The sequence below is a fragment of the Anthonomus grandis genome, chromosome 4 (assembly GCF_022605725.1).
Source record: "Anthonomus grandis grandis chromosome 4, icAntGran1.3, whole genome shotgun sequence".
Lineage (NCBI taxonomy): Eukaryota > Metazoa > Arthropoda > Insecta > Coleoptera > Curculionidae > Anthonomus > Anthonomus grandis.
In genome coordinates this window covers 29122103-29252943 of record NC_065549.1, presented here as the reverse complement: position 1 = coordinate 29252943, position 130841 = coordinate 29122103, and the positions used below count along the sequence as shown (strand labels likewise).

General features: G+C 31.5%; 3 protein-coding genes across 3 annotated transcripts; 2 read left to right on the top strand and 1 right to left on the bottom strand.

The window, feature by feature from the left end:
* The first annotated feature begins 11104 nt into the window (after window positions 1–11104).
* On the top strand, window positions 11105–116796 carry LOC126735693 (ATP-binding cassette sub-family G member 1-like). Its single transcript, XM_050439756.1, has 9 exons — window positions 11105–11495; window positions 99157–99274; window positions 109947–110136; window positions 112130–112275; window positions 112425–112663; window positions 112744–112994; window positions 113080–113248; window positions 113335–113591; window positions 116091–116796. Exons 1-9 carry the CDS (start codon window positions 11396–11398, stop codon window positions 116496–116498), a joined length of 1878 nt encoding a protein of 625 aa, XP_050295713.1. The 5' UTR covers window positions 11105–11395; the 3' UTR covers window positions 116499–116796.
* LOC126735696 (uncharacterized) lies at window positions 12746–14843 on the top strand. Its single transcript, XM_050439760.1, has one exon. It carries the CDS (start codon window positions 13417–13419, stop codon window positions 14158–14160), a length of 744 nt encoding a protein of 247 aa, XP_050295717.1. The 5' UTR covers window positions 12746–13416; the 3' UTR covers window positions 14161–14843.
* A 1157-nt stretch (window positions 116797–117953) lies between the features above and the next one.
* LOC126735670 (uncharacterized) lies at window positions 117954–119954 on the bottom strand. Its single transcript, XM_050439737.1, has 4 exons — window positions 119808–119954; window positions 119395–119746; window positions 118505–119329; window positions 117954–117982 (listed from the first exon to the last, which is right to left on the bottom strand). The coding sequence occupies exons 1-4, from the start codon at window positions 119952–119954 to the stop codon at window positions 117954–117956; spliced, it is 1353 nt and encodes a 450-aa protein (XP_050295694.1).
* Window positions 119955–130841: the final 10887 nt, after the last annotated feature.

Below are 130841 nucleotides of genomic sequence, written 5' to 3'. Positions count from 1 at the left end.
CAATAAATTATTTTACTGTCTTGAACATAATGGTGCATATTTTCAACATTTTTTGTAGGGAAGTAGTTACTTTTCTGTGTTATCTAAAGTTTATTTATTTTAAACGGAAATAAAAATGCGAAAAATAAGATTTTGAACGGCTGCTATTTTGCTATGGATAAAAATAACGACTTCCTGCCGCCATTTTGAAGTTTTGCAAGATGAGCTAGGGACTAGAACGTAGTACATATTTAGGTTGCTAATGATCTGTGACAAATATCAAAATTTTATACAATTATACAATTTAATACAATACAATACAATCGCTTTATTGTCAAAAAATTATAAATTTTGTAGACAAAGCTAATATAAATAAATAAATAAACACATACAAGTAAACACATGAGTACACAAAAAACAAAAACACAAGACATTTAGATTTTATACAAAATAGGTAACCTATTGTACATGGTCAAATTACTTATACAACTATAAATGTTTATAAAGTCAGAAGTTGATATTAAAAAGAATACAAAACAATACAAAAATGTAAGTTAGGTAAAAGAAGTATACAAAATAAGTTGAAGTTAAATTACGACTATTATCACAATATAGGTATAACTAATTCTAGGGATGGAGACTATAAAGTAAATAGGGCCAGTGTGTGTGTGGTACTTAAAAGGAAAGATTAAAAAAGTCTTCTACTGTGTATAAAGCTTTTTCCAATAGTAAAGCTTTTAAGGCATGGCGAAAACAGGAAAACGTTGTCATAGATTTAATCGTATAAGGAAGATGATTGTGCATTTTTTTTGCTTTATAGAGTATAACAGTTTTTACTAATTCCGACCGTGGGGTTAGCAGATAAATATCATGCTCTGCTTTTCTAAGTGGATAGTTATGAGAAGGCCTCTTTGGAAATTCTGACACATGCTTTCGGATTAGGCAAATAGATTCAAATATAAACAGTGAAGGAAGAGTTAATATTCTATGTTTTTTAAAGTATTCTTGGCAGTGAGCTGTACTGTCAAGTCCCAGTAAATAGCGTATCGCTCTCTTTTGCAACCTGAATATGCGCTCAAATTGAGTGGCACAGCATGAACCCCAGAATGGAATGGCGTAACAAAGAAGTGACTCAAAAAGGGCAAAATAAACTGATTTAGATGTTAAAAAGTTTAATTCTTTGAAAATAGATCTTATGGCAAACTTTGAGCTTAACTTTGTGGATAAGGTATCGATATGAGATTCCCATTTTAGAGAGCTGTCTAAAATTAGTCCCAAGAACTTGACAGATTTAACAATATCCAAACTGGTATTTTCTAGAGTAAAAGGTTGAATGGTACTTTTATATGATACAACCTTGGTTTTAGAGATATTAAGGCATAGAAGATTGGAATCGCACCAGGACTTAATGGTAAGCAAATCGTTAGATATAGTTGCATGCAGAGACGTGATATCTGGAGTGCTCCAAGTAAAGCTGGTATCGTCGGCGAACAGACAAATTTTGCCGCTGATATCCAGATTGGCCATGTCATTAATAAATAGGAGAAACAAAATAGGGCCCAAAACTGAACCTTGCGGCACACCACATTCAATTGGTTGGCATGAAGATATTGGCGTCTTAACCTTCACGAGTTGACTTCTGAAACTAAGATATGACTTAAACCATTTGAGAGAAGATCCTCTAAACCCATAGTGTTGCAGTTTGTTAATTAAAATATTATGATTAACACAATCAAGTGCCTTTGAGAAATCGCAAAAAACTGTAGCTATGGAGTGTTGATTGTTTAGGCTAGAATAAACACTATTTAGGAGCGAAAACATAGCATCACTGGTGCATTTATTTCTCAAAAATCCAAATTGATTCGGTGTTAGAAATCTATATTTAAGCAAAAATGACAAAACCCTTTCTTTAACCAGTCTTTCAACAATCTTAGATAAAGTTGCGAGAAGTGCTATTAGGCGATAATTTGAGGCTTGATCTTTATCCCCTCCTTTATGCAGTGGAATAATAATTGCAGTCTTAAGGCAGCTTGGAAAGATTCTCCTCTAAAATGACATGTTAATTAGGTTCACCAAGAAACTTAAGGTGCAATCAGGCAGGTTTGCAAACATTTTGAGAGTTAGGCCATCTGTACCAGACGATGATTTATTTTTTATTTCGTTAATTGTACTTCGAAGGTCGGTGAATGATACAGGGGTGAAAAAGAAACTGTGCAGATTACCATTAAAAAGATACGAAAGTGGATCGTGAGAAGGTGATATGGTGGTCATTAGGTTCTTAGCCACATTTACAAAGTAATTGTTAAGGTCTTCCGGTGAAGTAGTGATAGTGCTAGGCGAGGAAGATTTATTTCCCAATTCGTTAACAATAGACCATGTTTTTTTAGACACATTACCAGAATCAGTAAGCCTTTTGTTATAATAGGCATCCTTTGCAGCTTTTATTGTCTTGTGATAAACTCTTCTGTATCGCCTGACGTAATTGTGGAAAACGTCGCTGACGGAGAATTTTTTTAGATGCGATAATGAGCGCATGTTTTTTGCTGATATACGTAAGCCACAAGTAGACCCAGGCTTATGATGTTTAATTTTTATAGGCCTCAAAGGAAAACACTTATCTCAAATATTTGATAAAGTCCTTGTAAATCTAGAAAACTCATCATCGATATCATCAGAAAGAAAATCCCAATTGCACTCAAGGCACTGATTCTTGAAATTTAATAAATTCTTGTCACCAAAAACACGGCCTAATGGACGCAAAGTATTTTTGTTTTTAGATTCCAAAGAAAATCTACAAATCACAGCTTCACGATCAGAAAACCCTGCATTTAAGACAGAACAATCAACGAATGATGGAATAAATGATGACACAATATAGTCGATTGTGCTAGAACTATTTTTAGTTATTCTGGTTGGAGAGTTGATGTGCATTTCTAAACCCAATGAATCAAAAATTGACTGCAGAGACTCTTGAGCAGCATACACACTGGTGAAGTCAATACTAAAGTCACCACATAAAATCAATTTACTTTTTATAGGTCGGGATTCCAGCAAGCTCAGTAGTTTTTGGCGGAAAATCAGCTCATTAGCGTCCGGTGATCGATAAATACGAATAATGTAAAGGTCAAGTAAAGCGTTATGAACGATGGAATATTCAAATTATTTTTCAGATAGTAAGATATCGAACTTAGTGACCGCTACAAAGTCGCTGTTGGTAGACATAACTAAGGTGCCGCCATGAGAAAAAATACTTCTATTGAACCTAGCAATTGAAGTATAATTTTGAATACAAATAGGTTCACCTATGTTTAACCAATGTTTGGTAATGGCGATATTTTCAGGAAATTTAAGTTCTTCTAATAGAAGGAATAAATCGTTGGTTTTGCGTCTTAAGGATTGAATATTTAAAAGAAAAACACTGAGCTCGCTATCTTCCGGCTTTACAAAGGGTGCTAGACCCTCTGGTCGCGTCACATTACTTTAAAATTTTTGTTTCTAGATGGAGAGCAACTAGAAAAATAATTTGATTGACTTTCCCTAATTTTTTGAAGCCTTACCAGTTTTTCAGATGAAAAAAAGGACCTAAAGGCTGAAAAGTCATCTTCAACCTCGGCGGCGCCAATGCCGTAGAGGTCATGGAAGCGGATATACAGGATTCGCAATGAACCAAGATCGATGGGCAGTCCTTCGGATGCTAGCATTAGTTTTATACTAGTGGTCGTGTGCCCTTCAAAGCACACATTGGAGGGTTGGTCGTGAAGGTATGACAGGTACAGCCTAAGGGCTCTCAGGATGGAGGGACCTCTTAGTCTCGACAAGAGGTAGCGACCACTTTGAGCATCAGCATCATTTTGGGAAAGCCGCACTATAGGTGGAGTCATCGGGTCCAAATTTGGCAGCGGCACATATTTGTTTTTAACATTATCCACCACTGCAATGCTGAAGTCATCTTGAGTAAGGGACTTGCATACAGCTATGGCTTCCTTATCCGAACCGATCTTTAATAATTTTTCCTGCCTGGAAACATTAGCAGAAGCAGTCTGGGCGGTTGTGGTCAATGTTATTGGCTGCACCAAAGGTAAAGGCTGTAAGGGATTCGCTTTGTCACCATCTATTACGGTGCCTGGAGGCCACATGCGAATCTGCTTTAGTTGTGCAAGGTGATCATTATTTTGCACCCCAATCTTAAAACTCGAGCTAACCCCATTTTTCTGCATGTAAGAGCAACGAATGTATTCAGTAATCCCGAGTCTCTCTTTTATGTAGTAGGCAAGCCATTTCAGAAATGTAGGGAAAAAAGTCCCGCTTTCATCGACATGACTTTTATATGTATTAGCTACATTTGTAGTTTAGTTTTTATCTAGGTTTTGAATTTTTTTGTGCAACTAAAAATAAAAATCATTTAGAAGAGACAATATTTTAGATTTGTTAGTATTAGAGATCGTTTTAATTTTGATCGTTTTTTTCACACATCGCTAAAAAAATGTGTGTACCATCTAACGATTTTTTTTGTACCGGGTGGCCACTTAAGCAGGAAAGCTGCTGTATCTCAGAAACTAATAGCCGTAGAACCTTCAAACAAACAATTTTGTTATAAAAACAGGCAGAAAAAAAGCTGGAAAATATTTGTAAGTTCATTGCTCGGCTGCTAGAGCGCGCTACAGGGAAAATTCAATTTTTTTCCAAAAACCTTACAATAACGGCTTCTTAAAATATGATTTTAATAATCTCGAAACATTTCATTTATAAAAATATTTTCCAGCATTTTTTTTGTCCGCTTTTATAACATTTTTTGTTGGAAGGTTCTAGGATTAGTTTCTGAAAGAGATACAGCCACTTACCTCGCTTAAGTGGCCACCCCGGTACATAACTTTTGGTGTGCCTCTCAACTTAGTGGCAGATTTTTCTTCCGAAATGTATGTAGTTTTTAGGAAAAAAGTTAAAAAAAACTTAATCCCAATATATAGGGTATCTCACAATTTTAATAAAAGGCTCCCCTTTGTGAATTGGCTGAATCCGGCCCAGAAACTTTCTACTTTCTACACTACAAAAAATGTAAACGCCCGGAAGGTGTTTGTATACAAAATTTTATCAAAATCGGCCGTTTAGGAACTGCAGGATAAACAAGTTTTTACGAAAATACGAAAATCACCCTGTATGTTGGTAATAGAGCCGAATTGATTAATTTAAATATCCATTTCGTTATACCCCAGGCGTGTCTTAACGATGTTTACTAGGAACGATGTTATATACAGTCAATGGTAAATTTTCGGGTGTAATTGCACAAGTGCACCAAAATCACCAATAATTTTTTAATAAAATGTTATTTTCATAATTTTAGGAGTTTCTTTTTACATTTTCGTAAAAAATGGAAACAAACGATTGCAATTTCTTAAAAAAAAAGTTGAATGAAAAAAATATCTGGATAACTACAAGGACAATGAACATATCAAAATTTGGAGTTTATTATAATTTAAAAAATTCTTAAACTATTAACTGCTTCAAGTCGAAATCAATAATGTTGACACTTCCGGTATAACCCAAACTGCCAAATATATCGAAATATTTTAGTTGTGTGTACTCCAATGATCTGTGCCATGTCACCAAATTTTCAATATTTTCCTTTTTACAATTTACCTATATTATACTATTATAATATTACCTAATTATAAGATATAGCCATTTTATAACATGAATTTCATTTAAACCTTGGCGAAATATAATTAATATTAAATAAGACAAATGATCTTTACGCTACAGTTCTCGCAATAGCTTTGTTTTTTTTTTACTGTTAGATATTTATTACATAGTAATACCTATATTAAATAGGTTTAACAATAGTAACACTATTACTAAATGCAGTGCACAACGAAAATGCATTTTAGTTGCGACACACCTGTTGCTCAACAATTTTTTTACCTAAAGGTAGCGATGCTGATACCCTGTACTTTCATTATCTGAATTCTGGTACTCTGAACAGTCAAGCGGTAAGAAGTGGCTTCACTGTTATACGATTCCAAAATCTTGTGATACATTCACATAATAAAATATGTAGTATATATGCCTTGTTGCCATACTCTTTTAAACATTAAAAGCGTTTCTGTACGTATTAAACGTTTAAATATATATTTTAATTATTAAATTTTCAGGTTAGAAATTCATGACCATTTTTGGTATTAGAGACAGAAAAACATTAAATTATGTCATTAAATAAAAAACTACTTCATCAAGTCCAGTTAGTATATATACACATCAAAATGGTCTAAGGAACACTTAGAAAAATAGTTTTTTTCGCCTTATAAATTTTGATATATTTATATTTTCATACGGAATAGATACTACCTTTAATATTAAGATACCAACGAAGTAAAAAAAATATTTGGGTACAAAAAATCATGCCAGAACAGCGTGTTTTGCTACTTGCACATTTTGTCGAAATAACGCAGATTATAATTTTTAAATTCTAACGCAATATCGCATTTTCTGTGGTTCCAACCGAACAATTGTGATTTAGTTTTTATTCAATAAAAATGGAAAGGCGACATTTAACTCGAGAGGAAATGCTAAGAGCAGTCGGAATGCTTGAGGCAGGAACAAGTCAAAGAGACGTTGCAAGAGCTTTGGATACATCTCTCAGTGTAATTAACCGTTTGTGGATAAGATATAGAGAGACAAAATGATGTTAGAGAACGGCATCAAGGCCCGTCGCGAGTTACCACACCTGCCCAAGACCGTTTTATAACTTTGCAAGCTCAAAGAAATCCCACGGTAACAGCCTCTGTTTTGGTTCAGCAGCTCTCACGAGTGCATAGCGTCGAGGTTTCAGGTCAAACTATTAGAAACCGTTTGCATGAAAGAGGACTTCATGTCAGAAAACCCCTAAGGGTTCCGATTCGATTCGATTTTCATTTTATCCTGATTCTGGTAGAATTCATGTCTTGAGAGAGGAAGGAAATGAAAGTCGTATGCGTCATGCCCGGGAAGTAGTAAGGCAACGTGGTGGATCACTAATGTTTTGGGGTGGCATTAGACTTGACGGAAAAACGAACCTCATTTTTGTGGAAAATACAATGACTGGAATAAATTATAGGGATAATATACTACTGCCTGTAATTGTTCCATATATACGCGAAATGGGCCCAAATTCGTTGTTGCAACAAGATAATGCCCCACTACATCGAGCAAGGCTTGTACGAATCGCTATTGAGCAAAATCAAATCAATGTTCTACCCTGGCTCTCTAACTCACCGGATCTTTATCTAATCGAGCATGTTTGGGATTGGTTAAAAAGGCAACTTCTTCAACGATTTGACTTTTTTCAAAGCGCTCTGGAGCTTCGTCTTGTTGTGACACATGTTTGGGAGGAGTTGCCCCAAGAATTAATTAATAATTTGATTTTAAGTATGCCTAGGCGATGCCAAAGTGTTATTAATAATAGAGGTGGACCATCTATCATCAAAGCTACTAGTTTAATTTGTATTTGGTAAATTTTTATTTTTATATATTTTTTTAATAAACGGTAATAAATGGGATTTTGTTATTTATTTTTATTTGGGCCCTTAATTATGAGTAAATTATAATCTACAAAAAAAAAGTTAATAATTATATTGTTATTTTATTCGAATAATGTAAAAAAATTGCAATAATTAACTTTTTTCCAATCTTCTCAAAAATATTAACATATTTGTATGTGTTCCCTAGACCATTTTGATGTGTGTATACTACACTCCAGTACTTATTTTCAGATAAGTTTCACAAGCAGGAGGTTGACATTTAAGATTGTGAACTTGTAATGGCTGGGAGTAAAGTTCAAATTCTCACCTTGTATAAAAACAAGCGTTGCGCTCGGATACTGCTTTAGGTCATGTACCTGTTTGAGTTTTTGGTCTGGTCTGATGTTCAATAGCTGACAGTGTGTCCTTTTTTTAAATCGTCGTAGACATTGATCAATGTAAAAGACTTGCCTTAGATCAAAAAGACTACTTTCTTTATACAGTGCGGCTCTTAATTGCTCTCCCTCTTATCTTTTGAATGTGTTTAGTGTTTATATAAAAACTTGAAAATTGGCATACATTATTACCAACTTAAATACTACTTTTTGGTTCCTAGCTCATTTTGCAAAACTTTAAAGTGACGGCGGGACGCCATTTTGAAAAATAAAATAAAATAGAAAGGGGGTTATGCGATACATTATTTGAAACATCCTAATGAATGCTTTATGATCCTAGAATATTAAGTCATTACTTTTACCCATAGCAAAATTGCAGCCTTTCAAAATCTTATTTTTCGCATTTTTATTTATTTTCATTTTCTTTACTACACCTGTTTAGGTGTAATTTGATTGTAGGTCTGTTGTTATTTGTAAAGTTTTTTTGATTTTTTTACATTCACAACAACTGTGCAAACAACAACATACCTACAAATACATTACACCTGAACATAAAAGTAAAGAAAATAAAAATGACCAAAAATGCGAAAAATATGATTTTGAAAGGCTGCCATTTTGCTATGGATAGAAATAATAACTTCATAATTTAGGACCATGAAGCATTATATTTAGAATAATAAAAATTATATACTTAGACAATAAAACATATATCTCATCCATTTATCATTTTTAGATTTATTTTATAAAAATTTTAAATTAAGTAAAAAATTATCGCTGGGGATAAAGATATTGTAAAAATCCAGTATACCAAATCTCTACAAAGTTAATTTCCTTATTAATTAAAATATCTTAGATTTGTTTAAGACAAAAGAATATAATTCGTCTAAGAGAAAGTTTAGTTTTACCTCTAACCAAAACTCTTTATTTTTATAGTTTTTAAGTTTTAAGTTTTAATCTTCTTCCGAAGATGCTAACATCGTTAGCGAAACACGTGTCGAGATTAAAAATAAAGAGTTTTGGTTACTGGTAAAACTGTCTCGTAATTTAATTATTGTCTTTAATTGATTCAAACTAGCTAAATCAATGTCAATTTCGGAAGTAGTTCTATACATGTTAAGAGATTAAAAGTTTATAAACGGGAGAACTTTTATAAAGATTGGTTCATGGATAAGCCAGATAAAATAAAGCGAGTATTCAATCTGTTCAAAACAAAAGGTAACTGACTAAGAATTTTAGAGACCTCTTTTTACTCAGTTTATAAAAAATCCATAACAAATTATCATCTTCAATCATTGCTATCCTGGCACTGTACTGGGAGGGTACCAAATAATAGACCTTTATTCCAAGATTGGCAAAACCAAACTGTCAAAAAGATGAAGGCTAATTTCAACACTTAGCCCCTTGGTAGTTTCTTTAGATAAAATGTGTTCAGAAGGTCGTTCGGCTGGGGTACTCTTTAAAGTTTGTCACCATTTAAGGTGTAATTTTGCCTTGGCAGCCCACTGTTTTGACAATTTCAATTTCAATTTCAAGGTGTAATAAAAAATTAGGGGATTACCATTTTGGGTAAATGACGTAGAAACACACTTACTGATATTTAATGTGAAGCTAATAAGCTATTTAACTCGCACCAGCTCAAAACATCACGAAATTCATCTTGCAACGCCTAACAATTATTCTCTAATTGAATGTGAAGAAAACATTTGAAATCGGCGGCAAATAATAATACCTTTGTATTTTTAATATTGCAAGCCAAACCATATTGATAGCAGCCAAAGACAACAATGGTCTAAAATTAGAGCCATGTGGAATACCAGAGGTAAACCTTTAATTTCTACATACTGGAACCTACAATGGAGATATGACCGAATTAGCCAAGTAATATATGAAGATACATCTGACAAAGATATTATAATTGTACAGTATCTCACTCTATCAAATGCTTTCTCTATAACTGTATAGATAATATCAACCTGGAAGTTGCCATTGATAGCTTCATATCATACTGACAGATTAAGTTAAGATTTTTAAAGTTGATTTTTTTTTGTAGCAAGAACCGTTAATGACATGTTCACTTGACACAGTAATGCGATAAAGATAATTAATTCAAAAAAGAAATTAGAAATAGAGCTTATAGTAGTAATTGGACGATGGTTCTTAATTTCATCTCTAGAGCCAGATTTGTACATAGGAATAAATTTGGTAATTTTTCACCTATCTGGATAAATTGAAGTTCTGAGAATAATATTAAAAATATAATCCTTCAATACATAAGCTAGAATGCCATCTGGACCAATAACCTTGTTCCCTTTAATTTTGTTATTAACCTTTAAAATTTCGTCCTTAGGGATCAGCTGACCACAAAAAAATTTCATGGGTTTAAATCATATACACAGACTTAAAAAAAATCGCGAATTCATCTGCAATTTCTTGGGAGCCTGAATAAATTCTGTTTTCTGAAATCTAATTTCCTCCATAACATCTGTCAAGGATTTCAAAGGACCAACACATGTTGGGTTGTATTAGTAACCCAGGTTCCACGGCCCTTAAGTAGCTGTTGTAGGCAGCCTTGACTATCTGGATATCCAGTAGAAGGGTCTAATTTTTTGTTATTTAAGATAAAGCTTATACTTAAGCTTATAAGCTTATAGATTATAATAAGTTTGATAATCTCACTGGTAAACCACACTAGCTATTTTTCTATTTTCTTTGACGTGACTTAAGTACCGAGTTATCAAAAATTTCATCAGGAGTAGCATTAAAAGCCTCAATGACTATATTAACATCTGTAGATACCTTAAAATGTTCCCAATGCTGGGGCAAAGACATTGGACCAGTAAATAGTTAGCCTTCCTAAAGTTGAATTTTGTGGTTGATTTAATTTTTCAATGTCTATACATCTTATTTCAATGTCAAATGAAACATGGATGGTGAGAATCAACTGGAGCTAAAGAATTCTTGATCCTTAAAATTCTCATAACTAGACATATTACCATGTCTAAAATAAAAGATACACTGAAACACCTTAGCGGCTTAACTTTTTTTTTAATTAAATAAAAGGCACTTAAGCAAAAAATAAAACGAACATAAGAATTATGCGGCCTATTAACTCCAATAAAAATTAATATGGTCAATACGGACTTAAATGGTCTTAAAATCAGAATCAGTTACAGTACGGTCGGTTTCTCGAGAGCTAAAATAAATGATGGCAACAACGCGCAAAGCCTAGAGAAGCGGTAGTGGGAATACCACGCTGCTTTGTGTTTATGTTGACTGTTTAAATGGTCTAGTTTCGAAAAGGCTCATATCAAAAAATACGTTTTTCAGGCAATAACTGAAAAAGTCGTAAACTATTCTCGGGCGCCGTAAAATTTGTGCGGGTTGCATTAATTTAAATCTTTTAATTTTGAAAATTTCTAGGCGTCAAAGATTTAGCATAACGTTGTAAAATGTACGGTGATTTCGAGTGATTTATAAAGCCCTTTTAACGTGATCTGCGAAGGGTTCTTGGAAAACGTATAATCTAAAATGGGTTCAAAAGGCGCTACCTTTTCACAGGTTCCAAAAAGCGCTGGTGTTAATATTGAGTTTCAAGACTTAAGCTATTCAGTGCCCCAAGGAAAGAAAGGTGGGTATAGTTTTACTTAAAATACATTAATTTATCTTTATCCTTGGATCAGGTTGTACCCCAAACTTATTGTAAAATAGCTGAAAAATTATGATTGTATACACGGTATACACACTTAAGTCTTTAAAATTTTAAATGGAAACTACGCAAAAATACCAAAAATTTAAAAAACTAAAACTAAGTTTTAATACGCCTAACATCTAGACTACTTTTAATTATAAAAAACTAAATTAGGTATATAACATTTAAATACAATATAGGTATAGCTATTATGACAAATTTTAGCATCTACTATAGGAATATTTTTTCCCTAATTTCTCTCTAGGTCTGAATATGATACACCCTACAGCTGCAAAAATATACCTTTTATTTGTTCAGACCAAAATGCGTTTTGCGAGTGAAATATTATTTAGCAAATTGTAACACAAATAATTTCTTAAAAATTCGTTAGTGTGTTATGTTTTTGCATTTTTTGTTACACTTCTATTCTACTTCTAAAGCCTTACCATAAGCCAAATCCTTTAGCATAAGCCAAATAAAATATAAGATAAATGCGATGTTTACGGATGAAGTAAATATAGCTGTATAAGCGCTGATGATTCATAAAAAGACTGCTTTATCATGTCAGATGAATCATGGAAAAAGTTTGTTTTTTAAATTACTAATAATAGAAAATTAGTTTTTTCTTTGTGTGTACTTTTATCATAATTTCTTTATAAACATTGCTAGTCTTGTATAAACAAATAAGTATTTTATTGTATTTACAACTTAAAATATATTGAAATAATAAAATTGTATCAGTAACAAATTATTAGATAAAGCTTTCAATTAATGTGTGTGGTGTCCGGATCGGCGTTAACAAGGTGGAATAATAGATTCTTACTAGCAATTAGCTGATGCTCTCAAAAGTTACGCCCCTAGCACAGGAATATAAAACATCCACATGGTATGTTTTTTTTTCAATTGCTAGTCTTATCCAACCCAAAGATAAAAAAGATTAATTTGCAAACAGAATATTCGTCTTATCTGCTCCCCCACCACTCACATTTCTTTTGGTTCAGATTTAATGTAAACCCTTTGTTAAATTTAAAGATCTTATATTGATTGTCTTATGAATTAATTAATCATATCAGTTTTTGAATTAGTTTTAGCAAGGATGATGTGACATTTCGGTTAGACATACTAATTTATTGACAAATAAATGTTTCTTTGTTTATTCACTTTAAGTAGTACGTAGTACGTACTAGTATACAGGGTGTCCGCTAATTAATGGTACATGGAAAAACCACAGACTCCTGATGTAAAAATATTACGATTTAACTATAATTTACCTATATCCAAAAGTTGATATTAACTGAGATACAGGGTGTTAAACTTAAAACTTTTTTTTTGTTTTTCCCCAATAACTTTAACAAAAGTTAACTTTTTTTCACAAAAATTTGTAGTTCGGGGTTTTTTAGGTCGAGAAATTCATTTTTTAACAAATTGAGTGTACAATGTAGGGGGCGCTGTCTGCGACATCTTTTTCTCTTTCATAAGGTCATAACTTTTTTGTGCTTAACTGTATTTGAGTTTTTATTGAAAATAATACTTTTTTCATATTTTTTACGTAAAAAAGGTATACTAAGTTGAAGTCGCTCAGAGTTACCTTTTTGGAGATATTTGTATTTAAATTATTTAGTGCACCATGCACTCGACCCCGGCTGAATAATTAATATAATCGGGAAATAATTCGCTTTTTTAAAGTAAGCTATGAGAAAGCAAATGAATTTAGAGACGCAGTTGTTAGGAAACCGCCATGTTGTTGTTATATGTTGATTAGTTTAAAGTTGTCAGAAAATATTTAATTAGTGTTTTCTGTGATTTTGCATCCAGTTTACTGTTTTGTTGAATTTTTAAATGTTTCGTAAGTTGAGAAACAATGCCGAGGCACAATCTTTTTTCAAATGCCGAAATGAGGGATATGTTGTGTGTATATGCGCAGGCAAATTTTAATGGACGGGAAGCCTATAGACGATATTCAGAACTCTATCCAAATCGAAGACAACCTGATTTCAAAAATCTTTACGATCGATTAGGAGAAACAGGTACATTTCGTCCTAAACGGAATTCCGCAGGGCGCCCGAATGTTATAACTCCAGAACAAGAAGAAGAAATTCTTGTCCGCGTGGCTGAAAATCCGGAAATAAGTGCAAGACATGCTGCTGCGGCAACTGGAGTAGGCAAGTCATCCATTTGTAAAATATTTCACGAAGAGGGTCTTTATCCGTTTCATTTCACTCCTGTGCAAAATTTATTAGAAAATGATTTTGCGCCCAGGATAGAATTTGCCCGTTTTTGCCGTGCCCAAATAAATGCCGACCCCATGTTTCTGAATAAGATACTATTTACGGATGAAGCAACGTTTACACGTAGAGGCATTTTCAATTTTAGAAATAAACACACATGGGCATTACAAAATCCACATTCAGTACACGAACGTCATTTCCAACATGAATTCAAAATTAATGTATGGTGTGGTATAATCGATAATCATTTATTGGGCCCTTTCGAACTACCGCCCAATTTAAACGGGGAACTCTACCTTGAGTTCCTAGAAACACCTTTACCAGATTTTCTCGATGATATTCCGCTGGACATAAGGCAACATATGTATTTCATATAAGACGGAGCGCCAGCACACTTCTCTAGAGCTGTCAGAGAGTACCTGAACAACCGTTTTCCTAATCGCTGGATAGGTCGTGGGAGCCAGAGGCCATGGCCGGCGCGAAGTCCCGATTTTAACCCGCTGGATTTTTGTGTATGGGGCTATATGAAGTCGCTCGTTTACAAAGAAATAGTGAATTCTTAGTGAAGAATTTTATATGCTGCATAAAAGCTACGAAACGAACAATTATTTTTTTAAATTAGGAGATCTTTCAGCAAAAGAGCTGTTAAATGTATTGAAGTGAATGGTAGACATTTTGAACAGTTTTTGTCAAAAGCAGATCTATTTTTTTACTAAATCTCGTCACAGTTTAAAATGGAAAAGTTATCAGTCGCATAGTTAAGTTTGTTTTCGTTAATGTTATTTTCTTTCAATAGATTTTCTAGTGTCGTAGTTATTTTAAATAAAGTTAATTAAATGATAATCCAATTTTTGTCTGCATTTTTCTCAATGACTTATACTAAAACATTATTTATGATGTAAAAAATGATTGGTAAAGAGTAACAAGACATTATTGCTTGCTTGAGCTGCTGTAGTAAATAATTTGAAGGCAGATATCTCGAAAACGGCGACTCTGAGCGACCCGAAAGTAGTATACCTTTTAAGTAAAAAATATGAAAAAAGTATTATTTTCAATAAAAACTTAAAAAAGTTATTGGGGAAAAACAAAAAAAAAGTTTTAAGTTTAACACCCTGTAATCAGTTAATATCAACTTTTGGATATAGGTAAATATAGTTAAATCGTAATATTTTTACATCAGGAGTCTGTGGTTTTTCCATGTACCAATAATTAGCGGACACCCTGTATTTACTACTGAATAAGTTGTGTATTATAAAAATTCTAATAAGATTTTTAGTTTTAGGTATAAATCTAGGTTTGTACACTAATAATAGTAACTACCTTTTTTATACTACAAAATAAATTTTATCACTGCTGTGTTTATAGGAACCGTAACTCAAAACATTTATACATTTCGGCAAATTAACAATAAATGTTACAAAAAAGCTGTAATGAACATGGAATATGTCAAGAAAAAATACATATAAATAACTAAATGCGTAAATAATGTAACACAATGTAAATAATATTTCACTAGTTGATCTATCCGTACAAAAGTAATTAATAGTTTATTAAGTTTGTAACTTAATATTTGCTTAGACAAATTTCTTATATCTAGAAGCATATTTGACTCATCTGAGATAAAATCATATTTATCTATAGCATTATGATCTATAGTTGCCATCAGTTTTTTTTATGTGAGCGGTAAAATTTATTAATATTTACAAATACCATAATATATTTATGTAGCACAAGCCAACGTATATATCTACATAAAACCAGTTTTGAACAATAAACTTTTTTTTTGAAAAGTTTAAATTTAATTCAGGAAATTTAATTAAATCCACTTGTAAAAATGGATTCCATTTAATATTCAGGCATATTGAAACTTTCAGATTGAAGATTTGAATGGAAATTTATCGATCTATTATATGCAAAAATATTTTTTTCCTTTGTATAAAAATGATTATAATAAAATAATTAAATAGAGTAGAATAGAAGTCTTGAAGAATGTTTGTTACTGAATTTTTTTTATTAATTATAATTTGTTACCCATAATGATAACAAATTATAAAAAAACCACTAGTGAAACAAAAACGATTACAATACATATTACGTATGCTATTAATTATCGACAATTACAGCCTGCCAGGTCCCCTTCACCTACCAAAAACTTAATAATTAAGGCTTCAATTAATGATATCATGTAGCAAATATTAATTAGTTAGGTTTCTTTTCTTTATTCTTTTATTTATTGAACATAAAATACAAACTAAAATTGTACCATCATACTAAAAAATAGTCTTTAGAAAAGTCTATATTGATAGACCCACACTGTTATTTCTTAGAAGAGTAGCATGTCTGCTTCTTCAATTTTCACGCTGAAGATTATAATAAAATACTCTGCAAAAAAAAATTATGTTTTTTTACTTAACATTTTATTACTATGATTAAATAGGCAAACTGCTTAGTGATTGAATTTAAGGTAAAATTGGTGGTTGACAAAAATAGAATAAAATAAAAAAGTTTTATATTACGTAAGATATTAATCTTTGTTGCAACCACTCTTAAAAGGCACTCGATAAATTAACATTAAAACTAGTAATTAACCAGTAGAATTAATGAAATAAAATTAAAATAAAAACATGGATTAAAAGAAAAAGTATAAATTTAAATATAAGTTTTTAAGCACGTCAAGTTAGATGCTAAAAATGAGTTAGTCCGTAAGTAAGGCGAAATTAAGAGTGGTAATTCTCAATACATGTATCTGTGTATTACCTTCTTCAGGACAATATAAAATGGATTTAAATCGACAATAAAGACCAAGCTTATACATTTTATTTAAAAACCTTTTTTCTTACCATAGTTAACTTAGCAATCTGTCTGGTGGTTCTTAGGTGATAGCAAAACCCAGTCAATGTAATATAAAACTTCGGTCGTCTACAATGTGGAAGGCAAAAAAAATAAATTAAGACGAAAGACTTGTTTTACCTAATTACATATTCTGTTTATCAAAAAAAGGTATTTTAAGTTCAAGTCATCTGGAAATTCTGCCTCATTTTCTGATCTAATTAATTTCATGATGAATGAGTTTCTTTTGTTTAAAATTATATAGCGTCACATATCCTTCTACATACCTGATGATCTTCTCAGATTTTACTCAGTGATTTTTGCTTATATTATTAACCTTCTTTCTATACATCTCTTTTACGCTGCCATCAAATTTTGAATATTGATATGTTGAGGTTCTTAACCGGCCACCAGAACAAATTATATCTGGCAGCGATTATAATCTTAAAATTATATGGTCATATTCTTTCGGAGTACTGTTTACTGTAATAATAGTACTATTACTATATTTTACTATTAAGAATCTCTTATTAGTCCTTGGTGTATATAAAAAAAAAATTTTTTACATCTTTACTAAGAAACATATGCCACACTGTTTGGTTTTCTGAATTTTCTATTTTATTACTGGAAAATTAATATTGCAAGTCTAAATCCAGCTTCATATAACTTTCGGAGATGCATAAATGATAACTCTTAATTTAATACCTAAGTATATCCTTAATTCACTATTTATGAACTTTAGAATTACTATTTGAATTTTATTTTTTGTATTACCTTTTTGTGTGTATTTTCGATATTTTCCTTGTATTCATCTGGCACATGGAAAAAATCGATAAACTTCATATCTGTTACAACTGCGCGGAGTACTGTGAACTGTAATAGTTTTTGTAAGTTGTAAGTTATGAAGTAAGAGGAATGACTATACATTATGAAAAGTTTTATAAATCTGGCATGACTTAATATCCAAATTACTGTTAAAGTTTTTTTATGTTAACGTTATATTTCCTGCGTTCACATTTTTCTAAATATTTATTTAAAAACTAATAGATTCTACCCCTTTACCTAGTCGCTTCACTAAATTCACCTAATCTCAAATTTTAAATGAAAAGCAGGTAAAATCAAAATTCGAATATCCTTAGTATACTAATTCATTTTTAAAGTCTTCTACTTTTAAAATATTTTATGTTAAATCTTAAACTATTGAGAAAATATTAATTGTCTTGATATGCTTGTTGCAAACATTAATATAAAAAGGGAATAAATTGTGACATCATCTTCATGATTATCTATTTATGTCAATATCATAGATGCAAGACACATGTCATAAAAAGGATACATCATAAACTAAAATATTAAAAACATCCATGATTCAGTAAAATTGAAATATTTGCACTAACATATCAAATTACTAAAAAATGTAATCATAAAAGTAGCATAATTTAGACAATAACAAGATTACAGATAAAAGTTTACATTTACTATATAAAATTTGCAATACCATAGAAAGCATTTTGAATTAAAACTCTTTGTTTTTAGTTTAATTATTTGAAGTGACAAGGATTGAATTTCATTTGGTATTTTGTTAAAAATTTTTTGTGCCACGAATTCTGGGTTCTTTTGTCACTTTCCCAACCTATAGAAAGGCAGAACCGAATCATCCCTATTTGTAGTTATTGTGTAGTGTATAATTAGGCGCCATAGTCTGGACGCATATGGTCTTGTAATTAAATTGAATAAGGAAAAAAATACTTAAAAAATAAAACTTTGTAATAAATTTCAAGAAATATAATATAATCGACGTGTAGAAATAAACACAGCCTCCGAACTAAAATAACAAACAAATTGTGACCTTTGCAACAGCTTTTTTACTAACAGACCGCAATTTGTTTTTGGATCTCTTTAGCGGATTTACAAGTCAAAGATAAAAAAATCGACGTATAAGAATTCCTATCCCCTACCTAAAATTAAGTATATTTCATCTCATTCGCACACACAGAATTTTACATCTTTTTCAGAAATTAGCTTTGTCGCGGCCAAATGGCTCTTGCAAAAAATCTCAGGATCGTAGTGTTACATACTCATAAATTTTTCTGATTTTAGTCTTGCTTGGTTAGATTCAACAAAATTGTTTCTTAGTGGTAGGGAAAATCCGAGAACCGATTTTTTGATGAACCAGGGATGAAAAAGAAAGATGATAACCTAGTGATTCAAACTTCGAATGTCCTTCATCCAATATTGAAAAACGAAATGAAGAAGTAAAAAATGCGAAGATTAATTAGTAAGATTAATAGAGAGATTAATTAGATGGAAAAAAATTTAAAAAATTCTTCACTGCCTATTGGCAGCTTGTTCATTAAGTCCCAGGTAAGTCTCAGATAAGTTTAATTTATTATATAATAATTTAATATAAGTTTTTAAATAAAACTTATATTAATAATTACTACTTATATTAATATTTATATATAAATAAAACTTGTATTTTTAATATTTTTTAGTTGCTTCTTAAATTAGAAATTGCATGAAAAATCTTGAAATCGAAATAGTAATATGCATAAAATTAATCAACATTAATGATTTTTAATCCCATCCTGCATTACTAAACATCTGGCAAATTTATTCGAAACACTTGCATATTGATCTAGTAAGCATTTCAGGAAGCATTTTATGTTATGATATATATTGAATTATTATAAAAAGTCCCATTTTTTGTTAGGAAAGATGTTTTTTGTTTAAAATTATTTCACATAGACTTTGGCTAGTATTTCATTAAAAATATTGGTATCAATATTGGATACTTTAGAACTATTCCGCCTGCAGGTCAAGTGCAAGAAAATATACTCCCTGACATAAGAAGTGTTACCCCTACAAGGAATTATTTCTTATTTTTTTTGGCAATAAAGTAGAATATCAAGAATGAGACGATAACATTTGCAAGAAATTTTATAGACAAGTAATAAGAAAAAATTAATATTGTTTAGCGACCCCGCAGCTGAATACACTTTTGTATAAGTCTGGACAGCGATAAAACGATCGATGTTTGGTTGAGACACCTCATTTCAAGCAGCTCTAACTTCGAGGATTAGCTGCTCCAGTGTCTGTGGTGGGTGGTGCAAAATGTTTAGTTTGCTCCTCATCGTATTTCACATGTTCGATGGGATTTAAATTTGGTGACTGGGGTGACTACGGCGAAACAGTAACGCCTGCATCTTGAAGAATTATTAATATTTTTTAATATCTTATTTTATTAATATTATTAGACTTTAAAGCTTTTGCCTAAGCAAGTATGTTAAATTCCGTTTTCTAACATAAAAAAATGGAATTTTTTAAATAATTAATAATTATAGTTAATTCTGCTATAGATATACCATATTATTCTTAAACTTTTACATAAATAAAAGCTTGTGCAATTTTAATTTTATAATATCGAGGGATTATGTTTCATATCCTTAAGTAAGGATAAGAGAACTTTAAATGTTGAATACTTGTATACACCTCTATGGCTTACAAATAAAACATGTTTTTTTGAAAATGCTAATATAAGGTTATAATAAAGATATGATGGTATTATAAACTAAGTTTAAATTACGTTGAATATAAAATTAAATTAATTTTGTTAGCTGCTATGAGTAGCTTTAATTTTATCATTTTCTTCCTTTATATTCTTCATACGAAAATCTCTAACTGAGGTCAAACTTTAATACTATCTAAGGAAATGAAAAAAAATATCTCGTCGTTATCTGATAAAGAGGATGGAATTGGGTAGTGTGACGATCAATATGGGAATGTGCTCTCTAGATAAGGCAGTAAAGTGATTTATATGACATCATCAACATAATGCTTAGTAGTCATATTACCTCAAACAAAGAGAAGGGGTAATTGGTTACCATAGGAAATAGGCCCTCCAAACCGTTACTCCAACAGTCCTGTGTACATGCCCCTCAACAGCAAATTCAGTGCCCCGCCGTTCGCCACGATGGCGTCTTACCCTTCTATGGCCTTCGTGCATACCTAGACAGAATCCCGATTCCTCGTTGAAGGTTTTATATAGACATTATGCTATTCTGGCTTACAATGTTGCCGTTCTCTGCTCCAGTTCAAATTCCGTTGATGACAGTGGTCCGCAGTCAGAGGAAGTACTAACCGTGGACCGTATGAAAAAAGGACTCGAATGCGACTATGGAGTGTACGCATAGTAACAGGTCTACTTTCTTCTCCAAGGCATTGGTCAGCGATCTGACGCATAGTAGCAAAACGGTCTCATAGAACTAGTTGTCTGAAGCGCCTATCTTGACGCTGTGTGGTACGGCTCGGTGAACCAATTGGCCTTATGTGTTCCTTTACTTTTTTATATATATCCAATACACATGCATCACCATCATTGCAATACAAATAACGCGGCGGCCAATTTCGTGATAGGACAAACCAAGATCTCGATAGGCAATAATTTTACACCTGTTAAAATCGCTAATATGATGATAATTTTGACGTCTTCGAATTCGAGGCATTTAGTTATGCTTAACACTAATAAACGAATAAGCAATAAATAAAAATAACTGTACTAATCAGCTCTCAGAAAATGCTTTCTTCGCGAAAACTACGAGATAAATTTTTTACAATTGTAAACAAAAAAAATATAAAACGTTGTCGTTGTTACCATAGCATGCTTTAAATATAGTCTTTATGTCGCCAAAAAATTAAAACAATCATTCTTTCTGGGTCTAACACTTCTTATATCAGTGATTAGATTATCATTTACGGCAAATATAATATTACTAAGCATCTTTCCATGACCGATCGAATAATTGCAAGCATTATTGATCTTGTTAGATCACCACCAAAGTTGGGCGATTTAGTTTTATCTATGACTTTTGACATATACACATAAGAAGAAATCTAATGGCATCAGATCAGGTAATCGTGCTGGCCATTCTATTATATATAAAACTATTTATATTTAGTCTATTTATCATAAGTAGAAGACACCTATCATAGGCTAACAGCAAAATCCATTGCAAACAGCGTCAGAAATAGTTACGCGATTCATCTCATCCAATATCTTGGATACAAAGACGAAAAAGAAAGTCTATTCACCTACAACTGGTGCTATTAAAAGTAAATGCTAAAAAATCTTTGGCTTTTTTGAACAAGATGAGACTCTTGGTGCAATCACGAGCAATTGTTTTCATCGAATAGAAAAATATATGCTCTTTCATTAAAGGAGACATTCTCTTTATATGTTTTACGCCTACGGATAATTCATTACAGTTAGAAGTCCACTTTCGAAACTCATATACATAGGCCACAAAGATGTAATTTTTTTTACAAAACCTAATTTTTCCTCATTACTAAGGCCTAAATGGGAAATAAGTATTATCTAGAAGCGTATTTCTGTGACCATATATTTTTCGTTTTATTATTACTTTTGCAATAATCAATACAGAAATTAAATAATATTTTCATATTACATTTTATGTAACATATAAAATGCCCTAAGGAATCTGAACATTTAACAATTAGATTTTTTACTAAAGAGTGTCAATAATAAAATAATTATTTAAGTGCCCTTAAATTTGAATGAATTATTGTAGATCATATTTGCAAGATATTTTAATCTAAAATAACAAAGTTAACTTTAACAAAGTTAAAGCTCATTTAGTAGATTAACCATATAAGTGAACTTAAGGTAATTACAAAAGATTTTAAAAATATATCTCAAATAGCAACAAATATTTAGTTTAATTGCTTTAAGTCTACAAACTAACAATGTCTAGATGTGACTGTTATACCGAATTTCAATACGTGTACAATATAATACTTTCATATTGTTTGTATAATAATATAAAACCAGTTAATCTGCAAAAAGCCTGCCTTGGGGAACTCGGCGAACAGAGATTAGTAAATCGTGAATATCATACCTCAACTTAATTTTCTGATGATGATAATCGGGGCGAATTTTTCTAAAGATATTTTTATGGAAGATGACCAGACATTAGAGTTACCTTCTTTCAGTCATATTTAACCACTTCATTGAGTGCATTTCACTACTTGCACCTTAATGAAATTTTCTCATTCGGTTTATAAACGTTACGCAACAAGTTTGAATATACTGAACTTGTGTTGAATCACTTGCTAGGAGGAACCATATGACAATACAATAAGTAAAATAAGGCAACACGAGATTATCACATAAATCTTTCCTTGGATCTTTATTCAGGAGACCGCTGCCTCTAATTATTATAGTCAGATTTATTAATAGTCAGTATTTATGAACATAAAATAGTTTTATGTTAATAAATGCCTTCTTTATACATTGATCAATATGCTTATTAAATATCAAATCTCAAGACAACCATTTTATTTTTTATTAATGGGATTTAATTCTTATAATAATCTTAGTATAATATATGTAATTTTTTTAGTATATGGATTTTAATCTATAGTAATAAAAAAAATTCACCTAGCTTATATTTTATACTTTGGATACATTAAATTCTCGCTGAAAGGTTTGAGAAATTAAAGTTAATAATCGAATCTATTAATTTCCTCCATAAGCAGCTGCTTAAATCCGTAAATGCTTGGTTTGATGCTTATTTTTCGTTAGATATTGCGTTCACAATTTCTGTAAGGAAAGGGAGCAAATCAGATTCGAACTGTGTTTTTTCACAAAGCGCCATTCATGATTCGTAAAGTCAGTCAAACTGCATAATTTATTAATTCAGGTTAAAGGATAGTTTAATTCAGTCTCTGTAGCCTTGCGCCTTCCTGCAAAACAACCACTTCCATATACAGATAAACTCAATACTCGTAGCATCGCGAAGAAAGTGAAGCCAACATAGAAAAATGGGTGTATTAGAGGACTATGTTATAAGAAAAAATAAAACACAGTTTTTTAAAACAATGCGCGCATATGCGACTAATTAACCGCCGAGAGTAAAAAAATGCGGCCAGTTCTATTTTTGAAGCGATGCGATTATCGCAAAGAAAATAAGTCGCATGGAGAGAAATGAACGTTCAACGACTAAGCCACGCCGATTCATTGCATATTATCGTTCTTGGCTGCTGATTATAAAATGTCTGACGACAAATTGTCTGCCAGGAATGATCTTTCAGATAGTGTTTTAAACACAGAAAGAATAATTACCGAGGTGGAAAATACCTATTTTATACAACAAGCAATTGAAAGAGAATAGTAACCGAAATTTAAAAGAAAAATTGTGGAGCGAAGTTTGCATGAATGTAATACGCAATCGGATTAATATATAATTTATAGAATTAAATAAATATATAATATATAGAATTTTTTGCAATAGAGAAAGAAAATAAAGATATTTTGTGCTGTCATCCTCAACTCCTATACCATTCATTTTCTTCGCGAAATTATGCAAAACACAACATGCTTGATAATATGGTCAGCAAATTCGATGGCGTCATCCATAGACCGATGGAAAATTTGCCATTTTTTGGCTAAGAGCCCAAATGTATGTACATTCAACGATCCAACGAACGCGAGTCAATCTGTAATTGTATACTCGTTGTTTCATTGTTAGGTTTCTTCGAAGATAAGTCCGTAAAACATGTACAAGAACGTACGGCATAACTTGTCCAACTTTATCATGAGCTAGTATTTGTGAATTTGGAACATTTAATTGCTTATTATTTAGTCTTTTGCCGAAATTAGAGTCTCTGAATACATAAGAATCACAACCGGCAGCATATGCACCCACATCTATTGCATTGAAACAATAGTTGGTGTCAACTATACCCAGAAGAATTGTCGAGAAATATTTTTTATAGTTATAAAACTCTGTGGCGGTCTTCTTAGGTTTCTTGAATTGTCTGTGCTTTCCGTCCACAGCTCCAATACAATTTGGAAAATCATTTGTGTCATAAAACTTTGTGGCAATATTCGTCTAGTTCTCTTCAAATATGTCTGACAGGCAGTCTGGTTGTAAACATATCGAAAATTGGTCACAGGTGTCCTTAAGAATTTCTCTGATTGTAATAGCTCCCAGTAGGTATTAGAACTGTAAAAAATTGAAACTATTACCAGTGGCAAGATATCTGAAAAAAAATTGTCTACGTAATAATAATTATATTTACTTGCTTATATTTCAAAAAAAGAAATACGGAAAAATAAAAAAATCTGAAAAAAAAAAGATTGCTTTGGAAGGGAACTAGCAACTCAACGAAAAGTGAAGAGTGATGAACCTACAAAAGAAGAAAATACATTTATGTCGATTTGTTATTATTTTTGTTTCTTTTTATGAATAATTGACCCACAAGTAGTAACACTGCACCATAGAAAATACTAATGATAATATTCCAGAAGAATACGATGCACTGGTCACTCAGCATGCTACTTTGCAAGAAAATGAAGATCAAGTGAACACTACAACTTGACGTCATAAAAAAAACAGCAAAAAATATAACGTCGTACGAGAGTTCTCTATTAGGCATCCTTCAACGAAAACAAAACGAAGATATCAACGAAAATAAGCAATTTGCTTTAAAGCCTACCCCTCCCCCCATGCTAAAAAAAGTGAACGAACAAAAACATTACGTTAAAACAGCGATCTTAAATTTAATGAAATATGCCAGGACTTACTATGCTTCGTCAGTTGTTCAATGTCCTGACATAAATCGTAGAGACAGCTACCAACCGCCTTCGCAGGCACTTCCATTTCCACATTTTCAGCCACCAGGGTACCTACACAATATGTCCAGTCACATCCACAGACACACAGACTGCAAAATGTTCTTCGAGGAGTTACTATCGCAATTTTTAAATGGTTTACTACCCCCTACAGCAGGTTCCTACTCGTGTGACTACTCTACGGCGTCATCACCTGCGCTCTCTGATTAGAGCAGTAATTTGTTTGAAATGTAGAGTTGAAATGAAACAAATAACACAAATTTGTTTGAGAATAAAATAATTTAAAAAAAAAACTGTATGTTTACATATCTTAGTGTGACCGATAAGCGCTCTTCAGGTGGTACAGAATTTCTCCACTTACTTATTTTATTATTATTATCTTCGGCTCTATTCTTTGAAGTAATTTATTAAAACTGTTCACATTCATCCTATCCTATTTGAAAAAAAAATTGAGGATAATCTCTTAATCTCCAATAAGAATATCAATTATGCGCATTGTAGACTTTTTAGGTTTTGTATCCCGAAACATTTTTAACATATATCTTTAAAAATACGGTAGGAAAATTAATATAAAAATATACACAATATCAATCATGCATATTGGAGAATTTTCTATTATGAGATAAACTTGGGTCAAATTTACATCTTATTTGATAAAGCTTTCTCTTTTTCTTAGCTTCAACATTTGGTCACACTAGTTATCTGGCATTATCAATATTTTGTATATAGGGTAAAAAATATCCATATTCGGACTTCGCATCCCGAAACATTTTTGATGTATTTCTTTACAAATATCTTAAAAACTTTAATTTAAAAAATAAATAATATATTGATTTTCTCAAAAAGATATTGATTTGACCGTTTCTTTATAATAATTGAACATTGTATTTTCAAATAAGTCAAAAAATACCTATTATTTAAAAATAGAACAGCGTGTATATTTTACATCAATTAATAGCAATTATTTTTTTGAAGCAAAAATGTTTTATGCACTTTTCACCTCAAGGTAAATGACGTGGTTTTGATTTTTTTCTATAGATTAAGTGGATTTAAACAGACATACTTGTACAGTTTATAAAAACACGTTAATTTTCCTATTATATGATAGTTGACAGTATTTAGTAGTTTAAAGATTTTAAAAACTAATCTATAAAGCCCGCTCGTTATACAAAATACTTACAAAAAAAATAAACTGCTTTAAAGCCGGAAATATATTATTAATAATAAAACTAGGATGAGTACAGTCAAAACTATTAAAGTCTAATTAATATTTTTCCAAAGGAACCATGACCCATATACCACAATAGGTGATTAATTGATTGAAGTTTTATTACAGTTGGAATGCTCTACAATTTTTATAGTTTTTTAATATATGTATTTTAGTATTGCAAGGTTAACTTAAGTACAATATATTTTTTCATGTCATGATATGTTTTTAACATAACAATTATAATGCTAGAAAATGGAAATAAACTATTTATGTATTATGTAAGTAAACAAATTACATGTTTAATAATTTATTTACCTCATTGGGATACTCTAATGAGTTATTATTGTAAAACGTGGGCTTCCGTGCCAACTGTACCTAAAAAATGGTGGTAAATTACGGTAGTTTCAAAAAGTCTGTCATTAATATTATTCGCGTAGAAAACAATAACATCCTTAAAGCGTGGACAATTTCCGCTAAAACAAAATACATTAATCATAAAATTGCATCTTACTTGAAGTAATATTAAAAACTTAAAAAGCATTTACTTGACAATAACATAATTAATAATTTATTTTACTAATTACTTTGCTTAGAAATTATTAGTAATAATGATAATTAGAAAAATGATTAAAATGAAATGTATATTTTATTTTAGGCAAAAAATTGAAAACGGATGCACGACATGCACTGTTTAATTTTTATTTAATTTAAGGGCAAAGCTTTTAATTAGGTAACGACCTGATTAAGTTTGAGTGCAAACGTCAAAAATACATTTAGCTTTAATTAAAAACGTAAATAATAATGACCAAAACCTGGATTTTGTTCGGGTCAAAGATGAATATAAATTTTGTATTAAAGACAATGAAATAGAATATATTATCAACCTGGGAAGTACAATAACCAATTTTTAACACTTTGTTTACGACGAAAAATTTCACGAAGCAGGAATTTATTTTCGTCTTATTTTTCAATCAACGCAATTTCATTTGATCTGGGGATATAAGTAATTTTAAACAACAACAATGATCTTCCCTGATGAGAAAAAAAAAACACTTAATAAAGGATACCATAATTTGATTTCAAGGTATTTTACCGAATGTCAGTTCCCGAATGTAAGTAAGGAGGGTCAATAGAAATAGGTGTTTGTCGTTGGATGAAAGTATTATTTACATACCGAATAATCCAACCCAATCATGAATAAATTTTATTACTGGATAAAACACCATACTACTACGCGAGAAAAATAGTTGTTTGAGAAAAAGCCTGCGAGACTTAGGAAAATGGTGCTTCGGGAATCGGCACTTGGGGAAATGGGCGGGAGTGAATAACCTAATAAATATAATAATTCGCTAAAATTTTATCAATTTATACCTACGACAAAAGCAGTAAAGATATTAACGTTTAAGTATTATATTTTTTATTTACAATTACAATTATCAAATTTTTTTAACTATAAAAAAAAAACTATGAAAAAAAAAATAAAAAAATATTTATTTAAATTTGTTTTAATTCTTTTGCTTGTATTTCTAATATTTTCATTTTTAAAAAACACACCAAAAATTGATGAGTGAAAAATACTCAGAATTGATCCTAGTCTTCATCAGCAGTTTCAAAAATGAATTGACTAGTTTACCAGTGGTCAATTAATTTTTTTTAATAACTGCAGATATAGAGACTAAAAGTAGTGAAAAATCTATATCAAAAGATAATAGCACGTATTGATTTTACTTTTTCCGTCTCATAATATACAGGGTGTTTTATAATTAGTCGGACAAACTTGGAGGGGTTGTAGAATGCCTCAAAATAAGCAAGTTTGCTCAATAAACCTCTATCCGAAAATCATTAGATTCTGAGATACAGAGTGATAAAATGTTAAGAAAAAATTGTATTTTTGACGATAAATTTTACATCCCTGTGGATCTTTTTCTAAAAATGAGTAGGTAGTTTCTATGCCTCCTTCTTGGAAAAATTTAATGTTTTATCTCCTAAGCAATATGGATTTAGATCAAAAATATCAACAGAAGACGCGATTCTATATCTTACTAATAAAATTCATTCAGGTTTAGATAAAAACAAAAAAATAATATGCATATTTTTAGACCTAGCGCGTGCCTTTGATACTGTAGACCACAAAATAATGCTGCAGGCATTAGAAGCAAACGGATTTAGAGATAAAGTTCTGGATATTTTTATGTCATACCTTGCAAATAGATGATTTCTTAAGTAGAGAAACCAAGCTTGAATTTGGTCTACCCCAGGGCACAGTTCTTGGACCAACATTATTTTCTATCTATATTAACGGACTATTGCAGGGTAATTACGAAGGTCAAATCTCTTCCTTTGCGGATGATACAGTCGTGTTTTATGAAGGGAATTCCTGGGGTGATGTGAAGGCAAAAGCGGAGCGTGATATGTTCTACATTAAGGATTGGTTTGATGAAATGTATTTAACTATAAATTTTGAAAAAACGAAATATCTGGCATTTAGTTGTTCTAAGAAAAATGGACCCGGATTTTCAAGCTTACATATAAATCAACATCAACTGAATATTGAGGAAGCTCAATCCATTAAATATCTGGGTGTGTATATTGATAATTTATTAAAATGGAATATACATATCGAGAATGTCATAAAAAAACTTAGAGTAATTATATTTAAATTTAAACAAATTAAGCAAATACTAGATACGTTTTAAATAAAGGTAATATATTACTCATTAGTAAATTCTCATATTCAGTATGGAATTTTGGGTTGGGGTGGGGCCTATGATGTACATCTAAAGAAGTTGGAGATATTGCAGAAACTTTTTCTAAAAATAATGTTTGGCAAGGAAAGGCGATATCCAAGCGATTTACTGTACAAAGAAAACCGCTTATTAGATATTCACCAAATCTTTTGTTTTAAGATGCTAACAAGGCAACACAAAAAGAGGACCGAACTACAAAACATTACACACGATCACAATAGTAGACATAAAAATAATAAGATAAATAAAACTGACAGGACATATAAAAGAATTGGGCAAAGATCTCTACAGTTCTTGGGACCACATATATAGATTTATTCCACAGAACTTACGAAATATTTTATATATTCCATCTTTTAAAACAGGCCTAAAAAAATGGTTACTGGAGCAAGGTAGAACAGCTTGCATAAAGTATATAAACTTATATAGATTCTAAACCTAATTAACAAAAATAATCAAGATAATTTTGAAGTTAGATAATAGTGAATATTGGGATCAACGCGTTCCTCTCCAACACTAGTGGACAGTGTCGAATCAAGTTCTAGGGTACTGCAAACCATTTCTTTCCGCCGTTCTATATCCTGGACCACTTCAACAGGTGGTTCTTGACGTTTTGTGTGGCATTTTTTACAATCCTAAAGACAAAAAGATGTCTCAAAAGTTGTAACCACATTTAAAACCGTTTTTGCACAAGGAATCGGTCTATGCTCAAATGTCACTGAAAACAAATCTCTACATTGTACTGCCGAATTGCCTTCATAAATCCATTTAATTAGTTGAACTCTTTCGGAAGGGGTATAAACAGCTATAGTGAAAAAAACACGAAAATAACGCTTAAAAATTATTAATGCAACGTGCAGTAACACAGCAAAGTGAGGTCTGCTGAAAAATTCCGCCGCCTGCAAGCCGCAACCAAGCGGTGTTGCCATTATTTTGGGTAATACGTAGCTCACGATAACACGATCTGTATATTATGCGTGTAAAAGACACAAGTTTTACTTATAAAAAACACACTTTACATCCTGAATATAATATTTATTAATTTGTGTACCTCATATTTAGTTATTGTGCATAATAGGAGAAATTAGATGAAAATTAACAAAAATAAATGCTTATGCAAAAAACTAAAAATCTTTTACAAAATATTACATTTTAAGTATACTGGATACTAAAACTACAGTGAGGATACTAAATACTTTTATAAATTTAACCACTCTTTTGAATCTAGCCCAAAAAGTTGATACAATTTTCTAAACTTTGTTTTTTTTGCCTTTGTTCTTTAGCAGTTTCTTTCATTAAGGAACGAAACAGGTTCTCTGTTGCCGCTATGGATTCCAACTTCATCTCGCACTGAAGCATATGGATACTAAAACAGATTTTAAAAGTGTACACGAGTAGCAGAAATAATTTTTTAATTTAATTAATAATCATAAATTTACAATAATTTTTTTTTAGTAATTACAACTCAGATGTAAAATAGCCTTTTTTCTTCCAGTGAATTATGAAAGAAGTAGTCTTGCCTTTTTAGGACAGGACAAGTGTGGCAGTAACTGTAAAAAAATAATTAAACTGGTTTTATAGTGTCTCTGTAAGACAAATCATGGACAAAAAACTGTAAAAAACAAAATTTTAAACTTGTTTTCTTAATAAAAACAGTGTTTTTCTTACCATAGCAAAAAAGGGATTTTTTTCGAGAAAATGGAGGAAAAAGCAGTCTTTATTGTGTCGCAAGGCCAACAGGGGCAGTAAGCTGTAAAAATTAAAATTTTAAACTTGTTTTAATTAATAAAAACAGTGTTTTTCTTACCATAGCAAAAAAGGGACTTTTTTCCCAGAGAATGGAAATCATACATCAATCATAAATGTATCATACCACGTTTCGGCTAAATAATATATGGATCTTTCTTCCTCCAAAATTTTGAAGTTTTCTCCAAATATTCTATACACCACCTGACAATTTCATTACAGCAGCTCTTTTGTTAACTATCTTAAGCTTAAATCAAAGTTTTATCAGGGATCTCCGTAAGGTTGAGACTGAGAAATCTTTGTCCCTTGCCGATAAGGTGTCCTTAACCATCTGTATGGTCAGAACCTCAATGTTTTTGTATTTAGAATACACACCTTCCCTTAGCCATTTTAGCAATATCTGTGTCAAGTCCCTTTGATTGTCCTGCTTTGCTTGATTGCCTTTCCTTTTTTTCTGTCTTTAATCCTTTTTTTACAAAATATTATACTATAGGGCACCCCTGTTAAAAACGCTGTTTTTTGCAAAGCACCGCAATCATTTGTGAACTGAGGATCATTCCTTAGATTGTTATAGACATTTAGATAAATTTGTTTGGCGTCTGTACTTAAACAATTACGTTTTAAAACTGCTTGATTTTCCCCTGTGGCTTCTACTTTCCTTGCTTTTTTTTACTTCCTCAACACTAGAAAATGAACTATCAGAACTATGTAAGTCAAAATCACTGTCCAGATCACTCTTACTGTTCATCACAAATGTTATTGTGCACCCACGGTTTCCATAAGCCCGCACAAGCACTTTCCTCTTCATTTGCCAAATTTTCCTGCCTATTTTTCCAGGGTCGAATCATTTTAAGATCTTTAGGTATAATACCAAAACAAATCCACAAACACAAAAAAACACACTTCCTTATAGTAAAAACTTTCATAAACGCGTAAAAAGCAAAACCCATCAAATAATAATAACCTCAAATGACTCCTCTCCCAACTATTAAAGGTGGTAGACCCAACCAACAACTATTTTAAAGGCGATAGACTCATCCTTAAAGATGTCTTTAAAAACACGACGAAAATAATAAAAAAATAGCCTAAAAATGTATTTGGGTACGGCCCCGTAATCCTCAAAATCTGTGGGATAGAGAGAGATACACAATCACTTGCACAGCCTAAAGTAGGAATCGCCCGAACACAGGTGTTTTATCTTTGTTTAATAGACTGGCTAAAAAGAGGTGACAAGTCTGTGAATGCTGGAAGTGTTTAAAATATTTTATAAGATGCTTGAATTTTAGTCCGCGGTCAATTTTTTGATATTATTTTCTTTCTGAAAATGGACATTTTCGAAAGAAAAATTAAAAATACTGTAAAACATGAGGTTTTACGTATATTTAAAAAGATTTCATAGATAAACTATAAAAAATTTTGCCATTTAGACATGTGTATCATGCGACAATAAATACGGCATAGGCGCACGGACTAGTTAGTGCGGCATCTGCGACACATCAAAGATTCTAATAGATCTCTGAACTGGACTTTACCAGATACAAATAGGCTAGACACCAATATACCAGTTTTCTCTCTTTGGATTTCGTCCACTGATCGTTATGCTTCGCTCCTTATGCTGTTAAACTGGCCCTTAATCCGCTCTATGCCCCTGCTGTCAAGTCTTAGGCATTCATTTGACCTACTTAATCTCAGTCTGAAATAAATTCCATGGGATTAAACACGAAAATAGGGATATAATCTTAATTTTTTTAGATCATGCTCATATTACCATATTGTTAAAACATTTTGCTTTACTATAGTGCTTTTTCGACTATTTACATTTTTTTTTTTGGTGTAAGATTCTTTATATTATCAAATTTTGATAGTCATTAAAGGAAATTTGTCTTGGATCCTTACTTAAGAATGTATATAATCTGTCACAAGGAAAAATATATAATCATAGAGGCCTTGCGGAGCTATGTTAACTTTCATGAGTTTTGATTTATGAAATAAGAATTAGGACTATAACTTAAGAACATTTGTAAATACCAAGTACGAGTCACCATAATTCTGATTAAGATATCAACAGATCCCTGTTAAATTTTTTATTGTAAATGTTTAGTTCTTTTTTTGCATCCATGACGTCATAAATATTTGTTAAAAAGACATTACATCCTACACCTATATATTTTTTATTTTTAAAGTTAGTTTTACAGATACGTTCGACCACTTTATTTATATAGAATAAAAAATAGAAAATGTGGACATTTAAGTCTGCTTAACAGATTCCATTAAAAGATCATACATGCGTCCGAATTACTGCGGCTTCAGAACACAAAAAATAAATTATCGGTACGTCGAATGTTAATAATAGTTTGCAAGATAATATGAACCAACACGCCCGAGTGATCATCATAAATACGCACACATAAATAGCAGGAAATTGTAGGCTGCTTTTTACATTTTATATATTATATGCTGCGATCATTACGGAAATAACAGTGAGATATTGGCGTTGAAATTTGCATTAGATAAATATTGGAGGTATCTAAAATTCAAGCTTTATGTAACAGTATATTTTGTTTAGGAGAATCCGGGTTTTCTTCATTTGTCTCTATTGTAGTGACTACCCTTCCAAGGCCCAAAATATTGAAACTTAATAAACCCTATGAATAGAAATACTACACGGAACATACACTACAGTTTAAAATGATAACTGTTTAATGACTTTTCGTAATAGCTTATTTCAGAATAGCAAAAATTATTCATTTCAATATTTTTGACGTAAGTTGTGTTGCTAAAGTTTTTTGACCACGTCAGCAAAATTCTCTTCAGAATTTTTTCGCTGCCTTAATCCAAAAATCCTTTCTTTATGCTAATTAGAGCAGAATAATGCTATTTTATGAATAATCTTTTCAAATACCTTGATAGAGAGAAAGCTCAACTTTGCCTTGAGAAATAAAACAAAATCGTATTCACACTTCCAAAAAAAATCTACGAAACAAAGACTCGTTCACGCATCAAGCAAGCATGACAGCACGACACAATGAAAGAATTTTATAAAACATTAAAAATATGAAATCTTCAGAATATAAGTGTTTAATGCAGACTCTCGCTTCTGAAACATGTTTTGTGTGTTTGTTTTTACGTGCTTTAATATATGAATTTTTCACATTTATTTTTACGCTCATATTTACAACGTAAGTCTTAAAAGTTCAACATTTTCAATATAATTTTAAGTATGGTTATTTTGTTATTACACCTCCTAAGATCTCTTCATTTATAATTATTAGGCAGACGGTCATACTTAGAGACCTTTAAGATGGCTTATGTATATAGTTGGCTAATATTGTCTTATATCAGGCTTCTTTATTAAGTGCCTATATATGTCACAAGAAACTGGACACTAAGAATCACACATTATTAATCGTACCATAAAAGTTTGTAATATTTTTTTTTAATTGGATAGTTCTCATTCCAATCTTTTTCTAATTTCCAATTTAATTTTTCAGTCGCGTTTGCTTTTAATTTAAAACTTTTAAAAATTTTTATGTATATTATTGCTATTAGTAAATATACGTCTGGTGGTAAACTGCCAAAACTTTAAATATTAATATAAAAAATCGTATAAAAATATTTGACTGGATACTGCCGATGTGAGAGTGAAGTTTATAGATTTATATTTGTATAAAATAAAGAATTAACACTAGCAAAATAATATTAACCGTGAACGATTTCTTATTGTGATCAATGAGAACCTTCAGTAAATAGTTTTTCCTTGTTGCTTTTCATATAAATATTGAAGATCTAATATTTTTCCATAGGACCCATAGATGATTATTTCAGTTTTATTACAGTTTGCACGCTCTACAAATGTTATCGTTTTTTAATATATATATTTTACTGCTGCAAGGTTAAATTCCGTACAATAAATTAATATTTATTAATGTCATGTTAGTATAATATTTTCAATATATTTTATTAACCACACTTTAACACGAGTACCTAGAGTAATATTGGTCGTGAATGACTTATCAATTATCTTACTCACAAACCTTCGGTAAAGTTTTGGATATTTTTTTAACATTTATTTAATATTTAAAAGTAAATTAATAAATGGTAAATAAGCTGAAATTGTACCAATTTAAAAAATGCATTAGTTATTACGAGGAAAATTTGGAAAACTTGTAAAAGGTACAACTTATACATATTCCAATATTTTCTGTACGATAACTCTTGGTTCAAATGTTATAGAATTTATCTTCGCTATTTAAAGCTTAAAAAAGGACTCAATATGACTTTTAAATTATCTTTACATTGAAGCAAACCATTAAAATGACAAAAACAAAAATTATATTTTATCTTCCAGTGGCTATCATTTCTACCCTTTCTTTTTCACTAATATTTCTCATTAAAATTATATTTATCATAAATACCTTAGGTATATGTTTACGTCAATAAATATCTAAGTATTTATTTTTAAACATCTATTTATGATAGATCAGAGCACATTTAGATAAATGATAAATTTGATACAAAGGCTATTTTAAATTTGATCGTTTTTTAATTATAAACTTTGCATTCAACTATTTAATTTTCAAGGTTAACAAAAAGTTTTAAAAATAATTGCTTGATAACATCATTAATTTTAGCATACATGTTGTATTTACATCTAAAATCTAAATCTATGGAAGTTTTATAAAATGTAGGTTCTTGGTTGTGACTAAAAATAATAATAATGTCTAATTGCAGCATCGTTCTTTTCATCATTGCTATTCATTTGTAACAAAACTTGCCAAGTAGGGCGGGTTCGTGATTGACAGGTGCAGATTGATATTCAGTGACAATACTGAAGTCTGTCTCATTTGCCATCGGGGCATAACATAACCAAGTATTATGCTTCTTTAAAGTATAGGTCCATTTTATTAATTTTAAGAAAGAATTCTGACTGATTGCTGCCTTGTTCTTAGCAATGTTGTTATTGCTATCGTAGTAAAACGTTCGGAGCAAGATGGCGCATCCAGCAAGCTTAAAGGGGTTACGGGTAACACCAGCAACTCCTACTGATCTTTAAGGCTGCATCATAAGGATAATGAGGTACGAGAACCATCATATTTCTACAGAACACACGACATTAACCAAAACTGGTGATTGACTTAGTTCAAGAACATATTCAAAATCCAGCACTTCGACCCCTAGAATAACCAAGATCTAAAAAACTTCGGTAACCACACTCCGCAAACTCACTAAAGATCCTTATTGGCTACTATGTATGGGCATCCTACGACATACAGAGTGGGCAATTCATTAACGGCCTTATTACGTTTTCTCAAATTCTACATTCACAATTTTTGTATTGAAAACAATTTAGTGCAAATCTTTTTTTAGCTTGAAACGAAGTTTTATTTTATGAAATTTTTATAGATGTAGGGTGTTTTATTCCTTGCAGATGCACACTAACTTTGTTATTTTAAATATAATACCCGATATTATTTCAATGCTCTTCAGTTATATGTTTTTAATAATAGATATACAGGGTGATTCATGGTTGATGGTACCTTAGACGTTTACGGAGAACGGAAAATGGATTTTTTTTGAAAATTTGGCATCATGGATTTTAGCTGGTGATCTAACGATAAAAAATAATTTTAGCGCTACAGCGTTGCCGCTTATACCAAAAAATAGTAGCAACTTTGTTATTTTAAATGGAATACCCTGTATATTATTTTATTTTCCGATCCGCTTTCACTTTATTATTGTTTTTGTATAAGTTGTTCCTATACCTATCTTTAGTGGTTTTCAAGAAATTAATTGTTTTCTGACCAAAACATAGCTCTTAATAAATTTTTATTACTACAGCACTGGAACGCTCAAAAAATTGAAATCATAAACATAATTTACGGAAGTATTGTACATTAGTGTTCACTATAAAAATTTGTTCTACGTTATATTGGGGTTGCTTAAAATTAGTGATTTTACCTCTAGATACAAAAATTATGATATGTGCATTTTTTAAAATGGAACACACTGTATATTATACCATATTCTAAAAGGAAATTGAAATCCCTTTCTAACGAGGTATTATATTCCTACATCTAAGTAGTTCTTTCTGAAATAAAAGCAATTTTCTGTAAAAATCAGAATATTTACTTTAGGTGGCCATGAAAGATTATAACGCAACAATGCTATGCTATTGACGTTTGAGAAATACATTTAGTGGATTAATAGTAAATACGCTTGGGTGTTTTTTTAAAAATAATGACCTAAAAATTAATTAAAATGGAAAGGAATAGTTATTCAAATGAAGTTTTGATGAATCTATTTATTATTCATGGGCAATGTAACATAATTGTAGCAAGAACATGCAGAAAGTTCAACGAAATGTACCCCAATTTACAAAAAATGGATAAAAGAAAATTTATGCGAATACAAAATAACTTTATACAATTTGCTTCACAACTTAAAAATGATACAAGTTTACCCAAGCCTGTAACGTCTGATGAGGATAACATCGTGAATGTTTTAGCCTACTTTGACGCATATCCACAAGCTTCCATCTGGAGTGCAGCAGATGATTTAGGCCTAACTTATTATTCTGTGGAAAAAATTCTGGACGACAATAATATGCATTCCTTTAAATTTTCAAAAGTACATCAGCTAAAACTGGATGATAACCAAAGTCGATATTGTGAGACTTTTGACACGCACTTAAGAGGATACAAACTTATATGGATAGATAAAGCAAAGTTTTCTAGAGAAGGAATTTTTTATAGAAGAAACATTTTTGGGCTAATCAAAATCAACATGCGGTTAAGGAAATGGGTTTTCAAGAAAAATTTAGTTTTAATGTTTTTTGTTTACTAAAAGGCAATCAAATAGCTTTTTTTTATTTACGACGGGTCATTAAACTCCCATAAATATGCTGGTTTCAATTGGATGGCGCACCTGTTCATTGCACGGAGGAGGTAATACGTGAGTTATTTGAGAAATTCGATGACCGCTGGTTAAGGCGTTTAGGACCATGGGATTGGCCCGCAAGATTAGGTGATCACCTGATCTTACATCACTTGATTTTTACTTTTGGGGTAATTTGAAGCAAATGGTATACAAGACACCGGTAAACAGTAAACAGGAACTACGTCAACGACTTATCAATTGCATTGGTCAACAAGATCCTTCTGAAATACAAGCAGCGACAACACATGCTGTACAACGCAGGATTTTGAAATGCTTAGAAGTCAATGGCAATCATTTTGATTTTGATTTTGCAAAATTTATTGTAAATTACTTATAATCTTAGGATAACTAATTAAATCATTCTTGAGTTATGAACCAAATTGTAAAAAGTTATTTTGTATTCGCACAAATTTTCTTTTAACTATTTTTTGTAAATTATGGTACATTTTGTTGAACTTTCGGCATGTTCTTGATACAATTTTGTCACATTGTTCATTAATAATAAATAGATTCATCAAAACTTCATTTGAATAACTATTTTTTTCCATTTTAATGAATTTTTAAGTCACTATTTAAAAAAAACACACAAGTGTATTTACTATTAATCAACTAAATGTAACTGTCAAACATTAATAGCATAGCATTGTTGCGTCCTTTCATGGCCACCTAAAGCAAATATGTCAAAATATTCCGATTTTTACAGAAAATTGCTTTTATTTCAGAAACCGAACTACATAGATATAGGAATATGATACCTCGTTAGAAAGGGATTTTAATTTCCGTTTAGAATATGTTATAATAATGCATTTTTTAAAAAGTGTTCTATTTAAAAAAATGCATTTTTCACAATTTTTGTATCTAGTGGTAAAATCACTTATTTTGACCAACCCTGTATAATGTAGAACAAATTTTTATAGTGAAGAATAATGTACAATACTTCCGTAAATTACGTTTGTAATTTTAATTTTCTGCACGTTCCAGTGGCGTAGTAATGAAAATTTATTTGGAGCTATGTTTTGGTCAAAAAATAAAGAATATAAGAAATATAAATAATTAATTTCTCGAAAACCACTAAAAATTGGTAGAGGAATATCTTATACAAAAACAAAAAGCATAAAGCGATAGCGGATCAGAAAATAAAATAATATACAGGGTATTTCATTTAAAATAACAGAGTTCCTACTACTTTTTGGTATAACCGGCAACGCTGCATAGCTTAAAATATTTTTAATCGTTAGACCACTATCTAAAATCCATGATGCCAAATTTTCAAAAAAAATCTATTTTCTGTTCTCCGTAAACGTCTAATGTATAAACTTTTATTCTTTTTTTAAGATACTAAGTATTTTTTTATATTTTTTAGCTGAAATCCGTCTTGTATTTCATAGTTTAGCACCTAGTTTGTAGCCTTAACAACTAATGGAAATTGCGATTAAGCTAACAAAACAAAAAACAGTTTAAGCACTAACCAAACTATACAATTGTTTATAGGGGATTGGACATCTATCCCTATTAACAATGGTTTAGATATAGCTAAACTTGCATAGGCATCTATTTTTTTTATTCTATTATTAATTGGCATTGTTTATTTAAAATTAGCTATTCATACAAAGTGGCCAGTATTTAAAACATATTCAGCCAAACTTCTCAGCCCTACCATATTTCACATAAGCTATATGTTATTTAAATCTGACATGAATTAATCTTCCTGTTTGGATTTCCTGAAAGATTATCTTGGCTGAACTTTGACCGTTCTTAGGTTTAAGTCTTCAAAAATCTTATCAGAGGTTTTTGTCAATAGATGATTATACGCTATTGTAACGAATGTTTGCTTATATTCATGTTTTTGAAATGTGGTAGAGTCTTTAAGATTTAACTTTAAACTTATGTTTTTAATCAGCTTATCCTATCATCATAAATATTGACCCTAGCAATTATTTATTTGCTTCTTTTATTAAATATGTTACTACTTAGAGGAAATGAGACTAAACGATATACAGGGTGGCCATTTGAAAACGAAACAGAGCCTATTTTGGGTTCCTCAGAACATTTGTGAAAAAATTCTCGGACCCGTCAATTTTTGATTCAAGGGGGAACCATTTTTTTGCTAGTTTCGCCCTCCTGAGGGCAAAGCCCTAGCGGGGGTGACAAGGGCTCCCAAAATTTTAAATGGGTCGAGTGATACCTTATTTTGAAGGTATTTTTATGTGGATTATAACCCTAAGTTTTAAATCGTTACTATTTGCCTAGTCGATACAGGGGCTAATAAAAGTTACAAAAACATGTCAACATTATTTATGAAAAAAATGCTTGTAAATTAAGCAGTTAAATAAATACAAAAAATGTTGTTCTCCTACATTGTGAACCGTAATTTCTGTTGTTTTTTTTTAATACCCGTAGATATCTATGCCAATTCTGCAAGGGAACTCTTGGTTATTGTTGAGACAGTTATTATAGCAACATTTTGAAGTTTAATAGTGGTTGTCAATTACTGCTGTCAGATCATAGTGTGTCAAACAAATAGCTCTTTAAAGTTAGTTAGTTACAACATTGAGTGTGATAATGGTTTATTCACTTGCTGAAAGAGTTGATATAATTTCTCTTTTCTTTGCGAACAATGAAAATGCTAATAGAACTGCCCAGCTCTTTAACACACTACAACACCCTAATCGACAGGTCCATCGCAAGTACATTTTGGAATTGGTTCAAAAATTTAGGGAGACTGGGTCTGTGGCTAATAAAAAGCGCGAAATGGATAATCCAGTGGTGAATGAAGCAGAAGTAGCTATTTTAGGCCATATTATGCAAGATCCTACGCTGAGCACAAGGATGTTATCAACCGTGTCTGGTATTAAGAGAAGCAGCATTCAGAAGATATTTAAAAAAAACAAGTTTCATCCGTACAAAATGCATCTCGTACAAGAACTAAACGAAGACGATTTTGATAGGCGAGTACAATTTTGTGAAACTATATCTGAACAAGCCGCCAATGATTCACACTTTCTATTTAATGTATGTTTTTCTGACGAATGCTCCTTTTTCTTAAACGGTACTGTGAATCGTCACAACTGTCGCTATTGGGCTGATTCAAATCCCAGAATATTTTGTGAGGTGCATACACAACATCCAGAAAAATTAAATGTTTGGGCTGGCATCTTTGGTAAACATATCGTAGGCCCCTTTTTTTACCTGGCAATTTAACAGGAGAGATGTACCTGGAGTTATTAGAAAATACAATTCATCCAGCATTAGTGGAGATACTAGAAAATAACAACGAGTACTTGGAAAATCGTCTAGTATTTCAGCAAGATGGGGCGCCACCCCACTATTCTGCAAGGGTTCGTCAATATTTGGACCAAACGTTTCTAGGACAATGGATTGGAACTAGAGGAGCTATTAAATGGCCTCCTCGTTCCCCGGACTTAAGCCCGTTAGATTGTTTTTATGGGGCCATTTAAAAACTAAAATTTATGCTAGTCAGCAAACATCGCTAGACCATTTGCGACAAAGAATAATTGATGAATGTCGTCAAATCACCCCAGAAATTTTGCAAAATGTACGGAAAAGGTTTGAACAAAACCTGTATTATTGTATGGAAGTCGTAGGCCAACATTTTGAACATTTCCTTGATTGATTTTATCTTTAAGCCCTTTATTTAAAATTATACTTTTTAAAATTTTTTTGTAACTTTTATTAGCCCCTGTATCGACTAGGCATATAGTAAAGATTTAAAACTTTAGGGTTATAATCCACATAAAAATACCTTCGAAATAAGGTATCACTCGACCCCCCGTTCCATTTAAAATTTTGGGGGCCCTTGTCACCCCCGCTAGGGCTTTGCCCTCAGCGGGGCGAAACTAGCAAAAAAATGTTTCCCCCTTGAATCAAAAATTGACGGATCCGAGGATTTTTTCACAAATGTTCTGAGGGACCCAAAATAGGCTCTGTTTCGTTTTCAAATGGCCACCCTGTACTTAGAAATACATGCTGACTATTTTATGTTGAAAACAATGGTTAGACTCACTATTTATGTATCTTAAAGTTTCTTTTCTTTCTTTTTTTTTTAATTTTTTAACAGACATCTAGCTTAACATGCTTTTAGTTTCACATAGCTATTCTATCTAACCATCAACTAAGTATAACATAGAGAAACAGGACTATATAAGAGAAAAATTAAAACTAACATGCAATAACTCTTATAACATAAAATATCAAATAAATAGACAATACTCTTAGTTAAAAGTGACCGATATTCGTGAGTCATATATTTAAAACAATGAAAAAAACAACACACATAGCAGATAGTTAGATAAAAGAATGGATTTAATCGATTTCTTAAACTACTATAAGCTAGTATTTTTAAAGATTTCATTTTGCGATAGATAGACGGCGCAATGTAGGAGAAACTATGTTTAAAAAATGCGTACTAAAAACATGGTTTATCAATATGTTTTTTGAAATCTATGAGTATAATTTTAATACTTTAATATCTTAAAGCAAAGTTGTGTGCATTATAGCGATATTTAAGTTTGTCGTAGAGATATTGGGATGATGTGGAAAAAAGTAGATGGTGGACAAAAACTGAATAAGCATAGCTATGCAATTTATTAACTTGAAGCCATTCCAGCTCAACCAATTCTTCTAAAATATGATCGTACTCTTCTATTTCACAAACAAATGTACAAAAAGTATTTTTAATTTTCTGCAATCTTTACTCAGTAAGTCTTAAGAGAGTAATTAAAGAGGCATAATATATTAAATAACAGTAATCAGTCATAAATATGACAAAACCTCTTTCCTTAACTTAATAATTAATTAGGTAAATTTTAATGGTGCTATATTGTGGTCTTAAACTGGCATAGCATCCAAAAATACATATTCGCCGAAAAATTTGTAGCAATGCTCACATATGAAGGCTTTTCAGAATTTATTTTTAGATTAGTGGTGCTGTCTATCATTTCTCGGTACTTTGGATGGCAAAAAGTTGAAGCTTAGCATTTTTGGCATTGAGCACAAGATTATTTTTCTTTGAATATTGGTATATTCGTTAAAAATTCTTATTTATCCTATGAAAAGCATCTGCAATGGATAAAAAGTCGAACGAATATTGCACCTAGGTGCAATCGTCAAAACAATACATAGTCGCTAGTAATATACCATAATTCAACCAAAAATGTTTGAAGTGTATATGAAGAATATTAGTGGTCCAAGTATGTATCCGCAGTATAGAATATAATGTTAATATGTTCAGCTGAGCTAAAAAATCTCTTGTGGGATGATATTCTAGGTTTAAAGAGCATTGTACCAATAAACTTCTCCTAAGTTAAAATTTTATTAGCTCTAGCACAATCCAAAATAGTATAGTTAAAACATGAAGGAATCTAGGAGTAGTAATATTGTACTAAAAAATTAATATCAAGCCTACTTCGAAGCTGCCATAATACAAAGCAACGATAGGGATTCCTCTTAAGGATATAATCTAAACTCCTGGACAAAATTATCGCACCACTGATTATTTTGTCAAGAAAATTTAAATAAAAATAAATATCAGTTAAAACAGTTATACAGGGTGTCCCGTGAAATTGTAAAACCTTTTAACTGGGGTTAGGTTTTCCTATCGGCTATCGAAATATGTCAATATGACCTTAGTGAAATGATTCTGACTCATTTTTTTTTTAAATCTCAACTACGCCAATGACAATATCTGTCTAAATTTATAATATTGTGCAATTATGAAATGCCTTAGGACAGTAATTACTTTTTCAAAGCTCTTCTTTATTGTGGAAATAATACAGGGAGTTTCCAGGATTATTGCTTTTTAACTTAATTACTATTTATTTTGTTCTTATACTGTAAGAGAAATAATGAATGTTTTATCGTGACAATCAGTTTAAAAACCTCCATTCTAATTTCATAATGGTAAAAAAGTCTTATCTCATAAAAAAGTTATACTTTTTGATATACTATACGGAACACTCTTTTTGAAACAGTTAATAGTACGGAAAACTATCACTAAAACCAATATTGTTAATATTATGTTACGGACAAGAATAACGATTTCTGTTAAATCGCATATTACTTTGAATTCAAGGAATTTTTGACGGGAAAAAAATTAGAATTAGCAATCAAATTTGCAAATTAGTAGAGATAACAGAAATACATACATTTCACTTCCGTCGCCTCATAATTTTGATTTTTATTAACAGCTTGAACTTTTTGAACTTTTATTAACAGCTTGCTTTTGTTTTGTTGTAACGCATTGCTAAGGTAAACAAATTGTACAGCTTGAGGTTTTTTGTCACTCTGACATTTGGTGATTATAAGAAATATTTGTTCAATTTGTTTTGGAATTAGTTTACAATGCCTGTTAGGTAGAAATGCATCGGAGAAAGTCATCAAGATGCCAACGAAGCCGCTAGATTCTACAGGGATCGATTTCCTCTAACAAACCATCCTAACTCCGTTGTTTGAGAGTGTTTCCTGCTATACACAGAGCGCATTGCGAAGGAAAAATGCCAGGCATTCCAGGAGGTCAAGGGAGAGCTCATCAATATAATGATGAGGCAATCTTAGATGAAGTGCATGAAGATCCATACATTTCAATAAGAACTATCCAACGACGAACGGGAATTTCAAAAACTACTATGCATCGTACGTTAAGAAGATACCAAATGCACCAATTTTATGTCCAAGAGTACAAGATGTTCTTGATTACAGAAGATTACAGAAAACAAGTAGTATTTTGTCAAGATATGCTGAGAAGAATGCGTGCGGATCCAGACTTTTTTTAGTGCATTCTTTCAAGAGACGAATCCTCATGTCGACATTTCGGAATTTTCAACAACCATAATGTACATGAATGGGCAATAGAAAACCCACATACTATTCAGCAGGATAAATTTCAGCACCAGTTAAAAATTAACCTTTGGACGGGAATAGTCAACAACAGGGTAATTAGTCTAGTCAAATTTCCCGATACCTTTAACGAAGTAGCTTATTTGGATCTCCTTCAAGGTCAATTGCTAATTCTGCTAGAAAATGTACCTTTAGAGGTGAGAGGGCGAATGTGGTTCCAGAATGACGGTTGTCCTGCTCATTATGCTGCATTGGTTCGACAACATTTGGATAATACGTTCCCTGGAAGATGAATAGGGAGCTTGGGTCCTATTCCTTGGCCACCACGTAGCAGGAACTCTGCCTCGATTAAGAAGACATTTTGTGAAAAGATGCAGAACTTGCATAAGAGCTAAAACATTCATTATTTTCCTTACAGTATAAAATCCAAACCAAATAGTAATTAGGTGAAAAAGCAATAATCCTGGGAACTCCCTGTATTATTTCCACATTAAAGGAGATCTTTAAAAAAGTGATTATTGTCCTAAAGTATTTTATGATTGGACAATATTATAAAATTATTAAAGTTAGACACATATTGTCATTGGCTTAGTTTAGATTTTTTGAAAAAAAAATGGTCAGAATCAATGAAACATTTTAAAATTTGCTTATAACTCGAAAACCGTAAACATTTCACTAAAGATTAAAATTAATTAAATAAAATAATAATTAAATTAAAAAGAAAATTAAAAATCACTTTTAATTTTCTTAAGATACCTATGTTTTGTAATTTATTGTTGTAATTTTCCCACTCATTAATTGGAATTTATTCTGTGGAGTGGTGTAATTAAATAAATAAATAAATAAATAAATAAAGTCATATTGACATATTTCGATAGCTCATAGGAAGACCTAACCCCAGTTAAAAGGTTTTACAAGTTTAACGGGATACCCTGTATATCTTTTCTCATACCAAAAGCAGAACTGGATAAAAACTCTGTGCTCGTGAGGGGTGGGAAAACATGCCGCAGGAATGTTTTTAAAGTTTGATATGAGGAATGCCGCGAAGACTTCAAGCGGTCATTGCAGCTAGAGGTGGCAATACACGATATTAAGAATTCATTATTGTTTTTCTTGGGTTTAATTTTTGTATCAAAATTGAAGTTAGTGGAAATCAATGTTTTTTCCTTCTATTGAATTTAGTTACTTAAATCTCGTTTTGTTAAATAGAATATATTTTTTTTGTTAATAAATAATGCATAGTTAACAACGCCTATTATTATGCCAACAATGCCTATTATTATTAATTTTTTTTATTTTTATTTGAAAAAAATCTCTTAAAATCAAGTGGTGCGATAATTTTGTCCAGGAGTTTATTTGATGGAACCAATTAAATTCAGAGGCAAGTAAAAAAAGGACTATAACTTTTCTGACATGTGTCTGACCAATGGATTTTTCATCAAATTTGATCGAGATATTTAAATTAGGATAACTCAGATAATAATAAGATCAACTAAGTTTTTCCTTGGTTGAGTATCATTTACTTAGAACAGTAGTTTTTTATGCTGTTAACGGCTAGACTGGCATTTCCGCCCAAGTCGGCTGATACTAAGAAGTGTCATTTGCAAAGAGCGAAGGATAACAGTTTTCAGATCCAATAAAAAAATACAATATACAAATATTATGAACATGAGTAGTCCCAGCAAGCTATCCTAAGGCACTAAACTAAGGAATCTTACATTGTTTTTGATTATTACTGTCCTCTGTCAGCGGTTTTTAAAAAAAAACCATAAGCCACTTGTTCTAATTTAGAACAAGAAAGCTCTCTTTTAATCAAAGAGCAAGTATGTTTAACTTTGTCTAGAGTTATTAATGTTTATTATACAGTGTTTTCATTTCAGAATGAACCCGTAATAATAACTTCATAAAAAAAAGAAAAAAAACACGTCAATTTAGATATGCAGAGGGATGTTTAATTTTATATTTGACAAAGTTCTGTCATTCACTGCCTCATCTCCAGCTAACCTCAGTTTGATATGTCAAATGGGAACCTCCATCATGTGAAGCAGCATTATAATGTGTATTTAACAGTGCCAAAAAAATTTAATCTGTTGACATACCAGCAAATAGTGACTAACATTGTCTGGTAATAATAAATATTTTATCGACGTCATACTTTAGTATGTCAAATGGCTATGGCTCCGGTAAAGTTAAAGTTAAATTTTTACATAGAATGTTGATTTTGAACATTTCATTGATTAAAAAGTGAGGATGAAGTAAAAAAATGCAAAATTTTAAAAATTATAAAAGATTTTCTACTTACGTATAATTCACAATTACACTCGGCTTAACTACACTCTATTTGCGACTAGGCATCACGTTGACCATTATATATGCTACTAATTTAAATTTAAAGCCTTAAGTAACAAAATTCTGTAACTTAGAAGGATTTACATCACATCTTTAGGTCATAAACACAAATTTCCACACGCAAATCAGGAATATCAAATATGTACAGTGAGGGACAAAAGTATTGGCACACCATAATTTTATAAAGTAATTTGTTAATGTTTACTATATTTATGTAACCCAATAATAACTATCTAACTAAAAACATATATCTAACTAATAACATAAAACATATATTTAGTACAATAATAATAATGAAAAATAAAACAGATTTCCGTAAGCATAACGAGAGCATAACAAAAAAATTAATTACATTCTATTTAAAATGGACATAACTATTGGCACACTAAATAAAAATAAAATTTAATCCCAGTTCTAATATTTTGTAGGACCTTCTTTTCTTTTTATAATATGAGTGAGCCTCCTTTTGATTGAATGGACCAGCTTTTGCGTATAGGAAGGCTCAAAACTATTCCATTCTTGCAGCAAAACACGTTTAAGCTTTTCCTTACGGAATATATGGTGTTTCCTTATTCGTTTTCCTAGCTCACTCCAAAGATTTTCGATCGGGTTGACATCTGGAGATTGAAAAGGTGTATTTAAAGTATGAGGAACATTAAACGCAATCCACTGCTTGACTATATAGGCTGTATGTTCCGGATCGTTGTCCTGTTGAAAGTAATAATCATTTGCCAAATCTATAAAAACCAGATTTCCGACCCCTCCCGATGACATACAGCCCCACACTAGTACACTACCACCACTATGTTTCACAGTCTTATGCAGATTTTGTGCATCTAGTTCACAATTAGGCTTCCTCCACATAGTCACTTTCCCATCTGAATGAAAAATGTTGAATTTACTTTCATCAGAGAATATTACTTTGTCCCAAAATATATTATCTTGATGAAAGTGTGCATTCAAATTCAAGACGCTTTTTTTGGTTAACCTTATTAATAAATGGTTTATTCCGAGCTACTCTGGCACTATATCCAGCCCTATGAAGAACTCTTCGTACTGTTTTTAAGCCCACGGTGATGCTATCTTCTTTTGTCAATATAGCCGCAATTTCAGAAGCGCTAGTTCGAGGATTTTGCTTAATTTTATTCACAATTTTTCATTCTTGCCTCTCCGTTAACTTTGGCGGACGTCCAGTTCTAGACTTATTTTTGAAATTTTCTGCAGTTTCAAACCTTTTTAAGACACTACGCACAGTAAATCGACTTTTCTTCAAAATTTGGACAATCGCTGAATACGCTTTACCCTCTTTTCACTGCTGTACAATTATTTTTCGCTCGGATTCCGTCGTTTCTTGGCCTTTGCGACCCATATTTTCAATGTATGCACTTAAAGTAAGCACTAAACCTAAAGAAATATTTTACTTCATATAAATATTCTGTTAAAGAATGTAAAAAAACTGCTTCAAAATTCTCACATACAAGGCACCTATTTTTAAACTATTTTTAAAAATGTGTGCCAATACTTTTGTCCATGGGATTTTTGATAGTATTTTAATATGGGTTTTTTTGTAAAGCCTTTATTTATTAAATTTGTATTAAATATTAAGAAACGAATGCTCTTGGGTATACAGTATACACTTTAAATTAGAAAATATTTAAATATAATAGGTCTAGTAGCTTAAGAGGACAGATACGAATTTTAATAAAAATCAATATGTGCCAATACTTTTGTCCCTCACTGTAAATACGGATTTATTCATAAATAAAAAAGACTGTCAAATGTCACTTACGTCAACTAATATTATTTATTGGGAGTGGTAATACCATTATAGGTAAGTATCTGTTTATTTATATAATCATAAAATATGGCGGTAGCCCCGTGTGCGCATACAAGGCGGACGAACATGGGGCGACAGCCCCGTGTGCGCACATGGGACTGTGTGGTTGGCGCACATATGGAGTTGGGATTGTAAAAAGGGATTGGAACCTTGGGTTGGCGCTAAATCGTGGGTTAGGTAGTCGTTTGAGCCCTACTCAGAGAATGGGATAATAGTTAGAAAATGCCTATCATTCCTATTCCTAATCCCTATAATGAATTTAAAGATATTTACTGTTTTGACTATAAGTTAATGTACATTAAACCTCATCGTTATTATTTACCTATTAATAATTAAATATCTTAAATTATGTTTTTTTTATTTTTTACTTATTATATATTAAATTACATAAAATACCAAATAATTTAAATAAATAATACATATTTTTTAACACCTGTTCATGTAATGTAAAATCTAACTATATTATGCCTTTATTATCTAAAATTGAGTCCACAACTAACCCATCTAACTAAAAAGTGTCGCAGACAAAACCAAAAAATACTACTGGGGACATACTAAAGCCATTGCCATTTGTGTCAATAAGGTTGTTTTATTTTTCTTGTGGGTAAATTACAAAATATGTAATTAAAAGGGGTACAAAGCGATAAAAAATGCTATAAATTTACAATTATAGCCTCCAAAAAGTTCCAAAATTGCCCCAATATATATATTTTTTAATTATAGCAAAATCAAGAGCTAAAAAAACATTGTGCAAGCCGGCAATAATTACGTATTTAACGTATGTAGAAAAACCTTCATAGTTTCCAAAGTTTTGTATTTTTTCCAATCATCCTCACTTTTTTATCAATATTTTGACCACACTTAACATTCTATGTAAAAATTTGCAAAAAAAAACGGTTTTTAGACGTCCCTTTAACTTTACCGGACCCACGGCTATCTTGTAGTGTGATACGTCATATAAATAGATATGCAGCTATTCTAAATCTTTTTTAATTATATATGCATTCAGTAATTTATTTAATATAATGTGAATAACATTGAAAAACAACTGTTTTACCAAGTGCAAATTAATTAAAATAGTTAAAATAGAAATATATCACGTAAGAATATTACGCTCGTACACTATAGAAATATCCATTATGCAGTTATTTCTTATTTATTTCATTTCATTCAAGCGCTTGTAACTTGAAATCCGTTGCGAATTTTGGTTCATATCTGATGTCTTTTTTTGGCAATTTTTGCCAGCAATATATTTTAATAATAAATTTTCGATACGACCAATAATTTTCGAGTTATTTGCATTAAAACAATTAAATTGTTTATAACTTTTTGTTGCTTGTTCTGATATGTTCAGAATCGCAAAAAACATAAAATAAGATGCTTTCTAGCCATTCTGCTAGGTTTTGCTCTCAGCGAATTGTTCGAACGCATAAGATTTAAGTACAAATAGTTTTTAATTTAATAAGATACTAAACTAATAATTTTAAGGTAAATATAATATTTTGCTTTTTAGATCATTTATTAAAAATTAAAGTTTTTACTATTATACATCATTTTAAAGAGAGAATTTGACAAATTTATCGACATAAAAAAATATGGTGTTCCATTTAAAAAAGGGCAAGTTAGAGTCATAACATATAAACGACTCGTCTGATGTTTTTTAAATACGTCAATGAATTCTGCTCAATCTATCTTATACAGGGTGCAAGCTATAACAGCGCCCTAAAAATTTAAATATTTTACCTTGTATTTCAGAGTCAAATGAGCTTAATTCTAATTACACCATTATTGATAGAATTACAACCAAAATGGGACATAATGTACATTTATTCTATTTGTTGTACACTGAGAAAGAAATAAATACGAGATATTAAAGACAATAAGTTTGATGTACCAATGGATATTAATTATTAATAGTTATAAATAGTTCACTTAGTATATAATACTTTTCTCAGGCCTATGTACCTATTTGAATTTTTCAATTAAAAGCGTGTTATATGTATAATTAGTAAAAATAATAAAAGGACATGTTATCTAAAAAAAGGACCAACAAAAAAAAACGCTTATCCAGATATAGGGGCTCAAAAGAAGGTAATCTAATCTGACAAATAAATATTTTCAAATTCGTTTATATGCTGGGTGGCCAGGATACATGGAACACTTTGTGTAATGTTTGGGACAAAGTGTTCCAATCACATATGTTAAATGATCATGTATGTAAATGATAATTTTTTGGAAATTTAGATAATTTATGTCACCAGTTTATTTATTTAATACATAGCTCAACAATATAATAATTAATGAGGCTGGTGCACGTCTTAACACTAGCGCTACAACATAATATTTGATTACAAATATAATAAAAATGATCATACACTACAAACAATAACGTTAGGGTAGCTACAATAGCTCGAACAAAAACTTTTGGCATACTGAAGTCATAGCCATTTGATATTTTTGTTATTGTTTTGATTAAATGCGGACCTCATTTTATAAACCGGTGATTATAAAACTAAACTATTAATAGCAGGTGAGTATAAAACTAAATAATTTGTCGACCAAGAACTTGACTTATGGTAAACTCGTTTTCTTTGCCGCCTTTCATCAAATATAAATTGATTTGTCGTTATATGTTTGTATAAGTAAATTTAGAGAGAAAGTCTTGCAATCTAAAAACCAAGAGTATTATGCATTTCTTCACAAACATACAAGAGAAAATAACTAAATAGTAAGTGCAGTAATTAAGGTTTTCTTTTTTAACTTTCGTGTAATGAATAAAAGTGAAATGACACGTAATATCTTATGCTTATGCTTAAGATGTCTCATTAATGTTAAAGTTAAAGGCAATCATCTAGCTTGTTCTTCGACGTTAATTTATTATAAATATACATAATCTTAATGAGATTTTTGAGTGTAAAAACTTTTATTAGTAGTTATATAATAAAAAGAAATAAGTTGCACGATTAGGTAGATTGTATGTATTGTATAAAATATCCTTTTGTCAACATATAATAGAATTAAGTCATATTATTATAACTAGCATTCTATCGATTTTTGCTTTAATATTTTTAGATTAAAAAGATTTTAACCTAATTACTTGAAAGGCATTATAAAGAAAGTAAATATTTAAATTTTATGCTATCTAATCAGACCAAGCAATTGGTTACTCATCCCGCATTAACTGACATTTTAACATTTATTGGGTATATTAGTATTCCTATAGCTATATTTACTTCCAAAACAAATATTGTTGAAAGATTCTGTATTAAACATTATGTAAACATTATTCTAGTTTACATAGACAAAGTAAAGTGAGATTATACATAGCATAATAAAATATTTTTATTTATGCACCATTAAGAAAAACATTGTTTATTATTTAATTCTTTGTTCTTCTTTTAATGAGGTTGAAAAAAATAATCTGCACACTTGTTACTTAGATCAAAAATGTATTAAATCATTTCGCAACAGTATTATCATAAGAATTTCAAAGATAGGGAAAGGGCATAATATAATAATTAGGTAAATTCAATGTGAAAGTAAATTCAAAGTTTACAGAATAGAATACTATTCTGTAAACTTTGGTAAAGTGTTGTATTATAAAATAATAATAATAACTAATAATAGGTCTAGATCTGGCTAGACACAGGATTTCTTAATATAAAAAAAGCAAAATATAATAATGCAATCATATTTTTTTACGAAAAAGAAAGTCGGTATATTTCTGAATATATAACCGAGTTAAAAAAACGTTGCAATACATTTTTATTAATATTTATTGCCGTATTCTTTAAAAAGATATTTATAGATAAATTATTAAAAGTATTAAGTTTTGGAATAAACATATTTCTACACCTTATTCTTTTTTATTTTAAATACCACGTAAAATAATAATTAAAATAGGGATCCTGCAAGTAGTGTAAACACCATACTATGAGTATTTTGTTAATTACATAATCAGTTTGAGTTAAAATGTGGGACAATAAAGTGTATAAAATATTACATGACTTAGTCTTAATTTTTTTAAATTTTAAGTAAAATAAAGTTTTAGGATGCATAAGGACGTGAACAGTAACATTGCTATTTACAAAAAGTTTGTTTACTTAAGTTTATTTAAGCTATAGCAACAATTTTCGATATTCACGGAAGCACCTTCCTGAATTTCCCACATGTGGTCATAAAACAAAAAAAAACTTTAATGTTCGTTGCTGACTATGACTATAATACGGAAATTTAATGAAAAGTTTTATCATGGGGTATCCAAATCATATCAAGATATTGTTTATTTAAGATATTTGTTTTAAATAACTATTAACGACTTTTTTTTTCTTTAAATACCAAGTATAGAATATAGGAAAAGGACAAAAAAACTAGTTATTTTTATCCTGATAAGAGTTATTATTAAAATGCTTTAAGCATTCATTCATCTTAAATTTATTAAATTAATTAAATATGTTTTTTTTATAAACAAAATTTAAATGAATATTATTTTATGCATTTTTATTTAATTGTTTTTTTTTGCTTCGGGTATTTATAGTTATAGTATCACATATAATGTGTGCTGTAAATTGGGAAAGCTCTGTTTTTTTATATTATTATTATTATTATTATTATTATTATTATTATTATTATTATTATTATTATTATTATATGCAGGTAAATATATATTTGTAATTGTGGTACAACGTAATTTGTTGCCCCACTTTACTTTATTTTGTCGACCTTGTTGAGTTAATGGTTTTTGACCCTAACTAGTGTGGTTTTCGGATTTTATTTGTAATAAATTAGGTAGTTTATTATATTCTAGGCAATAGCGGTCGTGAGGCGAGCATATCTCTGTGTTTACCTGAATTTCTTTTTTATTTTTTTGATTAATACGTATCAACTCCTTTAGATCCTTTTTCCTTCCCTTAAATGTCCTGATCCTTACTATCAAATTTCTGAAATTTTAAAGACTATGTTCTTAATTTTAATGTAGATATCTTATCAGTAACTGAAACCTGGTTATACTCAGGAATTAATAGTACTGATATTAATATTACTAATTAAAATATTGCGACGTGTGATAGGCAAACGAGGCGGGAAGGGGTAGTGTCGCTTTTTACGTAAAATCAAATATTTAATTAAATATCAAAGTCTCATGTTCATACAGTAATGCTTGACTTTGTTGAATACATTTGGATTAAGGTCACTTCAGGTAATCACATAATAGGAAATATCTTCATGTAACCAAATAGTAATTTAGATAATTTTTTTTCACATGTAAAAGATGTTTTAACCAACCTATACACGGTATGTGAAAATATAATATGCACTGGAGACTTTAATATAGATTTTCTAAACTCCACGTATTCCACTAAACGTTTAGAATCACTTATGGATACTCTTGATCTTGCTCAAATAATTAACGAACCTACTCACATAACCTCTACTTCTATAACCCTTGTTGACCTTATTTTCACAAATTCTGAGCATATTGTCTGTTTCCCTGTCTGACCATCATCTACATTTAAAAATTAAATTTCAAGTGGAACGACTAGTATGTTTCTCTTTTCATTCTTTTAATAACATAAATCTTACCAACTTTCAAAATGATCTTAAATCATTACTTTGGCATAATATTTACGCTATGAATGTAATAGACGACAAAGTAAAATTTGTTTACACTACACTAAAACAACTTTTTGATAGGCACGCTCCCTTAAAGGTATTTAAACGAAATAGAAACTATAAATATGATCCCTGGATTACGGAATATATCAGAAATCTTCAAAAATTAAAAGAGAGCGCTTTAAAAAAAATTAAAACTTAGGTCGGCAAGGCAGCTCTTCGCAATGAAAAAAAGGCTTTTTTAAGAACTAAATTTGACGGTAATTTATCTTGTAAGGAAACATGGGCTAAGCTAAAAAACTTAATATTACAAAATAAGCAAAGATTACGCATTAAGTTGGAGCTTCTGACAATATCTAACAAGCTCTGGTGCGCAAGCCAGATCTGGTCACCTTTTACATAGAAAAGCAGAGGCGAAATACAATACTCCGAGGCGAACAATTTATAATAAATTGAAAGGGAAACACCCCAAGTTAAAGACAAAGCAATTTTCGGATGTTGTAAGAGAAGTTGGGAAATTTGTTGCATTTACTTATGAAGGAGAAATATTCCCAGGAAAATTAGTCAACTTCGCAGACAAACAAGTTACAATTAGCGCAATGAAAAAATCACTTAAATCGTGGAAATGGCCCAATAAACTAGACCAAATGACCTACTCCTGGGACAACATATTAGGGTGCATAAGTTCACCAGTCCAGGTCTCCAAGAGAGGATTTTTCAATGTTCCAGAGTTAAAAGCATGGTGGTCTTAAATTTATCATTTGGTGTTGCACTTCAACTCTAATATTGCCCACTATTTTTTGACAATAACTATTGTTTTTCTATTAGAAATAAGAAAATATTTGTTTCTTTTTTATCTTTCTGAATTTCTCTTGATTGTGACTAATAAACGTATCAAAAAAAAAATTACAGTGCTTTGAATTTAGTGGCGCAAAGTTGCTCCTCCAATTGGTATGGTTTGCGCCACTTTTAATTAAAAAAATTAAACTACCTATTTATATTAAACTATATTTTTTGCCAATCTTGTTTTGCTAACTTGCGTCTCTCACCTAAATTATTTTTGAAATTTCATCTATTTCCTTTTAATTTTTGACATGGTATTTCGCTTAAATCATCCTAACAATGGAGCAAAGTAACCCCACTTTACGGTAATGAGATTTATTTTATCCATAAAAACTAAAGCATACGGATGCGATGACCTTAATATTACAATGATTCAAGTTTGTTGTCCATTTATAATTCCTTTTTTACTTCAGATAATAAATGAATGTATAACTAAATCATATTTTCCAAATATGTGGAAACATGCTTTAAATCACACTTTTGCCTAAAATATCGCAACCTAAGAAATTCAAAGATGTTCGCTCAATAACACACATTCTTCCAACACTTAAGTATTAAAAAAAATTATAGATATACAGTTCGTGTTTTTTCAAATGAAAATAAGATTTTGCCATTAAAACAGTCTGAAGATATCTTTTAAGCGTGGGATGAGTATAGATTTAGTGCTCTTATTTTGCTAGACTATACAAAGACTTTTTTTAAAATTTTGTAATTATTATTTGTACACTGACGATACTCAATAATTACAGTTAGCAAAGAACATCATATAAAAATAAATTATAGAAAATCGTCAGTTACCTTATTTGGAGGACATGAAAGCTTCAGATTCAGAATAAACAAGGAACTCAAAATAAAACTAAATGACACCCCATGCTATTATAATAACCAATACTTCGAAATTCTTAGATCCTATTATTGATTCTGATATTCAGTTTCTGGAACCTATAACTGATAAATTAAAGTAAGCGTATAGCGCCCTTAAACTTGTCTATAACCAAAGAAAAGTCTTAGGTCAAGCCTTAAAAAAGCATCTTTGTGATTCTTTAGTGTTATACAATTTCAACCATGGTGATATCCTGTATGGACCATGGCTAGATCAATTCGACTCTCGTAGAATTTAAAAAGTGCAAAATGCATACCTTCGTCTTATTTTTGGAATCTGTCGCCAAAACCATATATCTTAGGGATATAGGGTGATTAAATATGTTCAATCGGCGAAAATTACATTTTGCTTCTCTTAGTTACACAGTTTTTAAATTAAAAATACCTTTATATTTATACAGTAAAGTCCAGTTTCGAATAAATACTCACCGCCGACGCTTTAAACAATTACATCTACTAACTATTCCGGGACATAGAAAAGAACTTTTTAAAACATGTTTATCATATAATCTCGCCAAGACTGTTAACTCATTAAACATTCCAACATTTATCTGATCCTGTACTACCTTTAAAAAACAAATGAAGCAATTATTATTGTCTCGCCAGTAAAATAAAAATAAATAAATTTATATATAATTTTCTTTTCTCATTCGTAATATACATATATGTACTTTTCCCGACATTAATCCTTTTCTTTCCCTTTCCCGTTCCTCATTCCTTAATGCATTAAATGATGTGCATATGTGCTTGCTTCATGCTGCTTGCATTTTTAACTTATTATCTAACATTTTTTTTTACTATGAAGCGTCAGTCTTATATTTTGTTATATTTGTTAATATGTATTTACTTAGTCCTAAACAGTTTCTGGCATCGCCTGAAGGCTGCGTTGATAGGACCTTTTATTTTTCATGTCCTATTACTATTTTTCTTATATTTTTATTTAAAAAATAATAATTTTTGTTTAATATTATTATTATTCTTATATGTTTCTATTGAAGCACTGCGTAACGAATATCTCAAAAAGACCTGCTAGCAAAATTAAAGAAAATTTTCGAAACAAACTAGAGACAGTCAGTGTGCAGTACAAAATTATGGTGGACCGATGTATATACTTTTATTACACTGCGTGTTATAAAAAATCAGATTAAAAGAATACTGAAAAAATATCACGAGACAAACAATTTGCCAATTGAAATAAGCATGTTTCAAAAAAATCAGCCTATCAAAACAGTCCATACAGAATGTTATTATTATATTACTGGTCGTGACACTTATTTCACACTTATGCCAGAAATATACTTGTGAACTAAACCTAATGAACTTATAAAAGGTTTAAAATTCAAAAGTGAATGAACAGTTGAACGTCAGAGAATGTTTTTCAGACATATATTTATACGAAAGTTCAAGATTGGTTTTCGATCACCAAAAGCCAAAAGTTGATATTTATTCAAAATTTATTTATTTTTATTTATTGATTCAAAGCCTTAAGATACATAACATGCATATACTGCCGTTCTACGTCAGAACCACGCATCTACAGAAAAGTTAATTTTACATAAAATCAAAAAAACAGTTAATATGTCATGTTTTCTGAACTAAAAATGTTGTAAAGAAAGTTTTTGGACAGATAAGCAAAAAATAAGCTAATTCATGTTAATTAATAATAAAAATATGTATTTAAAAAATATAACAAATTTTGGAGCACATGCCATATTATTTTTTTCAGAATTCTAGAAAATTACTTAAATAAAACCTGGTATCTGTAACAGATCATATAAATACGTGGTTTATATTAAGTATTTCATATTATTACAAAGTAATTTATATGGTTTTCCTTCAATTGAATGGAATTTGTTAACTTTTCATTTGGGGTACTGAAATTAAATAAAAAACTGGTTACTAAAGAAAACATTTATTCTTATTTCAGTAACATTTCAAAGTTACAAATTAAAATATTGATTATATTAATAGGTACTCCACCACATTTCAGTATTACAAATAAGGCTCATATTTACAATTATTACAAATATTGTTACGTAATAATAAACCGATACAAATAATATTACAAATCAATATTTTAACAAAAAAACAACACACCTTTGTGGTACAAAAAACAATGATTTTGAATGATGTCAAAATCTTAAATTTATCTATCACAAGGTAGATTTTCCCAGAAGTGAAAACGCTCTTTTGGAATTATACTCTTTAAATTTTTTAATATATTTTCCTTTTTTTCTTTTGTCACGCCTCTTTGTTCTTTTTGAAAAGCTGGTAAAGTTATACTGATCTTAATTTTACTATTTTGCAAACAATCTAGCTCATGCAAATTGTTGTCCTTTGATGAAATATACTGAAGTTTAAATTGGCCTTTTCTGGCAATTATTTGTGTAATATTACTCAAATATGGACGGGGATTCGTTTTTCGTTTTTGAAGCTTTTGTTGTGATGCAAAATCTGGCCACAAATAAAAATCTGTTGGATTCATTGATTTTACAGTTACACGACCAGAATTGGCCATTTCAACTGCTCTTACAAAATCTTGGAAATCCTATGTTTTTTTTGATGTTTCAGTGAAAGCTCCACCTGATGGTGGAAGCTATCCGCTGACATGAAGGTGTGTCCAGTCTCAAAATTAGCACAATTTGTTCTGCGGCAATCTGTTCTGAATTAACTAGAAAAATAAGAAAAGTAAAGAAAGCCCAGTTTTTGTTCTGGGATGCACAATTATCAAACCAAATAACAAAGTTTTTATAATCTCTATTATGCAAGAAAAAGGAAAAAAAACAACTTATAATGTTTTCTTTAGACCGACCGGACACAGCTTCATGCCAAAGTACAGCATGTGGTGATGATTGTTTCCTTTTTTTACCTATCGGAACAAAACTTTCATTATATGCAATTAATCTCTGGTAAAATATAGCCTTTTTAAACATCTCAATCCTGGGTAACATTATTATTTTTTGTAAGTCAACTGAGACTCTTAAAGTGTCATTTGTCTCTGATTTTTCACAATCTTGTTGATACAATTCCCTTGATCGTTTGGCTTGAAGAATATGTGTATTCCATTTATCACAATTTTCACAGTCCGGTTTAAGTGATTCAGAATTGTGTTGCGGATTGTGAAGTTTAAATTCTTCGCAGAGTTCACATTCCTCGTGACCTTGGTCAAAGAAATGTTTTTTTGTTTAATTATCTGCCTGTACACTTCATATGAGCACGTATTTTGAGGATATTTCTCCAAGAAATCTTTATGCATAAAAGTAGCATTTATATCACTTGGAAGATAGCGGCGATTTGGGGCGTGCTCTCGCCGATAATGGTAAATGGTTGGGTGGAAGCTTTCTATATGTTCTTCGATAAATTTCCTATCAATTTTTTTCTCTGATGGTCTACGACCACGTCCATCAAGTTTGGGTTGGGACAGGTTACTCATCGGAGTTTTCTTTTCCAATTAAAAAACTTTGAATCGCCCAATCATTACTTTTTTGTATCCCAGGGTTGTAAGGAAAAAAATTTTACAAACATTATGTTTTTCCCCTTTACTGTCTTTATAATAATATTTAAGATAATTTTGTCTCACAGGATTTTCTACAAGAGTAGTTCTTCTTTTTACGTTCGTGCGCGAAATAGAATTTAAAATAAATGTTTTCTTTTCAATCCAGGTTAAATTCCAGCAGTTATTATTAATTTCCTTTCGCCTTTCATCGTCTATAGAAGAGATACATTGTTTTTTACATTTAGTAAAATATCCATAAAAAACACACACACAAAATAAAAGCAAACCTCAGTAACATATGATCACAACTAACGCACATGCCTGTCTGATTAGAACTAAATAAATATTTCTAGACTCCCGCGAATTTTGTTGTTATTGCCTAGTTAAAACCTGGCAGCTACATCCGGATCAAGACCAAAGCTTAGGAAAAACCTGGTATGTGTATAATGCTTAGAAATAACCACGGAACTACTCGCCCGCGCCGTGCATTTGTCAGGTTCTATCTAAGGAATTCTAGGATGCCAGTTTTTTACTTAGGATGTTGGCTATTTTAGGCAGTTACGGTGTATTATTTTTTAAATTTTACTTAATTTTAAATGAAAATTACAGGGTTTAATAGATTAACGGGATTTAGAGATAAGAAAAAAACCACTACCAGTTCACTTTTGCTGATAACTCAATTTAAACAAAAATGTAGATACGGGGTTCTGACCTGGGACGGCAGTATAGGTTGCGTCACACAATTAAGAAATTAAAAATAAAAAGTCTTAACCTAACTAACACTAAAGAATATTGTAACGAAATTCGGGAACACACTTCTATTGGCAACGTCAAAAACACTAACCTAACTTGCCTTGACTGTCGTTTAATTGTTTCCAAGGTAAAAACTGACTAAACAATAAAAAAAATGAATCAAATGTCACGAAGCGCGTCCTTTTTAAAGCCCGATGGAACAGTTTCGAAATATTTAGAATTTTTTCATTGTTTTTGCCCCACGAGACCAATAATTTTAGAAGAATATTGGGGTCCGGTAAAGTTAAAAGAACGTCTAAAAACCGTTATTTTTTGAAAATTTTTACATAGAATGTTGTGTGTGGTAAAAATATTGACAAAAAAGTGAGGATGAAAAAATACAAAACTTTGAAAATTATGAAGATTTTTTTACAAACAGCCATTTCAGAGAAGCATGGTCAGTTCTAAGGATGAATCGTTGACCATACCAATATTTATGGAAATGTTCAATAGCTTTTACTGCTGCCAATAGCTCTCGTCTGGTGACACAATAGTTTCTTTCTAGTTTTGATAGCGTTTTACTGAAATAAGCTATCATTTGCTCGCCATCTTTATATTTTTGTGATAAGGCGGCTCCAATTCCAACATTCCGGAATTGGATACGTTAAAATTTAAGATGTGCACAGTGCTCTTTTTAGTAGTAGAAATGCTTCTTCACAGTCTGCTACTTCCCAGGTCATTATCGTGCAAGGAAAATACATCTTGATTTTCTTTGAGAAGACGTCACAATTTACTACACTGATCCATGGTTAAATTGGCAAAAGATTCTTCAAATAGGTTTTGTAAACATACCAGAAAAGGTTTGCTTAAATAACATCTTCTATCATCATTTTTCATGACTACCACTACTTCAGAGTATACGACAATGTTCTCTCCTTGTTTCAGGTGTTGATCATATCCTTTTAAATATACCATTTCAACCAAAGCAGTAAATTTCTTCTGCGTAGATAACGTCTTTGCTGGAAAAAATTCCTTGACCATATACTTTGCAGCTTTCCATGGGCTCAATCAAAATAGTTTCCCCCTCTTTTTCTCCAGTTGAAGCATTGACCATCACCTCTAAATTTGCTGGTATGGTAATCCTTAGATACAACCCAAGAATCGGAATCCCTTTTCCATCCGCGGACTCCAGAATTAAATTTGGGGGTGCTGAAATCCTATAGTAAGCTACGATGTTCGGCTTTAGGATAGTATGACTTGATCCTGAATCCACCAACATCTCACATTCAAGGCCGCATATTTTTCCCGGTAATACCCAGCTCTCTCCAGGACGTGGCAGCCGGTTTAATTTTATACATGGCGCTTGGCAGCACCCAGCCAGTTTGCGCCCCATAAAGCTGACTAGTTGAAGTTTTCCTGGTTCATTGGGCCTTTAAAGGCTTGGGGCATTGACGCTTAAGGTGCCCCTCCTCACTGCAATTCCTACATTGAAATGGTCTTTTGGGTTTTCTAGCTAAAAATGTCTTATCCGTGTCTGCCTTCTAGTTGCTTGAAAAGCTGCCTCAAAGTCTAGTCCATAGGTCAAAACTTCCGAAATACTTTTATGATGAGCCATTCTCAAAGCATGGTTAGTATCTGAATCTCGAACCCCGTCAATAAAACAATTTATAGAAATTTATTCTCGGAACTCTGTTGGGGCTAAAGGATAAGCCAGATTTACTAACCGAGCAACATCGGCCTCAAATTGTTGGAGTCCTTCCTCGGGTTGTTGTCTTCTAGATTTCAATTGAGCCTGGTACATTTGTTGTAGATGGGCTTTACCGTATCTCATCTTTAAGGTACGCACCAGTACATCGAAATTGAGCTAATCCTCAGATGACACCATTCTTAATATTTCTGTAGCTTCTCTTCTAAGGCCTAGCTTAAGATTGATTGCCGTTTCTTCGTTATCCCAGCGATTTCCCCTAGCAGCGGCCTCAAACTGATTCAAGTAGGTACTCCATGCTTCTTTGCCGTCGAATTTTGGTGGCTTTACTTTCGTCATTGTTTGCTTTCCAGGATCGGAATGAATATGAGTCCGCTTTACTTTTATCTCCAGTTCTTGGATCTTTTTTTGTATTTGCCCTAATTCTTCTTCCACTGTTGCTTCGACGACACTCATTAATTGTTTGTGATTCATCTCCAGATCTTCTCTAAATTGTAAAACTTGTTCCTCTTATTTTCTGTCTCATTCGGTCTGGTTCTTCTTGTTCTTCCTTCTGTTTACGGTCCCGTTCTTCTTGTTCTTTTCTCTGTTTACTGTCTCATTCCTCTTGTTCTACTTTTTGACAAGATTACTTTTTTTACTTAAAAGGTTGTCTACTTGTTAACAGGATCCAAGGCCTTAGTCAAGTCATAATAAATTCCAGCAACAAAACGTTTCATATCAAGTTTTTCAAATATGTGGTTTATGCACAGATACACCTGTGGTTAAATCAGAATTTACTCTCTTTAAATATGAATAAAACCTTTTTTATAACTTTTACAGCTGATGGTTATGATCAGCCTGTTAAAGACCAAATCTTCATTCATAATAATGCCTGTAAAAACGAATATCAAAACTGTTCTTGCACAAGTATTAAAAAAGTTACTAAAATAAAATATCTTGGTGTAATACTAGATCAATACTTAAAATGGAATGAACAACATCATATATCTTAACAAAAAAATTAGAAATATTTTCTACAAATTTTATCAACTAAGAGATATTTCTATTATTATTCTGTATACTTCACTGGTTGAGTCAATATTACGATATTGTATAATTGTATGGGGCAGTGCTTATAATACTACTATTAAAAGGCTATGTGTATGTCAAAACATTGTATTAAAAATACTACAAAAAAGTCCTTTAGAAGTCCTACAGATGATTTATATAAAACTTGCAATGTTTTGAATATGCGAAATTTGTACATACACTGTGCCTTAAACTTTACAGCAAAAATAAATACTCCTGTTTCTGAAAGTATTTATATAACTAATCAAGATGCCAAAGATTTGTAACATACTATGGACCAATATTATACAATCGACTTCCTATTGCTATAAAAAATTCTGTCAATAACAAGAAAAAGTTTCAAAAGAATAGTTGACTTTTAATAATAGTTATATAACAAACTAGTTTTTTCCCAACTTTTTTGAGGACAGTACTGCATACAAGTTGTTAAATCAACTTAGGCATGACCCCTCTATTGTAAAACAGTATGTGTATATAATGTTTGAATAAATAGTTTTGAGTTTTTGAGTTTTTTTTTTTTGCTTTTAAACAGAGCAGTCTCTGTAGATTTTCCTTCTCTTTCAAGAAACCATGCTGACATGTTGAAAATAAATTGTATTTTAAAAGGTAATGTGCAGGTGGAAATACACAAGTTTTTCGAATACTTTTGAAAAGACCGACATATTTGAGACAGGACGATTATTATTTGGATGTTTTTTGATTCATTTTTTGTAAGTTGGAATAACTTTGGCACATTTTAAGAGATATGGAAATTTTCCTTGACGATTTATTTATTAAATTTAGCATAATTTTTTGAGGAAAAATAATGTCCCGATCCACGATAAAAATTAAAGGCAGTTTGCACAGCGCGTGCACAAACTACGTAGCAAAGCATTTTATGACATACTAAGAGATACAAATCCCAAAATTGCAAATTGCAATGTTTTCATTTAACTTTCAAAAACGCTGCTAAAAATTCCAGACCAAGCTTGTTATTTTATAGGGTGTGCAGATAAGCGGCTACATTTTTATTATGGTAAGTGGACATTCAAAGTTCAGTCGTAATCTTCAAAAGAGCTCAACTAAGATAGTTCCCTCCGTTTTTTAACACACTCAAATATTTCAGTTTAATTCAAGAAATCGGGCGAGTACCTGTAGTACCCAATGGTTGTGGGAGGAAAAACAAGAACACCACAATGGTTGGGATGATTTAGTATGACACTGCAATGCTGTTTTCCCTTTATAACTCAATTTTTAGCATTTTTTTTTAAGTTTTTCCGGTAAAACATTTAAATGTATGCCTATATGATATGCATTAAAAATTGATTTTTTTTATTTATAACATTTAAGTACTTTTATCATATTTCATGGTCTATCTTTTTACCGCATTCGTCGCAAAATAAAGTATTTGCTTGCCACCAGTTTTTATTTTCATAAGCATTGTTTTCATCAGTTGACATTGGCATTAGTGAAAAATCATTCTAAATGTTACAATCATAGAAATGTATAATTACACAAATAATAAAATATGCGATACGGTTGTATGCTTTATGTTACTTTGTTTATGGGGTCCGGTAAAGTTAAAGAGACGTCTAAAAACCGACGTCGTCTAAAAAACGATTTTTTTTGAAAATTTTTACATAGAATGTTGAGTGTGGTCAAAATATTGATAAAAAAGTGAGGATGATTGGAAAAAATACAAAAATTTGGAAATTATGAAGGTTTTTCTACATACGTTAAATACGTAATTATTGCCAACTTGCACAAGGTTTTTTAGCTCTTGATTTTGCTATAGTTAAAAAATATATATATTGGGGCAATTTTGGAACTTTTTGGGGGCTATAATTGTAAATTTATATAATTTTTTATCGCTTTGTACTCCTTTTAATTACATATTTTGTAATTTACACACAAGAAAAATAAAACAACAAGCTTATTGACAAAAATGGCAGTGGCTTCACTACGTCCCCAGTAGTATTTTTTGGTTTTGCCTGGAACACTTTTTAGTTGGATGGGTTGGCTGTGGACTCAATTTTAGATATTAAAGGCATAATATAGTTAGATTTTACATTACATGAACAAAATACATTTATCAGGTGTTAAAAAATACGTATTATTTATTTAAATTATTTGATATTTTACGTAATTTTATATATAATAAATATACATTTTGAAAAAAAAAACATAATTTAAGATATTTAATTATTAATAGGTAAATAATAACGATGAGGTTTAATGTACATTAACTTATAGTCAAAACAATAAATATCTTTAAATTCATTATAGGCATTAGGAATAGAAATAATTCCCATTTTCTAACTATTATCCCATTCCCTAAGTAGGGCTCAAACGACTACCTAACCCACTATTTAGCGCCAACCCAAGGTTCCAATTCCTTTTTGCAATCCCAACTACTCCACATGTGCGCCAACCACACAGTGCCATGTGCGCACACGGGGCTACCCCCTCGTGTACATATTTTATGATTATATAAATAGTATATAAATAGTAATATATAAAAAATTATATAAATAGTATTATATAAAAAGTATTTGTTATATAAATAACAAATACTTACCTATAATGAGACAGGACAGAAAATTACGATAATCGTACTAGTACAGTAGCCACTCCTAATAAATATGTGACATTTTGACAGTTTTTTTTATCACCTAAAGAAGTGATGTAAATCCTTCTAAGTTGCAGAATTAAAATTGATTTAATTTTATACACCACTGAATTAAATATGTTAGATGTCTAAATCCACCACATCTACACATGTATATACCGGTAAGGAACTGAAAGCTCCAACTACAGGCAATGCACGCATTTAATCCCTTTTTAATCTTTTTTTTTTTTACATATAGTACTGTAACGTTACCCTCCGTAACCACAGATGTAATAATAATATTTGCATCTGTGCCGTAACCAGCGTGCCGCTTGCTCCCGAGCTTGTTCGACTCTTCATTGCGCGTCAATCATAACAATCCAAAAGTTTTTAGAATTATACTCTATTTCAGAAGTGTGTAGAGCAATAAAACCTCATTAGGTATGCAAAAGTGGTACCTGGTGATCCACCAATATTTTATGCCACTACCTTAGTTGGGTATTAGTTTCAATGTAAAATTCTTTCTTCTCGTTGATTGCAGGTAGTGCCACCCGGTTTTGGGTCAATTTATGAGTTTTGCCCATTGTTACCCACTGATAAACATTGAAAACGGTTCGCCAAAGGCGTGCAACTGGGACTTGTTTTTTACCTTATAATTAATGTACTTAAATGCTATTTTATTTTAGAAAGTTACTTTTGTTTAAATGGAATAATATATTTTTTTCACAAATTTATTGAACATAATATGTAGAGTAAAACAGTTGAAAATGTTACTTTTGGATCTGGCACTTTTTGAACAGTGTATAACAATTTTAAATTATAATAGATTGTAGTCTTCTTCGTCATCTGACGAACTGTCATCACCTTTTGACATTATAATTAAAGGTTCGACTGTCTGATCGATGTGGGATACTTGCTTAATTACATGCTGGACTGCTTTTCGCCAATTCTCTGGTGTCGCTTCCGTAATGGCTTGATCAAACAGTAGCTTAACATCTTTCATTTTAAAAGTCGTGTTTTGTCTTGCCACATTTTTTGGACTATATAACCTTCGTTAATCCACGTCTCATCAAGATAAAAAACTTTCTTTTGCTCCCTGCGGTACTGCTTGATACTTCTCAAGTATTGTCGTCTCCAACAAACAATTTCGTCGCTCTCCAGTAAAAGTGCTTTGCGGTTATGCTTTTCCCAGGCAAAATCCATATTTTTTAAAGTTTTCCATAAAAGTTTTCTACTTATCAACGGAATACTGTCATCTCGGCCAAGCTCCATTAAAATTTTGTCTAGGGTGGGTATTTCCTTTTTAAAATAAAAAGAGTGAACTTTTCTTCGAATTATACATTTAGCATTTTCATCAAGGACTTTTGTAGGTCGTCCTGGCTTTTGCTTGGGAGATTCCACTTGACCTGCTACTTTTCTTTCCCGCAACAATTTGAAAATGGTGGACTTTTCAATTCCAGTCATTCGAGAACATTTTTCAACAATTTCTTGCACAGTAAAACTAGGGTAATCGTGTTTTATGCAATCATGTACATTTAAAATAATAACTTTTTCACTCAGCGATAGTGGAGAATTTTTAGTACATCTTTTCGTTAGACTGAAAAATGGAGGTATTTTTTAAATATTGGGATAATAATATTGTGATTACACTACAGCGTAGCAGTGACTACTAACGTTTAAAATATGATTTAAAATTATTTATAGTCTGTATATATTACCTGACCCCATTTTTGCATGTTACAAAGCGTTAAAAGATAGGTACCTATACAAAAGGATTAAAAGTATTTATTTAGTATTTAATCTCTTTCAAAATAAAGGCATTTAATCCGTGAAAATTAAATTCATAAATATTATAAGTACCTGCGCCTATGAACTACCCCGAAATGTAGCCAAACAGAACGGAATTCCCCAGTTTATTGCTCTATACACTTCTGAAATAGAGTATAACTTAAAGTAGTACTTAAAGTAGTAAAACAGATATTTAATAATTATAATAATAAAACAGATATCTTAAACATTTTTGATTAATTACTCTGTAGTTGCATACATTGTTTAATTTTTTTCAATTTAAAAAAATTAAGCTATTCGCAATAATTGCAGTCGTTTAAGTCGACTAGATTTAAACCGGTTAGGTTGTAATAAATTAAGTTCTAGATGTTTATCAAGCTATTAGACGGTAAAGTAGGCGTGACCTAAACATTAACAATTATTAGAATTTTGAAGGTCTCCTATTTTCGATTGGAGAGATGTAAAGTTTTATTTAAAGTACTATTTAATGCAATTTAAATTTAAGTTAAAATATTTATTAGTTTACATTAATTTGTATACAACATGATTAAATGATCAGGATATATCTTTGGAAGCAGATTTTAACAGTTAGACTTTTAAATCAAGCTATACTAACTAATATATTAAATTCTATTTTCCAAACAATTAGTTTGAACTAGTGAAATTCTGAACAGGAGTTAACCTCGTAGGTAATGCCTGTCTCATATCTTTACATTTATTGTGAATCCGTCACAACAATATAGTAATTAGGTAAGGTACACATTGTTTTTGGTACTCGTTTGTTATTATTGTTATTCAATTATCTATAATCATATTTATTTACATGCACTATATGCACTCACCGGCACGAAAAACGAAGCACCCAACATTTTATATATATGTTCTTCTAAATTTTTTTAAAATGTTTTGTGATGTAGTATAATTCAAATAACTTACACACAAATAAAATCACATGTTTTGAGTTATTTCTAACAAGAATCATCCATTTATTTAAACAAAAAAGAACTGAATCTAATAAAAAGTATATTAAAATAAAAATTCTATATTTTTTACTCAAAACTAAATTGTTGACCATAGTTTTTATTTTGTTTAAATGTGTTTATCTAAGTCGTGCTTATGATTCCGTATCAACTAGCAGAGTGCAGCGCGTTTATACAGGTTGTTTAAAAACTAGAGGTTACACTAGATGACCTACAACTGGCATCTAACGAAGGACTACCGCATAAGATGATCGTTTTATCTTCCTGCATATTACATTTTAAGTCTCCGAGTTCCATATGCTACAGCTGTAGGATTCAGAACTCGACTTAATCAAGTTCGGAATATCAATCTTGCTAGTCATAGACCCGCGACATGTCGAGAGCTTTTTAGACATCAACGTATTACGCCACTTCAGTTTGCCAATCATAAACACTGAGGTGAAAATAAATGAAGGAATTTTTTGTTTACTGATAAGTCGAGATTTAGCCTACGGTCTACTAAGATTGCAGATGATTATCTCATGCATGATAACGCCAGTTGAACTATCCCTTAAGTCCCAGCGTTAGTTCCAAATACGAACCCAATTAAACATGTTTGTTTACGAAGGTGTGTTGCTGCTCCTATAACCTTAAATGAATTATAATACGCTCTTTTAGAGTAATGCAACCTTATTCCTCAAGAAGATTTTCGGCACTTGATTTTGGACATGCCAAGCAGAAGGCAAGCAGTTATTCAAGTACCTGGAAGCAACATTTCATATTAAAAATGTTAACCTCCGCAATTGTTTATAGCAATACCTTTAATTCTTTTATAATTTAAGGTCTCTTTAGCAAGTCGAAATGTATGTGATTCGTAGTGTTGTAAGAAGAGTATTTTTTCTTCAGGTAACTGGTTGATTGTTGTTAGAAATTTAACATTCAACATGTTATTCAAACTCAAAGTAAGTTATTAGAAAAATACATCATCACAAAACATTTCGAAAAAAAATGAAGAGAAATTATATAGTAATCTTATTTCATACGATTTCCTACCAGTATTGTTTTTTTAAATTCTTAAAAATCATATTTTTTGTTGGCCTTTTAATCTATATATATTAGAAAACTCTATAAAAGAGTTTGTCCTAACTGACTGACTCATCATCGCAGAGCCCAAACTACAATAGCCATAAACGTGAAATTTTGCCAACGGGTTCCTTTTATAATGTAGGCACCAGCTAAAAACGGATTTTTCGAAATTCCACCAATAAGGGGTAAAAAATGGGAAAATTGTTAACCGTGACCTCGAGAACTAAGGGGGCGTGGCTTCGGAGTTTGAACGGACACTGCCCGCACCAACGAGTCGCAGGCATCAACTTAAGAAAAAAAAATTAACTGCAACAATGTTTTTTTATAATGTAGGCCCCGGATACGAACGAACTTTTTGAAATTCCACCGATAAGGGGTGTTAGCGATATGATAAATATCGCATAGCGGCATAAAACTGATTAATAAATACGATTGAAAAAGTGCCTCTGTATTATTTATATTTTGGTAGACATAACAACAAGGCGGGTCCATGCGAGACTGATACCCGAGGGGTGACTCGACTCAGTCTTACCGCTCGTTCTGCATCTAACGAATCGTTTTTAAGATTATTTGTGTCTTGGTTTTATAATAATTATATTATATTAATCGCGCCCCTTGACCTCAAGAAAAACGGCGTGGCAATTGTGGGTTGCATGTACTATCAATGAGGCGAGGCTTCGGATTTTATGTTTGTGTATTGTGGGTTGCATGTACAATCATTGAGCCGTGCTAGTAAAGCATATAATGTGAGCTATCTACAACTAAATTAAAGTAAATGTTTAAACTGACATTCTTTCAATTGACAACACCTGACAATTTAACACTAGCCGCATATTCGATTCATAAATTCTTTCTATACAATATTGATAATATCCGTTAGCCATTATCCATTATGTCACAAACCCAGAAATAAGGTAGAAGATCCTGGAAAAAAGAACTTATAATATAAACATACTAACCTCAAATTAGTTATGCATTTACCATTTGTGTTTGTTTAATGACAGACCAGACTTTAGAAGACAGGTGACAGCTGTCAAATATTATTAAATATTAATGGTATTTCTTCTCACTTGCGCTTCTTTGTGGCGCTCAATGAAGAAATATCTTAAAAACCCTAATTTTCTTAACGTTAATATGGTAACAGTAATATGGTATCATGATGCATATTATCTGGGGTTGAGACCCATATAATATGCATCATGGTTCTAGTTGACTTTAGGCATCTCTGATTTTTAACATTTTTGAATATGAAATAGTAAGCTAATCTTCTTTGGACTATTTTAAGCAAAAAAATTGTAGGATGAATAATATTTTCGTTTTTATTTAACTTATATTGAACTATGAGCCGGGCGGGCCTGGGTAGAGATTTCAGTTTTGCCAATTTTACTTTTTTGAATTATTTAATTTTAATCAATTAAAAAATTGCCAAAAAGAGGATATTGTTTATAGTAAAAAATGTTTTTACCTTTTCTTGTAACTAGTCCCTTATTTTCCCTTAAAAAACATACCGAACACACCCATAATGTATTACTTATTGTTTTGGTACTTTTTAGATTTCGGTCCGAATAAAAAATAATAATATAAAATATAGGCATATTTTATTTAAAATTAAGCCTAAAGAAATTTATTTTTCATATAAATAACAAAAGCAACATTCCCTTCCATCTTCCTTCATTATTCTTTTATATTGACGTTTGATATAACGCCGCGAGGTGACAGCGTAGCCACTCATGTTCTTTGATTAAAAAATTTCTTACTTCTTCTTTTTTTATTTCTTTTGAATTTTTTTAGTGTTTTGGGCTCAGCTGAATTGCATTGGGTTGCGTTAGATGGAGTTTAAGCATGGGGGGCGTAAGCCCCCATATATTTTTTCATATGAATAGAATCTCAAAATGTTAGAAAATATGGAGGCTACGAACCTCTGCATAAGGGTATGAATTTTTTTCAGCGCTAGGTATTAGCTTGTTTACAAATAGTAAAACCCTTTCAATAACGTAAAGAGACTGCTATCATTTTGGCGGATAGATTTAGATATCTTTCCTGTTGTCTCTTCTTATATAGTATATGCTTTTTAGATGTGCTTGTTCCTTATTACTTATATTGAGCTTAACGGTGTAATTATGTTTATTATAGAAAATATACACAATTTGGTAACTGCGAGATTATATGTCAAAAGTTTGACAATGTAATTATCAATAGCAACGAGTTTCGATCATCAAATAGACTAGAGTAGACCCCTTTTTGACATAATTTAAAGGAATTAAATATTATTTTTTAGCGTTCTATGTGAATAATACGCATATATATAAATTTTTTCTCTTAATCTATTCTTTTCAAAGTACTCTTTCTGCTCAAATCTTAAAATATTACAAAATCGGAGATACTTAAAGTCGACAAGACCCATAATGTTCTATCTGAAAGTGTAGGGCTAACAAAGAAAACAAGTTAATAATATTCCTGAGTCAAAGAAGATAATTCGTGAAAAAATTAATGAAGTCAAGGCGAAGGTTAAGTGTTAAAAGAAACTAATTGTTAAAGACAAGCAGCTGGAGGCATTGTAAATGTTAGTTAGGAAGGATAGGTAGATAGAGAAACCATCTCGTCTACTTTAAATATTATTCTCCAACTGCAGTGTTGTTAAAAATATTCTAAAGGTAGACGGCTCAAGTCATTCATTAAATATAAAAAGTGACCTTACACTTTCACAAAGGAAGTATGTGAAATAAAGTAATATATGAACTTAATAACGGAAAAGGTTATATTATACTTTATAGTTACGCCATAAAAAAACATCTGTGTCAAATCCATATGTCAAGCCACACTTATGTAAGTCCTCCCTCAATCCAAAAATTAGAAAACATTTTATTAAATCAGTTTGAACTGGAATAAAATCAAACTTTGGAAACTCAATATTTATTTTCAGTTGTTGATGCTCAAAACTCTCCTGTCAACGATATATAATACATTAACGAGGCGCTTAATTTGCACCTCTGTCATTCAATAAGGATTCTCTTTAGTTTTTTAATAGCGATAATTTTGTTTGTTTATTGTCCCATTTAAACAAAAAGAGGTTTTGTCCTTAAAAATAATCTATAATAAAATGCATAACCCCTAAATTTTGTAGTTTATTATTATTTATTTACGTGTGTGTTTGTTGTGTGACCATGTTCGATGCCATGAACTGAAATACCGAGCAGCTTTCAGTTTTTCCTCTTCAGTTAACTGAGCCATACTTTTAATACTTGCTGATAAATATTAATAACAATCAAACTAACAAACAGATCACCGAAAAGTCGTACTGTCTCTAGAATTAACTTCATTAAACTTTTTACTTTGGGGATATATAAAAATAAAAGTATATAAAACCCAGCTTAAAAATATTTATGAAGATAAATCATTTCTAATGTGTATGAGACATTTCAAAATCTAAGAGGTTCTATTATTGCCTCGCAAATAACGCATTTAATAAAACAAATACTGAATAAACTGCTTTTTTTTAGCACACCTTTTTACGCCCTAATAACTTGCAAGTCTATCAATTCATTTTTTTGACCCTGTTGGGCAGCAGTATGTTAAGTGCAGTTGCTCTGTAAGAAAAAACAAAAATAAATATGGATTTTTCTGATTTTTGAAGCTAAAATTTACTAAAGAATAGGTTGTGATACATCAATGTATTCAGAAAAAAAATGCAAAAATTTAACGTTTAAATATACAGGGTGTTCCATTTAAAAATACTAAGTTTGTGCCCAATCTTAAAAACAGTGCATTGGGAAAAAAAATTAAATACGCCACTGACTTTTATGTAAAAATATCTATTATAAGCAGTTTTCATTTTTATTCTATCTTATACAGGGCCTGAGAAATAATAACATCTCCAAAAGTGAACATTTTCGTTTTCACCCTGTATTTCAGGAACAAAAGTAGTTAGAATATTTCTGTTTGTGGCTTTAAAAGTTTTACAAAAAAGTGATACAGGGTCGCGAAAACCGCAAAGCTCTATCTTAAAAAATGACAGAGATACCCTGCAGTCTCATCCAAAATGGGACACAGTGTACATTACGGGCATAATGTGGGGAGCACCATCTTGTTGCATCCAGATTCTTTCATCATGCAAATCTGGATCGAACTGACTCGGATATAAGCCACGGAAGACTGAAACTAGTTCATGTTCAAGAAATTCTAGATATCTTTCCCCAGTTAATGTATCATTGAAGAATATGGGCCCTATAACTTGCCTGCCAATTATGCCAGCCCAAACATTAGTTTTCTGGGGATATTGTGTATTAGTTTCCCTTACCCAGTGTGGGTTCTCGTCAGACCAGTAGCGACAGTTCTGCTTATTAACATGGCCATTTAGGGTGAATGTAGCCTCATCAGAAAAAAGGATCCACTCCGAAGGTATGCGATTTTCGTCAATGGCGTTCATCATTAATTCACAGAACTGAACTCTGCGATCTGGATCGTCTTCCAATAACTCTTGAACGGGTTGCATTTTTAAAGGTCGTTTGTTTGCACTTTTTAAAATTTTTAGCACAGATTTATGATGAATAGACTTTTCGCGAGCTACTCTTCTGGCTGCAGTTACCGGATTTTCTTCCATCGCTAACAATATATTTAATTGGGTGTTTTCATCGATTTTAGAAGACCTTTGTCTTGAAACATCCCTGACGTGCCCAACTTCTCGAAATCTGCTTTCGATTTTACTAACCGTACCTTGGTTAATAGGTGGCAAATCTGGATATTTCTGCCTGAATAAGTGGACAACCTCTAGCTGAGTACGACTTCTGTCCCCATAACCAATCATCATTAAGATTTCAATCTTGTGGGATTCGGATAAATAAGGCATTTTTTCAATATAAGTTAACTTATTTAACAACTGGTTGAAATTCACTTTAACAGTGACACTACAATAATGTCAGCAAATGTCTCGATACCAATAAAATAAACAAACACGCCAAAAATATTTCGAGACTTTTAATAATTTAATGGTTTTTATTTTTTTTTCGTATTTCTCCTTTAGATAATCACAAAAGTAAATAGGGCAATTTAATCAGGACAAAGCGCTCTTTTCAATGATAGTTTAAAAAAAGTGGCTTTCCATTTGAAAAAAAAAGTTTGGGTTAATTTTTCACCTACAGGGGAAAAAATACAAAAACTATATTGAAATGTGAAAAAAAATTAACAAAAATCGACGGGTCTCAGGAATTTTGCGAGATAAATTTTGATTAGTTTTAACTGAATTTATTCCAGTTAAAGTCACCACACTGATAAAAGTTTTCATCCACGGTAAAAGACAAAATTCCTGAAATCGCCGAAACAGTGTCATCTAAATAATTCCTTGTAGTTGGTTTGCCACGGTGTATACTATATAAAACAAATTTGAAAACTCGTATTTAAAAACATGACAGGAGGGTAGTACCACAGATGTAAGTAGCTCCGCACAGAGCTATTTATATCTGTGGTAGTACCAGTCAATTTGGCTATCCACACATTCAAAAACCTACACAAATTTTATTTCACCAGCACTGAAATTAACTTAGCTGCTTAACATAATATAAAAATGTTAATATAATAATAGTTGATATGGCCATGGTTAAATCATTATTTTAGTTCATTTAATTGTGCACTGTCTATATGTATGCAAATATTATTCTTAATTTAAATTAGCAATAAAAAGTAATATTTAGATAAGATTTTTTTTTTTTGAGTGGCCGTAGAACTAGTGTAAATAATAAACCCAAGGACACGCTTCCTACATTACTAGACTTTGTAAAATATGATAATAAAAAGCATATACACACTACAAAAATTCGAGTTGGTAATGGCCATAGGTATACATTCTAAAAGTACGCTTTACTAATCAAGTATAAATTTTATAACAGGCTAGTTAAAATATGAAGTAAATGGTATTTCAGTAATTAAACAATACTGCAACCAAAATGCCAACGTTTATTTTAAAACGCTCCAAATAATGCCACGACAATGATTGCATGGTAAAATAAGTTGCAATAATTATAGTCAATTAATAATAATAAATTGACAATAGATATTCAATGCTACATCGAACGTAATGCTTCAACGGGCAAAATAATTAAGATCATAATTAAGTTTTTTATGCATTACGCTGTAATTCTAATGTAATAAATATTATAAAGTTTTTGTTGGTTGATTTAGCTTTCTTTTAAGTTTTTGAAGCTACTTTATAGGGTGAGTCTCCAGGAACCGCATCGATTGACTGTGGGAAAATTATAATTAGGAAAACTCCGAAAATTGGGCAATATACTAAAGTCGATGGGAGCTATACTCATCCAAAATATTCTCTAGATTCTTCCGGTTATACCAGAAGTAGAGATCGACTTCCTTATTATAAGAGCGTCGCTCTTAAAGAGGGCCGCTTCTTTTTGGGAGTTTTCGCACGACCTCGGGACTCGCCGGACAAAAGTGCTCATAACTTTGATTCTATTAGGGCTAGAGAAATAATGAATTTGATTGTTTACAGATTTTCATTTGGTTTTCTTTAAGGACTAGGACGCCTTCAAAGTCAAACATTTTTTTTTGTCTAATTTTCAATCAATGGGAATTTGCTACAGTTCGCAACGCTTCTTTGAATGTTATGAAACTTCACGGATCGATTAGATAGAGAGTTTCAGACATGAGTGATATTCTAGCCCCTCTGACGGTTTAACAGTTGTTTTCCGAAAATAATGACTCACAGAAGAATGTTTGCCTTATCGAAAACTACAATTTTTATTAAGGACTTTTTTTGAAAAATTCTTTTTTTTGGGAAAAAAATTTAAAAAAAAAACCCAAAAAAATTGTTTTTTTAGTTTTTTTCTGTGTAAAATTTTTATGGTGCAAAATTTAAAAAAAAATCATTGGGATAAATTAAACCTACACGCTTTCCGAATAAAACGGCGTATTAAGTTTAACGCTATCGTTTATACAGGGTGAGTAGTGCTCAGTTGAAAATACCCTTTTTCACACTTTTTTTTTCCAGCCTTAATAACTTTTTAGTGGCGCCACTTAGAGCCAAATGGCTTATGGACGGTTTGTAGCGTGCGATAAGCAGAATGTTTTGCAATTTCAACCGTACTTCTAAGTAAAACCGTTTTTGAGTTATGAATTTTTTTAAATTTTTTGACTTTGGAAATTAATTGTACCCACCCGGTATGTGATACAAAAACCAAAACCAATCAGACAGATGCGTCATTCATTTTACTATAACATACTAAAATTTAATTTTTTCGCTATTTTTACAAGTACCCTAAAAGTATTTTTTTTTTTCAAAAAAGTCCCAAGCACGAAAAATCGCTAAAAATCTACCCACACAAGAGCCACCCACTATCGAGTCACCCACTATCGTATCACCCACTATCGAGTCACCCACGGCCGGCGTCTCCATGGCAACGAAAACGGCGATTTTCGCCGAAAAAAGACCCTTTTTATAATCGAAATTTAACTACTAAAACCGATTGGAATCGTTCCAGAATTCATGTTAAAGTGTTCCTAAGGCTTTAAACTATTTTTCCATGTACAAATCATAAGGTAAAACCTTTTTTTATACCCGAAATCATCGTCTGAAAATGGTCGATTTTGACGTCTACGCGCGATTTTAATGCCGACTTTTACGATGGTTTTCACAACATGGCGTCAACGTGGATGAATCGGCTCGGACTTGCTTCTTATTTTCATTGATAAAATGATTAAAATAGCTTAGAACTTCTTGAAATTGGATGGAATTATTCAAGAGATTCTGGAGAATCCGAATATGTGCATATCTTTTACCAAATCGGGTTCTTTTAGCCGTGATAATTCGGCAACGTTTTGACGTTTTAGCATTTTCCGTGTATTATTACAATATTCATGCGACACAGTAGTCTATACAAGGCATTTTGCTAGACAAAAATTACAACACAGTGGGTCCTAATGATAAAAAAAATCTAATCAGGATTTAATGAGTATTATTATTTTAAGGGGTATTTTTTTTTTTAACTTTTTAGGTATTTGCCCGATTTGAATGAAATTTGGTATTTGGGTTTGGTTTAAGGTATAATTATTAATTTTTTTAAAATTTTTGAAATATTAAGTTTTAGGGTCACGTGACTATTAAAGCTTTTTTCCTGTGGGTCCGATTGGATTGAAATTTGGTATTTGGAGTTCATTTAGGAAATAATTATTGATTTTTAGTAAATTTTTGAAGTATTGGCTTTTAAAGTCACGTGACAATTACAACTTTATTCCTATGGGTCTGATTTCAGTAAAACTTGCTATTTGAGGTTTATTTAGGATAAGATTTTTCAATTTTTGTCAAGTTTTGAAATATTGTGCATATGTGTTTTCACGTCAAGGCTGCAGTCATATTAAATATTAAAGCATACTTAAATTCAAGCGGAGCTCTTATCACATCATAGTTCTGTGAAGCATGATACCTCAAAACCGTAGACTCAAAGCTTGTAAGAAATATAACGCGGTGAGTAGCGTTGTCGGAGCAGCTGCTCAACAATCTTCAATGGATATTTCGACTTGAATTGTATTTAAAAAACTTTATTTGGTATTTGGAATTTATTTAGGATGTAAATAATAAATTTTGACAGATATTTGACATTTCAGGTCCAGGTCACCTGACACCGTAACTCTTTTGCTATTGATCCGATTGGGTTGAAATTTGGTATTTTGAGTTTATTTAGGATACAATTAATAAAAGTTGACAGATATTTGAATATAACGCATTATATTGACATACAACGCGACTATATAACACACTCACTTTATTTTTTTTAAGTTCTGTGTGATAAGATCAATCAGTGCTTTCCTAAAATGAGGCTTAAAACTAAGAAACGAAAACCGTGGGTTACAAGAGGCCTTAGAATTTCAGCTAAAAACCTCCGTTTTTTGACTAAATTGTGCAAATATACCACAAATTAAAATATTCTTGTATAACATCAGAAATACCGTAGTCTGTACAGAAAGACAATTAAAGCAGCAAAATCTAATTATTATAGGGATCGCTTCAATATGTCATCAAATAGGCAAAGAGAGTGTTGGTCGATTATTAATGATTTTAGACATTGCCATAAGAAAAGTATCTGAACCGGAGTTAAGACCTGACATTTTAAATGACTATTATTGTGATATACCTAATATCTTGCTCAAGGGCATTCGTAGTAACATTGATCCCCTGCACTATCTGCAACAAGTGTCGGTTGAGCATTCATTTTTCTTTCATCCTGTCGAACTTACCGAAGTAAAAAATGAAATCAAACGCCTAAAAAACCATAAATCATCTGGAGCTGATGGGATATCTTCGAGGTTGTTACTCTTTTTGCCTGATTCAGCCTTAAATGCTTTAGTTTCTGCCATAAACAATTACATATTGGCATTTTTCCTTCATGTTTAAAAGAGGCAGAGGTTATCCCTCTTCATAAGGGTGGAGATTTGGATCAGCCTTGTAATTTCCGTCCCATTTCTATTTTGTCTACCCTCTCTAAAATGGTTGAAAAACTTGCAAAAAGCAGAACTTTGTCCTTTTTACATCATAATGGCATTTTGTCTGCAAGTCAGTTTGGATTTCAAGCCGGTAAAGGGACTCATGATGCTGTTTTTATCTTTTTGGAGAGCGTCTATGTGTCCTTGAATTCTGGAGAGTCATCGGTGGCAGTGTTTTGTGATCTATCCAAAGCATTTGACTGTGTGGATCATGGAATACTGTTATCTAAGCTCGATAAATATGATTTTAGGGGCGTAGCATTGCGATCGCTTGAGACCTATCTATCAAACCGTACTCAGAAGGTTACAGTGTCTGGGCGTTTGACTGCTTCTAGATCCCTAAAATGCGGCGTTCCCCAGGGTTCAGTGTTGGGACCACTGTTATTTTTACTGTATGTGGATGACTTGAGTTCATTGAAACTGCAGGGCAAGGTGGTTCAGTTTGCTGATGATACTACCATACTATGAAGCCATAAATATTCTGATTATATTAAGACTTGTATCCTTGAGGACCTTCAGATTTTATCAGAGTGGTGTGCTTCTAACAGGCTCGTGTTTAATGTAAGAAAGACGTCTATTATGGGGTTTAAGTGCGATGTTCAGGGTCTGATGTTTGACGAAAATTCTCTCTTGCAGAATAAAGAGTGCTGCAAGTTCTTAGGAGGAAGGAATTACTATTGATGGTCGCCTTCGGTTTGAAGATCATATTTTACATTTAGCTGGGAAATTATCTTCTGGATGTTTTGCATTAAGAATGGCAAAACAAGAGCTGGGAGGGGTAGTTGCACGTTCAGTGTACTTTTCACTTATTGAATCTCATATTCAGTATGGCTTGGCCTTTTTGGGGTTTAACCAATAAGGGGCTACTTAACATTGTCTTTGTTATTCAAAAAAAGCTGTTAGATACCTGTGTTTTGCTAAGTTAAGAGATTCTTGCAAACCCCTCTTCATTTCTGAAAAAATCCTAACTCTTTTTTCACTCTTTATCTTAACAGCTGCTCTTATTCACAAAATTCCCAAACTACCTTCTGACACTGGCCATTTGACTCGTCGTGTAAATGATGTTTCCCTATCTATTCCTACGTCTTCCCTTACCAAAAACTCATTAATTTACATAAGTAAAAAAATTTACAATCATGTTCCTCTATGTGTTAGACATATATTGGATGTTAAGAAGTTTAAAAGAGAATTAAAATCGCTTTTATTGGCTAAGGCATATTATAGCCTGGATGACTTTTTTAATGATAGGTTTTAACCTTGGACATGTTGGAAAGTTTTTTTTTCCTTTTTCTTCTCTAGTTTTATCAACAAATTTACCTTTATTTAGTAATTTATTGTTTTATTTAGTTATCTTTAATTCAAGTATGTTCAAAAAGTTTTGTCTTCTGTTGTTTCATTTTGTTCCTCGTTTTGTCAATTTTTGAAATTGTATTTTTGTTTTGTTTTTTTAGCTTGTAGGATGCTTGTACACAAGATTATTTTTACGTAATATAGCACATTTTCTTTCTTTCTTTCTTTCTTTCTTTCTTTCTTTCTTTCTTTCTTTCTTTCTTTCTTTCTTTCTTTCTTTCTTTCTTTCTTTCTTTCTTTCTTTCTTTCTTTCTTTCATTATGGTTCTTTGAAGCATGATACCCGAACAACTGGTCCTCTCTTTCCTTGGCATATAAAAGTTGGCTCCCCCAATGACCAGACTTAAGTACACCTGATAATTTTTGTTTTTTTTTTAAGAATTCCTTTATGGCTCTTTACAGACAAGACCTAAAGGTTCCAAACTAGTCCCCACGGACTAAAAGTATAGGAGCGAAGCGACTGTTTTTGGATTTTTGTGTGCAATATCCTATATCTAAGCGTATCCGTTTTGGACATACTTAATTTTTTATATCAGAAATGATTTTTGCAGACCATTCAATAACTTTATGTTTTGGTCGGGTTTTATTGTAGAGGAAACCAATTTTAATAGACTTTCTATTAAAATTGAAATTTATGAAATTTCGGTAGTTATTAATACAGTGTATTAAAAAAAAAAATATAAATAAAACTTAATAAACTATATATATTAAGTAAACTAATGGCCTATAGCTTTCAGGTTGTGTCTACTTTGTTTTAGTATCATAATAATTAAAACCTTTTTGCATGTTCCCGGAAAGTGTAGATGTACACATTGATTTTAGATAATTGATAGAACCAATAATAGGTATATTGTAAGAACGTTCTTTAAGCATCTTGTTATTAAGTTCGTTATGGCCTCGGCTTTTCTTTTAAGTAAAGTTTTAATTAGATATAGACTTATTTCAATTATTATTATTTGCTTAAGGCTTATATCTTTTCGTTTAAAATGATTTGGACAATTTAAATAGGGTAAATTAATAGAGGTGCGTGTTCTGACGACCCTCCCTGGGCTGTCCATAGATATATTTTGGTTAAAATTCTCAGAACATTGAATGCCTAGAATAAGCCTAGCTGCAAATCATAGGCGAGGTGCTTAAGTTCACCATCTCTGAGACAATGATGTCAAATCGATTGTCCAATTTTTCATATAATATAGTATATTTTTCTTAATCCACTGAGTATTTTTTTAATGCGTTGTATTTTGTAACAGCTAAAAATATCTTTAAAATTGTCTTTTAGTTGCTAACTAATAATATATACTTTGAGACTAATCAACAAACTTTTCAGAATAAAAAAGTATTCTTGATAAAAAATTTAATGCAAAAAAAGGAACTTGGCACGTAGAATACCTCGTATGTTTACAATGCAAGTATCCAATGATGCCACTTTGTGTTTTTGTTTCTACATATTTTTGCATGTGTATGAAGTTAGCGTCCGATCGATATCTACCTACCAAATTCAGAACGCAGCACATGCCATTTGCCAGCAATCTATTTATAGTCCGCACCCGCTGTTATTTAAGCGATATAATGCCCGTATCTCCTGTAATTCCCAAGGAATTTTAATAATTTTTTTGTCCGGATATTAACAATCAATTACTGGCGGTTACAAACAAAATGTTAAAAAAATGAAGAAGGTTTAACTCCCAAAGGATTTGGATAACTTTTTTTTATAATTATATGATAAATATCTAAACCGATTTGAGATGATTACAAACTTCTAGACACTTTTTTTCACAAGTTTTTTGATAAAAAAAAATCAAATTATTAGATGTTAAGAAATATAATGCCCAAAAGAAACGTTTTATCCACATCCTTAGTTATAGCCGGAATTATAGCCGTTTATATTTTTTAACACAACTGAATAATTTTTTAACAAAAAACTTTCGTTTGTTGATTTTTGCAACCATCTCAAATCCTTTTAGATCTTTATTATATATTATAAAAAAAAAAGTTTTATTTAAATCCTTTGGGAGATTGTTAAAGAAATTAAAAATGCTATTTCTTTAACATTCGACTTTTTTATTAATTTATAAAAACAACATTTTTGTTTCCTCTCTTTCACTCTTTCTTCTGCTTTATAATAAAATATACAATTCAGTTTCTGCTAATTACAATAATTTATTATATGACTTTATTTTTTTCTATTAAAATTGAGTAAGCACTGGCAAAATGGAATACTAACCATATTCATCAACAAAATATCCCCACTGCCGCCTGTGTAGACGTTGCGCCCAATACGAAACCGCCAATGTTTATTCTAGGGTATTTAATGTTCTAAGGTTCTTAGTGATAGTTAGATCTTTAGTGATAATTTGACGAGTTAAAAAATTAATATATTATTTTTCACATAATTCTTTATATTTGCCGCTGCTTTCTCTTTCTTGCAACCATAGTTCTCAAATCTAGAATTGACCTTAGCCCCTTCAAACTTAACACTTTTGTTCAGAATAAAAAACTTTTCAAAGATTGAATAGTTTTTCATTCTGTGACTCCTTTTAATTTTATAATGCCCCTGATTATTGTGATTTCATTTAGATTGCAAGGAAGGGCTACTATTTAATTAATACATTGTTTTCGGTCAAAAACTAAATTTACGCTACTTTCTTTTATTTTCTCTGGGCTACTCTGTATAGAATATATCTTTACTTATTGCGTTTTATCAACGAATTCACGATATTCACTCATAAAAAGCCAAGAATGCATTTTTCAATTTACTTTCTTATCGTTAAGCAAGTTATCGGTTTCTTAGGCACTATTGATACATACAGTGTGGTGACTACTGGAATAAATTCAGTTAAAACTAATCAAATTTTATCTCGAAAAATTTTTGAGACCCGTCGATTTTTGTTTATTTTTTTCACATTTCAAGATAGTTTTTGTATTTTTTCACCTACAGGGGGGGTCCAAATTAACCCAAACTTTTTTTTTTCAAATGGAAAGCCACTTTTTTTAAACTCTCATTAAAAAAGGCCTTTTTCCTGATTAAATTGCCCTATTTACTTTTGTGATTATCTAAAGCAGAAATACGAAAAAAAAAAACATTAAATTATTAAAAGTCTCAAAATATTTTGTGTTGGTAAATTTTTGGCGTGTTTGTTTATTTTATTGGTATCGAGACATTTCCTGACATTGTTGTAGTGTCACTGGTAAAGTGAATTTCAACCAGTTGTTAAATAAGTTGACTTATATTGAAAAAAATGCCTTATTTATTTTAATGATGATTGGTTATGGGGACAGAAGTCGTACTCAGCTAGAGGTTGTCCACTTATTCAGGCAAAAATATCCAGATTTGCCACCTATTAACCAAGATACGGTTAGTAAAATCGAAAGCAGATTTCGAGAAGTTGGGCACGTGAGAGATGTTTCAAGACAAAGAAGTAGTCTTCTAAAATCGATGAAAATACCCAATTAAATGTATTGTTAGCGATGGAAGAAAATCCGGTAACTGCAGCCAGAAGAGTAGCTCGCGAAAACTCTATTCATCATAAATCTGTGCTAAAAATTTTAAAAAGTTCAAACAAACGACCTTATAAAATGCAACCCGTTCAAGACTTATTGGAAGACGATCCAGATCGCAGAGTTCAGTTCTGTGAATTAATGATGAACGCCATTGACGAAAACCGCATATCTTCGGAGTGGATCCTTTTTTCTGATGAGGCTACATTCACCCTAAATGGCCATGTTAATAAGCAGAAATGTCGCTACTGGTCTGACGAGAACCCACACTGGGTAAGGGAAACTAATACACAATATCCCCAGAAAACTAATGTTTGGACTGGCATAATTGGCAGGCAAGTTATAGGGCCCATATTCTTCAATGATACTTTAACTGGGGAAAGATATCTAGAATTTCTTGAACATGAACTAGTTACAGTCTTACGTGCCTTATATCCGAGTCAGTTCGATCCAGATTTGTATGATGAAAGGATCTGGATACAACAAGATGGTGCTCCCCCACATTATGCCCGTAATGTACGCCAGTATATAGATGACAATTTTCCAAACAGATGGATTAGTAGAAGGAGTGCAATCGAGTGGCCGGCACGTTCTCCCGATCTCACCCCACTTGATTTTTTTCTGTGGGGACATTTGAAAAGTCAAATTTATATGAGCAAACCAGGAAACCTAGATGAACTCAAAGAACGTATTAGAGAAGAATTGTTAAATCCGACAAATATCTCCAGAAGTGTTAAAAAATGTCAGAAACGAATTTTATTATCGTCTTGGGCTTTGCCAACAAGTAAATGGTGCTCATTTTGAGCATCTTATACAATAAACGAAACTTTTAATAATTTAATGGTTTTTATTTTTTTTTTGTATTTCTCCTTTAGATAATCACAAAAGTAAATAGGGCAATTTAATCAAGAAAAAGGGCTCTTTTCAATGAGAGTTTAAAAAAAGTGGCTTTCCATTTGAAAAAAAAAGTTGGGGTTAATTTGGACTCCTCCTGTAGGTGAAAAAATACAAAAACTATCTTGAAATGTGAAAAAAAATAAACAAAAATCGACGGGTCTCACGAATTTTGCGAGATAAATTTTTATTAGTTATAACTGAATTTATTCAAGTTAAAGTCACCATACTGTATAGTATTCATACCATTAATCCTTCAATTATTTGGTCTTACAGCTAGGTCAAAAGAGGTATGACTTTTAAGACCTATATAAAGTTTAATAAATAGAGTGTAGTTAAGTAGTAATAGTATTGATTGTAAGCATGGACCGATCTCAAAGCATATCACAAAAGAGATAGAAAGAAATGAAACAAAATAAATTCAGAGAAAATATTCACAATATTTTATCCAATATAAAATATTTCTACTTAAAATTATTTGTGATGAACACAATCAAAGGAATAATCCACACAAAATAAGAGCAATAGCTAAAAAACTCGAAATATTGAGGGGCGAAAAATACTAGTAGAATTTAAGCTATGGTTTAGCTTAGACTCACGTAGACCACAACTTTAAATTAAGGATATTCACATTACAAACACGAATATTCATATTATTCCTTAGTGATGTCAAATAATAATAATATTTAAATAGTTTAAAAAATAATTATTTTTAGGATCTTTTTTGATACTTTGTTAAAAATATAAAAAAAATCGAAGCAAAATAAGCTTTCTTACTTTAAACTTTTCATTAGTTCCTAAACGTATTAAAAGCAGTAGGTATTTTCAAATCCGAATTAAGGACCCGTATAAATTTGTATAATGCCACCATGGATACAGATTTGCAAATGGATCACTACACATGTAAAGTTCCTAACAGGCGAGATGTTGCAACGTCGCTGCAGCAGTATACTGTCGTTGAATAGTATACTGGTGTTCGAGGTTCGAGCTCGATTATTTAAAATTTTAGTTTACATGGGTATGAAGGTTTAATATGACTAATTTTTGACGTACATCAAATATGACAATAATTACGTTAATGATATTTTAACTGTCGTATTTGATCACTCAACTGTCTTTTTTATATTCCCGTTGAGTGGAAAATAAGCCAAGCCTCATGATTGTCTTCTAATTAAAGGTTTTAAATTAATTTTATAGCTTTTTGTAATTTTCGGTATCATGGATTGATAAATTATTTTACAAGCCTGCAAACATCCAATCATTGTGCAACTACACAGAGTAGAGCACAGGTAATTTTTTAAGTTATGATTACAGATTCGGCCCTATTTTGAACATATCTATGTCACAGTTCTCAATTTTTGCAATTCAATATTCCAATTCTGAGACATCCACCAATTAAAATATTGGGAATTTAAATTTCCTTCTAGGTTAAAATATTCATGCTAATATCCTTGATGCACTAGTTTGAATATTAGTAATTGCCCCGATAGTCACAGAAATTGTAGATTTTTTAAATTTCTGTCGAATCCATCCTCACAAAAATCTTGTAGGGAGATCTGTCATGTAAGTTCTAGTAAAAATATCACCATATATCAAATATAGCTTCAATAATAGAGCATATTTACTCAAAGACCCCTTATGCAAAAAAAGTCCTATTTGCAACCCAGTCACAAAGTGATGATTAAGATGTATTAATTGATGTTGCTCAAATTGAAAGAGAACATTCAGTTAATAAAGAAGCTCTAAAAATGGTTGGTTTCGTTAAAATCCAGGTTGCAAATCGTACAAGTTCTAATTCACCAAACATCTCAAATTAGTAGGTAGGTTCCAGTTTATCGAGAAAAACCTTAATGAGTTCTCTTTCTGGTTGTAGATGGTCTAGTAAGGAGTAAGCTTTCATCCTCTTTTTTTAAAATGTAGTCCCAGACTATACAAGATATTTCCAGTTACCTTCACCTCGCACTCTTCAATCCTTACTTTCCAATATTCCCTTTGAATATGGACACATTAAGCCTGTTCTTGAGCAAGTTACAAGCGGAGTCTATGAGTGATAGTCTCATGTTAAAATTTCTTTAATTTCTGGGCAGGACCTCTAATCAGACAAATCATGCTTTGGTCTTTATGTTAAGGGGCCTAAGAAAAACCTCATAAAAGTCCTGTTTCTTATTTCTTTACAAATACACTAATCAAACTTAGGCTTGAAAAGACTTATATCATCTTGTATCAAAGATTTACCATCCATTGGTATGAAAGTCTACACAACCATCTGTGATCAGGGTATCACAGTTATTAAAAAAAAAAACCAAATCTATTTGGGTTATTCTATCATTAATGAAATCATTTACTATAAGAAGACAGTTTTGGTTTAAGAGATAGGTACAATTTTTCTTTGTTATAAGAATTTATATTTTGCTTTCCATAATGTGTATTTTTTATTTAAGTGTGTTAAAAAATATACTTTATTCGTGCAAGAATTCCATATTCATACATAAAAGGTCTTATTAATACCATGCTTACAGTTTACAGCATTTAATTTAGAATATATTAGTCTTAAATTGTCCGCTACAAGCCACCCAAGATGATCGCCCCCCGTCATTGTTAACAACGTCCATAGAGCTGTCAACGGAATTTCTGCCTATTCATTAGGCAACACACATATTCTTTATATTTGTATTCTGTGTTATTTTAGTAAGCCTCTGATATTGGTGGGGTCTATATCTCTTGCGGCAAAATTATTGCGCGGCATTGATATAATATTGAATATTAAAGCGTTGTTCTTAATAAAATAAAATATAAACTCTAATAAAAATAAAATGTAAACATTATAAAAAGAAAACAGAAAGTAAAATTCTAAATAAAAAGTAAACAAACAATTCTCTAAATAATACGCTCAAAAAGCCCTATCGGAAAAACTCTTTCTTATTATTTTCGAAAAGAGTTTGAGGTAAAATGGCATTGGCAGTTTCAACAACTTTGTTTCTCAACTCCTCTAAATTTGTTGACCTACTATTGTGATGTCTTTAAATAGTCTTCTTAAGATAACTAGCAAATAAAAGTCATTTGATGACAAATCGGGAGATCGTGGAAGCCATTTAATATTGCCAGTCCCACTAACAGGGCGGTTGGGAAAAGTACTTGTTATCTTTTTTTTTACTCTAAGCGGATTCTGAGCGGGACAGCCATTTTGTTGAAAATAGACTGATCCGAGATCTATATCAGGGAGGAGTTGAACCACAGGAAAAACTTGATTTTGTAACAACTCAAGGTATTTTTCGGTGTTCAAAGTACCAGGAATAAAAAATGGCCCAATAATATGGTCACCCAAAATAAGGGCCCTAACATTCAACTTTTGAGGGTACTGAAAACGGAACTGAAAACTTACTAAACTATGTTCGTTTTCCTAAGACTAGTAACGAACAATGGAAGGATTGTGTTTCCCACGCAATGGAAAAGAGGACTCATCTGAAAACAAAATAATTTCTAAGAAATATTCATTTTCATTTGTCTTTTCCACCATTATTTCACAAAATGCTATTCTTCGCCATTGGTCTTCAGAAAACACCTTCTCAGTTTTGGAATACTTAAAACATTTGTATCGATGTCTTATCCAAATGCTCGTCACAGGTTTATGGTGCATACCCAGTTCCTCTTCTGCTCGATCGTCTTGATCCAAAATTAAAGCACTACAAACCATTTCTTCCTGCCGTTCTGTCTCCTGGACTTTTTCAATAGGTGGCTTTTGAGCTTTGATGTGACGATTTCTACGTTCTTGGAAGCAAAAAGATGTCTCTTTGACACGACATTTAAATAATTTTAGCACAAGGAATAGGTCTATTTTTAAAATTTACTGAGAATAGATCCCTGCAGTGTACTACCGAATTACCTCCATAAAACCATTTAATTAACTGATCTTTTTTGGAAGGGCTATAAACAGCCATAATAGTAAATATATTTAAAAAAATTAAGATGGCGCTTTAAAACTCAACAGTGCACTATGCAATCACACAGCAAAACGTCTCCTAATTTTGCCATGCCGAAATAGCAAATAAGACTCGGAATCCGCCCCGCTGCTTATCAATCAGAAAGTAAGTGAGAAGCGATATTGCCATTTATAATGCCTATGTGTAGTCTTCTATTCGCTTATCTGTATATTTAATTGCATTTTAACCGACATTAATAAAATTAATTATTTCAAAAGCAGGAATGAAAAACTCTCAAAATCTACAGCATCTATATAATTTAAATAACGGTTACATATGTTTCATTCGGTTAGGGCATCATCAGACCTTAAAAATTATTAATTTAAAATAAAATTACAATAAAAAATAAGGTTTTCCCTTACCAAAAATAGGACGATACACATACATACACGTAAACAAACTCTAATTCTATACAAACAAAACATTCCAAATAGGTACAAAGATTAAAAATTTTATAATTAATACACATTGTGACATCTACAATAAAACACATCAATTTACTAGAGTGAAGTTAAGTTAGTTGCAAATATTTATATTCTGATATTGAGTTCTATAGTTGGTTATTGGATGGCGCTGCGTCTGTAGCAATGGTACTCGTTGTAGGCGATGGAGATGTACAGTTAATATTGTTAAAAATAAAATGATTCTGTCCCGTAATTTTGTCGTTCACACATACAAAATCGGGACTTTTTATGGCTTTATTAATCTCCATCGTCTCCAAGAGATCGAGCTTTCTACCTTTATCACATTTATTACAAATTGCCTTAAACAATTCTTTTCCGTTAAAATCTATTCATAGATTATACAATAAATTTGTTAATAAATATAAGCTTTCATTCAATTTTATTCAAACAAATATTAAAGCTAATGTTACCTACAGATCTTTGACATATTTTGGTACAATCTCTGATATCTTGGGCCGTTTTTTCCAAAAATATAATGTAATTACCTCATTAAAAACTAGTAACACACTTAAAAGTCATATTGTTAAGGTTAAGGATAAGGTGGACCCGCTCACTTCATCGGGGATATATGAAATTAAATGCGTTGAATGCCCCGCAATGTACATTGAACAATCTGGCAGGAAAGTAGCAACGCGTATTAAAGAACATAAATCCCAGTTTGATAAACATATTAACACCGATATTGTAGTGAGCAAGTCAGCTTTTGCCAACCACTTATTAGAAAATAGACTTTCCCGCCCGAAGAAAATATCAGAATTCTACATAAATGTGATAAAGGTAGAAAGCTCGATCTCTTGGAGACGATGGAGATTAATAAAGCCATAAAAAGTCCCGATTTTGTATGTGTGAACGACAAAATTACGGGACAGAATCATTTTATTTTTAACAATATTAACTGTACATCTCCATCGCCTACAACGAGTACCATTGGCTACAGACGCAGCGCCATCCAATAACCAACTATAGAACTCCGCACCATCAGAATATAAAAATTTGCAACTAACTTAACTTCACTCTAGTAAATTGATGTGTTTTATTGTAGATGCCACAATGGGTATTAATTATAAAATTTTTAATCTTTGTACCTATGTGGAATGTTTTGTTTGTATACAATTAGAGTTCGTTTACGTGTATGTATGTGTATCGTCTTATTTTTGGTAAGGGAAAACCTTATTTTTTATTGTAATTTTATTTTAAATTAATAATTTTTTAAGGTCTGATGATGCCCTAACCGGGTGAAACATATGTAACCGTTATTTAAATTATATAGATGCTGTAGATTTTGAGAGTTTTTCATTCCTGCTTTTGATATTATACCAGAACCTTAGAGAGAAAATGGATGACTTTTTTAATTTAAATGAATTATTGTTTAAAACATGCCGTGAATGCAATGCACGCATGCCAATAAAATGAAATTGGAAAGTTATTTATGTAGATGGAGAAATGATAAATGACCATTTATCAATTGATGCTAGATGAAGTGTGGTCAAAGCACATGCTCTAGAAACTGCCTACAATATATAGTTATGAACCACTTATAAACAATAGAAAGAATGCACATACTGAGAGTAGACGGATGACAAAGATTTGTAAATAAATACGGAAATTTAAGTTATCGAACGTTAACGAGGGATGGATAATCAGTAGGCTTAGTGTAGGCTATAACCTAGAGGTCCAGGATTTTGGGAGACTCCTCAAATTTTTAAATATGTAATTAACTTTTATTTTAAGATATGTTGCAAATAATGGTTCTGCTATAGAAATGTTCATTTGTTTCATTAATAATACTGGTCATAGGTACTTTGATATAAAAACTGCAATTCTTCAGGTACTAATCGAGTTACATTTCAATATTTAAGATTGTACTGTACAATCTTATTATATACAATTGTGTTTAGGATTGAAAACTCTTATAAAAACACCGTAATCCTCTAGCAGTATTTATACCTTGTGTAGCACACTCTCTTATCTTGGTAAGAACTTATGCAAGTAAGTGTTGTCACATGGCCACTTTATTTTTTATGTTTCTAGAAGAAATATAAATTTTTTTCAGCTTATATACATAGATGATAAATAATGACCGTAGAACTTAGTAAAATTCCCAATGCTGTTGTTCCAAAAAAACTATCTGGTACATGATGGTCGCTCGCGTGGATTTTGTAGAGCAGTTATTTTTGCACTAAAGGCTCATTAGAGTGATGAGTACCTAAATGATCCGACATAAGCAAAGAGTGAATACCTGTGGAAAATATTATAGGTCAATTTGCAGCCCTGAAATTCCAAAAAAGAGAAAATGTTTTACTATCCTTTGTTTTTTATTGCATTTCATTTTAATTATTATGTATTACTCGTCTAATAAATAAGAAATATATTTTTGGTATACGTAAATAAAAGTAATAGATATATGTCTATAAAAAACTATAGCTTTTTTTTAATTAATAATTCATGAGAGAGTCCAAAAAAATTTGTTATTAAATTAATTGCTATTAATAATTAATTAAATAAATGTTATTATTATAATATAAAGCAATTTTCTTAAACATTTTTTTTAACAAATAGATAAATTAACTATAAAGCCAGAAAAACCAAAAAAAAATCTATGAAAGTATCTGGCCACATTTTAAAAAAATAGTTGGAGGGAAGACTGGGAAGAAATAAAGAAAATTTGTCGACTGTTTATTTTATTAGACTAAACATACAAGGAAGTTTTTGTCCAAATGTAATTTTTATACCAATTTCTAAGTTGTCTACATTAATTGGATTTATCAAAAGTAAAAAGTGTTAAGCGTTAATATTAATGTTTAACGAAACTTTAAAGTTATTTTTACAAGGAAAGAATCTAACAGATGTATCATTTACCATTACCAATAGAAAAAAATATACAAAACCGTTATTTGAGACCTAGACCAAGCCTTCCAAATCTGCGGAATATTTCAATCCAAAAAATGTAACCAAGAATTCTGGACATTCTTTTAATGACGCTTTACTAATAGTAATGCTCTGGTTAAGTAGAAGTGCATTTCCATTTTATTTTAATATAAACAATGTTTTAATAAAAAATCGTTTATTTTTTGAAGAGGTTGCGTTTTTGTATTTCTTTGAACACGTCTAATTAAGCAAAAATAAAGAACAAATTAAGTAAAAATCAGGTAATAAATTTGCAAAAACATGTCTTTTTGCAAATTTAGTTTCTACTGTTTAGTGAAAGGTCAGTAATTTATTTATTGGCACCTAAAGGAGAACGTCCACTGTATCGGGACCGATCGTCTTGGCGCAATCGTGCAGATTTGCTACAGGTATTTAAAGCTTTTGGCAATGATCTCAATATTATGTGGAGGGCAACGTTTGTCATTACCTCCGATTTCTTGTGAGTATTTTAGCATGATTTCGTATACATGAGTGTGAACGCGTGTCCTGTACCATAGAACAAAATATTCAATTAGCTTTAGTAAAAAATATGGCAAATAAACTATTGAGGCGGTTGATTTATCAAATATGTATAAATTAAAAATGTTAAATTTGCATCAAGCAACCATGAAAATATAATTTTGATCCTGTTTTGTTTTTTTCTGGACTCTACACGAATATTCATATAAGTATGGCTATCGAATCTAGGGCTACGAAAGGAATTCGGATTAAAGCGTTCAACATTGCTTAGATCTTAATTGCAGATGGATGAATTAAGCTGAGCGGGAAGTAACTTGGATTTAAAAATGTATTATAAAATTTAGTTTATTCTATTTATTATTTATTATAAATGGAAACAATCAATTTGTAGACATAATTTTTTCCGAACATTTTGGTGTACCTTAGCAAACTTTGTATCTTATTTCCTAAAGGTCATAAAAAGGGTAAGCGGACATTCTAAAAAACCTCATACATAAAAATGACTTTGTCCTTTAACAAAGTATAAATGGATGGTAAAATTCGACTTCCTAAAAAGATAATGTCTACTACTTTCTTTTTTCTGTCTCTATTTTAGGTATGGAAACCATAACATATTCCTCTATATCGGAGAAACTGCTTACTGTCTTTTTCCACACTTAGTGTTTTTATTATGTTCCTAGTGCAAATATCTAACCCAGATTTCAAATTTTGGGTAAATCCTAGAAAACATTGAAAATTTCAATATAGATTTAGAAAATACAATAATTAAATTTATTAATTTTATATAAATTTTGAAGTAGGCTCTGTAAAGTCTAAAAAACTTGTATAGCTAGAAATAGTTATACAGGGTGTCCGGAAAGTCAACGATAATACTGAAGGGGCTGATGAAGCAACTCATAAGCACCCAGAAAGACATAAAATAACCTTAATAAAGTGTTAACCTTAATAGTGGAAGTCACCAAAATCCTACTCTCGGATCAGATTTTCGATTGTCACGCCTTAAAAATAGATATTTTTTAGAATCTCTTTTTAGCTATGCAACACTGAATAGCCATTTTACTGATCAAAGACAAACATTAAACTAAACGGCCCAAAAATTTAATAAGAAATCTATTCTGAAATAAAGTATTACTTATTTTTATTTTTTAAACTTTGAATTTGACCGCTCATACTGGACCGAAATATTGTACGGCAACCCAGCTAATACCTTAAAAAGTTTGCTCATTTAATCTACTTTTTAAAATTACCTAAATGTTTTTTTAACAGTTTACTATTATTGTGTTATAGTAAAAAATAACCCTAATTCACCTTATGATATCATTGTAAAAAAATTAAACAAATTTTTAAGTTATGTTTAAAATGTTTTTATTTAACTTAAAAATTAAAAAAATCAAGAGCAAAGGTAATTCTTATCACCATAGCAATAAACAACAAACATTTTTGGAATTTAGTTTGTTTACAGTATTCCGTGAACTAACTACTTTGTTGCTTGTATCTTTTGCTTTGGATTTGTTTTTGAGCTCATTTTCCTGTGGACTGTGTTCTTTGAGCTGTTTGTTTTATTGGTTAATCATTTATTATGCCCTTGCCGTATACCGCCGAAGAATATGCAAACATACATCTCATTTATGGTGAATGCAGAAGAAATGCTCTAGCATCTAATCTTTATCAAGAAAGATATCCGAATTTGGCCCGATATCCTGACTATCGTGTATTTATTAATGTTCGCCGCTCATATTCCGAAGGCAGAATGCCTCATGCTCCTGTTCGAGAGGGAAGACCTCGTATTGATTAGGTTGATCAAGTTTTAGAAGAAATTGAAAATGATCCGACTACTTCGGCAAGAGCAATCGAAAGAAGAACAGGGATACCGAAATCGGTAGTAAACGACATCACTAGGCGATTTTAATATCACCCTTATCATATTCAACGAGTGCAAAGCCTACTGCCTCGAGACTACGAACCACGCCTACAATTTTGCCGCAGAATTTTGCAAAAAAATCAAGAGTTTCCGAATTTTTTAAATAATATACTGTGGTCGGATGAGAGTACATTCAAAAAGGATGGCTTTATGAACATGCACAATTTGCACACTTATGCGTTGGAAAATCCCCACTCTATTCGAGAAGAAAGGTCACAGTACCGTTTTAAAGTAAACTTGTGGACCGGTATCTTGAACGGACGTGTAATTGGCCCATTCGAATTACCAGAAAATTTGAACTGGCAGGCTTATTTAGATTTTTGTCGAAACAATCTACCAATTCTTTTAGAAGATGTTCCTTTGGCCAGACGCCGAATAATGTGGTTCCAAAATGATGGATGCCCGGCACATTATGCCCATAAAGTTCGTCGGTATTTTAACCAAAGATACCCCAACAGATCGATCGGCCGACTTGGTCCAATTTTATGGCCTCCCAGGTCTCCAGACCTAAACTCTCTCGATTTTTTTTACTGGGGTTGCATAAAAGAAAAGGTTTATGCAAGACCAATAAATAATATTGCTGAATTACGGCAGCGAATAAATGATGCAGCCCAAGATCTTAACGCTGCCAGGAATGCAAGATGGATCAATAGGCCATTTATTAAAAGATGCCACGCCTGCATTCGCGTTGGTGGTAGACAGTTCGAACATATTATATTATTTGATTTTTAAAATTTTTTTTAAGTTAAATTAAAATATATTTTTTAATATAACATAATTATAAATTTGTTTTATTTTTTTCATAAGGTAGATTAGGTTTATCTTTCACTCTATCACAATAACAGTAAAGCTGTTTTTAAAACATATTGGGTAATTTTAAAATTAAATTAAATGAGCAAACTTTTTAGGGTATTAGCTGGGTTGCCGTACAATTTTTCGGTCCAGTATGAACGGTCAAATTCAAAGTTTAAAAAATAAAAATAAGTAATACTTTCTTTTAGAATAGATTTCTTATTAAATTTTTTGGCCGTTTAGTTTAATGTTTGTCTTTGATCAGTAAAATGGCTATTCAGTGTTGCATAGCTAAAAAAAAATTCTAAAAAATATCTATTTTTAAGGCGTGACAATCGAAAATCTGATCCAAGAGTAGGATTTTGGTGACTTCCACTAAAGTGCCAATATCTCGAAAACCATCGATTTTTTACTAAGGTCATTTTATGTTTTTCTGGGTGCTTATGAGTTGCTCCATCAGCCCCTTCAGTATTATCGTTGACTTTCCGGACACCCTGTATAGCTTAAAAAAAACTTTTTTGTCTTTTTCTCTTCAGGTGGAAGGGGGCTGTATATTTTAGATGTTAATTAGTAAAAACTTCTTTAAATAATTTATTTCAGTTGAAAGATGTTTCAGTACTTTCTAAACTTATCCAGAAATTAATTATTTAAATTTACTGGTAACTGCAATGATGTGTTTCCAATTTGGCCGAAGTCATATGGTATTTTTAACCCCGTAAATCTCGACCTTATTACATGCTTTGTTTAGCGTAAGATTCTCAAAGTCAGGTGAATTAGATGCTATTAATGTTAATGGTACACATTTGGATTTACTGAAGTTGACCATTGACACTTATTCAGGCTCTGATATTCCTTAAAAATGTTCCAATTTTTTCACTAAAAAAGAAAGCGTATCGTTAGCAAACCCGATTATTTCAGCATTTATCTCTAAATCAAACACATCAAAAATATAATGATTAAATAGTAATGGTACCAAGCAGATCCGTTTAAAAAAATCAAGATAATATTTTCAAGAAAGACCATTTTGTGTCGCGAAGCATAGGTTTCACTGCACGGTAAATAAAAAGATAGATGAGCAGTTCAAATAGTCTATATAGACTATAAAGTATTTGGACTGCTCATCTCTTACCTTAACTTTTTATATGTACAGTAACACTGAGAAAAGTAATATGTATTGCTCATTTTAAAACTTTATATGTCCTTGCTACTGTTTGAGCCCTATTGCCCTAATAATAAGTAATAGTATTAATTTTATTCCTCAAACTATCCAAATACGTGATCAATTCTTTCTGTGTGCTGACGTGTAAGTTTTTATCGAGATTCAATCAACCTAGTTCATTGCAATGTGCCTAAAATATTATGAGGTAAAAAAACGAAAACTTTAAGTTCCATCATATTCATAGTTTTGTATGATACTGCTTAGTAAAGTAAACTCAGAATTACTTTTATTGCAATGCAGAATTTTCAATACAAATCAGTTCTTCTGATAAATGATTCATGGGCGTCGTGACAGAAGGGCAAATATCTTAGGTGTATTATAAAATCAGGATATAAAACTACGTCATCTCAATAGCCACAATACAATTCAATGACCATCTGCATAAACCTGTCATCAACCAATGATCTCTAAAAATGTAGAGTTATAAAAGCAGTTGAACAGCATTTACAAAGTAATCTCTAAACTTCTTTTCTTTTTTCGCAAGAATATCCAGTATTTGTTCACTAGTCACTAGAATATCACGCTGAATATTGAGTACCGCTAACCCATTCGATGGTTTTCCCTAAAATTAAAAATGACTGGTCACGGGAAATTACTGTGACTGGTAGATGTGTATGTAAAACTGCATATCACATGGATCAAGAGCTTCGAGAAATGTTTTTGGTCGCTTCCTGAGAGAAATTTTCTAACTGAAAATTTTCGAACACGTTTCCACATTTTAAAATCAGAGATGATCTTGTCCAGTTCAACCTCATCAATTTCTGCATATTTTGCTGGGATAACATCTTGTATTTTTGGAAGCAGCAGAAAAAATTTCGAATCAAGCTCTTCAGAGTACTTGCTGTACTAAATGTTGAATGTATGTTGCTGACTCTAAAATTTCTCGAATTGTTTCATTCGCTTTGGTATACGCATGCTCCTTATTTCATTTTTGTAAATTAAGACTCAAACTTTTATTTAATCTGAAAATTGGTTTAGGCATTGCCAATAAAATTGTCTTCGTTCGTTGGAATTGAATCAAGCAACACAACAAAATATTTTCAAGTGTGGTTATTGGTGTTAAAGATCACTAGTTAGTAACTATGGTCGGTTGTGTGTTTGCTTAAAAATTGATGGAAATACTCCTTGCTCAAAACAATTGCTAGTTATGTAGACTAGTAGAAATAAACATAATCATCTTTTTTTCTAATCTATCTAAGTTTATTTCTTTATGCTTTTTAGAGCAGTCAACTTGTATGTTATTAATTTTAATATATGCAATATCAGCACGTTAAGTCTTATGGGAAGTATTTTCAAAATATTTCTCTTAAGGAAATTCTCAAGAGGTATGCTCTTGAGAATTTCCTTGACTTTAGTCTATTCTTTTTGGAATATCTGCTCTTTTTGACGTTTCAGTTAAAAAGTTTACTTATTTATCTTTGAAGTTAGAGTTTTGTTCGCTTGGATTTTGTGTGCTATTCGATTGTCTGCGTTGTACGGATTTTAATATTGTTTTTGTATGTATAAAGCTCTAGTCTACTTTGACTTTAGTGTTTTTATTACTATAAAACTTTAGCTTAGTTACCAAGGCGTATCATGCACGGTTCATATTGATATCATTAAAAACATCTAGCCAATTTCCACTTTGCAAGTCTCGTTTAAGTAATTATCTTTAATGAAAATATAATCTATACAAGAGTTATAAGCTTGTAGATATATTTGTAAGTATATGCTGAGAAAAATCCCGATTCAAGCAATATATCTAGTTAGTTTTTAATATATTCCTTCATTGTCTAAGTATATCAGGATTAATTTCTACCACAAATAAGTATGCCAATATTTACAAAATGTGTAAATATCCCTCCAGCCCCTAAATAAATTTGTGTGCATTTGTTGAAAGTAATATAATGCTGGGACAGCTATTGTGAAAGTTCATTTTGATTGTTACTTTTTTAGGGCCAAAATCTATGATTGGATCAATTATATCCATGAATAAAAAATGTTTATCACAAAAATTAATTTCAACAAATTATTTTCACAAAATCCCTTTTTTTCAGAAAAAATATTAGGACACATTTTTTGTTTAATCCATGTGTTTGTATAAAAGTCTGGTCTTAAGTGCAGAAATTAATTTTATACAAGTTAAATCTAAGTTACAAATCAAAAAGAGAATGGTAGCATATCTCCTTTTCCTCTTTTTTTAAACTCTATCAACTAGAGCCCAAATTGATTTAAACCGAACATACAAAAAACGAAGACGCGCGAAAAGACTGGCAGGAATCAGGCGTCCGATGGCTCCCGAGTTATCCGATAGGGTTTCCTACGCAAAAATATATTTCTTCTCCCAGCGGACAGCACAAGTCGGGAATCAGTAAAGCATTGTCGTTCTCTCTTTAGCTTAACTTAAGCCGGTGCAAATCATTTTCTCTTCTGTTAATGCAGGGTAACACATACCGTAAAAATTAACTACTCACATGTTTTAGGTTCCAAAATCATTTTAAGAAGTATCAACGGACAATTTAAGTCTAGTGAGCTCACTGCTATTCTAGGACCATCTGGTGCAGGAAAAAGTACGCTACTAAACATCTTGGCAGGATACAAGTAAGTGCATATTTACAAAAGTTTCTGATTTTTTATAGATCATCGTAATAAATAATATTTACAATAATTCTAGTGTGATCGGTGAACACATAAATAATATATCTAGCGGTAAATACCCTGTGATAAGATTGTCACCGCTTTTTAAGACCGCTTAAAATAATTTAATTACTTTAAATCAAAGGTATTAAAGAAAATGAGACGAATAGTTGCCCAATCTTGAATGCCTATAAAAGAGGGCACCCAGTGAATCGGCCCGACCGTCTCGGTACTCTTTGCACAATCTGGTATTTGCTTCACGTGTTTTTAAATAGAGTTTCGTGAAACACAGCTTGGAGAACTTTTTAAAAAAGGATTTAAAACAAGGTGATAGATAGCTACTAGCGTGGAGCCATCTATCAATCTACAAAAAAAACCCTATATCTACAAAAATTTTAAAACTTTAACTTTCTATAAGCCACATAATTTTAACATAAATAATGTAATATCGATTTTGACGCTTCACTATCAAAATATTCCTATATTCCTATTTTTACTTATGTTATTCTAATGGTTGACATGAGAATAAGAGTGCTCATAAGTTAGACAGTACATGCACACAAGTCATACTCCTTTTAAATTCTATACGAACCCACAAGAATAAATAAACTTATTGGCACCCTTATTGATCCTATTTTTGTCAGTGAACCTGAGCTTGTGACGTCTTGTGGGACAAAGAACTCATATGATATACATACAGCAACTTGGTTTTAAATTTTTCTAAACTAACAACATCGACAAAAAAATTTAACGAAACTTTAATAAACTCATTTAATATAAATTGAATTATAACAAAATTCTGCACTTTGCCAGCCTGCTGGCTTAATCACGAAGTAAGAATCGGGCATAATTTAATAATTTTTACTTTAAAAAAATGTAAACTGATACATTTATTAAATCTTGACTTTATTAACAACTTCTTTTGATAATTTTTACAAAAGATTCTTACCAGGGGAAAAAATAGCCTTTTATAATAACAATAAGTCATATGACGATATAACTTTTAATTTTGATTTCTCTAACGTCGAAGATATTGATGAAGTGATTCGTTCAAACTCGGAAACAGATTGGGATATAGATAAAATACTAATTTTCATGCTTAATAAGGGTAGTCAATTTAAAGACAGGTTGGGGAGTCGATCATTACACATAGAGCGGTGTTTAATGGCAAAATATGACAATGCGCATGAATGCATTTCATGCACTCTGCTACTCGCCTATTACGTCGTTGTTTTTCAGTACACGTTAGTCGTTAGTAATCGTCTCACTTTGATGAGAGAAACTGTATTACTTGCAAAAAAATATTTTTCTGATGCAGGCTTGACATATATCAGTGTACAACATAATCTTAAAACATTCATTATGCTGTGATCCCAGGTCTAAATCCCATATAGAAAGAACTTGTTTTGCAGCAACACAAGTAATATCTACAATTTTATGGTCCACACCCAGTTCCTCAATATTCCTACTTGATCACGTTGAATTTACTTCTGGGTCACAACATTTCTTCCAGTCGTTCTTACTCCTAGACGTGATTTGTGACATTTTGGCATAGTTGTACAAGTTCTGGTCTTTCAAAGCATGTTTTTTAGAATTATTTGGTCATGTATGATGTACACTTTTTAATACACTTTTTTGCCTATAAAAATAATTGTCCTTTAATCAACCAACAATAAGCAATGATATGGTTATAATTGAGGTTATTGTAATATTTTCTTCTGCACCCTCAAAACAATTGATGTAATTTCCACAATTATGTATAGATTTAACAGACGCTTCTACAAGTATGCATGACATTTATATCTTAATTTAAAAAAATTAAATAAATTAGAATTTTTACTAGTTTTCCTTAGATAACAAAAAACTGTTTTAAGCGTTTTCCTATCAGGAATTCTGCGATTCGGAAATCGTTGCTCCTTTTGGCTTTTAAGGCATTATATAAAGGAAATTCATACATTGCATGCATATTAGTTCAGAAAACGTAAATTCCGTTATCCGAAATATATTAAATGAAGATTATTGTAATATTATGAAAAATAAATACAAGAAATATTACCCAAATAAATCTTTGAGTATAGTTAATGGCTAAGAGATATTAACTAAAAATATTTATTACAGTATATAAATATTGTCAATTGTTTTAAAACACGCTAGCAGAAAATACCATCAGAATGACAATAAAAATACTCTTCTCTACCAGTATGCTAATTTAACCGAGCGAATCTTAAATACTAACATAGATACCAATAGTGCCGAATTAATCAAAGGCACCCTGTATATCATAAAATATCAGACAATTTGGCTAAATATGTCTAACTGATTAAAACTTTATTATGGAAATTTGTACATCGATTGCAATTTCTCTGACTAAAAAATGTATACCTAGGAGCAAAACTCATATTCAAGATATTAGAGGCAAAGGATACCTTTACAAGACCTAAATTTAAAAGCTATACATTATGAAGCAAAAGACGTCCGTTTGTTTAATATTAATAGTAATTTTAATAATTATTTCATGAACCTGTATGTTGTTTTGTACTTCAGTGTAGCGACAATTTATTGGTATGGAGCGCTACTAATAATAGGATTATAACACATCCCATTGCATGTTATTTCTCAACATTGGGTACCCCAAACTATATTACATTAGAAGTTACAAGAATTAGGACTGCCATGTTTTCTGTCTGTCTGTTCTCATCTGGATGATTCATTATCTGATATAGTATATATAAAATTCAGTTTACCCAAAGTTTCTTAAAAAATGGTAACTTAATTACTAAATTGTTTAATATTAGGAGACGAGTCTTATATAGTAATATTAATTCTGATAGTTATTTTAATGACTCCAGGACTTTTCTAGGGTAGTATACTTCAACGTATTGCCAAGTTTGCTGTATTTCCTTAAAGCTTAATATTTCAAGATCTAAGTATCGTTCCTAATTGTGAAAAATGTACTATTAAATGTACATAAAAATGTATATTAACATTTATTATTTGCATATACTGACTTAAAACTATCTGCTGCAAAAAAAAACATGTTTAAATTTTTATGTTTTTTAATTAATTATTAAACTATTATTTTCAAGGTTATGGATAATAATTTCAATAAAAGTTGATTAATTTCATTCATTTGGTTTATTTTGTTTAAGAATGTATAAATTTTGCGAGATACTTTCCGACTCTACGTCATATGTACGTACTTTTAGGACATTTTACGTCATGTACTGGACATAATATGACGTATCTAGGATGTTTATACAACTCCTTTTCTTGTGTGGTAAAATGTATTTGGCTGAAAAAATAACTCATTTATAAAATAGCGGGTTGGGAAGGGCGGGAAGACTTTTCTCCACAAATGAAAATGCCAAACTTTTGTCAAGAGTTATGCATTTCGACTCTTAACACTACATGTAAACATCACAGCTATGTAGTCTTAGAGTCTGATGATGATGAGTGAACTCATCGAATTGCATAACTCTTGACCAAAGATTCTCTGATAGAGATAGAGAGAGCTGATCTCTCAAGATAGCCGACTGAAGTCTGAAATGACGTTCGTTCTCGCATCTGTCGCTTGTCTTAAACACTCTCAATGTGTCAACTTTGCTCTATCATGTTGCCAATTACCCTTCACCAGTCAGTGGGGGTAACAAAAACACTGAGTTGCTTTTTCGACCGATCTAAATAATTTTGATATATTATTATGACAAATACTTAATTATCGATAATTTTTATATGTTTTGAAAATCCTATACCTGTAATTACTTTTCTACCAGATCATATTTATAGGGTATGTTAGTCCTTTGTAAAGAGGGCACCTCGATTTGACAGTTGTTTTTTCTGTTTACCGTACTGAAATTAGAAATATTGAAAGTAAAACTTAGAAGTATTTAAAAACACGTTCATTTGAAAAAAAATCTTTCATGACAGATAGTTTTGTGTATTGTATATACAAAAAATTAAATCGGTTGACGAACCCGCAAATAATGAGCTAAAATGACGAATGTATGAATATTTTATCGACCTCATACTTTGCTATGTCAAATCGCAATCCTGTAGTGTGATACATCATTTTAAACGGCATACAGTCTACCACCAAACGGTCTATAAAAAAATTTAGAGGCTTCTAAACAGTAAGGATGTAAAAAACTGTATAAAAAATAAATAATTTAATCAGTTTACAAAATTTATTTTATTAAGCGCTCAAAATGTGATCCGTTATTCACAAGACAACAATAAGGTCTTCTTTGAAATTCCTCACGAACATTGGCAAGTGTTCGTCCGCCAATATCACATTTGCGAGTAATTCGTTCCTTTAAGTCATTAATATTTTCAGGTGGGGACTTATAGACCTTGCTTTTTAAATATCCCCTAAGGAAAAAATCTAGTAGTGTCTGTGGTCTGGCGACCGCACGGGCCATTCGATTACACCACGCCTGCCAATCCACATCCCTGAAAACTGTTCATCAAGCCACTCTCGAACTGTCAAAGCGTAGTGCAGGGAAGCTCCGTATTATTGGAAATACAAATTCTTTTCATGTAGTATCCCAACACCATTTTTATCCACTTGGTTTTCCAAAATTTGGATAATTAATGGATATATAGTATTTTTGTAAATAAATTTGTCCAGTTAAATTTCTGCCCATATATTAGTTTTTTCGGAATACTGAGTATGATCCTTTCGAAAAAGATATGGATTTTCATTATCCCAGTATGTACAGTTATGCCGGTTTACCAGTCCATTTAGAAAAAAAATTGACCCATCACTGAAGCAGATCGGGACCGTCGACAGTCTTTCGGACCTGGATACTGGTTGGCGTGACGTCACGTTAGTGGCCGTGTATTGCAGCTTTGCCCCGTTTAATTAACACACAGAGCGGCGTCGAAAATATATTTAAATTTAAATATCTCGGAAATAATTACTCGTAAGCAGTATTTATATTAAACCAGATATAATGGAAAATGTACACTTTTTAATTAACGATAAGTCCATATATATAGAGGCTGATATTTCTACTTGCCATTTACTTCTTACTGGTAGCTTTTTTGGTACTTCAGATTTCTTTTTTACTAAAATAAATAAAAACTACATACATCATATTACTCTCGGTTACTACACTGCAGAAATAAATGCAGGGCCTTTATTACTCAATAATTTATTTAATAGCCCTTTAAATTAGTAGGTATTTTGTTTGTAATTTTTAGATGATGATTATACACTTGACTATTTAAGACAGGTGGCAATGACGGGCCACTTTGCTCAGTTTGCTATAAATTCTGAAAATTTTGATGTTGCAACAATAAAAAGAGTTGAGAATCAGCCACATTAAAGTTAGAAATAAAGTTTTAATATTAGCCCATGCCAATATGTGTATTTGAAACATAACACAAATATAGCAAGAACCATAACCAATAAAAAAACAGCAGAACCATTGCATTCGGGTGGTTTGGTATTGGTTATGCGTTGACGTCATTATTTGTAACCAAATACGTCAAATATTCTGTTAATAGCGTCAAATAGCTGTCAACCAGAACCAAAACCGGCGTTGAATCGAATACAGCTTATGAGGCAAACATTTGACCTACCAAAGTTTAATTTGATAAAAGGTCTTTTTATTACCACACATTTTTGCTTACTATTCGCTTATACGTTAACCGATTTAGTTTTTTTTTTGATTTGGTAAGATGGGATGTATAGCCATTAAAATGACGTATCACACTTAAGGTAGCCATTTAAAATACAAAAGTTTGAGGTCGATAAAATATCCATAACCGATTTAATTTTTTTGGCGCTGTGGAATAGAAATTTTACTGCTACTTACAATGGTGTGTCACACGATGGGTTTCCATCAAAGTGAGGTTAACTAGAGGTGAGGACGTGATTGACAGAACTTTGTCAAATATAAAACGTCCTCCTGTATTGATTGACGTGTTTTTTTTTAAGTAGTTATTAACGGTCGTTTGTTTTGAAATAAAAGCACGGTATAAGTACGGTGGAGATTTAAGTAATAACACACATTATGATATAAACAAATCATATTAGACCATGTAGACAATTGCTGTAATTTGTCAAAAGCCTGACTGCTATGTTCATTTTTGTAAATACCATATATTAAGCGAGCACAAGAATTTTGCAGTTTCTGGATTCGATTCGATACAGCTGCGGGTCCGTAAACAATATCACAGTACTTCAAATGTACCAAATACGAAAGAATCGCATAAAAAAATTTAGGTTTTCCATTGAAAACATGTGGTTTTTAATAAAGTAATTTTAAATTGAAATATGCTTTTTGTAGGAACTAATTAACATGATAAGCAAAGCAAAGTTCATGATCCATTATTTCCTTTGTTCATGGTTGATTATTGCCGAACTGTTATTTTCTAATCTTATTGACCTATTGAAATTATGTAGAAAATCTAGTTTATCATTAAATTTTCCAAAAAAACACAGCTAATGATTTTGTAGAATCAATTATGAGGTTGTTATTTTTTACTTTGTTAGAAAATTTGTTTGAAGTCAAAAGTGCTGTCACGGACTGACTACTTTTGCTTGGAAAGAAAGACAAATAAATGTCAGTGTCGTCGACGTATAATTGATGCTTACAAGTATGCGGTTTACAGGATTTAAAGCGAGATAAGTTGGCATTCTAGAAAACAGTTTGACTTTAAGATAAGGATATTTAGATAATAATTGAACAGCATTATATGTTAACCTGTTAACAAAATGTAAAATAAAATATTAAAAACTAATAAAACTTTATGATTTAGGGTGTCAAACGCCTTGCTAAAATTTAAGAGATTACTTAGCTTTACCTTATAACACTGATTAAAAATATCATCTGTGATTTTTTAAACCCAGACTGAGTCAAACGGATTATTTTTTAACGAAAGTATTCATTCGAGTGGTAAAACAAGTGTTTTTTTCACATGTTCGAAAATACACCTTCTGTAAAGGCACCGTTAATAACATGTGTTAAGTAGGGTAGGATAAATGGGATGCATCATTTCTAATATAATATTTACTGTCTACTCCAGCGGCTTTTGAAGGCATAAGCACCAGACTGACGAATTTTCTAAATATCTAACAAGCCTTCTTTTGATTATAGAAGTGGTCAACTAAGTCACTCATATGTTTTTACATAGACTTAATGATACATAGACTTAATGAAGGTATTATAAACATATTAAGAACAGATTTTTCTACTGAAGTTGACTGAGTAAAAATTTTTAAATAGTTAATCTCGTACAATTACTATTGCATCAAGCAACAAGTTTATTTAAGTGAGCTAACTAAGTCCGTATACAATCTATGACTGTAAAATCTCTTCCGAAGGCAACTAGAAAGTCGAAATGTCAGAGGAATTAGTCGGAAAAATGGTTAGCAAAAAAAAAACAAACTCTTCATCAATAAGTTGTGTTTGAAGAGTACTTAGTATTCTAGTAGGTCACTTAAAAATTGTCACCATTCTCATGAATTGGTGTTATATAACTGGTTCTTCAGTAGGAAGGATGACCTCCTGATTAAAGAGACAAATTAACTAATTAAATTTTATTGGATCTAATAAAAATTTTCTTTAACTTAGCATTGAGAGGAATATCAGTAAGTTCTACATACTTTTGATAACTATCCCTTTAATATCTTCCACCTAGCTCTTATGCTCCAAAATGAAATATAACTGTATTGAAATTATTTATCATATCTTTCGTATATCATTTTCTTTTCTATCGTCAAATACTTAGCTTTATTTGAAAATGAAATCAGAAACTGTGTTGATAAATAATATAACGATATTGTAAACACCCAGAAACCAGCTGATTCTCCGTCATTCTGGAATGACAAATGGTACACCGGACAACGTCTAGAACGTTGTCGAAAATCGTCGGGAATAGCGTTCAGCCGAATATATAAGCCGCATCACCGATAGTGGTCACTTCAGTGGGTAAAGTTCGAAATATTGGCACTTTGACACTGAACATCGAGCAGAGAGAATCCATGGAAATGCAGATGCCCTATAAAAAAGACCCTGTCCGGAGAACTGCATACATTGTCAGCAGGCAGAGGGTAAAGATGCTCAGTTGTTAATAACCACCATCGGCAATGATACTTTGCAAATCGTTGTGCCTAATTGTAGGATTTCGGAGTTGCTAGAAGAAATCCATGCCGGGTTTTGGAGTAACCAAAAACCTGGAAAAAGTGAGGGAAAGATTTTACTGGGTCAATAGCAAGGTAGACGTAGTAGTAGTAGTAGTAGTAGTAGTAAGGGTGGGGGAGCTAGAGCTGGGCAAGTAGGCCTGAGCAGTCCCTTTTCGCCAACCTCAGAATTACCCACCTACGCCTCCACTCCCAATACGCGGTCTCCACTGAGTCTTCCTTTTAAAAAAGGCTTGCACGTTGTCCCAGTCCAGATCTTTAAGATCTTCCCGCTGGAGTGTCGTTGCTATAAAAATTTACCTTCTCAGGCGACTCCACCTACTAAGTTACTAATGATACCACATACTAAGTATCACAGATACTTAGTTATTTATTATCATCTGTGATACTTAGTATGTGGTATGAAGTTTCCTCCCCTGTACCGCAATTCGGACAGAGTGGGCTTTCTCTTATACCAAGAACGTGTAGATGCCTGTTTAGACTGTTGTTCCCGCGTCAGGATTCCCACCAAGTTTTTGATACTTTGTCGGGTCTTTGTTAGCAGTCGCCTTGCTTTAGAGCCGTCAAGGTCTGGTATCATTTCCTTGGCCTGTCTACTTCCGTCTGTCCTTTTCCAATTTTCAAACCTCCAATTCTTCTTTGTTTTTTCCCAGGCCCAATTATTAAATGCCTGGTAGATTTGTTTTTTGTTTACACCGAGACAAGGTTCGGGGCCTACGAAAGAAGGTAGACGTAAGGAACTGGTGCAGGAAATCCTTTGTATGTGCGGTCGCAAAGAAAGAAGAAAGCTTGCTGTTCGAAAATGCTTTAAAATGCAAAAATGGAATTTGGAAATCTCTAGCAACCGAGAGACTGGTTTAGATTTCTTCAGTTGCTTCTGCTGACTTATCGATCGGCCATCCATGAACGCACCGACGACTCTCCGGCTCGAATAGTGATGGGAAGAGAACTTCATCTTCCATACGATCTGAAGTTTGGTTGCCCGCCAGGAACCGATGTTGCCGAAGAGGACTACGTCAGTTAGCTGCGTAGGAGAATGGATCTAATTCATAATCAAGTGCGCATTTCTATTCCAGACACCAGCAATCGAATGAATGATATCAATTCCAAAGACCAGAGGTAAAACAACGATGACTTAGTTTGGATCTATGACCCTAAGAGACCTTCTAGAAAGGAAGGGTCTGTCACCAAAACTTCAAACACCCTGAGATGGGCCATACACAGTGCTGGAAGCCACCAACGATGTTCTTTACAGAATATAAAAGCCGCCGAGTGGTAAAGCTCGAGTCATTCATTTTAACCGACTGGCTCATTATTATGGAAATCACGAAGACGCGAGTGATCGTGTTTTCGTAGTGAAGTGTGTAAATAAATTAGTTGACCTTTTTTGGATTGTTTTCATTCATGCCTAACGAACGGGAAAAATGCTACAATATCTCCTTAAAGACACAAATGTGTCTGTATGGAGGTACATTATCTCATAAATAAGACTCTAAAACAAAACGTGACCTACACATTGAAACAGCATCATAATCATTTAACTTAAAAATCTCTATAGGAACTGGTACTTACGAGTTCAGTATTTTTTATGAAATGCCGTGGTAGTAAGACTAAAAGTTAAGGGAGGATAGTCATTATTTACTGTATATTTATTAATTTAAAAGTATAGTAAAAGTAAAAAAAGACACATGCTTAAAAATTATAATAAAATTAGAGTATTTATTTAAGTTTTTGAAGGATTAGTTAAATAAGGTGTAAAACTCTTAAACTTAATGTGTAATAGAACGCTTTAAAATATTTCCCTATTGTGCCAATAATAGGGAAATATATATCTGCTACAATACTCGGAGCCCGTAATAAAACTCCGTCCTCACATTCAATAGTGTCTCAAGACTCCGTTAGTAATATTGGATATGACTTCGTAGGAAAAAAACGTTTAAAAACGCTTGTACGCATAGCACTTTTTGATTTTCACACCTCGATATTCAAATTAATCCCCCAACCATTTTTTCTACACTCTTGGCTCTTTAAGCCATACCATATAGTGAATTCATTTTCCATTTTTAGAATGTCCATTTAGCGGCAAAATACTGAAGTAAATCAGAAATCATTCTTCTCATTTTCCATATTCACATTCTAACAAGTTAAATTCTAGCAAAGCAATTTTATGCAAATCGTATATTTATTAATAATATTTCATCCCAAGAACCGGACTTTATGAATATGTATTTATAAAAGTATGAAGTTTCCACTTTATACTTTTGAATTCACTGAATGATGTAATAAATATCTATATGTATGCAATTTCATAACATTAATATATACATATTAATCTTCAACCCCTGGTATTATTCCCCTTCCCATCCATTCGGCTACACCCATGATCCCTTTTTATTTTGTACCTTTGAAGTATCGAAGCTTAATTTAAAGAAAAAATTAAATTATCTCCTAAATGAGTTTGTGATATTTTTTTAAATTATTTTTTAGATGCCGAACTGCTACTGGCGAAATTCTGATAAATGGCCAACCAAGAGACATAAAAGCGTTTAGAGAATTATCGCGGTATATTATGCAAGAGGATTTGATGCAGCCAATGCTAACTGTTAAGGAGGCTATGATGGTAGCTGCCAATTTAAAAATGCCTAGATCTATTTCATATATAGATAAAGAAAAATCCGTAAGTGACTGAAACAACTTCGAACCTACATATAAAAATGATTTTACTGTGAATAGAAATTATAAGCCATTATAATTAAATTATAACCAAGACAATATAAGTAAAATTATAAGAATATAATAGTGGGAAGTATCCCAGTATTTCCTTTAAATTGCAGAGTAAGCGCGTTACAAGCAGTGGCGTTTCGCCATTAGGTCCCTCGGGCAATGACTTTCAAAAAACATAATAATAATAAGCTATTTTGTACGTTCTTTTAGATTTCATTTCTCTTTATTATTATTCTTTATTTTAAGCGTATCAGCTCATTCAAGCGGAAGTGAATTTATAATAATAGTAATAATAATAATACTAATAATAACGTTTATTGAATATTGTTGTGTTTATTAAAAAAAATTTCATGATAGCTGTCAGCGATAATAGGAACATGGCTTAAAAGGCAAATTTCAGCTTTTAAACAGACAGTTAAGAGCTGTCGCAGCCTGATAAATAAAATACTAACCTACAAAAAACCCAAGTCACAACCTTAAGGTATATATTATCAGGTGTAACACAAATTTGTAAATCTAGGATGCAACCCAAGTTCAGACATAATTAATAAAGTTTGTGTAACAGTAACAACTAAACCTAACTTTTGCTACTTAATGATTAATTCACTAACAGCAATAGGTATTCAAAAATATAAACTTGTATCTGCTTAACACACACACTATTAAAACAAACCAGGTATAAGCCTTTTTCAGGTATTATTTCGAAAAGCATTTAAAGATAGTCAGAGGTCCGGGAGATGATTGACACATGTTGCGATATTATAGGATATTTATATATTAAAAGCTGCGTTTAAAAATTTCGGCAGAAAGTTAGATTGTTTCCAGAAGGTGGGAAATTCCCCAGTTAGTATGCAAGTAATAATTACATTGGTATATAAATGGGCCTATAAATTTAAATATAATTATACAACGCGATATAATAAAAAGGCCGCAAAATATTCATAAATGAATCCTCTGTTAATCTATTACATCGACAATAATTATTTGGAAGTTCAAGATCAATGTTAAAGGAGATTTCGTTTTGTGTAAATTAAAAGTTTATATGATGTCATTTTTAAGGTTTCTGGGAATGAAAGAATTATTTGATTTATAAAATCCGATTTTTCTCATAATACTCAATTTTTCTTTAAAATTTTTGTTTTTTTCGTTTAATGTTAAATAAGCCTTTTTTTCAGCTCTTATAGCTGTAGTGGTGTAGTTTCGTAGTTGTAATATGCCCAGTGAACAAGATTTTTAGTTGTCGAATTCTCTTTAAGATTTTATTGCGAAGTTTAATTAAAAGATGATTATTATCAGTTATCCAAGGTGTGTAAGACTTACTCTTACCTTTTACATTTCTTATTTTTTATATCTGGCGCGTGACTATCAAAAAGCTGAAGAATATTTAAGGTGAAGAAACTAACTTTATCGTTAACATTTTGCAAGATAAATAGAATATTCCAGTTAATTAGTAGTCTAGCAGGATTCGTTTTCTCACTGCTGTCTCCGTCTCTCTTACTTTCAAATTTTTGAATTTCACCTCGCTCTAACTACCACCTGTTGTATATAATACTTTCCATTAATGTACTGGATCAACTTTAGCTTATTTCTAATATAAAACTTCATAGCTCAAATCACAAATTTTATTTATTCTTTTTATCGACAAATGACATATGTATATTTGTGTGAAAATAGCTTACAGTGACCAAAGAATAAGCAATATAAATAAAAAGAGTGTAAACTGACCTAATACAGTTTTTGATCTAAAATAAAGGAAAAAGGAAACGAAAAAGGATACATATATTTGCTTAAAATCAGCGGAGTTTAAACTTAGGTATTTTACTTTAGATAAACATATTTTTATACTGTATATTTAGAACATATTTATACTGATTTTAGTTCAACTATTAAGGCACGTATTATATGAAAGAATTACATCAACACTATTTATATTTATTTTTTTTTAGATACTTGAAGTATTGGAAATGCTACGACTACAGAACGCAGTAAATACCAAAACTACACAGCTTTCAGGTGGAGAGAAAAAAAGGCTTTCTATTGCACTAGAGTTGCTTAACAATCCTCCAGTTTTATTTTTAGATGAACCGACAACGTAAGTAATTGAAAACGTAAATGGTATTTTATTGATAAAACGATTAATATTGTATTCAGAGAAACCAGATTTGTTTAAAATAAGACTCTTAAGATTATTTTTATAATTAGACAAAACAGATCCTATAACCAACGTAGAACGTTTTTTAGGGGTTTAGATGATTTATCTTGTTCCCAGTGTGTTAGTTTATTAAAATGTATAGCCCAAGAAGGACGAACAGTAATTTGTTCCATACATACGCCGAGTGCAAAAATGTTTTCCGTTTTTGATAACGTATACATCATGTCGGCTGGCCAATGTGTTTATCAAGGCTATGGCCCAGAAGTAGTGCCATTTCTTGCCAATATTGGATTAGAATGTCCCACCCATTATAATCCCGCTGATTTTAGTAAGTGTGCATAAACTGACCCAATCCCCAATATTAAATTCTTTAGGAAGCCTTTATTTAATAGCTATTTTTATTTACAGTGATTGAGATCGCTAGTGAAGAATATGGAAGTTATCAAGAAAAATTAGTTACCGCTATAGAAAATGGAAAATCGTTATTTTGCTACCAATCAAAGTCTAACATAAAAATACTAACTGAATCCCGACATAATCAAGATGATGACTTCCAAATTTTAGAACAAGCAAATATCTATGACAATCAGAAATCGAGCTGGGCAATGCAGTATTGTATACTACTAATGCGAATGTGGAAACAAATGTGGAGAGATAAGGTAATGTTAATTCATCCTATATAATTTCACATTATATACACATCTTAAAAATATATTGTTACTAAATAAAAACTCCGTTTTATAGAGTTACCTGGCTCTTCGAACAATACTTCATGCATTACTAGGATGTCTAGTGGGAACGTTATATCTTGGCATGGGAAAAGATGGTTCAAAAACTATATTTAATTTTGGGTTTTATTTTACCGTTATTATTTTCTTTATGTACATCCCAATGATGCCAGTATTATTACAATGTAAGCGAATGTAAAATACAAACCAACACCTCAGTACAAGTATACGTTACTACACGTCGACTTCACCTTCCATCTTTTATTTTTAGTTCCTAAAGAGTACCAGCTTATTAAACGAGAACATTTTAACAAATGGTATAGGTTGAGTGCCTATTTTGCGGCTTTAACAACCTCAACTATACCAGTGCATTTAGTTTTGGGATCGCTTTACATCATTTTAGTATACATCTTAACAGATCAGCCAATGGAAATCGGGAGACTCGCTATTTTTTACGCCATATGTATGTTAACCGGGATTATCTCAGAAAGTCTAGGACTTCTTATTGCATCACAGCTTAGCTTGGTGGTAAGTATTGAATTAAAATCAATAAACTGTATTACACTGTTAATGGTGTTGTTAGTGGTTAAAACCTAACGATCATAATATTATAGACATTTTATAAACTCGGTAGAATGATTAAAGCGGCTTATGCGATTCTTATTTCTAATATAACATTCTAAAATATTTTGTCTTATTGGTATCTAAACATCATTTTTTTTTCATATATTTAGTATAATTTCCAGTAGAAACATTTGTGGTTTTTTTTCCATGACACTATTCAAGACTAGGTGCCTATGCAAGTCTAGATAAATTTCCTATACCAAGTTTGATTTATTTATTTGCCTTTTTCCTTTTAAGTAAATTGTAAGATTTTTTAGGCTCTTTTAAGCGATTTTTGTAAATTAATTTTAAATGCGTATTCAGATAGTGTAACTAATGTCACTTGATGATCTGGAAGTATTTAAGCAGTAGTATAGCAAGAGTCATATAGACAAAGTGTGTCGCTTTAATCTATATACGTAAAAAATAAAATACGAACTTGATTGATTAAAAGCGTTTAATCCCACATATTTTCATAATTACCCAACAGATCTGGAAATAAATGATAACGAAAACTCTCTATGAGTGTTCTTTTTAATAATATCAAGGATCCAATACCTCCTCCTGACTAGAGTCAAACTATACATCGCCTTCGGATTTAGCCTATATAAACAAAAACCTTTTTGTATCCGATTAACGACTTATTTTTCGAATATTTTCACATCTCCAATTACTATCTCTTTTTATGTTGATGGTCAACGGAGTTTCATATTCTATGCGTGTCAATTCATGCCGATTTAATGGGTGTTGGCTGCCAAACTTCGGATTTCACACTATTTCAATATTTGCATAAATATTATTAGTTAATATTTTACTATCGACTTGTTCCAAATAAAACCCAAAAAAATCGTCAAGACTTAAGTTTCCATGGCTTCTACCGAAAAAATTTAACAACAAAAATATTCAGAGAAGATGCAAATTAAAATACCTTAAAAGTATTATGAATATTGATTGCTGATTGAATATCACTTATTTATCATTATTGACTCCATTTATAATTAAAAAATATCACATTATCGGTCTCTGCTTGCCGCTCACTTTCCCCATCCTTCTTTAATGCCACCTAAAATTTGATACTATATTTTTTTTGTAATATGTAAATGTAAATTTACATCTTACAAAAACAGTTTTGTACAAAATTACAAATAATTTTTATTGGCAGTAAACGCACAGAACAATAGGCTAAAGAATAAAGACTTATTAAAATAACTTAATTAGAATTGTAAGAGCTTTAATATATATTTTTGGGAAACAAAATGTTACATTGAAAAAACGATATATTTATTTGGTGGCTAATAGTTATCCTAAATTAACATTTCAAACCTCCCTAAAACTGTAAAACCGTTGATTGAATATTTGGGTATTTCAATAATAAATATTCAATCAACGGTAAAACTGTGAGAATTCATCATAATTATATGAGGCTTATTGTAATGATTAAAAAGAACACTAGATTTATATCTATTTAATACGGTTCTCTTCCAGTATCGAACCATAACTTTTAAAAAATTAGCTAAAATTAGTTGGGTTAATAGTGTTCTGCTTACCATCAAGTATTTATTACTTTCACGTCTTTATAGAATTTTCGCTCAATAATCTCTAAATGATACCAAATAATACCGAAGCAAACCTTAATGTATTTTTTTAAAACTTTTGGGATGTTAAAACACCCTGATAATCTTTAATTCTATTGATTTTTAATTAATATTGATTGAAATATTTTTAAGTTAGGGTATATAATTATTAATAATTTATCTTATTTATGTTTACTCTAGATGTAATATTTTGCGTTAATGTGATATGAGTACTAAAATTTTGTAGGTTGTACACCGCAATTGCGTTTCAGGAACTTACGTAAGACTTAAGATTTTATAACTGGATAATGATAAATTTTGTTGACCTTTAAGTCTTTGGAACAGCTGTTATAAGGGCAAAGAATATTCTTCCTTTTATTTGCAGCATTTTATTTTCTCTACACATCCCTATATGATGTCGAAACTTAGGAGAGAGAAGTTGCACGGCCTATTCTGTCAGTTTGTCACTATGTAGTTTAATGACTGCATTAGGGCATTTTTTATTAGTATAGAGTAGAACAAAATTTTGATGAACTATTAGGTGTTGCCAAGTGGCACAGTATTGATGGAGTTTCTAAGTCAGCAGGGCTATAAGTGTAATCAACTGATCGTTTTGTCATTATAACCACTAACTAGCTATAGTTTTAATAGTTTTTCTTTTTTATGATCATTTTTGTGCAATAAAAAAAACAAAATCTGTGCTCATGTAATTCATACTAAAGAAACCTTAATCTAACTAAAATGTAATCATCCTTGTAACTTAAATTACTTAAGTTTTCCTAATATTATATTATTTAGAAGTTTTTCCTTGTATACGTTTGATAAAAATTTTAAATAATTTCTTTTTTAGAATGCCATGTTTGCTGGACCTGTAATAGCAGTACCATTCATGTTACTTGCCGTATATGGGTTTGGCAGTGGATACGACAGTATTCCTACTTTAATAAAGATCGCCATGTATTTCAGTTACCTACGTTACTCTCTCGAGGCTCTGATCCATACCATGCTTTCTGATAGGGAGAAGCTCCAATGTCCAGAAAATGAAGAATTCTGTATTTGGACGGATCTTGATTATTTTATAAAAGAAATGGGTATGGATAACACCATTATCTGGTTTGATTTTCTAGCCTTGCTAGTTATTTTGGTAATCTTTAGGGGAGGGTTTTACTATTTACTACGTCAAAGATTATCCCCTAACAAAACCTTTTTAGCTCTAGAGTATATAGGACGACTTGTTAAGTCCCAGTTCGCTCGGTGATAAATTATTAATTTTAAATTGTGATATTCAATAAATGGTAATTATTAAGGTTTTTTTTCTTTGTATAATGTACAATTGTATAATGGGTTAAAATTGTTGGGACTATCAGTATTGTTAGACAAGATAGATATAGAAGTTATAAATTAAAAGTAATAATATATAAAAATAAATCAACGTCTTTGAAAATTCGATAAACCCAAAAATCTTTATCCTGTTTACATTTTAAGTTATTTTGCTGGTGAATTTATTCTAATAGGAAAGTATTCTTTTTAACGGGAATATATTTTGGTTCTTGAGATTATGCTTCGTCTTTTTTCTTAAGAGCATCCATCAGCACGTGACCAACTCGGATTTCAAAATATAGGCGATTTTTCGGCTCACCCAACATACGGCAACACTCAGCGGAACGATGAAGGAAAGGGGTAATTTCAAAGCGGCGACCAAACCGATAGGTTCTCGCGTGTCATATAGATCTGGTGAGGATGGCATAGCATGGCGTGCGGAATGGGCTTGGAAAATTAAAAAAAATATATATATATTTTCCCAAAAATAAATACAACATAAGTTTATAAGAACAAGGACGTTTATTTCAAGTTGTTAGGGTAAGTATTTGCAAAGTTATAAGGCTGCTAGTCTGGGGTTTTTTATACCTCCCGAGATTCCGTCCCAATTACGTGCTACGTCATAGACGCCGACGCGACGCCACGGTGTATTATAGAGCGCTCGCTAGCCAGCCAGCCACAGCCTAGTACCCAGGCGTTATTTTGACAAAGAAGCGTGCGCGGTCGACATGCTAGCGTCGGTCGTTGGGTCCACTTGGGCGCCTGTGACGTATCATCCCGGCCGCGCTGGTACAAGGAAAAAATTAAACATGGCGTATTTATTCGAACTTTGAAAATTAATTGTGAAGTAACTATAAATGCTAGAGAACTGAAATAAATTGCTAAATTTAAGTTGGAGCCTGCTCTTCCAAGTTCATTATGAAACTTGAATAATGAGACATTACGATTGTCGATTATTGGCAAAAATTTTCTTTGAAATGGGGTGCTCGATCCTATTTCATATAATTTTTTTTTGCTACAATTATTATTAAACTTTTTGCGAGACTTTTTGTTAATGATGTACGGGGTAGTTTTTAAAAGGCATTTTTAAAAAAATATACATTTTTTACACAAAATCTATGTATAATTGTTTTTTTTATACATCTTTTTTGAACTGTTATACATTTTACCCTAATCTTATTAAAAAAACAATTATATACATACTTATATTTTAAATTTTATTTAAAAAGTAGTTTTATATTTACAAAAATCTATTAATATACCTATTTTAAAATTAAAATGTTGTTATTTTCTCGATAGATTTCTTCTTTCCAGTCCTCTACTATATCGCGGGTCGATAATTTCCGGTAATAAACAATTCTAATAGAAACTTTTTAATTTTCCTATCATTTTGTCATTCCAGAATGAGTCCTGCCGCCAAATCTGAAATAATAAATTCGTTATACCAAATATCTTACTACTTAAAACAAAAAGCTTACCTGTTCTACCAGCATCCCCATAAAATAAAATAACAAAAATCTCTTTTTGTGATATGAAGCTGGCCTTGGATTTGATAAAAATAATCATGGTTCTGTTTTAAATGCATCTGTCCATTTTCATCAAGGGTGGCAAACTTGATTATTTTTTTATTGATAGCTTCTGTAGGGCTGATTACTGAAGCTGTTGATGGGCACTTTACTTCTACTAGTCCTCTTGAGCCAACTAGCCCATCAGAGCTAGCAGCCAAAGCACAACATTCGGAATCAATAAAAAGACCACACATTTCAACTTTTAAATTGTAGGTTTCCTCAAATTGTTGAATAGCAAATGGTTCTTTTTCGGTGCCATACTTAGTGTGTTTATTACCCCGAAAATTGGAATAAAGAATTGCTTTTACTTTATTTTTGCAATTTGTTTCTAGCATTTTGCAAATATTTCCAAAATTTGACGCTGTAAGCCTTAAACTCCTTTCTTGATACCACTTTGGATTTCCTCCTTGTCCTCTGGTACTAATCTCTAAATCCTTAATCTCATTTTCATTTTTTTCGAGTTCCTCTAAAAATTCCTTTTTTTTTTCTCCAAATAAATTTTCTTCCATGTCTGGCTGTATGCTATTATCTGCCTCCTGATCCCCATAATCTTTATCAGGAAGCGCAATTGATTTATTTCGTTTTTTAAATAGGGTTTTTGGTCTTATTTTATGAGTATTAATACGTCTTTGTTTAACTATATTAATAAATTTTTTTCTATGACCAGAAGGACTTTTTTCAGCAATTGATTTAAAAATTTGTTTGTGGTATTCTCCGCTTCCAAGATTATAAGATAGGGCTGCAGCTTCACACCGTATTTGATAAGACTCTCTTTTTGAAAAATTGATGCGCTTTCCGCCAATAAACTTGCATACCACAGAGTTATAATGTTCAGCTACATTATTCTCCATATTTCTTAACAAACTGGAAGCATGCAATATGAGTCTATTTAGACAAACTTCAATGTCTTGCAAAACCCCACATGCCTTAATTTCTTGAATATAATTTTTTTCTCCAAACTTTTTATCACATCTAAAATATCCTATGGCTGTACAGTTTAGATGCTCTCCAAATACGTGGGATGGTATATTTTTTAAATCTTTAGTAAGATTTTCTATTTTAATACTAAAGCTTTTATCTTCTTTATTTCTTTGAGTAACAGCCATTGCAACAGCAGTTCTCATCCTTCGTATATTGTTCAAAATATGTTTGCGCAGGTATGGTGAAACCGGATTATTTGTACTGTTGCTTCTTTTTTTACCTAAAATAAATACAGAACAATTAATAGCTTTTTCAAAAATTAATGCTAATGATAAATAAACTTACTAGATATTTCACGCAATTTGGAGCAAAAATTTCTTAATAAATGATTCCTGCACTCAATTTTCTCCACATGTAAACTTCCATATGGGCGAGCCTCGATCAGTTTTTTATAGACGCTACTGTCACCATCCCCAATAAGTCTTTTATAAATAATATACATGTCAATACTTTTTCGAAATCCTTCCACAATTATGTCGGATTTCATACTTGTGGATGTATTTGACCAGTTCTTATAACATGTATGATCTGGAATGACTTCCATGTTTTTGGCACTGGCGTATGCACAAAAGCTGCAGTATTTATTTCGGATTCCAAGAAATAAAAGTTTTCCGGTCCTCTGTCCAATTATACAAGCCTAAAATACAAAAAAAAAATCAAACAAAATTAAGTATTTAACTAAATCATAGTAAACTTACAACTCCTGAAGCAGCATCATAATTAACATTATAAGACCTTTTGCTCCAAGCACCATCAGCCACAACAGTGATACAGGGGTGATTATATTGGTCTACTTCTCCTAATTCTTTGGCCAATAAACTCTCTTCTTGTGCGGCTTCCTCCATTGCTTTCCAAGCCGTTTCCCTTATCTCCCTTTCTCCCACAAACTCATGGTGCTGCTGATATGTATTTGGAGACATAAAAGGGACATCCAGTATGGCAATAAATTTTTCCGCGGCAGTAAATCCAATACCCGTTGAAATGGTTGCTGCGGCATTTATGTCCATGGATGTTTCAGACTCATCTTGAGTAAACAGATTGGGGTATTTTTCTAAATTGCACATTTTGCACTTTAGTAAAATTGAACTTTTTAAGCCTTTTCTATTTTCCGTCAAAATGTTCATATCTGCAATTGTGCAATTAAATAGAGGGTGTCTGGATAAATTCTGGATTTCTTTAAAAAGCTTCTGAATATCTACGATTCTCCTTCCTTCTATAACGTAGTCAGTTATGGTATCAGGAGATGTTCTAAAAGTAATATTTTGATATAAAAACTAATAAAAAATAAATAATTAAAAAACTCAACTAATTAAAAAATAATAAAAAAAATATGGCCAAAATGAAAGTTTAGTTCTTATCACGAGTTTAGGTATTAAGCTTTTCATCGAATTTTTTAAAAATAATTTGTTACAAACCCTTCCATATTTACTTTTTAAACAAATCATTTAAAAATAAGAAATATGGGCCAATTGGGTACATATTATGTACCGGGTGGGCAAATACAACAGCTGAAAATCTTTCTGATGGATTATTTAAAGAAAGTCAAATGCAACTATATATATTTTCTTACGTCATTAAAAGCAGGGAACAAAGCCTTACTAGCCGGTGAAAACCGCATTACGATATCACTTCTGGTAATACCGGAAGTAGATGTCAACTTTCTTATTTTAAATTACACACCCTATATATTATTCGATTTTTAGATTTTACATAAAATTCCAAGAAATTTGAAGTATCACCTGTATACTGAAGTATTACTGCTAAAAATTAAAAAATCATAAATTTTAGTGAAATCATTAGTGAATATTATTTATATGTTTTATAATGCTGGGTAGGAATTTATCGAAATCCGGTATTTTGTGTTTTTGGTTTAGGTATGTACCTAATATAAGTAATAACATATCAAGTTTTGAAAAACTTATTATAAAAATATATAAGTGCTTTTTCATTACGTATAATATTTTAGTAAATCCCTACGAGTATCTTCAAAAAAGCATTGCTTGATATTTGAATTTATACATTATATTATTTTATAGTATTATATTTTGGTTTAGGAATTTAATGTATTAATACTTTTAATATAGGTAACTTAATAAAATTAATTAAAAGCATCAACTAAAATCAGTTTTAGTTGACGTACTATTAAACCTCAAACGCTATCAAAAAATGCATTTTTCATTTGGCTCACTCTGTATGAAATAAAAAGCGCCAAAAACACGTTAAAAAATAAAATAGATATTATGTTTTAATTATTTTCCAGTTATGATGCATAAAATAATATATAATTATAAAGCACTAACCTTTGTCTTTCAACTTCTATTTCCTCTTCAGATGTGTTATGAATTGGCATACTTTCAGTAGCAGAAGTACGGGAAGTACTAAAATAAATGACAAAAAATTAGTATGTTTTTGCAATGGCCAAATCTAAAATATAGATTTGGATAGAGATTAATACAATAATACAAAAAAAAAGTTAAATGTATGTACAGATTTTAAGACTTTTTTGTGTTTCCTTGATTTCCGGCGCGAATAGTAAACCTTGGATTTACCGTCTTTACGTTTTCCTATTTTTTCAAAAAATAACTGCTCTTGCACAATAAAAACAAAAACACTATAACAGTAAAGTTCACAGTTTTCACAAAAATAGCACACGACAAACTTCCATATACAACGGCACATCACAGATTAAAAAGTGTTAGGGTACGTAAAAAGTTACAGTTATTCAGGTACCCAGTCTAAAATTTTCGTTTTTCTCATTATTCTACCTGAGTATAATATAATATTATTGTTTAACAATGGGGTAAGGCGGCACCGAGGCGACGCGATGGCGCGGCGACAGTCGCTTGCAGACAGGCTTAAAAATTCAAACAAAAAAAAACAAAATTTACTAAATATCCTACTAATCTAACCTAAGTACCTAATATTATTAATTATTATTAGTTGCCTACTAATAACAATTATTAATAATATTGCAGCGTACGGCAAATTTATAAACACATCAACGCTACATCACAAACCAAAAAGGGTTGTGGGCAAAAGTTCGAAAAATAACTAAATCAGGTAGTCCAAACTTTTCGTATTTGTTAATATTCAACCTACATAATTTATTACATTACTATATATTAATATTTTTTAACATTGGGGTGACACGGGAACGACGCTCGCCAGTAGATCTTGGATCGATAAAGCATAAAGCAATGCTGCCAAGTATGCCGAGACGTAGTAAATATTCTAAAATTTGATAAAAATTGCCATATTTTGCTATTACACGTTTGCTAGGTTTATTATTAAAAATTTCATAAAATGTTATTAGGGTTAATTTCTTAAAAACGCATTTACTAGAGGCGAATTTATTTATTTTTTTATATTTTTTTTTATAAAAAAGAAAAATATCAATATTTAAAAAAAAAATAAACAAATAACTTCGCTTCTTCTGCTAAATATTTAAAAAATACTAGTGAAGATCTCATTAAAATATCTTTTAAAGCAAAAGAGTTATCCATGTAATAGAAATTAGGGGGTAATGAACGCTCTTAAGAATTTTTCAACTTTTACCAAGAGCAATTAAAACATGATATGACTAATACGTTTGGATAAGGGATATGACAATGAATTTTTCTACAAGTTAAATTTTTAATTTAAAAGATTATTTAATAATAGATTTGGCAAAGAATAAGAAACATGTTTTTTTTTTAACTTGATATTATGTTTTTAAATCCATCATATTAAATCATTTATTGTTTCGCTATCGACTCTGGACGCGAAAGAATTTCGAAGGAAAATTTTCAACGTTAAATGACATTATTTTCAATCCCACGTCGTACAATCATAAAAAGTTTCTGTTTGAGTAAATGATTCTTTCAGTTTGTATATTTGTGTTTAATGATCATGTACCGTCAAATTAGTCCGATTTTCTAATGCCTCGTAGCTGCAGATAATATTTTCTGTAGTCCTGAGGATGATCTATGATAACATCGAAAAAATATTAAGTTTTAATCATCTAAGAGGTTGTTTTTAAACAAAATCTAAGAAGGCATAAAATATAAATACTGAGTGACGAAAAATCACTTCATTTCGTAGTAAACTTTAATTGGTGTTCAAGTACTTCACTGTGTTTTTTGTTTTACTTTTTTATTTTTGAATGCTGCTCCTTTATATTGTCAAACCTTTGATTTGAAAAAATGTGTAATATTAAAAAATCACAACATATAACTCTAAAAAATTTTTAATTTATCATCAAACCAGATCATTTAAAAAATTAAATGACACTGATAACCATATGTTGTTAGCATATAGAGAATAACTAAGTTTGGATTTCCATTAAATTTAAAATATTTCCTAAATTTTCCGCATACTACTAGTAACTAAAGTCAAAATACTATTGATTTTTATGGAAATAGATTAATAATAAGCGTTTTATTATTGATTATCTTATGTTCAGGATGGAGTTGGAAATTAAGTTAGCACTGCTCTTGTTAGATGTTCCTATAAAGAACAAAAATAGACGCCTAAGGACATAATTTTATCGCAATCCAACACACAGAATAATACCTACACTACAATTACAATCATCTGATTCAACAAAGGTGGGAATTATTAAAACCTTGTACAGGAGGGCAACCACAATATGCAATAAAAATGTTGATCTCAGCAAGAAAATAGAAAACATCCCCAAAAACCGATTCCAAGCGATCTATCGGTTTTAATCGCGGTTAAGCCCTTGGTTGACCTTGAACAGTCCTTTTATAACATAACCAATCGTGTCCGCTTGGACGTGTTTGGTTGCCAGTAATGTTATATGTAATTAGTTCTTAAACAAAAATATCAAAAAAGAAAACTTATTAGCCATAATAAATTTTATGTTATCTTTAAAAAGGAAATAATTTGTTGTTTGTTTTAATTTTTTCCCGCACTTATTTCAATATCTTTGACATTTGACGTTTAGAAAACAGCTCCGGACGTGGGTAATTATCGTTCCAAATTGATGACATATAAAGGGCTAATTGGTGACGTCACGCATCTCAACACGGTTATAACTATAACCGCTTGGACGTGTTAGGTTAGTACCATTTAAGAACGGTAATTACGGATACATCGCTTGGAATCGATTAAAGACTTATAGCAGAACGGGTATCCAATGAGGTGAATAATAAAGAGAACTATTAGGAAAGCATCAAAGATAGCAAGGAATGAGCCACAGCAACTGGAGGATCCTATCGGATCTTTAAGTACGAAGATTCGAAGGGAACTTCGAGGAAAATAGGAGAATCGCCATGAGGTTTAGAATCGAAGACCGAGCCAGCATGCCTATTAGATAGTAAGAACTGCATAAACCAAATCCGCTGCACATGTGGAGAATCACACATAGGAGAGACAAAGCAACCAATGAAAGTCAAAAACAACATTGAAAGTAAACCCGAACAGGAGAGGTTTGCACATCAGGAATAGGAGAACATGCCTGGTCCAAAGGCCACAACATATATTGCACAGAGCAAAGATTTTATCCAAGAAGCAACTTTGAAAGAAAAAAAAACCTTGAATATTGAGCCAGTCCAGTTGATATTCCCAACATCTGGTGACTTCTACTGTCAGGATATTGCAAGATCTACTGCGCTTCATGTATGACCAGACTTCGCAAACCATTACATTAAATTCACATTCACCTCTAGTATACAGGTTGGAAAGTTGGACATTATGTAATGTCCGAAATAATGGCAACACCGCTTCCTTTCGTCGATGATCTTCCGCCAAATCTTGAGACTTTTTTTGTCTTCAAGATTGTTATAAATGCCACACCTAAGTACAAGAACCTTCCATCGAAAGAGTCCAGTAGCAAGAACGACTAGAAGAAATGGTTTATTGTGCCCTAGAAATCGATTCAGCACACTCAAGTAAAGTTTCAGAGGAACTGGGTATGGACCATAGAACTGTTACTAGTATTTGAAAATTATGGATTCAAGTGTTTCAAAACTTATACAGGGTGTTACAAAATTCGGTGCAAATATTTTAAAAGCATATTGTTGGAGTCAAAATAAGACTTCTTTCTTTTCCTATAAACATGTGTCCTAAAGTGCAATCCGTCCGAGCTACAGCTTGCGCAAAATGCTTGAAGAAAATGTATTATTTGGATTACTGACCAAATTTATGTGTTAAATCTTTTATTAAACATTTACGAGTCCCCGTTTTTTTGAGTGCTTTTGACATTTCCTGTCCCAAGAATGGTGTAAACGCAATTTTAGGGAACGAATCAGAATGCCTTATGATGAATAAGGCTCAAATCTTATGTTTCTGATAAGAGACTTGAAAATCTAGAACACCATCTAGTTAGTCATGAAAAAATCAAAAATTATCTTTGCTTGCATTTTTTCGATACAATTAATTTGATTTGACAAAAATGAAAGCAGTCACGGCCAACTTCGCTTTTTCTAATAATGCTAATTTTTGCTTAATTTTGCTAATTTTCTGTTAATTGTATCAAAAAAATGCATAAGGCAAACATTTTAGATTTTTTCATAGCTAACTAGATGGTGTTGCTAGATTTATATTTTTCTTATAGGCAACGTAAGAGGTAAACTCCCCTGAATGATCCTGTAAAATTGGATTTACCTCACTTTGGTGGCGGAAAATGAAAAGAGCATCCAAAAAACGGAGATTTGCAAATTTTTAGCAGATTTGACGATCGTTTTCTTCAAGCAATTTGCGCGAGCCGTAGCTCTGAGGAGGAGCATTTTAGGACACATGTTTATAGGAAAAAAACTCCAATAATACGCTCTTAAAATATTTGCACCGAATTTTGTAACACCCTGTATATATTTTTATAGATATTTTCCTAAGACCAGTGGGGAAGAACAAAATTTTGTGAAACTATAATCCAAAAAGCAAATGAAAATTGTTTACGAAATATTCTATTTTCAGATGAATCTGCTTTTTCATTACATGGGAAGCACAATCCTTCCTTTGTTCGATATTGGTCTCGGGAAAATGAGCACTGAAGTTTCCAATTCCAATTCGTATCCTCGAAAATTAAATGTTTGGGCCGGTATTTTCTATTATTGGGGTCATTTTTTTATTGATGGACTTCAAATGCCCAAAAATTGCGTTGAGTTGTTGCAAAATCATTTCTGCCATTCAAATCCGCCCTGATTTAGCTATAGGATCGGTCTGTTTTCAAGGTAGCTTTGCTGCTCATAATGCGGTTATGGTAAAATGATTTTTATTATTAGCGATATTAACCCAACTAGCAATAATAGTCCCTGATTCTTCTTAAAAAGTATTCGCTACTAAAATATAGTTCCTGAATCCACTTTGCTACTTAAAATGTTACTTTATAGAACATAGTTACTTTAAAGTATAATTTAGAAGTTGCTGTCTGGTTCCTGCCACTAATATTTGTGGAAGATAAGCACCCATATATTAGGTGGCAACGGTTCACTTTCAATTAGTATCTTAGAACTACCCGAATCTTTACAAATGCCACGATAAAAGACCAGAAACTTTATAGTCACTTTTTATGGTAGCAGTTACTTATAAATGTTACTGTAATGCCTCAAAATAGTTTTTGTTACTTTGTGGTAGCAATTTAAATTCCAGGGTGGTTCCGGCTACGACAATTAGGATCTTTAAAAACATAGTCGCACCTATAGTTCCAAGATAGTTATTGTCACTATGGTAGGATACTATGAAGTGGCTGCCCCATACGCCTTGCCACTAAAAAGTCGCCGGGATTAAAAATCGGTACTTTAAAGTGGCCGTTACTTAATACACCCCACTAAAAGAGCGAAATAATAGATCAGAACCACAAAAATATCAAAATTTTCTAATAGTGTTAAACTTGTTATAAAATTTTATTATTTTAGAGTACAGTAAAATTCCAAAGGTAAATAAAAATAAGTTTAGACATTCCAGTACCTTTTACCGGAGAGTTAAATAAAAACGGAATGTGCCAGAAAGCGAATTTCAAGAACCCGAAAATCAATTTTTGCATGATCCTATAATGCTGTTAGATCAACATAATCCCGTTGATGAAATTTTAGAATTTCCTTCAGGTGACTCTACCTGTGAAGATCAAATTAATTTTAAACCTGGAAGTAACATTAAATCAGAATTAATTCAATGGGCTTTAAAATACTCAATTCCCCACGTAGCCTTAAAGGATTTGTTAATTTTATTAAAAAATTAACTTAAGCTTAAAGAACGACCTAGAGACAGTAGAACTGGTTGGAACTTGGAACACCAAGCTCCTGTTCCATAGTACCAATGGGAGATGGTCATTTCTGGTATAATGGGATCCAAAAAAACTTTTATCAACAATCATTTTTAACCGAGTTAAATAAGGATAAAGATATTTTTTTTATTTTTAATATTGATGAACTGCCTCCGTTTAATAGTTCTCCTTTAAAATTTTGGCCAATATTACTCAAAGTACATAAATACCCTAAATTAAAGCCAATGGCTATTGCTATTTATTGTCGACCAACCAACCCCCTCTTCAAGAATATTTTAAACAATTTGTAGAAGAGCTAAATATCCTTCTAGAAAATGGACTTTATTTAAATAATAGAAAAATTAAAATATTGGTTCGATATTTTGTGTGCGATACTTCAGCTAGAAGTTTTATTAAAGGTAAGTATCACTATTATTGTAAAATGTTATATATTGTTCGATAAATAAAATATTTCTTTAAAGGCACACTGGGCTTTAATTCAGCTCATGGTTATTTAAAGTGTACAGTGATAGAAGTCTATGATAAAGGAGGAAGACATATGTATTTCCGAAATATTAAAAATCCTTATTTAAGAACAGACCAAAGTTTCCGAAATCAGTTGGATGAAGATCATCATAAGGAAGTAACACCTCTACTGAAGCTGCCCATTAATATGGTTGAAGATATAATTATTGCTGATTCACTACATTTATTTGACTTAGGTAATATGTATATAATATTTAATAATCTCTTAATTTTTTAATTTTTTCTTAAAAAATCTATAATTATTTTTAGGTATTATGAAGAAGTGCCTTAATGGATGGGTTTATGGTAATTACAATTTTAAAACCAAATTCTCTGGGAGAGATATTGAATATCTCTCAGAAATGTTAATATCATGTAACATCAGAAGGTCAACTGAACTTCACAGAGCAATAAGATCACTAAAGGATTTAAAATTTTGGAAAGGATCAGGAATATCGGACGTTTTTACTTTACTTGGGACCAGTACTCCTTAAAGATATTTTAGCTGGTCCAGTATATCAAAATTATATTTATTTATTTTGTGCTACTACTATTTTGAGTTGTTCAGCTTATTTAAAACACTTTAATACTATTAATATCCTCAGCAATTAACTCAGCTACATTAATACTATTAATGTAGCTGAGAAATTGTTATTTGAGTTTACTACAACATTTAGTAATTTATATGGCAAGAATGCTATTGGGAGCAACGTGCACTATTTGTGCCATGTTGTGAATGACGTTAAAAAGTTTGGTTCTCTAACTGATATAAGTGCATATCCTTTTGAAAATTTTTATTTATAGTTTAAAATCATTAGTTCGTACTGGTAAAAGGCCATTAGCACAAATTGTCAAACGGCGGACAGAAATGGAAAGCTTAAAAAGATGCTTTTCATGGTTTAGTAACTCCTTATGAGACAAATGCAATTTTAAAGAAAAAACCAGAATCTTTAGCACTTGCAGGATACAGGTTATACAAAACCATTTATGTGTCAGAAAATATTATGTTATCTAATAATATTAAAAATAAATGGTTTATGACGAGTGATAATATTATTATTCAGTTAATGTATGCAATGCAAGATAAAGAAGGATACTACATTTACGGTGCTAGTATAAAAAATTATGCAGATTTTTTTAGTTTGCCTAAATCATACCGTTTAGACCAAATAAAATGTAAATTTGATTTGATTTTAAAATTGTTTTTGCATAAAAATATTGTAACGAAATTCGGGAACACACTTTTATTGTCAACGTCAAAAAAACACTAACCTAACTCGCTTTGACTGTCGTTTAATTGTTTCCAAGGTAAAAACTGACTAAACAATTAAAACTGAATGGTTTGTCACGAAGCGCGTCCTTTTTAAAACCCGATGGAACAGTTTCGAAATATTTAGAATTATCTTCATTGTTTTTGCCCAAAGAGACCAATAATTTTACGAGAATACTGACAGTCAAAGCAAGCAAGTATACAAATTCTAGAAAATTAGAACTACAGGGATTTACAATAATATAACCTAAATAACCTAAATTGGGGCCAAAATGGGGCTCTCACACAAGATGAACTACCTAAAAACTAAACACTATAGATGAAAATAATAAACCAAACGTAAGTAGAACCCTAAAGAAACCCTACGAATCAACTTTAACTACAGAATACTAATAAAATTGTACAAAAACTAGCAAAATAATTAACGTATTTACATTTTCATAATACTGCTCCCCTCTTAAGTTTGATCGTCCCGATCAAACATGGGACCACCTGAGTCATGATAGGGCGCTAGCCGGACGATGTTTACAATTTTCATCTTCGCTGTCGGATGTCGCTGGATACGGTACACCACGTCGTTGATTCTGGTGACCACATTGAATGGACCTTCCCAATCCTTCTGGAGCTTTGGTGACTTGCCCTTCGTCCTCCGTGGATTGTATAACCAGACTTTATCCCCAGGATTAAAACCGGTAGAATTTGCCTTTATGTCATAACGTGATTTCATTCTGTTACTTTCTAGATGAAGTTTATCCCGTGCTTGTTCGTGAACAATTTGTAAACGCTCTTGTAAATGGTCGACGTACTCCTCCAGGGTTTCAGACTTATGGGGTCTTCCAGTAATAATGTCCAAAGGTAAACGAAGTTCATCACCGTAGACAACTTTTGCCGGGCTTTTTCCAGTTGACTTGTGGATAGAAGAACGATATGCCAATAGGAATGGTTGTATACAGGTATCCCAGTCGGTTTGCTTAGAGTTTACTACCATCCTTAAATAGGTTTCAAATGTGCGGTTAAATCTTTCAACCATTCCATCAGACTGAGGGTGTAGTGGGGTTGTACGGGTCTTATTGATTCCCAGCAACTGGCATACTTGTTGGAATATTTGTGTCTCAAAGTTCCTTCCTTGGTCTGAATGTATCTCTCTGGGTACACCAAATCGACAAATCCAGTTCTGGAACAGCACTTCAGCTACTGTCGTTGCTTCTTGGTTTGGAATCGGATAAACCTCGGGCCACTTACTAAAGTAATCCATAGCAACAAGAGCATATCGGTTTCCGGAGCTACTAGTAGGAAAGGGTCCTGCTACGTCTATGGCAATTCGTTCAAAAGGTGCACCAACAAGATACTGCATCATCTTTCCTCTTGTCCGGGTTTTTGGGCCCTTGCTTGACGAACACTGCTCACACTGTCGGCACCAGCGTTCAACATCCTGATGACTGTTCAGCCAGTAAAACCGTTCTCTCACTTTTGCCAAGGTCTTACTAACTCCAAAATGTCCTCCGCCGACACCGCCATGAACAGCTTCAAGGACTTCCGGAATACGTTTTCGAGGAAGGACTGTCAGATATGTCTTTTCTTTTCCATCTACGCTCTCCCAGACTCTTTTTAATAATCCATCTTTTATAACCAATGAATTCCATTGAGACCAATAAGCTTTAAGTTCTGGAGATTTGTCAGAAATGTCTTTCCATTCTGGTTTTGAAATTTCTCGAGATTTCAGTTCGTAAATAA

Coding starts and splice junctions, on each gene's coding strand:
- LOC126735670 (XM_050439737.1), bottom strand. CDS start 119,954: ATGGAGGAAGCCGCACAAGAAGAGAGTTTATTGGCCAAAGAATTAGGA. Junction 119,747..119,807: donor ATGATGCTGCTTCAGGAGTT/GTAAGTTTACTA, acceptor TTTGTATTTTAG/GCTTGTATAATTGGACAGAG. Junction 119,330..119,394: donor CAAATTGCGTGAAATATCTA/GTAAGTTTATTT, acceptor TATTTATTTTAG/GTAAAAAAAGAAGCAACAGT.
- LOC126735696 (XM_050439760.1), top strand. CDS start 13,417: ATGCCGAGGCACAATCTTTTTTCAAATGCCGAAATGAGGGATATGTTG.
- LOC126735693 (XM_050439756.1), top strand. CDS start 11,396: ATGGGTTCAAAAGGCGCTACCTTTTCACAGGTTCCAAAAAGCGCTGGT. Junction 112,276..112,424: donor TTTTTAGATGAACCGACAAC/GTAAGTAATTGA, acceptor AACGTTTTTTAG/GGGTTTAGATGATTTATCTT. Junction 113,249..113,334: donor GATGCCAGTATTATTACAAT/GTAAGCGAATGT, acceptor TTTTATTTTTAG/TTCCTAAAGAGTACCAGCTT.